The sequence below is a fragment of the Lagopus leucura genome, unplaced genomic scaffold (assembly GCF_019238085.1).
Source record: "Lagopus leucura isolate 7727_CA_CO unplaced genomic scaffold, USGS_WTPT01 Super-Scaffold_73, whole genome shotgun sequence".
Lineage (NCBI taxonomy): Eukaryota > Metazoa > Chordata > Aves > Galliformes > Phasianidae > Lagopus > Lagopus leucura.
Window position 1 is genome coordinate 96414363 of NW_024962252.1, and position 144179 is coordinate 96558541.

The 144179-nt window shown below is 41.7% G+C and overlaps 1 protein-coding gene and 1 long non-coding RNA gene across 3 annotated transcripts; one reads left to right on the top strand and one right to left on the bottom strand.

Annotated features, from left to right (window-relative positions):
* Nucleotides 1-38293: 38293 nt before the first annotated feature.
* ETAA1 (ETAA1 activator of ATR kinase) lies at nt 38294-48169 on the top strand. Its single transcript, XM_042892558.1, has 6 exons — nt 38294-38522; nt 40109-40246; nt 40839-40915; nt 42431-42549; nt 42885-44959; nt 46902-48169. The coding sequence occupies exons 1-6, from the start codon at nt 38294-38296 to the stop codon at nt 47021-47023; spliced, it is 2760 nt and encodes a 919-aa protein (XP_042748492.1). The 3' UTR covers nt 47024-48169.
* On the bottom strand, nt 40000-112984 carry LOC122192102. 2 transcript variants are annotated; one of them, XR_006182536.1, is made up of 3 exons: nt 112911-112984; nt 67444-67532; nt 40000-40278 (listed from the first exon to the last, which is right to left on the bottom strand). It is a non-coding gene; the product is annotated as an uncharacterized LOC122192102 (long non-coding RNA). The 2 variants fall into 2 exon arrangements; XR_006182538.1 differs by lacking the exon at nt 40000-40278 and adding an exon at nt 48977-50495.
* Nucleotides 112985-144179: the final 31195 nt, after the last annotated feature.

The following is a 144179-nucleotide window of genomic DNA, read 5'->3' on the forward strand; positions in this document are numbered from 1 at the left end:
AAGGCTGATTTCACAGGAAGGGCTATTATGAATATATAGGCACACTTCAGACGTTCTGCAATTTCAGTCTGTCAGCAGCACATACATTAGAAACTCAGCTACCAAAAGCTAAATTTTCTGAAAACTCCCTGTCATTTGAAAGATGGTCATGTCCCCTGACATCTATTAATTGCACTGAAAATTTCCTCATTATTCAAAATGTCGATTATATGAACTTATTCAATGTCTCCCCTGACATCTGGATAATCGGGGTTGTATTGCATATGGGCCCTTCTTGCAAATCTTTGAAGACAATTGACTACCCTCACGAGTAAAGGTTTGCCAGATCAAGCCATATAATATGTAGGAACATTCATTAAAAATAACTTCCAAATAACTTGTTGTATATGATCAAGTGTTAGTATCGATAAATGAACATCATGGTAATAAGACCTGAGCATACAGCATAGGTCTTTTCTAACACAGCATTACTAATCCTTGATATTGATCAGCCAGCAAATCTGAATTCTCTTCAGCAACTTAACTGCTTTTTCTTTTGAGTGGTAGAATAAGTCTCACAAAAGGCCATTCCACGGAGACACGATAGTTCAAAATTTTCAGCTAAGCTTCCCTTCTCCCCTTCTAACTCTTCTGCATTAGTTGACCTGGTTTGTCATTCTTCAAAATCTGGATGGAGACAAGCTCATTAATATAAAGAAAACAAAGAAAATAACCAATGCAAGTTTTCAGAAGAGAAGCAAAACCAAGTTCAGAAGCTTGAGAGATTAATAGAAGTTTGCTGCCAAATTCAGTAACTTGCATCATCTTTTCTGCCATGGGGTACCCAATTCTGGTAGGGAAAAAATCATTAACAAAATGTATGCACACAGCTTAAGCAAAGGAAATAGAATTTTGCTCAACTCTTAACAGCAGCAACACCACCTCTTCAACAAACTGCCATGGGGGAATAGGTGCTTGCAGCTGCTGAAATGCTGCAATGTGGACCTACGCCAACTTCTGTCCTAATTCTACTCATGGCAACTGAACTGATGTAGATCAACAGCACAGACTTTCTTCTCTTCATTTCCCCTAGCAGTTAAAGATGTTTCCTTTCTTTTGAATACATCAATTATATTCTCTGTCTTCACAGCACTGAGAAACACCATAAATACACTTTAGGTACAAAACATTTAACATCTTGTGTGTGCCTAAGAAAAGTAATAAGCTATTATTTGCAGACAATTTTTCTTTCTTCAGCTGGTCAAAAGAATAAAGCCTGGATCCACAAGCACTTTCCTTCACAACTAACAATTCCTACAGTGTCAACAGCATTAAGAGCTGTAAACACCAGTCAGCCTTCACTCCATTACAGTCCCCCAAGTTTAACTTCCTAACTGCAATTGTTCTTTAGCTATGTAGCATGAATACTGCAATCAAACTCCACGGAGAAAATAAGATGGGTTTACTTTCGTTCTACAGTTCCTCCAGGTTTACGTCCCTCAGATCTCATATCACACACATCACATTTCAGCCTGACAGAAATTTCTTGAGGAAGAAATGGACACAACAGGTCATAAATACAACCCGAGAGCACTTGGTGTTCATACTTGAATATTGCACACACGGACCTAGTGGTATTGTGTCAGGCACATAAGCAAGGGCAGAGAATAGCATTCTTTGCTGACAAAGACATAAAGGAATATTAGGGATGTAGAGGTTTTATTTTTCTCTTGGATTTTTCACCTGATGCGAGTGGTGTATTAGTCTCCATTAGAAAATATAACAGGCCCATATGGCTGAAGGGCAGCACTGTATGACCTACAAAAAGCCATGCTGAAGGATGCAGAGAAGCAAGCATCAGTGGGGTTAATCTTGAAAACACAATATATTAGAAGTCCTCAAATGCTGTTATTTTTCCATTTGTTGCAAACCCATAAAATTTTCAAGAGGCATCTTTTCAACTTGATATTATTTGCTAAATGCACATTACTGGTGATGCCTATCTAGGGATAAGTCCAGCACTCCAACATGATAATTTATTCCAGCAGCAAAGGAAAAAAAAGAAAGAAAATTGCACTCTGTTCTCTAAGCATTATACATTTTGCTTCAGGGCATAAGCCAGGCACGTCCAACCCACAGCCTGCAGCACAGCTCACACTGCAGCCTGCCCTGCCCTATGCCATCATGGCAGCTTCTCTGCCCTCCTGAGAGAGAGGCCTGGCCTTGCACCAGGCACACACCCACAGCTCCCATCAACACCCATTGGGGTGCTGTTAACACTGCCTGGGCTGAAACCAGAGAAAGGGGAAGGTGCAGTGCACTACTAACTCAACTGATAGTAAATAATAGTATGAGTTCTGATACATTGGCCAAGCACAGTCCCACAAACAGAGAAAATTATGCAGTCATTCTTTCCGTTTTGATAAAGGGATTTGAGAAGCAAGTTTCAAGATGTCTGGAAAATCATCCATTTATATTTGCGACTCCATTCTCAGTAGATGTAAAGACATTACCCGTGAATTTTCAAAGGCATTGCGTAGAGTGGCAATCAGATATTCAACTCAAAGATGCAATAATGCCTCTCTACTAGATTTTTATAAGAGCTCTCTTCCCAGAGAAAGATAGCCATCACTTCACAACCACACCTCACTCAGGTCATCTCTTTTGGGTTTGTTTTTTTTTGGCAGTACACACATTTGTGAACAATTATTGTCAAGGATGAAGCACAGGAAGAATGAAACACCATCAGAAGTCTGACAAACACCTCGAGAAATGGCTAGGAATTACCATCTGCCGCTGAACCAGACTGATGTGTTAAACCCACAAAAATAGGAAGCTATCCTGTTAGTTTTATGTTTTTATTGATCTTCTTTTAATGATTTAATAAAAATAGTAATAGATAAGTTTTGATACTTATATATATTAACTAAATATATTCGACGAAGTCTGCTCCAAAATTAATGCCTCCTGTTCTATTACATCGGCCCATGATGTCAGAGGTGGATGTTGGTGGACTGGCAGCAGAGGCTGAACCTTCTCATCAATATCCTATTATATGTTGTTGCTGTGTGACACCATTTGATCCCTAAGGTACTGATAAGGGCTGAAATCATATCACAGAAATACCAAAGTTGGAAAAGATCTCCAAGATCATCCAGTCCACCTACTTATCATGAAGAGTCAGTTCATCTATCAATGCAGAATGTCCTCCATTCACATCTCTGGCATATCCTGACCCCAGATGACTTGCACAGGCAAAGGAGGACTAGGAAGGCTCTTCTTCAGAACACTCTCCCAGGAACCAACATGTCCCCAAAAGTATCTTTGTAAAGTAAAGAAGCCACACAGTGTTTTCTAAGCATCACCCCTCGCATCAACAGAAGCTGTCATCATTTCACTCCCCCACAAAGATGCACTGAAAAATTGCTGCTACAGTGTATGTGCCACAAATAAGTGGGCAAAGGGCAGGTATTAGTTTTTTTCTGACTAGGTGTCATGGGGGAAATGAGAAATCCCCATTCTCACTACATTGCTTTCTGCTTAAAAAAAAAAAATTACAAACACAAAACCCACACAGAGAGACTATACAGAAAACATTTGCTTACTGCAGGTTTCAATAACGGAGTTTCCCACAACTGCATCCAGTTTGTTTTCTCTGTTAATCATCACCTCACTTTCTGGCCAGAAGCAGCATGAGAAATGCACACAACAGGCTGATCTCCATCATGTATGCTGAGTGCTGCACATTTAAATGCCACTTGCCAGCATCTGAAGGAAGGCATATATACTTTGCATTAATAACAGGCGATGAATCCAGCCTGCAGTTCAAACTGATTATTTACATAGCCAGTGGTCAAGGCAGCAGGAAACACACAGCAAGACACGAGCTGATCAGCACAGCCCCTTGCTGAGAATACAGCCACCAATACTCTGTATCAAACCCACTCTTTGGCACCAAAATTCTCAGCCTGAACACTTATCCCAGTTCAGATGAACTCATAACTACTAGAAAGACAATTAATAAATGAGATAAGATCTTCCTTTGGGAAGAACACTAGATTACTCCATTAAGATTATTGCAGCTGCATAGCACTAATAAAGGCACATCACTTCGCTAATGGGACCATCGCTTCCAGAAGATTCCTTCACTCATATGAACTTCGTATCAGTGCAGCCAATTTAAGTTCACTTGCTGGATGATGCTGGATCACTGCCAGACATCTCACTGTAGAAACTCTTTTACTTTCATATTCTGCAGCCATACTCAACTTGCATTTTTAGCTCCAGTAACAATCTTAAATGCTACATAAACAATATTTTCCGCCTAGTCTTCTATATTTTGAAAATTTATTAAACCCATTTGATTGCTAAATTAATTTCTCCAGGCAAAAGAACTGCATTTTGTTGCATTTTTAGACAGATTTGTTTCCCCACCATCCCCCAGACCTTCCCTCCCCCTTTCCCTGTTTCCCCTAATGCAATTTAGGTCACTTGAATACAGACATCTCCAAACCATGGGTGCAAGCAGAATACCACACAGAAGTGACCTACAAAGAGGCCTAGTGGGGACGGAGCTGAAAATCTGAATCTTGAGGGATTTAAAGAAACATCATCTAATAAACACCATCCTTCCTCCCTACTCCAAAACGATCGCATTAGAAGAAGCCAAAGCGCACAGCTTCATGGCTGCATGTGAAGCCGTTGCTTTATTAATTCATGACTGCACATGGTAAATAACCTGAGCTAAAAAGAAAACTAACGCACGAGAAAAGGATCTTCCTTTGCTATAAGCTGGCAACAAAAAGGCTCAAATATACAAAAAGAGTTTAAGTTATCACCAACTTATTTTTCAGATGCAGAAGCTTGTAATTTATCCTCCAAAAATTCAACTCCATACATTTTGGGCTTACAGGCAGTTCTCAGAGGAACCTGGAGTGGAATAAGATTCATCCCATGGAAATCTCCTGACAGACGGTACAGTTGCAGCCCAGCCTTCTGCCATCCATCCCTTAGGCAACGTACTAAGTTACTGATCATTGCTCCTTACCTCTGTGCTTTGGCTCCATACTTAATGCACATTTCTGCAGAGATTAATAACTGCACACAATCCCAGCTGTAAGCCTTCAATGCATACATATAGGCATACAAGCACACACATAAAAAAGCAGCTTGAAAAAAAGCTGGTGTGCACCCTATGCAATACCAATTTTAAGGAAGGGGAGTTTCAATTGAACATCTTCCACTACACATGGAGGGAAAAACGCAGGCTTTAGGAGTTTAGAGTCAGAGCAAGACATCAACAAACAAGGCTGTATACAGGTGACTGTAACAGCCACGTTTTCGCTATCCTTACACATAGGTCTTGAAGGAGGACAATTTGGCTTTGAAAGCCAGAGGTTCTTTCACACTCTCACATAAAACACAGCAGTTAACGCAGCGGGACTACAAAATTACTGGGCACCTAGAAACACTGAAGGACTGAAATCAAAGGGAGTACCTAAATTAGCAAAATTGTCAGACATATTACATACAAGAGGCCATCTTGTATCAACGTTTCTAAAGCTGCTACATCAAAGAATCCTGTGGTTCTTACTGAAGCAACTTACTACAAAAATCCAATCCAAAGATGTACGACTAAGGGTTAGTCACACTTAGAGTCATTTTAAAACTACTTAAAAAACTTACAATAATTGGATGCAATGTATAATAAGACACAGAACGTAGAAAGAACCCCTGAGTCACTGAACCTACACTCTAGTTACCATACCTTGAATTGTAAGAGTCAGAGAAAACAACCCCTAGTTCCAAAAGTCAGTGTGATAGCAATAGCTTTGACTCTCTTTACTCAATATCTATCCCTTGATAGCCAACAAATACTTGAGAAATCACAAAAATGATAGCTCTGTTAGATACCTTGCATAATACAATAGTGCAGCAACAGCAGCAGAGCCACAAACTACAACAAGCGAAGATTTCCTCAAATGCAACAGCTACAGAAATTAAAGAAAAAAGCTGCTTACCCCTAAAAGAGCTCAGATATGCAGGGATCTCCAACAAACAGCCCTAGCCTCCACTGTTAACCCTTAAATGAGGTCTGGGAAGGGGTGGAGCCCCTCAGTCACTCAGATGCACTGCATGCACCTGAGTTCCCTTGATTTGGCCCTGCCTTCCTACCAGGTGCTCAATCAATGCTCCTGAGCTCCCTTTGTTTGACCCTGCCTTCCTACCGGCCGCTCAATCAATGCACCTGAGCTCCTCTGGGTTGGCCCTGCCTTCCCACCAGGTGCTCAATCATTGCTTCAGGTCACGACTCAACATTTCTGCTACACCTCTCAAGGGCATTTTGTCCTTAATTTGATGCTTAGCATTTGATTAGATCTTGAGGTAGGGCAGAAAGATCAATTCTTGACCAGGCACAATTTCAGAGACTTGGTGTTCCTCTCCCAGGTTTTGTAGCTTGGCCTGATACCTGGTTGGCTCCTGCAGCTCCACTTTTCATGAACAGCTTCATGGGTGAGCCCTGAGAGCTTTCCTGGATGGCTGAAAAGATTTCTCTTGGTTCTAGCATAAGGATGGGAAATCCCCAAACAGCTCTGCAGAGGTTTGCTCTTTTGCATGGATGGCACAATATACCTACTTACAGCAGTAGGAGATCTTCTGCCCATTCTGTGTTCTATGCTCTGATTGTCTTCAGACCAGTTAATGAAACCTAACTTTTTTATATGTTTAATTAGGATAACTCAATCCAGGACTGATTTAGCCATGCTTGATTTTCATGGGATTGAACTATACACTGCAAGCTAGATTCTTATAGCTCGGTCTTGCCTGCTAACCTGAGGTGCTTCTTTCCTAAGCCTAAAAGGCAGTGATGAGAAATGGACACCTGCAGAGGATGGCTGAAGGTACCTGCTGGCACAGCTGTTCTCAGGAGGAGGGTCTGTCTTATCACTGACAAGAAAGGCTGCCAAGAGCAAGCAGACTCCTGGCTTACTTACCCCTGATAAGTGCTTAATTTCAATATAAGATAAAGCTGGCCTATTGCTACAACAGTCTTTTTAGGGAGTTTATCCCAAAACCGGCAAGCAACTGACCTCTGGATGTTGTGAACAACAGAAAGCAGGACTACTTTTCATCAGAGAAATAAGCCCTACCCCTCCATACTGTGGCAAACAAAACCCTGAAAATTTGTCTCTCTGTGCTACACAAGGCTGTTTTTCCTTTCAGTAGCTGTCAGATGCTCTGGCTTTCTGATACTGTGATATATTTTTCTCATTGTTTTCAGAACTGAGAGGTCTGGCTAGGTAGAAGCCTGTACAACAGTATGGTGTAATTAAAGCATGTAAATCTAATTTTTTTTTTTTTTTCTTACTTTTATGCTGTACACGAGCAATCACGTTGTTTTCAGCAACAACAGTTTTTGCCATAACCCTAGGGGCAAGAACCCAAGCCATGTGTACACTGAAAAAAAAGGTAACCTCAAGTTTCCTCTTCATAGCTCTGATGTGGAACACTGCAGGCACATTTAGCCAATTGTCCTTCAAATGTTCTTCTGTATGTTTGGCTTTTTTCTCCTTTATGCTTGAGAAGACCTCAGAGGCTCAGCTTTGGGGAATGTAGTGGAGTCAGACTTTTGTGTTCATTTCTGTTAGCTGAATTTATGTTGTAGGCTTTTGTTGGGAAATGTCATATTGTTTCACGACCCTAGTTTCATTTGCGGTGGAAGCATTCACACTAGCTCTCTTTCCTTCCTAGGAAACCACATTTCCTTAAACTGCTATCACCCAAAGCACCTGGCAGTAAACACAGAGAAGTAGGTAGATTGCAAGGTTAATTATGTATGGGGTGGGGATGATATCTGCATTCTCCTCTTCATCATACTATCTTCTCTGGCAAGAAGTTCTGTACTGACATTAAGTACTGAGAGGAGAACATGTTGGAGAAGTGCATCCAGAGCTGTGAGAATCCCATGCTATGCTGCTTCACACACGTAATGCTTGAAGGTTTCATCCTGGAGCTGAAAGCGTAGCATCTAGAGATGCTCTGCTTAGGAGACTTAGCAAGAGAAACATATCATGAAAGCATGTTGCTGAGGTGAGTAGGTGTTAGACCCAAGCCTTGTAAGCTAAAAGCAACATCTCATAATCTCTGCTAAATGTAATGGGTAGCCAAAGTAATGAAGCTAACCCAGGCGTAATGATTAATCTTAGTGTGAGTCGTGACCCTGGCAGCTGCATTCTGAACCAGCTGCAATCTATATAATGCATTCCCAGGAAGACCAGACAACAAGGAGTTGTATTAGCACACAGTGCAGATGGTATGAATGCATGTACCAGCAGACTCAAGCCTAGCCAAGGAGAGCAAAGGTCTTCGTTTACTAATATTCTTAAAAGGATAGCAATTTATCTAAGATATTTATTATGCTTATCATAATCAAAGAGCTTGATTTCTAGAATTAATCCTTTTATTGCTAACAAAAAATATTACCATGAAAAAAAGGTTACTAGAGTGAATGCAGTCTCTGAGCAATGCATAGGATTAGCCATAAGCAATACATTTTTTCCTTCTCCTCCCCCAACGCAATGTCAGGGTCATGTAAAGTCAAAGCACTAAATATAGGACAACATTAGTGGAAAGCAAAGCAAGCTTGTCTGGCCACAATGGAAACACAACATAAGGCCCCTTCCAAGGTAAACCCATCAAAGCAGCATGATTACGCTAAGACTAACAAGCAAGAGGCTTGTTAAATTAGAGAGTATATGAGTCTTAACCCAGCTCTCTGTTTATTAGATTCATTCTGGAGATCCAAATGGGTTATTGCAGGAAGAGGAACCAGGACAGATAGATTAGGAGCACTTGCAGGATCCTCTGGAGAAGATTCATGAGCCTGAAAGCATTTAATTGATGGATTTCCATTCAGGAATGGCATACAAAAGTGTCTACTTAAATAAGAGCAATCTGAACTCCCAGATGTGGGGTTATTATGACAAGTCTGGAAGATGCAGAAGAGTTGGAACCACCTTCTTTATCCCAAGAAAGATCTCCTTCCTCCTGGAAAACTTTACTGAATTCCTGAATTTTTCAGTCTGTCACATGCATCAAACAGAACCACTGTTCACTGCATAGGCTCTCTCCATGTGTACCAGTTTCTTCTTTCCTTCAGAGCTGTCAGTTCAAAAAGAAAAGAGCCAGGCAATAAAAACAAGGACTTGTCAAAGTTTAGCCTCTATCTATTTTTGATCATGCTCCGAACCACCTCACAACAGCAGATGCTGACTGAGACAAGGCAGCTGTACCCGTGTGATGAGTATACTCCTCAGTAGCTGGAGTGTATGCTGCATGAATGGGGACATGCTGACAAGATTAGAGATGTAGAGCTCTTAAGAACTTCAGTGCTAACATGGTCATAGAAGTAGACATAGTATGGCAGCATTTTCACATTCGACTTGCTCACTGGTTATGGTGCAGAGGAGTTTGTGCATGCCTGTAAATTGAACAGAACAGCAGGTTTAATTTCAGGCCTAATGGATGCTGATAATGAGTTCCTTTTGATCACATCCATTGCTTCACTTTAAAATACAGTTTGCAAGCTACTTGACAGAGTTTTGAAAAAAACCCTGCTCTACCATCTCCTCCAAAGCTGTCTGTCACTGCAGCAGCTGCACACCAGCCACCCTCATACTGAGAAGTTCAGGCTGACTTCTGCTCTGCACTGCCATTCAGAATCCGTATGGCAAGTGAGACCAACTGGGAATGATGCCATAAAATTTCATTTGCTGAAGAGGCTTTTTTCTAAATTAAACTAGTTAGAACCAAGCTGATTCATAGGATCACAGTGCATTTTTTAAAACTCCATCCTATGGACCTAAGCAATTTTTTTGTTGCTTGAAAAACATAAACCTATCCATTAGGCTTGTCCTAATGTTCAGCAGCTCTTCGGTAGCACTACAGCTAGCAGCTGTCAATATAGTGTGCCTAGATGATCCAAATAAAATGGAAGCATCTGCAATAGTCATCAAATACAAAAAGACTGAAGACACTGGTGTAGCAGAACTTGCATGAGAAAACCAATTAAATGTCTTTATTCTGCAAGCTGGTTTTGGCCCAGCTAGGGCCAGTGCCTGCGCTTGGCAGTAGATTCATACAGGTACTGAGCCTTGTGCTTTTCCACTTATACAGAGAAAAAAAAAAGCAACAGTTGTCAGTAACCTCTAAAATAGAGGTGATATAAATGCTTTACACTGTTTTCAGTGTTATTCTAGGCATCATTTTGGAGTCTCTCCATCCTTAGCTCGCTGTAAAAGAAATGTCAGCATTGCTTTATCCTCTACAAGTTCCCAGGCACTTGCCAGAGAATAACATGAATTCCTGTATGAATCTGTCCTGGCTGTCAAACACTTGTGCATCCCACTGTCCCCTAGGAATGGCTGTCCAAACAACTCTTGAACCCATATTTGGGCCCAAAGCAGGAGGTGGGGGCTGGAAATACAGAAAAACAAGTATGACTTAAACCACACTGGCTCAAGTTTTGCACAGTTTCTGGGGAGTAACTGAATTGGGAACACACCACATTGTGGACTCCCATCTCACAGAGAACTCTTCTTTGGAAAACCTGTTTCCTGTGGACAGGTATCCATAAATGGACATGCTCCTATCCTCCCAGGTCTCTTGCAGGCTTTAATAACAAGCAGGGTGCCCTAATCCTGGGACTCCTCCACAACAGAAACTACAAATAAGATTCCTATAAGAGATGTCACAAGAAAAGGTGCAGTACAAACCAGCACACACCTAAATGAGCTCTGTGTTGTTGTTCATCTGTAGTATACTCACCCTCCCGCTCCCCATAACAGCAGATTATTATTCACCTACAGTAACATCTGTTCCTTTGCCACAGTCTCACCAGTGTCAGAGCTGTGCTGGAGCAACTCCTATATCCCCTTCCAGGAAAACCTCCAGCGGGGCACAGTGTTATAATGCCCTGACCACTGAGAGTTTTATACACCAGATGGATACCTCCAACCAGAGCACTTTAAGCACATACACCCTACAAATTAAAGCAATCAGTCAGCCTCAAAGAGGGCAAGAAATACTGGCAGATATTTTTTTTTCTGCCAAAAAATCAGTTTCACAATAAAAGCTTAAACGCCAGGATTTGAAAATACAGAACTGTTTAATTTTCAGATCAGTAATCCTTGTTTCAGTTCTCTTGCTTTGTTTGTATTTTGCAGCATGTTGAACTGCTAACATTGGTATGATCTCTTAAGCATTTTAGAGTACCAGAGGCCTAGCTTTAAAGATTCCAAACTGATTTTTAATTCAGAGTTTATTCTTTTGCTTCAAATTATTTGTCACTCTCCCCAACCCAAAATTTCAGCCTCTGCCACAGAAAAGCAGTTGTGTTTCCTGAGCACCTTTGTGCAGTCTTTATCAACACCGCTCCAACCCGTGTAACTTGCATCACTCTCTTTAGCATTTACCAGAGGTTAATTCACCCCTGGTAATCCAAGCAGGTGCTCAGATCCTCGGGGAATTACTCCCCATTCCTGAGAGATGCTGAATTGTCTTCTTGGAAGCCATCGGACACGGACATGTTCTCTGTCAGGGCAAAAGAAAAGGGCAACCTGGAAAGGGTAAGTGAAGCAAAGGCACAATTCATGTAGTCCTAACCCCAGGGGCTGGCCAGGAAAATGAGCTCTATACCAGCTAGAACCCTCCACAAATAAGAGAAATATACCTGCCTGGCTGCAGTTCAAGGTCCCAGCTGATACGATTCAAGGTGGCACAAGTCATTTAGTGGAGACCACAGCAATGCATGCCAAATTTGTTTCACCGCTCTTTCACTCTTCCATCAGACCAGAGTGCCAAAGGTGAGATAGCAGCAGTTTACTTGCTATGCCCCTCAGTTTCTTCCTTCCTGGCTTTTAGCATCTCATCCGATAGCAAGCTGCCAGAGTTTAAACAATCTCAGAGGCACTCACAAACCATATCCTTTTTTGTTGTTCATTTTACAAAATTAAAAACATTAAACATTAATGTCTCTTGAGTTTCCTCTCCCCCTCACCCCTCCCACCTCCCAAAGTAAAATATGTTTCTGTGATTCCACATCAGAAGGGAACAATACTCTGTTGTGCCCAATACTTTGTGGGTGTGGGTGTTTTCAGGAACCACTTCTGAGAAGAAATCCCAGAGGTTATTGTAATCATTCCTTTCACTCCTGGGTACTCAAGCGCAGAATTGCCTGCAATCAATTTGCTCTTGCATCCAAGTATTAAACTCTCTGTGTATAAAAGTATCACAAGCACTTTCTATATTAATCTATGTAGCAATGTTCTAAAGAGCTTTTTATTATGCTGCAAAGAAATTACAAGGCAGAGTAAAAGCCACTAAAGCCTACTTGAGCATTACCACCAAGCACCAGAGTTAGGTCAGATCCTCAGCACACTCCAGCCAACGTAACGCAACAGCTCTGACTGCATTCACCAGCTCTTCTCAAGGCAAATTCAGGTACACATCCCCATAATGCAGCCCCGTAAGCCTACTTTAATCTTACCACAAGGAGGATTACAAAGCTACAAAAAAGAACTTGTCAGGAAATTAGAACACATTTAATATAAAGCACATGAACAGAAAGGTGCTGACTGCTTTCCAAGATTATCTTTTCTTTTTTTTTTTTCCCACTTCTATATCAAAGCTTTGGATCAACAAGGATGCTGGACCCACATGCTGCCCAGCCTCATTGAGGCTCCAAATGCCATTTCCCTGAATGCTCAGGCACCAACTCTGAAATGCACTTGTTTATGAATTCTGAAGCAGAAACAACACTGCTTCTGCCCTAAAAACTTACAAGTTTGACTGAAACAAAACCAGTTCAAGATTGAAGTGATTATCCTCAAATATTCTGCAAATCTATGAAAATATACATTCTCTCTGCTCACTACGACTTGTGGAAACTTGTGCTGGCTGAATTTGATCCAAATATCTTCCAGGGAGATTCTTTAGCTCTGCATTAATCCTTCACATCAACCCTAATCCTCTAAGTAAACTGTTTGCATTTTGCAAGTTTTCATCATAAATGACAAGGAATTTTAGGTTAGAGATAACACAAAACACAACAATGTAAGAAAGGAATAAATAAAGAAAAGCTATTCAGGGTCTGACAGCCCTGGATAAGTAAGCAATATGACCCATAGGGCAAAAATAAGAACAAGCATGAACACAGGGATGTATGTTGCAGGTTTTATAAAAGGTAATATAGGTTTGGGAGAGCTGTAAAAGCAAGCCACACAGTAAGTAAATGCAGCTGTAACTGGAGTTTTATGACAGTGATAGATTCCCTGAGTAGAAAAGAAGCAACTCAAAACAGAAAACTGTAGAAAACATGTGGGACAGCTCTGTCCTGCCCTAGGATGCTTGAGTGGACCAAACAGCTAACTTGCTGATTGGTGAGTCCAGAGGTATGTCCAAATGGGTAAAATCCTGCAGCATCTCAGAACAGCCTCAATGCTCACAGATGATCAGAGCAAATGGTCAGCACACCTACCCACAGGTTTAACTCAGCTCCAGAGATTTTTCTTACACACTGCACAGCGTCCTTTCTAAGTTAGCTCCACACAGTAATTTCTAAATAACTCATTTATGATAAGAATCCTACATGATAACAGATCTAGGAATACTTGTATGACTTCAAAGGAAAACACATCTCTTATCTGATAGCCTTTCAGAGCAGTACTATCATATTTTCATAGAATGGCAGTCTTTTCCTGGAAAACATTATTGACAGTGATGACAGAGAAGTGATGTTCTTCACGCAGATCACTTTTCAAGGTATAGTAAGGAAATTCATGCACGGTTTTAAGCTAAAATTCAAATTGCTATTCACAGATCAGCGTCACAATGATGTTTATTAACTGCTGCACAAAAAGCAAATCTTCTGAACTTGTGGAATTGAAAAAGGACGCGAACGAACAAAAAACACACTTTCAATTCTAACTTACTGCAGAGCACAGAAAGGAAATCAGCACGTTTCGAATGTTTGTATTTATGCACCTGCAGCTCAGAAGAGTTATGAATACAGCAGGGATTCTCCTGTTACCCTTTTTACTTTCATCATTCACACATTTGCAAACACAGACCTTTCAAACCTCCAGGGCAATGACAGTGCTTCCAGCTGCACAGGATCCACCGGTTTTCTGAAGGCCATGGGGACGGACAAAAGGGTCAGCCAGGAGCTCTCCCTCAGCAACCACAGAAGTCCCTGACCTTAGGGCTCAGCTCTGCACGCTCTAAAATCACAAGGCACTTAGGGTTCACAGAGGAAAACACTCGAGGGATGCTATCAAGTAAAGGCCTCCGAGTGAACAGAGGCACACGAACAGAAAAGAGCAGGTAGACCCCTGCACACAAGTCACCCATGTCTGGTGGTACACAAACCCCACCAGTGCACATTACACACTTTGAGCATGTGGCACTCACTGCTTATTCTGCTCAGACACAGGTAAAGTAGGCAGAACTGACCAGCTTTCAGGACATTCCTTTCTCCTTTGGTCTTCAGACACAGCACTGCACTCTTTCCTTGTGATCTTAAATGTGCAGCAGCACAACTGCACTGACAGGTACAGAAAGCACCCAGATCTCTTCTTTGCCTCCTCTTTCTGATGAGGGATCAGGCAGTGCAGCAGCAGAGGCTTCTCATGTGAGCTGGGAGATGTAAGTTTATTTCCTCAACACTTAATTATTTCCCAGACACCCCAGCTCAGATGAGGCATTTTAAAAGAGTACCCCTTTTGTGCTTCTTTCATCACATGGCTATTGGTATCTATCAAGCTGTTGGAGGCTTCTTCTGAGTAAAATCTACAAGTTCTGGAAAGCACACAGGACTTCTGACAGTCTTGCTAGCTCCTTTGGTGGGATTCTGCTTCTGATACAATCTCTAGCCACCATGCAGGTGTGCAGCACAGGGCCCTGTTTGAGGAGGCAGGTGCCATAGCACCTTTCCTTTTCAATGTACTTGTCTCTGTCCTGATTCCTGGATCCCCTGCCCCTAAGCACAGGCTTGAGTTCAAAAAGGACAGCATCATTTCTTCCCTTTTCCTTTCCGTTCATACACACTGCTCTCCTAAGTGAAATATCAAGGATCAAGACTGCCTACCACACATAGCACACATCTGGAGCTTTAGAATAGCAAAGTATAGGGCTGGTGCTCTGTAACAAAAGGACAGCTTTCCATGCAAGACAGCATGTCACAGGATGCACGCAGTGTCACAGCATGCTGATATATCAGGAGACTTCCTTCACAGTGGTTCAAAGTTTGATGTGAAAAGACAGTGGCTAACGTGGATTCCGTTCTAACTAAAGTCAGGCTGTTAGCATTATTTGAACATGGGGTTTTTAATGTGTGGTTTAATACATCTCTACTTTGTAAACTGAGCGCTTTTCAAAGAGAGCTCCAGAATCCAACAGAGCTGTCTTTAGGGGGGCTTTGATCTTTCCAGAGCACCTATCTTGTGTGTCTGTAATTGCTCTAGTTTAACAAGGCTCCATAGCACTTCAAGAAAAAAAAAAAAAAAATCCTTTTATTAAGGCTGTAAACCTAAGTGACCGCAGTGATGGAATGTGCTGCTGTGGGTACTCCATAATTCCCCTGGAAAAAAAAAGAAAAGAAAAGAAAAAAAACACACAACAACACAAAAGAAGAATCTTCACAATGAAATGAAATGAAATATTTATAAAACATGTTGCCAATGTCCCAGGTGGAATGAAGAAGCCTTGTGGTATGCTGAAAGGCTTGATCTTTCTAAGTATTATGAATGCTGATTTAAATGATTGGGTGAAAGCTGAGGAAGTTATGGCTGAAATTTTGGCTAAAGATGACAGCTCTGGGTTTCAAGTTGCACAAAGCAGTCTGAGGGATTAAGCCAACAAAACCCACTCAAAGATATCCAGTTTCAAAAAGGGTAATCTTTGTATCAGTGATTCACACTCAGACAATGGTGAGGATTCCTCATTACTCTGACTTTGCCATATTAATCTTACTTTACAAATACATGCAGTGATTTATATCATGTTTAATTAACTGATTGAGGGCTCCTGTGGTAAAATGGCATCACATTAAGCTCTGTCCTTATGGCAAATGCGAATCACATCTTTAGCCTTGCAAGAACAAAATATCATGGGATTCACTGATGACAGGATGCAGGAATCGAAATAAGGTCCCTCCTGTTGTTTGAGAATCCAGTGAGGGTGGTTGCCATATGCTCATCATTTCCAAGGGAAAAAAATGACAGGATAGAAGAAAGGACTGCTCTAGTTCTTCCAATATGTTCAAATCTCAGATGAAAATGATTGTACAGCAGTTCTGTACTGAGGCCAAGTTTTACATGAAAGTGCATAGCAAACTTTTAGAAAGCTTATAATGAGAGATTTTTTAATGTGATTTTTTTTTTCTTGTGTTTAAATAAACTGTGAAATGATTCCTTTCTTCAGGAAAAAAAAAAAATCAGAAAAAAAATGAACTGAAAAAAAAAAAAGAGGCTTCTTTGCCAGCAACATAAGACAACATAAAATTAACTTAGCTTTTGCTATGAAGAGTTATTCCCCTCTAGCACTCACAACCTGTTTTTGAAGATAAAAACTACAACTGTTACTGTTTGATAAAATTAGATGGTGTATATAATATGCTGTTACCATTAGCAAGATTAAAAGCCTTGTTTATATTATTGCAAAGTTTCTTAAAATTCAAAGAGCATTTTATTTATAAAAGCTGTCGTATTAAGAGACCACACTTTTTACACTAACAATGAACCTTATACCCAGTAAATTCCCCAGCTATTGACAAATTATATTACTTGAAACAGTTTGTTCCCAAGAATTCAGTGGATTTTTTGCAATTTGTTTCTATGGCAAAGAGGATCAGCAGCGGAGTGGAAGAAGCAGGCTTCAAGTTTTGCAAAGATTTGATGAGATTGCAGCAGTGTTCTCATTCCTCTCTTGGACCAAGACTTTTTGAATGTTATACACTGGTATGAGAGAAGGAGAGACAGTGTTTAAAAGCCTGGTAAGTAGAGCAGCTGCTTGGTGCTGCCTGCTTTGCCATTCTCCCATTTTACACAGTGTCTTAAGCATCAGGTTAGCCCGACACATTCTGTCTCCAGATCTTCTGCTAGCGCTGTTCCACTCTGCATAAACAGTTAAATGCCACAGCTAACGTTCAGGATACTCACTCTGCAAATCTCACGTTCAAGTCCCTAGGCCTGAACCTTGATTTTCCACATTCCAGGTGAGTTCCCCGCCGGTGGCGCTACCTGATACTCCAACCTTGCCATCTCCTCCTGGTCGCGACCAGAAATTCCATCCGACGGCTGACAAATCTCTTCTGATGAAAGTGTCTTTGAAATCGATACCCGCCTGCAAAAAAAAAAAAAAGTTTCAGTTTCCTCAAACCAGCCTTTGCAATCAAAGAAACAGAAAATTCCCAACCCCTTCTAACCCTTTTGCTGGTGGGTAAAACCACGCCACCTATATGGCTGGGCGCATGTGGCAGTGCAGCCCAAACAGAGGGGCACCTGCTTTGCCTACAGTCACCCAGGCAAGCCACAATCCTACCAAACGTGCTCAAGAGCTGGCTTGGTAACACCGTGCTCCTGTGCCCCTCTTCATCCTTTATCAGAAGTCAATGTGCTTCGCTGCTGCTAGAAACATTAGTATGGTTTTGTGATTAGAAAGGTTATATACGCTTTGCAGCCAGCCACTTTATCCTGCCCTCGTTCAGATCCCTTAAAACTGAGTAGAAACAGGGTAACTATTTGCCCTTTACGAAATACATAAACTCTGACTCTCATCATACATCTTTTTTTGAATTCCACCACGTAGCAACTGCCTCCTTCCTTCTCCCTGCCCCCATTACCACATTTGGTGTTTTAAAAGGTTTTGAAATTGTTTTCCAAACGTGAAGCACTAACAGGATATAAAAACCAGCTCGGTTGGTACTTACTTAGGAGGATAACTGCTATCCCAATAACGGCAAACAAACGTGTAATGTGTCGTACCTTCTGTTCATAATTTTGAAGCTCGCAGTGATTTTAACACCTGTGACATCAGCCCACAGTCAATTGTGATAATTTATGAAGGTACGAGATGTATTTTTAAATATAAAAGGTCATTCAGTAAGTATTTTTAAATTAAGGAATTCACCACAATTCACGACGCCTTTCTGTGAGATAAAAAATGTGTGTCTCAACGTTCTTCATTCTATCACCACACCAAAAGCACCTCCACAATTGATGCATGTAGAAGAGAATGCTGATTCTGAATGACCAGATGTTAAGAAACAGGTATAGGCACATTAATGAGATAGGGAAGTAATTACTCTTAAAAACTATTTTTAATTGTACTGTTTTAAAGAGCACTTAAATGTTTAAGAAATATTTATGTGTAACATAAAATATCCTCAGCAGTTGTGTGATTAATTATTTTTAGACTATTTTTAGCATAAATTAACTGTAAATTAAGATCAAATATTCTGGAGGCTGGACCGTATTTCACCTCAAAAAATAGTTTGCATTTGGATTGTCTAATATTTAGAATAGGGTTTTCAGCAGTGTAAAGAGTACCTTAAGCCATGTGAAGGTCAAAGTAAACCTTCGTTTTAAATATTTCAAATTGTTATACTTCTTGCTGCGAGATAATATGACATTTACAGTAATTGCTGAAATTCCAATTGCTTTCAGGAAATGCTGCTTCTTCTGCAAGTTGCTAAAGCACATGAAGGTGCATAGGACATTGCTGCAGACAGTTTGCAAGGAGATGCAATTAAACGTGAGTTTGATGATACACAAGGTACTGGACCAACATTAAAAAGACTTTCTCATGTTTGACTGTTTACCAGTTTTGTCTTTAAATAATAGTCTTCTTTTGGCATGTAATGTATATCTGCTTGCACTAAACATAATTTATGAATATTTTAACACATGTGTACTCAGTGGGGTGTATTATCATACTGATATAAATAGAATTAATGAGCAGTCAACCTGCCACATGTCATGACATATGACAGGGCAGCCAGAGCATGGGAATAATTCTTTCTGTTTCATATTAAAGCTTCTTTTCCCAGTTGAATTTTTGTTCCCAGATGCCAACAGACCTAATTTTCTAAGGACAATTTACAAAAATAGTAAGAAATGACAAACCTGGACTAATTTATCTTGGGGCACTTCAAAGAATGCTTGTTTTAATGTCCTTTTTAATGCACAAACAAACAGATGAGAAGTTTCAGTTAAATGCTAGATTTTTTATACGGAGGGGTTTGATGTCTGCCTCAGCTTTCATTCCCAGGAAGCAGGCATTTTATTTGTTGCTGATTTCAGATTTGTTTCAATGTCATGCTATCTGTTTATGCTGTTGAGGGACTAAAATATAGTAAGCATCTAAATGCAAAGATGACGTGCACGTTCATTTCAGTGCCAAAGGAAATAGAGATGCAGATAATATTGATAATATCACTTTCACCAATGATTTGTTCGAGTTTCAAAGGCTAGGTAACAATCTGCTAACCAAGACTAATCAGATTTCTTTTAATAAAGACATAGTGCAAGTTGACAGAATGTGCAAAATATAAGGCAAGGCCATATTCCTGTTTGGCACTTTATTTTATAAGAGAAATAAACTGTAATATCAGTTCTGCTCACAAAATGTTGTTTGTCTCATTAAAGGCCAAGGGCTAACAATATTGATCAGATTCCCAGCTAACATCTTAATAAAGATAAACTTGAAAAGTTTTCTTTGCAGTCAAGAATATTGCAAATGTTCTCTGATGCTGCAGCATTGGGGTGCTGGAAATAAACACAGCAAGATAGGGAGTCTGCTTTTTCTGTTTCGGTTTGAAACCACTCTTTTATTCATCTCAGTGCTCCTGAATCTTTCAAGTCATGACTCATGACTCGTTCTTCATCCTTAACAAGACAGTCTCCTAAAGATGGATCTGGTTCAGGTTCGAAGATGTAAAAGAAGTAAAAGAGACTTATCTCGGGACAAGGAGACCCTACAAGTTCTTGTGCCTGATGATCTTCACGGCAGGGCAGTAGCATCTCTCTTGGGAAATCCAGCTCTGACACACTCAAAGAAAAGGGGCACCATCTAGTGCTTTTTTGGAGGAAAAGCTGCTACTGCTGGTAGGGGTGTAGCGGGGGGAGGGACACACAAGGGCAGGGAGAAGAAATGACACTCCATTTTTTTTTTTCAGAAGACAAAGAAAACCTGTTGGCCTGTTTCATCTTCCATTTTGAGGCACTGCAGTATTTAGCTCCAGGCTGTAAGTAAAAATTGTCAGCTTTCACAAGGTGGAAGGAAAGAGTCCCAACAGCTAAGATAATATATACAATTTAAAAATGGAAGGGGGGTTGGCATACAGGTATTATTCTGCTTAATAGGTATTTCTTCTGTCCATTAATGCACTTTGGCTGATAGGGAAATGTTTTCCTCATTATACATTCTCTCTTTTATTAATCTAAAAGAAACCCTTTTTAAGTCGTTTTTCTTTCATGGGAGACTATGTTGTGCTGTTAATATTCCCGGCAATGTTCATACAAATAATCTGTCCAGATTTTATCCAACACAACAAAGAGATACTATGAAAATAATTATTTGTAACACGAAATCCTTTACAGTGCAATAAGATCAAGTTAACTAGTGATGCTGCTAGGAAAGAGCTTGGGAAGTTTTATCTGATTGGCAAAACTGGATCATATCTCAGTCCAGGGGGGGAAAAAAAAAAATGCCCTTTGATAAAATGTCACAGTAATGAAGTCTAATTATCTGAATGATTTTTGAAACCTCTTTGAAAACAGCTTGGGGGTGGGAGGGTGGAATATTCCCTTTTGTTGTAATTTGGGAATTTTTTCTAAAGATTGTGAAATAGCAGCTCAGTACTGTTTAGCTTCCTGTTACCATGAGTTGACAGAAGTCGTGCTAGTCAAACTAGTTACGTGCTTGGTCAAAATAACCACTGTTTCAAAGGTACATCTGCTCCTTGGGAGTGGTGGGTCAGGAATGCTTGTTATGAACTGCTGGAGCTGCTGCCTTCTGGACACCCAGAGCTACCATAACCCTGCTCTGCACCAAAGCCCAGGACGGCAAAAAATCAAACATGTTGATGCCCTGATCCAAGCGCCAGAAGTTGCACAGTGATGATCAGTGTTCATTTTTGAATTTTCAGGCCATAATTTTGGATTCCCTGGGTACTCTAAGCTCTCAGTCAACTGTGTTCGTGTAAAAAGAGAGGATCAGACCCACATGCATGACTAAATAAACAAGAAATATTTCTGCTAGAGTAGTGCTGAGCAAAGCAAATATGTGGCTTGATGAGTAATTCTCAAAGGGAAGCCTATCCCAGGAAACAAAAACAAAAATATCTTTTATGTTCATATAGAGCTTGCCTTGCACAGTTACTCATGCCTGTAATGGAGACGTTTTACAAAAGAAAAAACAGGTGTAGAGTTAAGGGATCTGACCAATGGCAGGCAAGCTGGAAGCAAAAAATCAGCAAAACTGTCACAAGTCCAGATCCTCAACAGGACTAGAAAGAACTTGTCATGGAAACCATTCAGGACTGCTATGGCCTGCTGGTCTGACCTGAAGCTGAGGAACCGGACTTGAGACATACTTGCTCCGCAGCCCTCAGTCTTGCACATCCAAGTATGGCCTGACCCACATATATGCTGACTGCTCTTGTCTTCTAGTGAAATCAGGAGCTCAGGACTGCTGCTATTTGGGCCGTGGGCTTCAGTCCCCGTATTTTAGGTACCATATTTTGAAATGTAACATTTAACCCCTCCTTGCCTCGGCTTTCGCATCTGTAAAACTCGATAGCTATGCCTACCTTGCATGGGTGTCAGGAAGATTATTTCAAGTCTCTAAAGAACTTTGAAAAGGAAAAGCAAAACAAACTGAATTTATCTATTATTTGTCATTTTCTATCCCATAAAATGGAAGTCAGATGCAGCCTGGGCTGTGAGCTATAACAAAATGTTCACCTAAGCCTTTGCTATGGCTCTGATGCCAAAACAGCCAATGAATTCAGCACGGCTTCACAGGCAGAAGGCAGCTCCCTCACCTGCTGACGAGGCATCACCCTGAGCCAGTGGCAAGTTAACATCTTAAAGAACCGCAACCCTTACTAACCAATCATTTTAATTTTTTATTATAGTCTTTATCTAAACTGCCAATACAGTTTACTGTGTATTTCTGATGATTAAAAAAAAAAAAAAACTCTAACAAAATAATTCCTCGAGAGGGAGCTTACTCCACTGGGAAGAAAAAAAAAAAACACAATAAATACCTCTCTGGAGTTTTTCTTGGTGCAGAATGTACCTCATTAGATTTCAGGCAGACACAATCTTGCCTTAACAGGTTTCAGATCTTCTAGAATTGATTGGATGAGCCTATTAGAAAAGTCTACACCAGTTTCTTTCTACACTTGTGCTCGAAGAATAACAGAGGGCTTTGCCCATCATATCTCTTTTCAAAGAAGCAGCCACTTGCCTCCCATGCTGGGTACCTTCACCAACTCTTAATGTAACTTCAAGGTTTGTTGGTTTTTTTTTGTCTGAAGCTTTCTCTCCATTTTTCTCCACTCTTCGCAGTCTCACTTTCCTGAATGCTACAGTTCAGTGAAACCCTCTGGTAATGACAGCACTGGAGTGATAATGTACTTTCCTGATTTCCCGTTAATAGTAGCACTTGATCCAGCAATGGGTGCCAGCTCAGTGGCAGAAGGATGCTTTAATATTTTCTAGAGGTAAAAGGACTGGTTCAATTTACAGCCCTGGCTAATTCAGCAGTTTCACTCTGTCTTGGCAGAGAAAAAAATGTTTCAGTTAAAACAAAGCAAAAAAAATCCCCCTTATTTCTCTCCATTTCATGCCAAAGAAGCAAAGTACAATTGCTCTTTTCTCCCTGAGGAAACGTGTGAATACTGTACAGTGCAATGAAGGAGTTAAAATAACTGAGGGGAAGGAGGGGAAATGGGGAGGGGGGGAAGAGGGGGGGGGAAGATACAGCAGTATTAAAAACAAAGCAGTTTGTTTTTCTATTTTAATAAGAGATACATAATCACAGACCATCCAACAACACGCGTATCCTTGCCGAAGAGCTGCTGATATTCTACATTAACCTTTGATAGCGAGAAGTGTATTACCCCTACTGTTTTCCACAATAAATTATGTTATATCTGGCATCCAAAGCGCTAGGAAGTGTTCAGCCAGCTGGAAGCACCAGATTGGCCCAACATCCCTAACGTTCAGATTATAAATAAAGGGTACCTCATACTGCTGCTATAACAAAAACAAGCCATGCGGAGGAAGGGCAACTTCCCCCCTGCCCACAGAAGCAAAGGGCGTCAGTTGGGGAATGGCAGAAGAGGAATTCAAGAGGGCAGGGTTTCTGCAGTGAGATGCAGCCCCCAGCACGTCTAACCTGAAGCAAAAGCAGGACTCCAGGCAGAGAACTGAGACTTCTCCTCTCACATCTTTACTGACGATTTGCACAGAAATAATGCCAAGAGGAAGTGTATCTGGATCTGCGCTTGCCAAACGGTGTAAGCACACAAACACAGGCTCACACATATGCGTATCTGCCCACTCTTTAGGCAGCATTGCCTGTTCTCTTCCAGTCATGAAAATAATTAGCTCAGCCACAACTTTGGTTTCAGAGGATGTGGTGAAATGTGCCACGGTGCACGCTTCTCCCACACTCTCTAATCGAAGGACATTATGGCCAGGGCACATAACGACATTAACATAAAGGATGAGGAAAACCCTCCCTGGTACGGTCTGGAAGATGAAGATATCAAATAGGAAAAAAAAAAAAAAAAAAAAAAACAAAGATGGTTCCAAGACTTAAAACCCAGTGATTGAAAAGAGCTGTAAATGGTCCTTTCAGTTTGCAGTGGGTCCAACTGTTCTCAAGGAAAGCACTTCATTAACTTGAGTGGGTGTGTAACTGAACCAGTGCTGGGAGCTGCTAAACCCACTCTACTGCTGGAAAAATTAACCTCATCTATTTGTTTTAAGGGCTAGACTATGGTGGTCCCTGGTGAGGATGTAATGGGAAGTCGGACACAAGGAACTGTTCTCCTCACCGCTCCTTTTCAGTAGGGGCTGGCCACAGCTGCAGTCCCTGGTGCTCTCCTGAGGGCGAGAATTAGCCCCAAATTGGTATATTCCATCTTCATTACTCCAACTATTACCTAAACAAGGCTATATGCTTACTTACTTAAGCTAAAGAATGGAAAAAAGGAACTAAAATTAAGGTTAATAGAACTGGATAGAGTAATCCCCATTTACTTTGCCCTCACCACAGATGCTTTCCCCTTTTGCCTTCAGTAGATGCTTTCATTCAAAGCAGTACTTCTTTTCTCTCTTCTTTCTGCTCCCTTTTTTATTTTCCTTTATCTCGTGCCCTCTTCCCTCCCATTGCTGTGGCTGTTTAACTTCCCCTGAGTGTACTCTGGGTGCAGTTTGAGACTTGTGAAGGAAGATGCAGGAGGGCGTACACTCTGGTCTGTAACACTGTGGGCAAGGGCTCTGAGGAATTATACTGACAACAAAATATATGAAATTATCAGTGTCTTGTCATGGATCTCACGAACGAAAGAAACTTGAAATCTGACAAAGAAACACTGCTTAGCCTATCCTTCAGTTGGGCCATCCCATATTCTTAAAAATTTCATTTAATTCCCCATTAGGCAACTGAGGCGTCGTCTGAAATTTATCAAACCTGTTGGATTGTTCAGACCTGAGAAGGTTGCTGAGATGAAACGTATGCTGCAGAATCAATCAGGTGCCCAGATTTAATTCAGGAACATGGGTGTATTTGTGTCTCCCAGGAGGCAGAGGAGAGGCTAGTCTAAATGCAGCAGTTGTGTATTTGTTAGTGCCTGTGCATCCCAGGTTTAGCCCTCTGCATCTTGTAGGAGTCAATGCTTTCCACTGAAAAGGTGGTTGGTTCAGATCCAGTTGTTGGACTCAGCTCTTTCCTGTTATTTTTCTTTGGTTTTAAGAAATGATGCTCCATCCCAGAGAAGGGGCATAGGTTTATCCATTCTTTCTCTAAGACTCGTTATACCAGTATGAGATTTTTGGAAGGAAAAGAGAAAGGTCTGAAGAGAAAGAGAGAACTGCAGCACTGCTTCCATGCTCTGTTTTCGCTGTCAGAGACAACACACTGCACAGCTTGTTTAAGGATTCTGGATAGTGTAGTCCCAGCAGACATTTCCTGTACTAAAATGTATTCTCATTAGAGTCACCAAAAGGGAGTACTCAAAACATTACTTATCTGCACATAATCACTATATCACGCCATGTATCCTTTATTTTAATTCCTACTTGCTTGCTAATTACCCACCACGCTGAAGGTCTCACAACTGCTCTCCTTTCAGCAGCTTTGTTTGCAAAGTGTCTGGCAATAATCTCCCAGCAGTGCATTATCATGCCCTTTTCATCACACTATTTAATCAATAGGGTAATGACCTCATATAAGCTAGTTCCAGGACCCAGCCATGCCATGCTAAATAAATGAAACAAACAAAACTGTGGGCTATGTGCCGTCTGATTTACAAATCTGGACACCAATAATTTCTGCAGTAAAATCTATTATAATATATAGAAATTGGAAATTCTTCACATCTCTTGCCAGAAAAAAAAAAGATTCTGCAGTACTATGAGGATATGACTGGTTTCTTTAAGCAGACATAATTGTAAAACACGTGTGTTCTTGGTCAAACATTTATAGGAAGATTTATCCTGATAACACTGGAAACAACACTTTCCCCCAGTACATCACGTCATCGCTTGGAAGCGATGGAATGGTGACCATCACAGCTAATGGGATGAAATCTCAGGCAGCACCAAAAAGAGGGGTTGGAACCTACTTTTCAAAAGCATTTTTGTTCCAGTGAGCAGAAGGAAAGCAGCTTCTCTCCATTTCCTGAGCTGTAAACTTACAAAGTGTGGTTCGCTTTGATTTTGCATCCCACGGTTGGATTATACTCTGTCTAATAAAGCACATGTGAGATGTGTTCAGTAATGTGAGAACTCCGGAGCATATGTAGCATCGCTCTAGTGTGGCAATTCTCTCATCCAGGGGAACGGGGGTGATAAACTGGGGCTGTCTGCTCCTCCTAGCCATCAGTTTTTATAATACCAGTAGGAATCACATTTTAGAAAGATCTTCATCTTTTCATCCTTCTATTTTTGTTTGTTTGGTTGGGTGTTTGGGGTTTTTTTTGCAACTAGATAATGAAAAGGGAGAAACATAACTGCTCAGCTGGCACAGAACGACTGCATAACCCATGCTTCCTTAGGAGAGCCAGGGCAAAATCCCCATAACAGCACAGAAGGATCAGCCCATGCAAATAGGACGGTTGGGATAGAAAAGTTTTCTTCATAGGTGTGGAAGGGTAATTCAGTGACAACTAAAAGCACAGGTAGGCACAAAGAGGAGTATAAACCACAGTATTGTGTTACCATGGCAGTCTCACCGCGCACGGCTTTCACATGAACTGAGATGTCCTCAGAAACATCGTGAGAGAAAAATAATGGTTCTTAATCTTGTTTTATCTCAAATATTAACTGAAGCCAACCTATTTCGACTGAGTTACCTTGAGACAAAATCTTTACTGGAAATTTCTCACTGAAGCCACTTAAATTTTTTTGGCACTTTCCTTTTAGGTGTGTTATGAAAATGACAATGTGCCAGTCATCCAAGCTGTCAGCGCCAGCCAAAATCTGTTCTGAGGCAGAGCAATTTACACTTGGATGAACACCTCCCAAGAAGTAATCACATAAATACCTTCACATTGTGATGCAACTCATGGCTGGATAGGTAGCTCCTATAATGAGTGTGCCATCCTCCCAAAGACATGAAATGGCTTCAGTGCAAATGCTCTGTTAAGCTGATGAAGAAGCTGTTGTAGTGCTAACTATGCAGCATGCCTGTGAAGCACTTGCTGTGTTACAAGACATTAGTTCTGGAATATAAAACTGCATTTTGCAAAATACTGTCTAAAAATGACCTGAATATCACTAGTTTGGCAAAGTAAGAACCTGAAAACATCAACATTCCCAGCCTCTTAAGGAATGAATCTATTTGCCTATCTGGTGATCTGGCCATTGTGAAACTATGATGTTTACATTTGATTGATGCAGATGCAGAAATAATGGAGAACATTGAAAAAAATAAATGAGAAGACTAAATAAGCAGAAGAAAGAAAACACCACATATCTCCAAGGGAGATGAGCTACATGCAGCATAGGCAGTCACACTAGGTGTTAACTGCTTCCCTAATATTTACTGGGAAACTCAAGAGTTACACACTGTAAAATATCACCATTAGGTAACATCAATCTTCCTTTCCACCCAAAATCTGTCCTTGGATTACCCAGGAAGAAGGACATGTCATTGACTTATATCTCTAATCCACCTTAAATGAAAATAAATGATTCCTTCCTACATGACATTGCAGCCACAATTTTTTAGGTACAAGAAACTCATATGCACCTCCTGAAATAAGTCACTTCTAAAATGGCAACATCTCTCCCACAGTGGAGCAGATGTGCTGGCATGAACTATGACACTGACTGTCTTTCAGGTCAAAATCAAGCAGAAGGATCAAGCTGAGCAGGACAGTTTTGACTTGCCTTTACAGTCCACCACTTTGGTACCAGTTAGCTTACTGTGCTGAAACTTGAAGTGCCACCAGTGGGTTTTGAGTTATCTGGTGACCTAAATGAACTCTCAGATGGAGTTTCAAGCTTTTGGGCAGTTTCCTTGGTTCAGAAAGACTCCATTGTGTACATTTTCTCCTATGGAATTTTTATGAGTTGCTGGCAGAAATCCTTACTCCAGAGCATCTTCCTCATGCAAAAGATATTACATTGGGAAAAGAAAAAAAAAAGTTGGAAAGTTTGCTACCCTTGCACTTCCTATGTGCAAGAAGTGTTATTGCTTTCCCTTCAGCCCTGGAAGTCTCTCTGCATGCTGAAGTCAATGGGAGACTATGGTCTCTCTGTTTACTTTCAGATGTATTTCTTTTACAGAGGAAAAAAAAGAATGAAGAACCAAAAATGAGGCAACTTTTCTTCAGACATTTAAAAGTGTTCTGAAATATGTGAGTTTAGAAAATAGAGACACAATACATTTACAAGAATTTTCATTCGAAGTGCTGAAAGAAAAAGGCACAATACCCACACATCACTGCAAAGACAGCAAATGGGCCATATGGGTTGTATGGTAAAGCCTTCTGAGTTGTGAGATAAGGCTCTAAGTCATCCTCAGATCTATCCCTGACTGATCCAGGAGAGCTGAAGCACTTCATAGAAAAGCTCATCTGATTTAGATAGGATGGAAACAAATGAACAAAATGTCCAAGACATCACTGCAATACATTTTTCACTATTTGGATGTGTGTCAATATTAAAGTGGAAAAAGTAGGAATTTGATAGAAAGACCTGATAGAAAAGCAAAAGAGGCATATAAGTGATAACTAACCTGATAAAGAACTAAAAGGGATAATATAATTATAGCTGATCCATATGGGTTTCTGGAAAATAGATCTTGTCAAGCTAACTTGATATCGTATTTTGATGTGATTACAAACAGGACTGCTAAAGGCAACCATCCTGATGGATGCCTGTATGAGAACTGGCTCTGTAACACACCATAGTTGGACCAAAAAACTAAAAAGCATAGAAGACAAGAAATCTGTATGTTCCCATTACAGCCTGTGGAGACAAAATGGTATTTTTGGAAAGCAATTTATGACTCTTTGGTCAAGTTCACTATGTCTTCCTGTAAAGGTCTCCATCTCTCTACATTTCCTGTTAAGCACTTAGAAAGCTACCAGTGACTAGCAGCTAATTTTTGGGTTGCTAGAATTTGATGCAATGAATCAGAATGGCTTCTTAAACTACCTACCAACCACACTGCAGATGTACATAACCCATCACTGTATGACTGGGTAAGTCACTAGTACCATAATTGGTTACTGGCTGATGGACTGTTTCTTCTTTTTTTGTTAAAAAAAAACCAACAATCATTTTCACAATATTTACAGTGAAAATGGAAAATGGTAAATGATGAAAAAGACAGCTTGGTTAGCTAAGTGCAACCAAATGCTACGCGCTTCAGTACAGTCTGCAGAAGGCCGTGGATCTAAGAACTGCAATTATGAGACAGATTTAATGATGGAAGACTACTCCAGGAGAAAGAGATCCTACAGGGAAGTGGAGGATTGGAGAACAAAAGCCATAGCAAGTAACCAGATTACCATGAATTTCTAGTGTGGTGCAATAACAAAAGCTACATTGTTTGTACATCGCCAGACGTACAAATAACAAAGACAAATACAGAGGTTACGTTATCTTATTTGCCAAAAGTGGAACAGCTAGTAGTTTGATTGAGCTCACAGCATTGTTTTAAGAAATACTGTGAAAAAATCCACAGATTCTGAGGAAGCCAGGAGAACATTTACAGTATTAGGAAACACGTCTTATTGCAAGAGACTCAAGGCACAAAATCAATTAACTTATCAAAGATAAAGTTAAAGAATGATTTGATCACAGTCTACAAGTGCTTACCACGGGGAACAAGAAAATGATCATAGAGGGCTCTTCAAACTAGCAGGCAAAAGTAGAATCCAAGGGCTAGAAGTTACAGCAAATTCAGTCTAAAATGGAGGCATGAATTTAACGCAGGCAGGGAATAACTTGACGTTACTTGCCAAGAACTGTGATTTATCTACCAGCATTGAAAAATATATTTTAATCAACAGCTGGCCTTGTTAAGAAGTGTACACTTCTATTTGTAAGCTTATTACTTTATGCATCCTGTGAATCTCAGAAGATTTTTGTGGAGAAAAAGAATGAATGTTTTAGGTTGGGAAGCGTTCGCTGTGGTTCCATACACAGCCAAGAGATTGCATTTCCATCTGATCACCAAGTCTCAGACCATCTCCTGTGAAGCTTGCCTAACTAATGCACCTTGCTACTACTCCACACTATGCAAATTTTTTGATTAATGAGCACTAACTCAAAGTAGATTGCTCTAAAATTACTAAGCAGGAAGAAATCATAATTTGCAATTATCCCTCACAGAAATACTTCAATACAATACGTTAGAGTCATTTTAGGTGTACTATTGTTTTCCAAATGTAAAGGTAAAACACAAATCACAATATAGTAAAGATCTCTTAGTAGGCAATTAAAAATTAATCAGCTAATTAGATCAAATGAACGAGAAAATAAGTCTCAGGAAGACATCCATTCTAATTAACATAATATTAACCTACAAAAGACTTGTTCATACAAAAAAAAAAGAGATCATCTTTATTTCAAATACCAAACCAATCAATAAAAGGAAACAAACAGTTATTTCTTACCTTGTTACCCCCATGACCAAAGCCAAAAGGAAATGACAGTAATAGTGAGTCAACTGCCTGTGCAACTGTATTCATTTCTTATTTCTAATCTTGTTAACTATTTGAATCCACAATTTGAATGATCTTGTATTCAATTTATGGAGATTCTACCTATATTTTGCCTCCTCTGTGCTTGCTGTGTCTCTTAAGAATCTCGCAGGTACTTAAAACTGATGAGACCCAAACTCCCACCCAGATTTCTCCTCAGCTAGGTGATTCCTAACTAAAGCACAGGACTTTACTGTAGAGATGGAGGATCTTAAAATAAGAAGAAAGTGGAGAGATTCTTAAGTCTATGTCAGGGATGATAACATATACTCTCAAAGAAGGAAATAACATTATAGGACACCTTATTGAATAAACCTGACTGGTTAAGCGGAAAGGCTCAGGCAATCAGACAAGGAATTGGGCATGGTTGAACCTAATTAGATAAGATTGCATAGATTAGAAATATCTGCAATTAAAGGACAGTTCCTAAAATATTATTTCAAATGTCAGATTACTCCAGCCATAATCGACCATCCCAACCTTCAGCTGAGAGCCACAGGACAAGTGCCACAGACTTGGAGCTCTTTGGGGAGCTTGCAGCTGGAGAGGACCTTGCCTCCCAGGCACTGCAGTGTGGCAGCTGTATGGAGGGCTCCTAGCAGAGCACACTAGTTCTACATTCTGCATCTCCTTACAGATATCCCATAAATTACCGAGGTTCAGCCCAGTGACCAAGCTAACACAGCTCCCTTGCCCATCTTGGGACATGGGTGCAGTTTGAGACTAATCCAGAACTTTCTAGGAGCTGCATGGAACTCATTGCACACAGGCCAGGCTGGATCAACTGCATTATTTACTTCTGCAGATAAATAAATAAAAATCTTGGAGGATGTAATGGTTTAGAAGCAGGTTGTGCAAACCAATTCCACAATGAATGTATTTCACTTTGATCACCCCTTCCAGCCCATAACAGAATTGAGGCAGTATTTTGTTTTGCAGAAATTAGTACCTTCAAGACCTGCAGTGGATTTATTATTTCTGCTAGAGCTTGCACTTTCTTTCTGATCCACTGCTGTAAAATCCAGAGGGACAGAACAGCGCAGAAAATTACTGCGAAGATGTAGTGTGACATAGGAAGAGTCAGACGCGTTATGTGTGAACAATATGACAAAAGGCAAAGCCATCTGAAAATAAATGAAAAAATTAATAATCAAAAAGGGTGTCTAATTCTTATCTGGGCATTTGTTTGCTCACTCTATGAATTAGGACCATCAGGCCATAGCGTGTAAAGCTGGAAGGGATCCTGGGCCCAGAATTGTCCTGCTTGAGGAAATGACCATTTCGGGAAAAGAAATGGGGCCACCCATCTCTGTGGTCACCACAGAGCAAGTTGGAAATATAACTTTGTCATGCTTCCCTCTTGAAACCAGAGTCCCCAGCACAAGAAGGATGCAGAGCTGCTGGAGCAGAGTCCACAGGAGGGCAATGAAGCTGATCAGAGAGCTGGAAAACCTCTCTAATGAAGAAATGCTGATGGAGGTAGCCTTGTTTAGGCTAAAGAAGGCTCTGGGGTGACCTCATTGTGGCCTTCCAGTACTTGAGGGGAGCTTATAAGCATAAGGTAGACTGACTTTTTGCACGGTCTGATGGTGATGGGACAAGGGAGAATGGCTTTAAAGAAAAAGAGGAGATTTAGGTTAGATGTTAGGAAGCAATTCTTTACTCAGAGGGCAGTGAGGCCCTGGCACTGCTGCCCAGAGCTGTGGTGCCCCAACCCTGGAGGTGCCCAAGGCCAGGTTGGATTGGGCCCAGGGCAGCCTGAGCTGGTGGGAGCAGCCAGCCCATGGTATGGGGTTGGTGCTGGATGGGCTTTAAGCCATTAAACCTAAGATATTCTATGATTCTATGATACTAAAGCTCCACAACTTGAAGCCAAACCTTCATATCCACCCCAAGCTTGGTGTTGTCACAGAAAAAAAACAATAATGGCAGTTAGCTCACACAGCACAGCAGTTCCACAGTGCAGGCGTTGGGCGCTGGTCAGAGGCTGTGAATCCTTTCAGAGGTGACAAGATTGCTGCTAAGAGAGAATGACTTCCAGTCACCCCAACATTAAAAACAGCAGCAGTGTACACTGCATAAGAGTCCTACATACACATGGACCAGAGAGAACTTCGTTGTTATGCATTTTCGTGTAAACTGTGGCTTACACTTAATAAGATACAGGCTCAAAGGATAATGTAAAGGATTTATGAAACAAAAACCTGGAAAAAAAAGAAAGAAAAAAAGCACTTTGGTAACAGAGTAACATTAACTGTTCTATAAAGCTATGAACACTTGACATAAAATTATCCAGAAACTGCTGAGTCTGTTGGAGAAAAACAGAGAATGACTGTACTTGGAGAATTTCATAGTAGTTTGATCACTGATTCCTCAGTAAGCTGTTTAGGACTGCAGGCTAAACATTCTCCTGGAACAGATGTATCAATCAAAAGCTAAGCCTACTTCAAATAAGTAAGCACTGTCTATTTTCTTCTCCAGAATGCTTGATCAAAAAGCTGTCTTCTCTGGCCATTGATTGCTTTGTGTTTGGAAGCTGCCTGAATACTTCACTGATTTTAGCAGGTCTAGATCTTCAAAGACAGGTCAGTTTTTGTCAGTGATGAAAGAAATCATCTACAGGATATAAAGTAGATTAATGTTTGTCAGGCATTTCAAACAAGGCAGAAACCTATTCTTTCCTGTTCTTTAAAGAACCTTATGACTTGTTTTCTTATAAGGGATAAAAAATTCCAGAAACTAAGCGAGCAGAACAGAAACCTTATTTCTCACTCCCTGATAGCCTGCAGTTACAGTACAACAGGATCAACAGATTAGAAAATGAAAAAGGAAAACGTTGCTGCAGTAATTTTTATGAGTAGTTTTTGATCTTGCCCTCATGATGATTGCCTTCACATATAAACAACAAGATAGCAGAGGACACACCTCAGCTGAGAGATCACCCAAGAGAACGTCCTCACTGTACAGTGAACAGGCACAAATGAAAAACAGTAAAAGGTTCTACAAGCTTGGCAGCAGGACCAGGTGCAGCAAACAGGTGAGCAGATGGGACATGGCAGCCTCAGCTCCTCCTGGTTGTTCTCTGGTGCAAGCCCACCCAGTGCAAGCCAGCACCAGGTTGAGACGCCTGGGTTACCCAAAAGTTCCAGGGGGAGCAGCCAATGAGCTGCCTCCAGGCAGCAGGGTACTGAAGCTACCTTGCTCAGCTAAGATTGAAAGCAGGAGCTCTACAAACAGTGGTGTCTGCAGTCTTGCACAGCTAAGAAGCAGGCCCTCGATGTATTTCACTCTGAGCGCCGGAGAAGAGCTGTAGAATTAAGCCTACATTACAACAAATAGCTAAGCTGAGGCCCTCCCAGTGGCTATCACCAGCTTTCTGTAAGGGGCATGTACCTCTGGGACTCCCGACAGACCTCTGCAGCTTGTAGCCTGTTCACTGCCTGACTTAATTCTTCAAAATGGCTGGCCCATTTTGGCTGACAATTTACTTTAAATGCCCAGACACCAAGCAATGGAAAATTTCCTTTAAATGCCAGTTAATGAGCAATGGAAAATGTCATCACGATGAAATTATGCAGGTACTTAAGTACTCTGCTGGATCAGGCCTTTGTGAGCTACATTATGCTCTCACATTTGACTAGATTTCCTGAGTGTGATAAATAAAATCAGACGAACCTCTATGATAAAAGAAGAAAAAAGGAGATACATGTATAAATTTCAAAGCTCCTTTGGTTCTTGGTTGGCATGGAGGAAAGAGGAAAAGAATGCAAAATCATAAACTAGGCTATGCTTGTGTAAATTACTCTGACATTTAATAACTCTCTACTAAAAATTCTCAAGCAAGGCTACTTCAGATATTTTTAAGGTCATGTATCATTTACTGTCTAGGTCAATTTATGCATCAGCAAAAAGGGCTGCAAACCCTTCTGGACAGCACTTTAAAAATAAAGGTATGTGTAACTGCTTGGGCCATATTTTCCTCCCCAGTTTCTGCTCTCTGAACATTTCACCTTGGAAAATTAAAGTAATAAGTGAAGTCAGTATGATATTTCAAGGCAAGCCAAGGACAAGCTTTATAACCGTGCTATCAAAATGCTATTAATAAAAGCAAAAATACACGCACGATGCCTGTGTTCCCCCATGGATGGAAAAAATTATTGTCCATTAAGTTAACATTTCAGATACCTTCTCAGTTTTTCCTAAGGTCCCAAAGAAGGCAACAGAACACATATCTCTTTCAGTGAACTTGTATAAAGTATCTGCTGTCATGTAGTGCTCTATTTTAGTAAACACTCCAAGGCTTCTTAAGAGAATATATGGATGAGTAAGATTTCTGGAGGGAAAAAAGGGGTGGAAAATTGTAGCTAGAATTTTTTTATTTTCACTAAAAGTTTTATACCAATGCTTTAGTTTATTTTTCTTTGGGTTCAGAGAGCTGTGTTTATCCGTGTGTCTCACCTTAACCCTTTGACTTCTCTTCACCACAGCACCCAACAGCTCCATGCTTATTCCTAGGACAACCACAGAATGGCTTAGGGTGGAAGGGGCCTTAAAGCCCACACAGTTCCAACCTCTTTACTATATGCTGGCTGCCCCCCACCAGCTTGGGCTGCCCAGGGCCCATCCAACTTGGCCTTGGGCACCTGCAGAGATGGGGCACCACAGCTCTGGGCAGCAGTGCCAGGGCCTCACTGCCCTTCTCAGTAAAAAAAATCCACCAAACATCTAATTTAAATCTCCTCTCTTCTAGTTTAAAACCATTCCCCCTTGTTAGTGATTGGACAGCTCATGTAAAAAGTTGGTCTTCCACCTGTTAATAATCTCCCCTCAAATACTGGAAGGCTGCAATGAGGTCTCCCTGGAGCCTTTTATTCTCCAGACTGAGCAAGCCCGAACTCATGCTGCACCAAGAACTGTTATCTACTTCTTACAGATGGGAAGCCAGATACAGCAGGCATAAAGCAGTGCTGCACAGGAGCATCCAAAGCAGCTCTGAATGAGCAAAGCTGCCTGGGAGATTTCAGGCACATAAGTCACCTCATTCAATTCCCCTCTGCTCATCTCCCAGCATCCCTGAACAATACTCTTGCAGAAACACAAGGCTCAGAGCAGTCTGTACCGTGCAAGGAAGTGTGGCCAGAGGCTCAGGATCTCAGGACCACTGAAATTTGTTGAAGATGTCTGCAGAACTGCAGATCATGTAGAGTCATGCTATAAACTCAGACACATTTGCCTTTGGTAGACATTTGCTTTTGCATTTTGTTTTTGTACACAACCAAAGAAACAGACGGATTGTGACAGGTTTAGAAAGCCCATGGTTTTCCTTGCTGCTTGCCTTGCCAGAAGTCTAACTGCAGAAACAGAGGAGAGACTTGACCTATTTATCGAATTTCCTTAGGTACACCATACAGGCAGATTCTCAGCTACATAATCTCTAACTGTTCCTTCCACAGGAGAAAACATTTGATATTTAAAATACTATGTAATTGTATTGAGTCCCAAGTTCATACCCAACTTTTTAAAGCAAACTGCCCAAGGAACAAGATGGCTCAGCAAGCTTTAGTTGTCACCTGGTCTCAAGTGCTCCAAATGCACAAACACACACACACACACACACACACACACACACACACACACACACAAAGACATGGCAATATAAACTGAGGTAGAAGTAAAGGACCAGATAGTTCACTTCGAAAATGTCACAAGGTATTTCAAAAAAGAAAAAGACACTATTTGCCAAATTGAATTAATTACTCATGATACCTTCTGTTTTATGACAAATATTTTCATTGAAATCACTATAATTATTTTGCCTTTTTCTTCAGTTCTAGCAAACATGAAAGATGAAGTATAAGAAACAGTCATTTTTCTCTGCTAGTTACATTAACTCAAAGAATGACACTCTTTGTAAAACCTCACACTACATATTCTTCCCATCACAGAAAAAAAATGCTCACTTTAAAGCTCTGTGCTCAAAGGATTTTAGAGAGAAGCATTTTTTCACTCATACCTACAGTATTATAATTACAGTGATCAATATTTCTTGGGGAATTTCTCAGATCTTCCATGTTTGTTTCATTCCTTTTCAAAACTTCCTTCATAAAACACAATTAAAAGTTCTCAGGCAGTTGACAGAACTAAGAACGGAAGTAACTTTATTATTCATTCCCTCTCCTCCATTATTTATCCTTCTTGAGGTGAAAGTAGGACTCACAACTGCAGCACCAGGAGTTTGCTGCGAGTCCCTGGAACGCAGCCTGCTCACAATTAGCCACTGATCCAGCTGCTCGTACCACAACAAGGGAGTGTAAACTCCCTCCTCCTTGAGGCTACAGCTCCGCAGAGAAACCCTTCAACATCACAAACTTCCACCATTAAGTTTCTCAACTGAATAAACAGCATCAGCTCCGAGCTAAATTCTTAAGCTGCAACAAAATAAATACCCACTAAGAAAGCAGCTTTTTTTGGCATCACATACCTGTTGAACTTTTCTGTATGGTGCAGATTTTGGTTTTGGCCTCTTCTCAGCATCCATCTTCCCTGGAAACAACAGGGCAAGTAATTTAAGGTGCACCATTCTGGTATATGTGATAGGCAAGCCATCTTTGTACAAGTGTTGTATATCACAGGTTTTAATTATTACATTGACAAACAGAGGTGAAATATGCTATGCAGACCATTACCATACTTTACACCAAAGCAAGGTGTAACACCCATGCTGGTGTTAGTACAAGGCAGTAGTCACATTCACATCCAGCTATGGATTTTGAAGCCTGATTTTACATCTATTTTTTCAGCCTGGTCTCTGATTTGCATTTGGTGGGTACGACACCAATGATTACTCCGAAGTCACAACTTTCTGCGATTGACTGCGATAGTTTAGCTCCATGTGTAACAGTTCCTCTGTTTAATACAAGCTACTTAATTTTTTCCTTGTTAGAAAGTCTTCCATTGGCATTAATTATGTCCACAAGGACAGAGAAGTAAAAAAAGCATATTGCTTGCCTGGGGCCTCGGGTGGAAAGAGGTTTCCCAATGCAGGGAATCAGTCTTTTGTGACTTTAAAACTCCTTATACAGCTGATCCCAGATTGAAACCCCCTGCTCACAGCTTATAAATGAAGCACAAGCCCAAAGTGCTGCAAACTGATTAAACAAAAAGCAGGCAGGCAAGCAATTCACAAGCAGGTCCCTCCTTGACCTATCTGCTTGGTGGATGTTTATGCATTTACACTCAGTGGGCAGCAGAGGAAATATCCACCTTATGACGTAACACCTACACGTGCTTGCACTTTTAAATAACGATGTAATATCACAGCCCCTCAGGAACCTCACGTCCGTCCCTTACCTACCAAATTTGGCTTCTGGCAGCCTCTGTTTGCCAGCCCCAGCTCCCACGCAGGGCTGGAACCGCTTATTTCTGCCTGATTTTTGTTTTTCCCTCTCTGAGGGCGCTCCCTGCACACCCTGAGGACCTCAGCACAGAGCTGGAACGCACGAGAGAGGCTGGCAGCAGCCAGCGCGGGGCACGAGCCGCCGCCGAGCCGAGGGCGTGCGCGGGACCGAGCTGAACGCGAGAGCGTGGCTTCCCGCCCACACGGGCTGCGGGGCGGCCGCGCGCGCGGCGCGAGCACGTTGCAAAGTTCTCTGCCGCGTCCGTCGGTCCTCCCTCGCGCCGCAGGACCAATGGTGGCCCGGCGCGGTGCGGCGGTGACCAATCGGCGTTGTCCCGGCGGGCTGCCCGGCAAAATGGCGGCGCCGGTGGCGGCTCGGTGGATGCCGCGCCGCCGTAACGCTCGCCATGCCTGGTAGCCGGCGGAGGGAGCCCTGCCCCAGGCTCACCGCCCTGCGGGGGCGGAGCGGCGGCGAGGACGGGCTCGGCCGGCGACGGCGGCCGGCGGAACGTCCCGCAGAGGAAGAGGCGGCGGCGGCCGGCGGAGGCGAGGAGGGCGGCGCGGGCCGCGGCCTGCCCGCCAGGGAGGCGCCCCGGCCGTCGCCGTCGCGGGAGGCGGCGGTGCGCGGCGCGGCAGGTACGGCGGGAGCGGCCTCGGCTCTGCCCGCCCGTCTGCGCGGCGAGCAGCTCCCCGCGGAGGGCAGGGCCTGGGAGGAGAGGAGCCGCGACGTAGAGCAGCTCGCAGGGTGCATCTGGCGTAGGGATGGCGTCTTCTAGAAGTTGTGCAGGCGGTTCCGTGTGAAGAGCAGGCTGAGGCAGCTGGGAGCTTGTTGTGCGCAGCTGTGTCCTTGTTGTTATCAGCCCCACCTGGAGAGGCACAGAGACGTGTGGATGGTGCACCTGCAGGGAGTTGTGACCCAGAGCCTTTCAGGGGCCTGTGGGTGTTTTGACCCAGACCAGTGTTATACGATCTTTTACTGTGTGAGACACAGAGTGAGGCAGGACACAAAACATAGCTCTACATAGCATTTCATTAACACACAGTACTCCTTCGGGTAAGAAGATAGGCAGTCCTCATATTTAGTGTTAGATGCTGGGCATCCAGCTGTCAGCACCCTGTCATCTCTATGTGATATCACCATCTTGTCTTGCTTTAACTGCAGTTGAAAGAACCCATCCTGTAAGTAAAGAACCTCGATGACTGTGAGCTTTGTTTTGATTCTTCCTTAAGTGCACCCTCAGTAAGGTTGCAGATGACACCAAGTTGACTGGAAGTGTCGATCTGCCTGGGGATAGCGAGGCCCTACAGAGGGATCTGGACAGGCTGGAGAGCTAGGCCAATGGGATGAGGTTCAGCAAGGCCAAATGCCACGTCCTGCGCTTTGGCCACAACAACCCCAGGCAATGCTACATACGGGCTTGGGGCAGAACGGCTGGAAGACTGTAGGGGAAATGGACCTGAGGGTATTGATTAATGCTTGGCTGAACATGAGCCAGCAGTGTGGCCAAGAAGGCCAGTGGCATTCTGACTTGTATCAGGAACAGCATTGCCAGCAGGAACAGGGAAGTGATTGTCTCCCTGTACTCAGCTCTGGTGAGGCCGCACCTCGAGTACTGTGTCCAGTTTTGGGCCCCTCACTGCAAGAAAGACATTGAGGCCCTGGAGCATGTTCAAAGAAGGGCAACAAAGCTGGTGAGGGGTCTGGAACACAGGCCATATGAGGAGCAGCTGAAGGAGCTGGGATTCTTCAGTCTGGAGAAGAGGAGGCTCAGGGGAGACCTTACTGCTCTCTGTAACTACCTGAAGTGAGGTTGTAGTGAGCTGGGGGTCGGCCTCTTCTCTCGTGTCATTAGTGATAGGACCAGAGGGAATGGCTTCAAGCTGCACCAGGGGAGATTTAGGCTGGACATTAGGAAATACTACTTTTCTGAAAAAGTGGTCAAGCACTGGAATGGGCTGCCCAGGGAGGTGGTGGATTCACCAATCCTGAAGGTGTTCAAGGAACGTTTGGATTTTGTGTTGAGGGACATGGCTTAGTGAGAGCTATTGATGATGGGTGGATGGTTGGACTGGATGATCCTGTGGGTGTTTTCCAACCGTAGTGATTCCGTGATTCTATGAAAGCATCTCCATTGTGCCTTGCCCTGGGTCTGTTAGATTCTGAGTTTCTTCACCTTTGTGTTTGTTATCGTTTAATAAGGATCACCTTTCTGTTTACACAGAGCCATGTTTACATAAAACTCCAAAGAGATCACTGAGTAGGAAATCCAGAATACCCACCTTCAGCTCACCAGTTAATGACACTGATATACAGCAAGAAATCTTTTGGGATCCTCATTCACCAATTGCACGTGGAATAGGTAATATTAACAAAATTCAGACTTCAGGGTGCCTGTCAAGGGAATGCAATTGCAATGTATTAGAAGAAGGGAGAAGACTCTTCAGCAGGGTCTCTTGTGACAGAACAAGGGGAAATAGTTTCAAACTAACAGATGGGAGATTTAGATTGGACATAAGGAAGAAGGCTTTTACAGTAAGGGTGGTGAGGCACTGACACACGTTGCTCAGAGATGTCATGGATGCCCCATCCCTGGAGACATTCAAGCTAAGGCTGAATGGAACTCTGAGCACCTGATAGTCCTGTAGGTTTCCCTATTCATTGGAGGGGAATTGGACTAGATGGCCTTTAAAGATCCCTTCCAAGTCAAATGATTCTGTGATAAAAGTCCAAATTTATTGGAAAAATGCCCCTTCTTGTATCGTGACAGCACCTGGTGAGTCCAGTGGTGATTGGTTTGATTTTGCTTTTATTAAAATCCCCCAGATTCCTCAGTATAGTGCTATATGAACTTCGGACTTCATCAAGTGTAATTTGAGCTATAATGAACTTTATAAATTGTAAAGTTTTGCCATTTTTTAAGTTTTTTTTTTTTATTATTATTATTTTCTTAGGCAAAGGAAAAACCAAACAGCTTACCAGTAGATGTGCAGTAGAAATTTCAGAAATTGTTAATAGGATTGCTCCTCAGGTAATTGTTACTTTCTAAAACAATGCTCTGTATATGCAGTACTGAAACAGAACAGTGCTTTTACTGAAGGCTCCCTTTTAGTTACAGTAGTCTAACATACATGGCAAGAAGCAAGTGTGCAGATAACTAGAAACATGTTTATAAAACTGGCTTGAATTATAATCATAAGCTCAACATTTGACTCTTAAAAAAACAAGATGTATGAAGAAAGTGGACTAGTTGCAGCTGCATTTAGGAAGTTCTACTTGCAGAACTCAGCTTATTGCCCCTGATCTTAGAAGATTTATTGTGGTTTACATATCCTTAATCACTTGTGCATTAAAAGGTATAGTTTCTTCACATACTGGATTTACTTGGCAACATCTGACTCGGATATCTAAGAGAGGCTGCTCAATGCTATAAACGCAGTAAAGCTGCACCATTATTCTAAATAATTTGCGTTTTTTACCCCAAGGTCCACTCTCTTGACGTCTCTTTCTGGCTGTCAAACTGACATCCACAGCCCACAAAATGAAAAGAAGATAGTCTTTTAATAGGAGTCTATTGTTTGTATTGTACTAGATGGAAGAAGAGAACTTGTCATTCCTAGTACGGTCTGTAGAATGTGGCTTGCCAAAAATGCCTACTTATTTGACAGAGCCATTTAAATGTGTTTGCTATTTTGAATATTTGTGAGAAAGGAGAAGTAGAAAATCATTGATAAGGGATGTCATTTCCTTTTAAATGACTACAGTTCTATAATGACTATAAATAATATCATACTGGGTTTGCTAATATATATTGCTTGCGTTCTTTTTTTCTTGAAAAATGAAACATACTGAAAACTACCCTGATAGTCAGTGAAGTTCAAATTACCTTTGTTGGCTAACATGCAGTCACTCCTCACATTCAGTATTTGGCTCTGGCCCTGTACTCGCTGTACTGCTGCAGTAGTGTATCTCTTAGATTTAGGAATTCAGATCCCAGCCTGAATGTTGAAGCTGTAAAAAGAGCTCATTCCATTTCTAAACATCCTTGATTTCTGTTTAAAGGCTCCTTTCTAAGAGTTGTAATGGAAGAAGTCAGATTTTTTTTCCATACAAAATATGATCTGTTTCAAATTCTCCAATCTGTTAATGCTGCTGTAAGTGGATAAAGATAAGGGTATCTCAAGTAGCTTCTTACTTGTGTACTAAAGTAAATAAACTAAATCACAGCTTGTAATGTGAATATTGCTGATTATTCGTAAACCTGACTGGGAAGCAAATATAGTATTAGATTTAATCACCAAACTAAAATTCAATTATTTTAATTGAAGTTCCAGCATTAAATTGATACAATTAAACCGATACAACTATCAGTTGACAGTGTTGGAGTAATCTTGCTTAGCTTGTATTGGTTTAGCTCCCATCCTTGGCTTTCAATAGATTTGATCCAATTTAATTGATTTAGTAACGTTAACTAATGCAAGGTGTGTGTCTAGTCAAATCCTTATCTGAAATCAAATTGCTAAGCATTATAAATCTAATCATCCAGGATGAAAAAGCAGCCTGTAATGAAGGCTCCCTTCTGGGGACGTGGATTGGTGAGGATGCTATTCCCTGCACACCTGGAGTAGTAAAAGTGCGAGCCAGGACAAAGTTATGTTGTACAAGGTAAGTCAGAGTTTTGCCTTGCCCATTGTAGCTGGGTTTTCTTGTAAAAAGGCTACGTGGTGTTTCAGCATGCATAGTGAGCCATGTAATTGTATATTAGCACACAGAAAGATTTTAACTTTGCAGTTGCTATCTTGTTAATTGGGTGGTTATCACTGGGAGTTATCTAAAGGATTGCATGCATTGAGAGCAGCAGGATTCAGTCATACTCTCAGTAGCTGTTAAACTAGTGAGTAAACAGCATATAGGGTAGCTTAGCTGAACTTAGCAAAACTTTCTCAATAGGTCTGATTCTCTTCTCTATTTTATTTTACTTTTGTGTTTTATTAATCTAGAGATCTAAAAATAAAAAGTCCTGAAGAGGAGCTCATGAAGTTGGCCAAGGAATTTGATAAAAATCTGGTAGAGCTAGATGCTGTTCATGAACAAGAGAAGCTTAGTCATGGCTTTATCCAGACCACCTCCGAGTCTTTAAATGATCACAAAGATGAATCAAAAATTAAGAACCTGAAATCGCTCCTTGATGAGGTTTCTGCAACAGGTACTGCTCTGTCTCTGAAACCAGTTGGAGAAAGCACTGGCATCCCTACAGTAGAGCCTTGTCAGTCTAGCAGTCAAAAGTCTATAGACCTTGAGGCTGAAATAGCCCTTCATGCTCTTTTTGATTGTTCTACCCAGAAGTGTAGTGGACAGTTAAGCCAAGGGCTCTCAGGTATTTCTCTAAATAACAGTTTCTGTGAAAACAAAAGTATCTTGGAGATTGACCACCTTCCTGAGCAAATTAAAAACGTGCAAAATGGCAGATCAGGTGCGTGTCGAAAAGATACCCTACGTGCACCAGGAAGTGTGAAACAGGCTTTTCAAAAAACTGATACTCACATGCTGACAAAAAAAAATTCTTCTTTGAAGACAGAATTGGTGGTCTCCAGTAAGCCTGCTGGAGTAGTTAATGATGATTTTGATGACTGGGATACAGACTTTTTGGCAGATGACTCTTTTGTGATGCAAATAACCCAAAATCCCGAGTTGATAAACATTGAAGAAGCTCCACCATTTCCTATAAATCCATCTGTGCAGGGTTCCAGTGATGCCAGCAGAACAAAGGAAAGAAGTAATTCTACTTCAGTAATTTGTTTGGAGAGCGTACACAAATCTAACAGTTTCCAGTTTTCACCTTTGAAGCATCCTAGTAAAAATGCACAAAACGTTGCAAAATCTCTTTCTTTACAAAAGCCTTATAATAAGATGGAAAACTCAAAGATGGCAAGCATGGATTCTGCTTGGAGAAGTGCCCCCAACAATGATTTTAACTCTATTCCTGTTTCAATGCAGTCTCAAGCGAAGAATGGAAATGGAACTGTTGAGCCTAAAGGTAACCTTGTTCCTCTTTGTCCTTCAAGATCTCATTCTCGTAGACCTCAGACTGAAAAACCTGGGAATGACACACACATTGTTTTCTGTGAATCAACCAGTGTTTCTACCAATACGAAACCTAATGTCAATACAGGTCACTTAAATCCAGCTGAAATACCAAAGAAATGTCCTCTGTCATTTGATGACTGGAATGAACCAAAATTCTCTGATGAGGTTTTAGACATGTTTTGTGAATCTGATAGTCTTTGGGATGCAAACTGCGAGGACGATGAATTATTGTATCAGGTATGTGATGATGTAGAAAAGCAGACTCAGAACCAGGATGTTAAACAAGGAAGCGAGAGAACTAAAACAATACAAGGAGCCAGTATTCAATCCAGATCAAATGCTGACAGTGGCTTTGCAGCATCTAAACCAGGACTATCTGATCACCCCTCAGCACAACAAAGAAACGCACAGCAGGATGGTCATTCACTAGACAACTCTAGGAACTCAAGGGTTACACATGGGCTGACTGCAACAGGGCACGTAGCAAACTGTAAAAACGTACTGAATCCTCTAACAGCGACCTCTGGTACTTCAGCGAAGAGTAAATACACACTGTCAAAAAACTATCATCAAGCTGCTTCTGAAGATACTAGAAGGAGTGCTTCAGGAAAATGGCATAGGTCAAACTCTGTGCCGGCAAAAGAAACTAGTTCTGAAGCAAGCCCAGCTAATGCAATAAACATTTTTTGTAGCAAATCGTTAGAGAGCCAACATCTTTTGTATAATACAGGAAAGATGCCAAATAACAGCTCCGGTAACAGCATGTCACTTCTGCCTTCAAAGTTTAAGTTTCGAAAGACTGACAGTTCTCAGAGAGCTCTTCATGTAGGGCCTGAAAATCCAGGGAGTCATTCTGGCATTGGAATTGCTCTTCAGGGTTTGGAAGGAAGTAAGAATCAGGTGAATGTGACCTCGCACAGCAAGCCTGAAAATACAAAACCACCTTTCAAGAGGCACCTTTCAGAGTCTTTTGCATTGCCTACATCAGGTGCGTGCCTTAGATATTGAATCACTGCTGAACTGCTTTTCTGTTGTTATTTTTTTCCTCATTGTGCACAGAAAGTTACAGGATAAGTTTATGCCACGTTTCAACTTAAAATAGATTTCAATATTTATCCATTCAGTTTAGGCAATAGTAAATGTACTAATGAGAATTTGGAAGTTGTTTTCTCCAAACTTAAAACTGCCTTGACACATTTCTTGAATTCCTGTAGTTAAGGACTTTTCTTTCCTATTTTTGTTCCGCTTCTCAGAAATCTTCATACTCCATAGCCACTCAGAACCACTAGAATCAGGTATACTCTGATGGCAGCACTCAGCATACTGTGCTCTGAGTTACTTCAAACCATTTTGGTACGCAGTGAGTGCTGTAGTGCAAGTCAGTGCTTGAATTAGCAGTATGTTTTGGGAAAGAAAAAAAAAAAAACATTAAAAATTATTTATCTCAGCCATGATTTTAAAACCCCAGTTTATGGTGGGGCAGGGAAAAGGCAGCAAATGATACAGAATGCCAATTTCTTTTTATTGTATGCCTGGAAATTGGAACCTCGAATCATTCTGAAACCGAGGCGTGTATTGTTATTTGCTCTGTGACCAGAATTGCCAGTGAAATATTCCTTGTGTAATCAGCCCAAACACTAACGCTTCCTTTTATTTACCCTCCCAGATGGTCACTAGACCAGACCGTTTTGAAGTGGTCTGCAATATTCTAAGCACTGTTATTCGCTAGAGAAATGTGGAACAAGCCAAGTTTCAGTCAGTCCTCACTTTCTCTTGACCTAATTGCTTGGTAGAGTATTTATTAGTACTAATTTTGATAAAATGGGCCTTTTGAAGTGTACTATATCAACCTCAATTGCTAGGAAGTGCTGTTATAAAAACAAAAAGTAATTCCTGGAAACCATCAGCCAGCATTATGTAAAGAATCACTATTTTATCTTTTCTGTACCCAGCAAAGAAGTAGACAAATGGAAATAAACCATTTTGGATGGGGGGGGGGAAGTTAAATTGTCATTCTGCAGAATGCTTTAGAGAATGTATTTATGAAATAGAAAGTGCTCTCTTAGCTTAGATTTTATTTCCAGAGAAACAACAGAACTTCCCTCTATCTTAAGCTGTTTGTGAAAAGACCTTGCTGCAATGGAAGGCTGGGTATTAAGCAGTCTTTGCAAAAACTAATATGTAATGGACATCTGTAAATCATCTTAAGAATCAAATTGAGCCTTTGTTGTGTTTATCCAGTCTGGAAAACTACTTATTATGAATACATTAATTGAAAATGAGTGCATAAAAATGGTAAAATTCTTGACCTGAAGAATGATGGGAGCCTTCCTGTTGGTTCCAATGAGGTCAGGATTTTATTGTACAGGAATTTATAGTTCTGTAACACAACATATAAAATATTACGTTTAGCTATCATGTTCTTGTCTCCTTTGACAATTTTTATTGCTCCTTCTGACCTTTTTTCAACCTTTCTGGTTTTATTTGTGTGACACCTGTACTATATCTGACCCTGTGTCTATACCATCTCGATGCCCATCTCTCTGACTCACTAAATTGTAGAGCCCTTTTCATTCCAAGAGCCTTAATTTTCTTAACCCACTGCCGTCTCCTGTGTTGACTCCTCTTGTCACAAGGTTCACTTGAAGGGCAGCCAACTAAAATTTCCTTGAAGCAAATGTCTGCACCCCCCCCCCCCCATACCTTCATTGCGAGGTAGTAATCAGCAGCACTGCAAAGGTCATGCATCTTATCCCCCTTCTGCCCTGGGGACAGGATAGATGGGCTTGGGTGCCTGGCATGTCACAATAGCGTGCTCTTGCTATGTATCTTCACACACTGAAAACAGATGAGTTGAAATAAATATTGGAAAAAACAAAACAAACAAAAAAAAAGTTGTAGGGTCCTAAATGTATGTTTTTTATTTACAGTGTCTATGGTGGAACAGAAACACAGAAAATGTTCTCAAGAAGAAATTGAAAGAAAAAAACAAGAAGCTCTTGCACGAAGGAAATCCAGAATGCAGGCATTCTTAAAAGATGCTTCAGTTTGACTGGAGTTTCTAAGTTCTTGGGAGGGCAAAGTTGTAACGATGGAAGACATTTTAAACTGTGCCCACAGTTGCTGACAGCAAGCTTTTCTTATTTCTTGATTTAAAAAAAGATCCCAATCCTGAGCCGTTACTGATATCCTGGTGGCATTTAGTCTTAATTAAAACATACCTGTGGGAAACGTGTAGTCCCACACTGTCCTCAAAACAATGAATTTCCAGGCTTTTTGAGTTCCCATTCTGTTAGGCACTGAAGTTACATGCTCTAAAAATCATGACCACATGAAAAAAATGGTGTACGCTAAGAAGTAAGAGGCTTCAGAAATGGGCTGTATGTATTTTGGCTGCATTTCTTTCACTGGAAATATTTTAAGCTAAAGGATGACACTCAAAGAACACGCAGGCAATGCAATACTTGTGTTTGCTCTCAAGGGAAATTTCTAAAGTTTGAGTTAAAATAAGTGCAAACTAAAAAACGTCCACTAATGGAAAAGTCATAGAAATGAATAGATTTTGGAAGCCTTGATCTGTTTGTTACCTTTAGGCAAAAATTGTGCATGGTGAAGAAAGGGTTTAATATACAAATTTCATGAGGTGAAATAACAGCAAGGGAAGAACGCTTTTGTTTTTAATTTCCTCTACGAAGAGATGGAATTGTCCTACCTAATAAAGCTAGTCCATTTTTGTTTCTTAACGTGTGTTACAAGCTAATTAGAAAAGGAAGCCTATGTCATTGTACCAAACCATAAGCAATACAAAATGCACCAGGTGAAATGTCACCAACTGTGAATCAGTTCAGCGTGATGGTTATACGTATTCTTCAAACTGAAGTCTGTTAAAACATAATAATGCAATATCATGTCAGCTTCACGGGGGCTGATAGAATTCTCAATGTGATAGATGGGTGCAGAGCTCAAACTGCAAAAAGTGCCTGTGGGTAAGCTGTGAGATGTTTTTTAACTGAGGGATGCTTACATGTAAACATGTGACACTATGAAAAGTGACTGATTTTTCTTTGTAAATAACTAACTTTGAAATGTACCAAAGGTCAGATGAAGCTTTTGGTTTCTGTTAAATGTACCATTTTTGTAACTTTTGAAAATGTAAGTATTGTATATTTGTAAATTGTTATTAAACTTTTTTTTTTTTAATATTTCCCTAGTGTGTTCTGAAAAATACTGGAGAAATTGGTAAAAGGAGGCGCAATGGCAATTCTCTATTGACTTTACCTTACAGTTTTATTTTGTGTTTTATTCAGTTACTCCACGCCTCACTTTTCTACCTATAGTGGTAGCAAACCACTTCCTGTGGTCAGTTTAAACTAAAAATCCTTTCCATAGGATGCTTAGATGGTTCTAAGCATGACCATCTGCAGTTGGGTCCTGGAATAAATACTCTGCTATGTTGTTTTTCAAACTACTGAAGGTGCTTTATATTAACCACCATCGCTGGTGCTAATCAGTGCATTATAAAATCAAATCCTGAAGTCCACCAAAGATCCTATTGGTGCCAAATGAGCATTACTTGCAGTTTCTGGCTGCAGTTCCCTGTCCTGCCAGCTCCAGCCGTTGCAACAAATGATGAGTTGGATCGGCTTCCTGATCTGAAAAAGTTAACTCAGAAAAAATGGTTTCAGCCTTTCAGAAAACTTCACCACAATGACACACTTAACAGATCAGATAACATAAAATAGCGTGCTGTGGAACCTCTGCTGGCAGTGTTCTAACAGTTTAGATTTGCAGGTCCATATGACAGACACATGAAACCCAACTAAGTCATGGTTGCAAACATTGTATTTATCCCAATAAGAGTTTGATGATGAAGGGATCTCAGGCACAGGCAATAGTAAGGCACTGGGGCTGTCCTGAAATGATGCTGGTCTGACCCAGCATTTGCTCATCCTGTTACTGATCTGACCATCCCACTTGGAGCTGCAGAAAAGACCTTAGTGCACAATGAGGGGAATTCTGTTCTTAGAAGAGATATGCAAAGAGCCCTTTGCAATTGGAGGAAGATGCAATCAACCTTTTGATGAATTACTGTCACTTGCTTACCTGGTCACTTCCTATGTGCTGCATAACCATGATTGAAGGGTATTTGCTAGTAAGCGTGAAACATCTTTTTGACAGTTTACAGCTAGTGCATCCACTGCTGTCCCCCATTAACATAATCATTACAGTCGGGCTTTGACTTCTTCTTTTCATAAATACCTATTTTTTAGCATAGATGCTCCAATTCAAGGCCTTTAATTTGGCCTTTGTTAAACACTGTTTTCCAAATAGAAATCACAAGTTTTTTGGGATCGTGATTTCTTAACTGATGTCAAGACTAAATAAGATTCTTCTGGTCACACCTTTATTATCCCAAAATGCCCTACTGTATCATCTTCCAATTAACAAACTAAAGAGTCTTTTTGTGACTTCGTGCTATTAGAAACAGAGAAATTGTTTCTTGGTTTAAAACTAGAACCTTTCTATACCACTTTTACTGGAATCTCTGGTCAAAGTGAAAAGCTATTACAGTTTCATTGGTGGAGTCAGTGAAGGCAAAAGCAAGACTCATTTTGGCATAGGAATAACTACAAAGAATATCAACATCTACAATATCAACAGCAAAATTCCACATGTTAGGTATTTTTATCTCAAAAAAGAAAGAAGAAAAACCACATTCATATCCTTCCTAGGATACTGAACACAGAGCAGCCCAGCAGGCAGAGCAGTGAGGGCCCTGGGTTTTCTCAGTGCAGAGCAGAGGAGCTGAGGGGAGGCACCATGGTGGCTGCAGTTCCTCGCAGGGAGCGGAGGGCAGCAACGTCGGGTTTGGGTGGTGCTGCATGGAGCCAGGGGTTGGACTCAGTGATCCTTCCAACTTGGGATATTCCATGATCCTAAGACATGGCAGTGGGCAGGCAAGAGCTTAACCTAGCCTAATCCCACATTGAACAAACAGCATCATAGGGGTACAGCTACCCCAATGGGCACAGGCCAGACACAGAGAGGGCAGCTCAGACTTCAGGTGCCCAAAGTGCCTTTCAGTTCTGCGCTGACAAAACCAGCCATCAGCTGAGCAGAAACTGCAGGGCTGTGGTGCTGGGCCCAGACAGCTGCTGTGATGTACACGGGCAGCTGGAATCTACGTGGACCAGATGAGAAGCACAAAACCTGCATCCTTCCTGCTTGCTGCCCTGGTCCACCCCTTCTGCTCACCCTGAGGAAGGAAGGGGAGAAGCAGCCCCACAACCCAACAGATTCTGCACATTTTGCTCGGCACCCTTCTTGGCAACCCATCAATACTGCGTGTGCCAGCCTCAGTCATGCAAGCTCTTGTCTCACTGCTTGCAGGAAACAACAGTTCTTCGTTAGGAAAGTATCTACATGATTGCAATTAATTAATACACATGTACGTGTGAAAAGTTTGGTATTTCAATAGCTGCCATTCCGCTATGAAGCCACATCTTCCTCCAGGCAAAAAGGACCTATACGAATAGTAACAACAATCTTAAATACAACCCAAATTAAATTATGACTGTCATGTTTCATTATAAATTAATTTATGACTGTTTGCTTAAGGACTCATCTTCATTTCATTCAGAGCACAGTAATTTTTACATGAGCAATCAGTAGGCTTCAGTTTAAATGGAAATGGAAATCCTGTATGTCCCCATACCTGAGTATCACTTTTATTTCATGGCCTTTGAAATAATCTTGCTGTGAGGGATGTTTCTCACTAAAATCCAAGGATTATCTTTTTCAGCTAAACCCTGTGCTGATTTTTCATTTTACATAGACAGGTATAGTGGAGTAAAGAACCTATTCATCATTATTCTTACCTATATCTAAAATTGTATATTTTAGAAAATACATCTATTCATACACAACCTTTCAGTTCATGCTGGTGAATGGACCCTGTTTAAAGCATTTGAGAAATTTGGTGACTTTTTTTTATTGTGTTATTTATGTCAGATTTTCAAAGAGGCAAGCATCCAGCAGCTCTCAAAGTTTTGGTCTACAAAGCACAATTAATCTTGGGGCTGCACTTCAGGAATGGCAGTGTAATCTTATACTATGTGTACCACTTATTACATCTAGACCTTTATACCCAGAGGAATAACATAGATGAATTCATTGATTATATCTTTTTTTAAGCCTAAAAAGAGCTACAATTTGTCAGGAAAGAATAGCTGGAAGCAACAGATAGTGACCTAAATAGTAGAATTCCAAAGATAAAATAGAAGAAAATGAACACAAATGCTTCATTGTTTGAGAGCTGCATTGTTTGTACCACACTCCAGTGAATCCAGTGTTTGTAGAAGAGGCCATAGCAGATAGAATCTGTGGAGCTAAAAATGACAGCCTGAGTAAGTAGCCATCAAGGATGAAGCCAGGAGGACTCCGGCAATTGTGCTGTAAATCATAACTGCAATATTTGCTCAAAGCTCCGGTTCCTACGCATGCTTGTTTTTGTCAGAACAGTCAGAAAAGTCCTGCCTCATAAAACACTTAGGAATACCTAATGTACTGTTCTCGTGGAACTAAATATAAATTTCTTTGACTATTGTCTGCGTGTAACGGCAGCATGGCAGCCTGCAGACCATTAAGGGCCTGATTCTCCTCCTGCTGCAATTTCCTTCCAGCTCTGGAGGTAATGGAGTGACTCAGGCAAGCAGAGAATTGAGCCCATTGCATTTCATTATTGTAAGTAGTTCTTGTCTTTAGCACATAAATCTACTAAAAGAGCACTGCGTTTATCAGAAATTGTTTACGCACATTTTTTGAAGTTTCTGATGGAGAAAGGTTGCATTTATAATACAACTGCTAGGAATCTTGTCCTGTTAAGGCTTCCACATCAGACTTCTTGCCCCTGTACAGGAGACTGGAGCTATCTCCTAGGTTTCAAATTTACATTCACTTCTGGTTTAGTTTAGTTCTTAAACTCAGATATTTTCTACGGCATAAGTCATCCACTCCTGACATTTAAGGATATGGCATTTGATGTGGTAAGGCTGTGCAATCTGTAATCTGTAGATGTTGAGGGGGATATCTGGCCTGCCTTTGAAGGAGGCATCAGGGTGAATGAGAACAGCACGATCATATATGCTGTACAACAATCTATGCTTGTGAAATTTATGAAAGGCTCCACATCACTGACAAAAATTTATAGAGATCAAGAAAGTTTGAGCAAACTGCATTAGAGTGTCAAATCCTGATAATATAACTCATTAAAAAGTCTATCTAAGTAACAGTTTTCTAACAGATAACCACACAGATATGAAGAAAAGTTGGAGGACAGCCTGCAGAAAGAGTTATGGAGGTGAGTGGAAAGAAATTTGGAGATGGTTTAAGATAATGTCAATCAGAGCAGACCAGGTAATGACAAACCCTTTTTTCACTTTCTTGAGAAAGTCTGAGGCTCTAACAAAGCTACATAAAACACCTGTTAGTTATAAAAATGTCAAACAAGCATACATTTGGGAGATGGAGAGACTCAAACAGTCATGCAAGGAGAGAGAGATTCTTGGAAGACGCATCGGATATATATGTGTCATCACAGCAATTTGCCTGTCCACGTTCCAGAAAAATCACAATTGCTTTTGTGAGCACTGAAAGTAATCAAGCCTGATTTCTTACAAACTAATTAAGATTCGAAAAGATGAATGTTGCAACTGAAGATTCTTCAGCTGAGTCATTTATAGCATGAGAATGCAGCATGGATACCCAAGTGACTGGTAAGAAGGAATGCACACCTGAGCTTTTCTGGAGATAAAGGGATTTTTTGAGACTTCCTTTTCCATCAACTCTCTCTGTTCCATCAAGGATCTAAAAACCATCATTGTTTTTTATATTCTCTAAAGGACTCCTATCTCCTAGTCTGCTAGTGAGATTTCCCTATTCCTTTCATTCAGTGGTAGCGTTGCACTCATGATGGCTTCAGCACATAGAAATAAAGATTATTGCCAACCTCCAAATTTGCCCAATTTTCTTTATTAATAGGAAGTCTAGGGGTTCACTAGTTAGTAAAGAAATCTGGTGCTATCTTTGACCTAGGAACAGGAGAAGGAGGGAGAGGGCCTGAGGTTTCCATCCCCCAACAAGCCTTGTGCAGTACCCTGTGCCTTTCTCTGCACTTCCCCCAGCTATCTCCAGGCTGGCAGAGGCTGTTGTCAGTCTGGCTCCTCCATCAGCTGAAACCACCAGCCCAACCCTCTTATACGTATGCATGCACGTTTTAATTAATTTTCCATTGCTGAATATTCATCAGATAAAATGAAGAAGTAAATCTAATTCTAAAATGATGCTGGCTTCGATATTTACTGCAACTTAATGACAACTTTAGACAAGAATTTAATTACACAGAGCCAACATGCAACCCACATTGCATGAATGTACCAGGTGACTTATTTTAAGGAGTAATTCAGAGTGTAACTTTTAGACTGCTCCTCAATATGCACTTAAATCAAAACATTTCCGATGATGGAGCACATTCTTCAAAACTGATTACAAAAATAGCCACCTCACTAATGGAATGATTTTATGTGTTACAGTATAAATAACCTGGGAGGACACTCTTGGGAAGTTACACTGTAATTTAGCACTGTTACAACCAGAAACTGCTAAGGAAATATTTTTTCTTTGACTTGGACCTACTTTTTCTCCTTTATGTTACTTAGAAACAGTTTTCTAAAGGACAGTTTCCATACCAAGCCCACAAGGCATTGAAATCTCATGCTCTGTGACAGCACTTCAGGTGTTGTCTACATGCAGCTGCTGTTTAACTGTAACAAACTTATTTCAATTTAAAAAGTGGCTGACACTATGCCCTGACTAAGCAACTTTAAAAACAAATAAGTTGGCACAGCACACTTGGGTGGATGAGGAACTAGCTTTGTTCTGGGACCTCAGTGCTTGAAGAGACAGATGTGAAAACACAGTGATCATTCTATGATCTGCAATTCACTATGCAACTATCCTGTGTCGTATCTTTTTAGTGGGCAAAATTTGCATTTGGAAATCTTCATTTCGGTAAAAGTATTTGTATTACAGATTATTCCAACACCATTGTGAGGTTACACCAGGCATATGCTTAAGGATACTTCCACTTTATAGATAGGCATGCCATCTTCTATGAGCTCCAAAGGCATCTAAAGAAAGATTTACACCCGCCCTGTGTTGCAACAGCTCCAGAGGAACTCTAACTAGCCAAGAGTAAATAATGCCCATAACTGAAAACGCTGAGCAGCACCTCAGCTGGTGTAAATTGTCATAGCTGCTCTGTGGAGCTGGGGATGCTTTACACGACCAGAGGATTTGTTCCTCTGAATGCACAGGACATCAGCCTCCAATACATGAAATGACCTTGTGCAGCAGGAATGCACAAACTTTCTTTTGAGCTCAGTGGGAAGCATGATTTCTAACTCCAGCCCCACAGGTGTGCTTCACCTTTTATTGCTCAAGATGGGTATTTGCAATGGCCCATTGGGTCATTTTAAGACGCCCATTGGCGTCTTTTTAAGGTCCTTTCTAAGGCACATTCTGAATGTGGCTGGAAATATTTACTTGCTGCTGAAATTGCACGGGGTAAGCCACACATATTCTCAGAGCTCATAGATAAATACAGCGCTGCGTGGTCATCTGCTGCACTGAAGGGGTCGTGAGCCTTTGATTAGGCCTGTGTTGACTTAAAGGCCCTTCACTCTTAAACAGAATCATTTCATTTCCTGTAGAGGGAAAGCTTTAGTCACCTTCAACATTTTGGCACGTTGTACTTGAAAGCAGGCTGGGAACCTGGATCGGACCCCTCCAGTCATGTTTCTGTAGCTCTCACCACTTCAATTCTTCAGCTCTTGACCTTGTCCAAACTGTATCACGACCTTGGTGCAACAAAGTCCTTTGCAGAATATAGGATATATCCATCTGACCTGAAGTTCCAAAGCCAAGGGCAGCCCTGAAGGAACTGGAAGGTGACTCGCTTACCTGCAGCGCATCCACACTCTTGGCTCACAACTTAGACAGCCTCTAGATCACGATGCTAAAGTGTGCCACATGTTGAAGCAAGAGCTCTCTGTGGCATTATATATACTGCCTATATCAGAGGGATTATTTCTAATAATCTCACTTAACAGCCCACACATCATTATGTCTGTCCTAAGGAGCTTAGCTGTCACCCCCACTCCTTTAAATTCAGCTGGGTGAAATTGGTAGAATAAAACAAAACCCTACGCAAAAAAATCGTCCTGCTCTATAAAACTCCCTGAGACAATCTCTTTCTAACTCCAATATAGTCATAGCCATAAAATCTCACCCAGTAAAACCCCAAGTTCTGTATAACAACTTCTTTCCTCGTCACAACAAGCAACTGTGAGTGCCAAGAGCTCTTAGCTCTTAACGGAATTCTTTCTAAACAGTATAGAGATAACAGGTTGAATAGCTGGCAAGTCCTGCTTTCAACTTTTCTTCAGGCTTCACTGCATGAACTTGTTTTTTGCTTTTTTTCCTTCCCCTAAATTGATGATTTTACATCCATACACCCCTGTAATGTACTGCTCTGAGTACCTCCCACACACTACAAATGCAAGGCCTGCGCTGCTCTCTCATCTCCACTGGTTCCAGTTTGCAAGGTACAGACATCTGACTTCTTCAGAGCTGCTAGTGGCACAAGAGAAGAGATTGCACTGAGTGCCCCTGGCCCTGTCACATTTCTGGCCTGCTGGTGCGTTAAGGCCTCTGTCTGACTGAGAAAAAGGTACACTTGGAAGTTTAGAGGCAAGTTTTAATGAAAGATTTCAGAAGCAAAAGAAAAAATTGTTCTTGGGTGACATTAAAAAATGCCTCCTTGCCTATGGAATGGCATCAGCAGAAAGTGCAAAGAGAGGAGAAACGAGACAGAGGAAACCTGTAAAAGAGAAGAATGGGAGAAGCAGTTGGCTAAATGGAGTATAAATAAAAAACAGAACTTCAAGCAATACATTTCCAAGGGTTTTTTAATAGCTTGAATTTGTTATAGCAGGCAGTGGAGAATCTAGGAAGCTGCTGGCTGCAGAGTGGTACTGTCTAGCAACAGTGCAGGTGGGAGGGAGGACGTAAGGAGAACCTGCAGACATCGACCTTCAAGAATGGGGGTGGCCACAACATTTTTAGCTTGGCAGTGATGAAAAAATCGTGGGAAATAGAAACAATGGCAAAAGGGGCAGCAAGGTGTGAGAAATGAGCATCCTGGAGACAGCTTAGGAGGTGATGTCACAGAACTGATAAAGGAGATGGCATCTGAAAATCAAGAAGAAATGCTAAATAAGTGACCTTAAGAATTCAAATCACTACTGAAGTGGCAGTGGGATGTATGGCAGCAGATGGTTATGAAAGCCTGGATAAGAGCATTACTGGCAGACACAGAGACAGACAGAAGGCCACGTGCACTGGGGATTCTCACACAGGTACCTCTGCTTGGGCAAAGAGGTGAGCAAGTAGCAAAGGGAGCGCAAAAAATCAAGGAGCCGTCAGTAAGGATGAGTCTTCAAAGCAAAATCAGAAATGAAAGAAGAGAATTACAGAACTCAAATGTTGGGAGGGAGAGAACAAGATAAAGATGGCAAAGATTGACCTTGGATGGCACAGGAACTTGAAAAGCTTATTTATTATAAATGAGAGGCAGCTAAGAAAAGAGAAGGTATTTAAGATAATGGGAACAAACTAAACCTCTGTGAATATGAAGATGAATGGCAGGAGGAGATCAGTGGGTTGTTACAAAGGTAGATTGCATTGAAGGAATTTTTCAATATTTTTCAATATTTGAATGTTTCAATGTTTGAAAACAGTGAAATATTTTTTCAAGACAAAGGAGCAAGAGCATACTTGAAAGCAGAGAGTCTAGAAAACAGAGTGGTTAAAAGAAGAGAATAAAAGAAGAACTGACAGATCATGGAAGACTTTTGCACTGGGTCTGGAAAATCATTGTGAAGAAGCAGAAAGAAGAGAGAAGGGGAGGATAGAGCAAGAGGAAGTGGAGGTCTTCTCTGGGCTTATTTACTCTGTCCTTATAAAAGAGGACTTGATCCTGGCATGGGAAGGACAGAAGTTAGCAGCAAAACATTTCATTAGTCATGAGCAAACACAGAGGGTTTGAAGCTCCCAACCCAGTATGAACATCTGCATGAGGGGCGGCTCAGTCTCTGGAAGAAGCCCTGACCCTATTAAAGTCAATGACAAAACTCCTGTTGCCTTCAACAGAGCCAAAATTTCACCTTGTGTCTACGGCCATTCCACTGAGACTTCCAACATGAATGCCAATTAGTGCCAGTTTCAAAGGTGACATTCGTGACACGGATACTCGCTCCGCTGGGAGATGAGCTAAGATTATCACACTGAGTTTGCATAGACCAGAAAAGGTAAGTGTGACATTCCCTGTCCTAACAATCAGCTGAGGCAAACAGATGCATGCACACAGAAATAGCTCTGATTTTTAGTATTTCCAAAGCATCCTAAAAATCGCATCGTTATTGATTTCAAGAAAAAGAAATAAATATGTATGAATTAGCAGCTCAGCCTCTGTGTGGCAGGTCTAAATGAATCCATTAGTATGTTAAAAGCCACACATAAAATAATGTTTAATTTATTTAAAAAGAGGGGGGTGAGCAAAAATCTCTAAAAGGTAAATTGTCTCATTCTTTAAACTGAATAAGCAGATAAAAATGAGGATAGTGCATTACTGCTTAGAGGCTTTCAGAAGTTAGACCTATACAACAGCCACTGTTAGCACCTTCAGATTAACAGTTCAACAATCATTGGGATATTAAACTGAATGTCATTGTAATCTTGTAAAATACACGTGTGAGCATTTTCTCTAATATCTGCATTGGTCAGAGATGCAAGCAGACAGCATAAGGCAGTTCTCAGAATAGTTACTTTCACTTGTCTAGATCAAAGCCCATGCAGCCACCCTTACGATTCAACACACAGTATTAATTCAACCTCCGGATAACAGCAAACTCCTCCCATTTTTCTGACCTACACCAGTTCTACCAGTGACTGCACTGAGCCAGACCTGCAATTTCCGGTTCAACTGTCCCACTTATGAGAGTAAACCTGGACTAACTAGAGGAGAGAGCCTCACTTCTGTATTTCATCGCAGTGCTACATATATCAGAATGTTTCCTATTGGGACTAATCTTGATCTCCCACTCTGCACCATCATTTCCATCTAAATATGTCACCTGCACCATTTAGGCTTAAAGGAATAAAGGAAAACCACACCAGTATACCAACAGCAGTAATATATGATGAGGAGCAGATCAGCCACATTTCAGACCCCAGGAGACTGCTGTTTCAAGGCAAATCTGTATCTCATTCTAAGCCAGCTTCTGAATAAATATGTGATCGCATCAGGAAGTCACCATACTGCTCCTCCTGTGCACATGTTTGCACGCAGGCATGGCCTGTGAGCAGCTGACAGAATGCCTGGAGGAGCCTGAGTCTGGCAGAGCCCAGGGGCTGCAAATCCAGCCTGAGAGTGCGCTGGCAGCTCTGCATGTGGGAGCTTGCACATCACCTGCTTGCACTGTTCCTAGCCCTAGGAAATGCACTAAATCTTTCAGACTATCCATGCCAAATTCATCAGCAGCTTTAAAACGGAGAAAGAAAAACACAGAGCATATATTTACTGTTCCCATTATGTAAAATAAAAGAAAAATGAGAATGCATAACAAGGCATCAACTCACTGCTCTTCTGCCACAGTGTGGAGTAAGGCTTGCTCAACACCTCAGTGCCATTTATGTGTGAGCCTGTTGCATGAGCAATCACGACTAACATGAGATGAGCCATCAGGCTTCCTCAGCCTGCCTCACACTGTGCCCACGTTGCTCTGTGTCTGCTCAGCACACAGCTCTTCCCCATCTCATCTGCAGTCTTCTGCAAAAAGCAGTGGTAGAGTAGAATCGATTGATTTGGTGTTGTACCAGTGTCAACACCAAACCAAAGGACTCCAAGAGCTGAACATGAGCCACTGCAGTGCTTGAAAGTCAGGCTCAGAAGGACCAGGCCAGCAGAGGAGGGAGAAGGTTAAGCAGCTCAAGAGCTTTTCCTCACAAAGCCTTGGGCTTGGCGGGTTTCTCTTATCGAGACATGGAGTTGTCCATTCCAGCAGAGGGGTGAAGGGAGGCTGCTATGTTTGTGTGTTGAGTGAGGAGGAGATGGGTTTCATTAATCTTAAATGCCTTTGCAATTCAAGAATTGTAGCTCTGGATCAGTTCCTGTACTAACATGATTAGCAAATATTGACTTTTGAGTACAATAATAATGTGTCATCTGAAACCCTTGATAAGTAACTTAAGTACTTCCTTAGCTTGCATCTTATTAAATTAGATGAGGTACAGTTGAGACACATTACACAAAGCCATTGAAATGAGAAATCAGACCTAAAGATTTTAGCAATGATTGATTAAGAGAAGTCCAAAGTTACAATACAGGTGAAACGCTGCGGCCCATATTCTGATCTCCCATCCACCACTACAAATACAGATTGCCTTGCTCTAGTATTTATACTAATGCTAGTGAGCTAATCGGCATCAGGCAATTTGTTTCAGTATTTGCTAACGTGGGTATGTTTTCTTTGGAAATCTCTGGCTTGAGGTGAAGTCACTTTTTTCCATTTTTGCAATACCGTAATTCTCATCATTGTAACAGAGGTAAACATTCCCTATTTGTGACTTTTTGACATGCAATCCATCATCTGATTATACACAAAGGCCATAGAATGTCAGTTTTATGGAAGGTTAACTGACATAGGTTTTGAGCTTTTGAAGTTAATATAAGGAAGAAAAAGAAGCACGTCACACTTGCGTGCCTGTGAATATGGTAAGTATAACATACTCAAATCTGTTCATAAGGTTTAGTTTAAAAATGTGTACAGCAACTCAACCAAGAAAGGAGTTAAAAGATGTGATACTCCTCAGATGCAACCTGACAAATCTTACTTTATTGATTAGTTTTCAAAGGCAGTGCAGTGAGAGCACTACACTTACAATAGACTTTGGAATGAGGAGGGGGGGGAGAAGAAAGCTCCAAATGTCATCAAAGCAAATGGTCTGTGAATGTTGCTTCAAAGCTAGTCATTAGTTGCCAGGGTATTTTGCCACAAAGCTTGTAAAGAGGTTTTCCTGGAGGGGAAGGTATGACAAAATGCACTTCTTGGCAAGATGACTTCTGCTTAAATAGCAGGACACATTAATTCTTGCTTGATACATAAAATTAATTAGAGGATTAACATCCTTTATGAAATTTTGCCAGAGATTTTTTCCTTTTTACCAGGAATAGACCCCAGGCCTTTTCTGTACTCTAATGAAATTGCAAATTGACTTGTGTTCAAATGATGCTTGACTAAAATGAATAATTAAAAATGTATTGCTAACAATGAGATGGGTCAGCTGATCTTTTCAAGGATTAATTAGTTTCAAGAACCATCTTTCTCATGTAACATAGCAAAGGCCACTGCCAGAACACCTTTTTTTTTTCTTTTCATACAGTAGTTCCCCTCAAAGTCAATGGAGACCCCTTCTATTCCCAGCTACCCAGGGTTTTATTTCAGATTCAGAGAGTGGGCTTTTCTTTACAGCAAAGCAGAGAGGGGCTACGCCTGAAGGAGCTGATCTGTTATTGTATCTAAAATCCAATGATCCCAATTCCTCTCTTTATTACAGCCTGATACAAAACCAAGCCGAACTGGCGGGAGTCTCCTGGTTATCTTCATTATGTTTTGAGTCATCGCCAGGAAAGTGTGCTACTCTAAGTCCCAAATACCTCCACGGAGATGAACAATGGCACAGATCTCTACAACTGAGAAAGGAGGAAGGATGAAATTTTCCATAGCTCAACAAATAAATGGAGGAAAACTAAGACTCAGGAGAATAAGGAAACCTGTGATGTACGTGTGCATGGTCTTTCATAAAATATGTTGGGATTCGCTGCTCTCCAACACGAACAAGGAGGTTCAGGAGCTAGGAAAAATGACTCAACGTAAATTTTTCAGAAATAGATCAGGAATCCAATTCTCAAATTTTTCAAAAGTTTGAAGCATAATTTCCAATAATGTAATCTCCAAACGCACCTATGCCGCTAATTACTTTCCATTTTCACATCTGCCATGAAAAATCCCACTGAATGTCTATCCTTTTCTCTACATGCCTTTGAAAATTGGCTCTGGGTACCATTTGTAAAAGTGACTTGTATACTGTGGCATCTCAGCCTGGCTGAACGCCACACAAAGCAACGTTTGGAGGTTAAGAGCAAGAAGTTGGAAAAACTGCATTGCTGCCGTGATTCCCTCCTTTTTGGTTTTTTAGTTAGTTCATTTTGAGCTGATTTGGGTACATTTGTGCAGTGCTGCTCCATGCTGCATAGAAATTTTCTCGGGTACTTTGAAAACGTAACCTTTAACTTCACGTAAGGCGAGACTTACAGAGACATAAAGGTGCAAAGGGAGCGGATGATTACAGCTGAGGAGCCAACTGGTAACTTGCTGCTGAAAATCTTTTTCTGAGATCTTTCACTTTTAAAATATGAAATGCCTGCGTTACTTCCCCAGTGTGTGCAAATAAGCATGTTTCATTTCTTAAATTCCTTAATCGCCTCCTGTGTTTGTAAAAGGTCCCTTTCTGCGATGAGAATTTTCTTTAAAAAAAGGAACCCTGACATTCAATTTCAGTGTTTTCTCAAAACACTTTCTAATTCTCAAAACGCTTATTTCTACTGTACATGTCTCCGAGTTCCTGTCTCCGATGGATTTTTCAGATGTGTTTTATGTTGTGTGATGATGTTTCTAATTTGGGTGATGAAAGGTTAAAAGATACGCCTGTATGAAATTACCCAGTGGCTCCTGTGAACTAACATCATATCTTATTGAGTATGATCACTCTGTCATTTGCTTTGGCTACGGCCAAGGTTTCAGATACAGTAGGAGTACACCAGGATCCCCAGAGCCTACTGCAGAATTTGGAGGGGGGCAAAACCACATAGTTTCCTTGCCTAAGACTCGCTAGTCATGTGTAAAGAGACGATGCTCTGGAAAATGTTGTTTTTCTTTGGCTGCCCTTTAGTCAGATCTTCTCACTGCTGGCATTGTGCAGAGTCAGCTTAAAAGGTGTATTTAGCATTGAGGGATTTGGTAAATACTGCTTTATTGTGCTTCGTACTCCCTACAGGGCATTCTGAAGAGATGAATAATAAGTGTGAACAGGAAGAGCAAGTTTCCAGTCCTGTCAAATTAATTAGACCAGTGTAGACTGAAGCGAGGCTTGCCGTTAGGTAGGTTGAAAACAGGCAAAGGGAATCACTCAGGCATATACAAAAATGTTACCCCACTTCTATCATTATTGTTTCCTTTTGAATCAGATACAAAATGTAGCTGCGTTTCGTTACCCACAACAAAACCACTCTCAAATGCTGGTCACATAAATAAAATAAGATGGATATGCAGAGCTGTGGCAAAATCCCCCTGCTGTGGCAAAGGCAAAACTTGCCAAGCAATGACGCTGCCCTTATAGCTGCTGTTTGAGAAGTGTTTCCTTATGGTATTAAGGGAATTAGCAACACCCAGACTTAATGTCATTTAATTCTGCAAATACATTTCAGAGCTTGACTCAGCTCCCAGCTATAAAGCAGTCTCTCTGATTTGCCAGCCATGATCTTCATAATTTTTGGAGACTTGCATTTTTCCTTACAGCAGCCCAAAAAAGCCATTCTTAGCCTCATTCCTGGGCTCCAGTCTTTTCCTAAGTCTTCTCAGACAGTCATCAACATAGGAGGTAAAAATGGGTCTGATCCAAATCCTGGTTTAGTCAGTGGAACAGATTCCTGCTGAATGAAGTGAGGGCTGGATAAGATCAGTAGACCCTATTTTTTCATTCCCTGCCTCGACAGGAAGGATCTCTACGTGCCCTTCCAAGCTCTGGTATGAAATGACTCAAAGCCTGAGACTACTGCTTCTCCTGGAAAATACTCCCCAGACCAAACAGATCATATGATAAGAAAATTATTTCCACCTTTATCACAACCCAACTTCTTTCCCAGGTTCCCCTGGAAAGCCCTAATTTTGATTCCCCTTCAGTTGTTTGTGATAATTATCCACGTAATAAATTCCTCCCATACTTTGCGTGGGTACTTGCTTTGGTGCTTCCATACATCCTTGTATCTAAGTCCTTCCAACGGTTTGAGCATTTTAGTACTCTTCTGTGATTTCAGTACATAAATGCTTCTTTCACAAACGCAGCATATCTTGCACAGAGATGTGAACTGCTTTACTCAGTATAACACAGCAGCTATCTCTAGGGACAAGAATATTTGGGTGGGATTCACTTGATCCTTGGCATTAATCTCTCTGCACTGCTCTTCAGCAGAACAAGATGGCTCTGGGAGGCTTCTAAGGAAATCTAGAGTGACTGTGAAGGCTGCACCAAAGACATCCCTCCTTACGTGATGTGCATCAGGCCCTTGGAAATGGGCATCTGGAAAGGGAACAAATTACGTGCCTAACAAAATTAAAATGTTCTGAACAACTTATTGTGCTGACTTCTTTTTCAGGGAGGTGAATAAAAATTAAGCGTTTTTATAACCTTGGAAGCTCCCGTTTTGAAATTTTTAGAATGGAGAACTGTGGTTGTTGCTGCTGCTGTGTTGAAAAGTGTTACAATGAAGATGCACCAGATTTCTTAAATGAACCAACACAAAATTCTGCTGAAACATGAATTAGATGTTTCAGTGTTTCATGCAATCCAATCTTCAGCCTTCGGTTTCTAATTTTGGTTCACAGAGAACTTCGGTCTTCTCCTGCTCACCCTGCTTTAGAACAAAATCACACCTTTCATTTGCGATTTCCAACTAAATTGAGACAGTTAGCTCCTGCTGCATCCTATCCTTCAGACACATCCTTCCTCAATCTGCATTTTGTTTTACTCTTCTAGCTTTCATAGAATACACTAATATGCACTCACAGTTTTGCTCCACTTGCCCTCTGGTTATGAAGTTGCCCCATAGGTATCAGTGCCAGCCTCTGATAAGCTCAGCTTGTTCTCCAGCTCCCCATGCACTGTCCTTGACCTCATGGGTGTGGGGAGGAATATGGAAAGTCAGGCTGAAAATCTCATCCTTCCACTTTTCGGTCCAAAATTAATTTGATGTGAGCCAGTACTGCTCTGCTGACTACTATTTTGTGCCTCTGAGCTCACATTTCACCATGCTATGTTCTCGTGCCACATAAAACCAAGGTGAAGGTGTACCGCTGAACGCACTTTCCTTTATAGAGCAGAGCCATGGTTTAGGAGTTAAATTTGTCAGCTCATTGAAAGAAAACACAATGAAAAGGTGCTCCAAACTCTGTGACAGCCCTGAAAGCAGACTGTTACCACTCTCTCAGCTCCCTTATTTCAGTTTTTGGCTACTGGTTCAGAGCAACAATGAACTTCCACTTTAGGAACTACAGAGGGAAGATGGTCCGCAAAGAGAATAGCTTGGGCACTGGGGACAATAAGAGGTCTGGGGCCTGAGACTTAGAGGCAGGCGCTCCCTTCTCTGTTTTAGAGAATTTCAAAATACTTTGGTTTTCCTTCCAAAATGGAAAAAAACAGACATCTTACAATTGCAAAACCCTCCATAAAATGGAATGATCTTTTTTCTCCCCACAGTTCCATCTGAAACAGATGGAATTTTCTTCAGTGAAGTGACCACTTAATTAAAAATATGGGATACCAAATTAATACCACTTCAGCAGGTACCGAGGGGACAAGTGAAAATTGTCCAACCTTCTCCAGGTGTTTAAGTCAACTGTTTATTGCTTTTTAAGGTGTTTGGCAGCTGGTAAGTAATTTAAATGACGCTTGTCGGCTCCCAAATAGAAGAAATAAATGAACACAAAAGAGCAAGATTTCAATTAAAGTTCATCATGTAAAACAGGCCTCATGCCTTCCCTGACCACAGAGATTAGCTTTTGTGTCTGGAATTGCATTTCATAAACCTCCTCCCTCGACATGGAACATCTGCTCCCTTTAGGACTATTGTTTTACACCCATAAATAAAACATAAAATTACATTTTTGTCACTCTTCAGGCCAGATCTTCAGCTGGCATAAATCAATGGTGAGCAGTCAACCTCAGCAGAGCTCTGCTGACTTAAACCAAATGAGAATCTGGCCCTTGATGCTTTGGTGCTGAAGAAAATAATGGGTCTGGGCAGAGCGTGTGGGACATTGTTTATCAGAGAATGTGTGTGAAACTACGTGGAGCAAGTAACCATAAAGCATGATTGATCTCTCCAGCATATTTTAGCACTTTTTTGTGTGTGTGTGAGTGTTTACTGAAACCTTTTAGGTAGTGCAGTCTTCTCAGACATCATTTTATGTTTGAAAAGCTTTCTAATTCATAATGAAAAGTTACGCGTCGCTCCAATGAACCCCTAGCTTCAATTACTTGCTGTGCAAATGGTTGGCCTGCATTTTGACCAATGTTTATGGTGTTTGGCAATTTTTCAGTAGCTACTTTGCCCTGATATGATTAATTTCTTGCATAATATGAGGTTTTGCATGTGTGGAGCTGAAATAATCCTGCTAGGCAAAAGTGAAATAAAAGAGCTTGTGTGTTTCAGCTTTAGAAACATTCGAAACATAACATCACAATTCTAAGCGTGCCAATGATAATACAAGTTAGCCACGGATGAAGACAACCACAAGAGACATGAAGTTCCTGATGGGATTCAGCGGCATGAAAGTCATTCCTTGGCTTGTAAGGTCAGCATACTAGATCATAGCTGGGCAGCCCAAGAAGCAGAAAGCAAGAGACAAGCCTGGAGCACATTTTACGTGACTGCGCTGGGCGAAGTGAGAATGGCGGCTGTATCCATTTTCCTTCCTGAATGCCAAATCCCACTCCAAATGCTAGCCTCCCTTTGCACCAGAAGTGCTAACATGCATTAACTACCCTGAAGTAAATGGAGGTAGAGCTTGAACAAACAAATCTTCATTTAAAAATACATTTAGCTTTAAGCACCTGAGAAATCTCACTGGAGTCATGCTAGAAAGCCAGGTCTGTGTAACAGCTTCTTTATTGGATCAGAGACCTAAGCGGACTTTACAGTACATGACTGGATAGCAACACTTGGATCTATGCAACCCTAAGAGGACAGATTTTGCTGACAGCTTTTTTTCAGTGGATCTGAGGAGAATGAGATACCCAACTCCCATTATACTCTACAGCAGAAAGATGCTTCCATGGAACCTGGTGCCCAGTTCTCTTTGGGCTTGATGAACAACAGGGAGCACTAGCTCCCAAGCTGTCTGCCCTGCTACTGCAGCCCATAGATACCTCTGCTCTGATTCAGCTCATCATTTAATGTCTTAATGCAAGCACGCCCTCTTCACTGATTTAATCTAAAATGTTGTGCTGTAAACTCAAGAGGCTCTGTGGTGGGCAATAACTCCCATACTAACTCAGGTATGTAGAAAGTTATCCTCAGCAGAAGTTGAGAAGCGGATCACTGGAGGTGGTAACCTCTTAAACTGCCCTAGAAAGAAGCCCTTAGGTACCTTCAAAATCCCAACCTCCATATTTTTACTTCCTACAATCACACACTTGTCACCTTAATAGAAAGTACGTCTACATTGCAAATTCCAGTATAGCAAAGAGGTACTCAGGCTGGCTATAAATGAGCTAGCCATAAATGAGCCTGCTTTCTGGCAGGATAAATTAGCCCATATGGAGCTAACACTGCCAAAAAGCAGGGTAAATTAGTCCTCTCGGTGTTCTCTGCTGTCTCATCTAGACTGCGTCCAGTATCTACAATGGTTCGTTTACAGCTAGCTTGGGTATTTCTGCATTGTCATGTGGACATACTCAGAGCAGTATTATTATTATTGTTGTAACATCTACAAGAGTGCAGGAACTGAGCCTAATGTGGGTTAGTTACCTTTTACCTTTGCCTTTTAGCTCAGTGCAGAGGCTGTCGGATGTGAGAGCACTGCAACATGATTTCACCAAAATTTAGGAGTTACTTTTGCTCACGTGAAAGTACACAGATTAGACCATCATCTTGAGTTTTAACAAACTTATGGCCACAAAGATCCCTCACAGAGAAGACTTTTAGCTTGGGATTTGTTTCTGCCATTGAACCTTTTCTAATAAGCCAGCCTGTCTGGACCACTTTCTGGTTAAAATAAAAGAAACAAGAGATAGAAGTGGAGTTCACTGATCTGTCCTGGGTAAGTTTGCTCAGCCTGTTTGGTCCTTGAGGTTCTAAAGAGAGCTGAGCTAGAGTAATATTATTTAGAAAGTAACATTCTTTTTTAATGCCTACTTTATCCGTGGATCTTAAAAACACAGAATGCTTTTGATTGAAACAAAATTTTAAAAAGCATTCAACAATTAAGAAGCGTGCAAATCCTGCCAGAAAATTACCTGAATTAGCTGAAGTTGAAACAAGTCCTGGGTACACGGAGCAGCATCTGTCTCTGAAATCTGGAGCAACGTGGAACTTCACAAGGCACCTACATGGACAAAAGAAATGGCAAATTGAGCACAGATCAATCTATACTTAAAACTTCCAAATACATTGGTAGGTAGACAACTTCTCAATAGAGACACACTTCCACTGCCAGGGAAGTGCTTAAGGCAGGACGGCTTTGTGCAGGTAGGTGAAATAAAATTAGTGATGCTAAGAAAAGCTGCAGCGGTAAGTGTGCATCTGACAATTAGCACTCATACCAGCACAGCTATCTGGCAAAAAATCACATCCAATTTAATACACACATGCCGGCAAGCCCTCTAACACCAGCTCCCAATATATCATGTTAACAGAAGTCTTCACATTTCAGAAATCCATTTCAGCCAGTAGTGCATAATTTTACAACCAGATAGTACAATACATGAAAATACACTTCAGATTCCTGTTTGACTTCTGTGATCTTAATTAGTACCATGCAGAATGAAGAAGCCAACTTTAAAATGCCCCAGCGCTATCCAGTTTCTCACTCACTGTTCTGCCTTGTCTGGGCTTTGCAGCAAAATGGAGCAGAGCAATCAGCATGCGATGAAATCTCCTTGGAAATGTGAATGCAGCCCTTTCTTTTTCTGTATTTACTTACAGATCAGCGTAGCCCCGAAGAACTATAAACAGCTGAGAGCAAAAAATAAAGGGACCTCAGAAAAGTTTTATGTCCTCCAACTATAAATGTCAGGTGGCAGTATGGGGCAGTTTATTTTTCTGTAGAAATATCTAATTTTTTTTTTTTTTTTCCATGAAAATATTTTTCATCTCTCTCTCCCAAAAAAACTAAAATCCACTTAAAACAACCTAGCTCAGATGTCAGAGGATGAACGAAAAGTACCAGAGCAGCCACACACCCAGAGATCTCCATAAACACCCAGATAAGGCAAAATCTTGGTGGTGTAGCCAAGAACCACACTGGGCTGGGTGACTTGAGGGGCAGCATAGGCCAGATGAAGCATCGCATTTGTAGCCAGCTCCGGTACAAAGCGAAGCGCTGGGATGGAGCACGTGTGCATGACTGGGGGGCAAGGGGCACACGCAACGTTTTCCAAAGGTCTGATTCCTCACGACTCTGCTTTCCCTCCCCAATTAAGGGTTGAAATGAGCCACTGGAATCTACTGTATATCCTGGGGAAATGAACGCCCTGGCTGCTTTCCAACTCCTATTTCTCTCTTTCTACAGCAAACAAACAATAGGCCAAGTAGGATGTTGTACATAGCTGAGGAAAAAAGGGGGGAAAAAAAAAAAGAAAGAGGAAAAGTGAAGTATTGATAAACTGAGATTAATTTTTACAAAAATGTTTATATCAAGTGCATATGCTTTGCCTCTTGGCCATTATGGAAATGTCAGGGGTTTAATTGGCAGCTGTGAATAGCAGCACCTGCAAACAGCTCAGGGCTTGTTCCTGTGGTCTGGCAACATTCTTACTTTATGCTTTAAATAAAGGCTTACTCACTGAGACAGAAATAACTGACAGTGGATGATTGATGATTGCCCATCACGCAATGGCTGACATCTACCATTCACCGAATCCATTTACAATTTCACTTCCAGATTTCATTAACAGGGCCATGACATCTAGGAACAGGATTGATACAGATGGCAGCTCAGTTACAGAGTTCAGCTGATGCTGAGCGTATGTTAAGCATGGAAAATAGATTACTATGAGCTCCAATCTATCTCATGTGGTACATTTTGGAAACCCTATCTGTTTACTCCAGGTAACCTTTTATAGTTCTATTTATCCTGCCTAGTTTCAAACCAGATAGCAATTTTCCATAGCGGAGAATTTATACTGCCATTTGCAACGTGCATTTATAAAATACTTTGGTGAAATATTAAGACAAGCTTTTGGCATTCTAAAGGTTCCCCCCCCCCTTTTTCTTTTTTTTTCCTTTTTCTTTTCCTTAAGAAGGAAACAAAAAACACTAGTGCATAAAATCGGTGATTTCCCTAATCACAAATATCCTCTTCGGAGCAAAACAAATGGCTCGCTCCCACCACGCACCTGCGGGTGCCTCAAACCGCAGTGGCCGTGGAGCAAACAGCAAAGTTTCCAGCCGGAGGGGCCAGTCCTGCTCGGCTCGGCACTCCTGCTGACCTTTGCCTGCCATGGGACACCGCGTCCTGCAAATTCTTGTTTTCATCTCCGACGCCTCGCATTTGGCACGGGCTGCTCTTCAGGAAGGCTGAGGCTCAAAATGCAATTTTCCGTTTTCATTAAGAAGCTGGGCCAAATATCTGAATTGAGTTTTCAAACCCCAGAAAGCCTGGAGCTGCTCAGACGCAGGACTTGAAGGTGGCTAGTACTTAGGGTCGGGGACACCTCTGTAATTCGGAGCTGTCTTCAGAGCGAGGGCTTGGGACCCTTTCCTTTGGGATTTGTGTGGCCATCAGCACAGCGGGAAGTGGGCATATTTGTCCTGAGCAGCTCCTGACTCTTTAAAAAGTACCAAGCAATCATAAGGGACGCTCCTGAACCAGAATGCTGTTTTCTAAAAGTAAGTAGTCCCAACTTAATAAACTCATACCACTATGATCCACACTGATAACAGTCACCACCCAGCCCTAAAGGCACAGTAAAAACCTGTACAACACCACACTCGAGTAAGAGCCTCGCTTCAGGGCTGACACAACTGCTCCTGGAGAAATGCATGCTATGCTATGCAAGAATTGGTTTTCCACCATTCCCAGACCTCACAATCTGCTTCCCAAACTCGGAATGTGAAGCTCTCGCACCAGTCCATGACTTGCAGCAAGCTTTCAAAATCCTGCAGACACACAGCAGGCCCCATCTCAGCTCCTCTGCCCTCTCTCCTTCCCTTTAAGCCAGCGGACCTCTGCCCTGTCCCACTTTGCTCTTGGCAGCACCTTCCAAACCCCCTACATTTGTTACTGCTGTTCATACTTTCACAGCGAATAGAGAGTGCAATGGAAATTGGTCTTACTGCAGCTCTTCAGCAGGTGCAGAGATAGCCGGTTTCCAAACTGACACTCCTAATGGCTTTCCAAAAACAGCTCTGTTTCATCTCAAAATTGGTGAGCCAAATCCATTCCTTCCGTACTTAACCAGCCTTGTACATTTAAGCCACTGCTTCAGACTCCCTACGTAATTGCATACAGTTCTTGGAAAAATACTTTTTCTTTATTATGATTTTTTAAAGCGATTAAAGATGATCGCGCACAACCTCTAGAATTAACTTTGTGCAAATATTTATACAAACCTAAAGCTGTGGCTTTTTTTCCCTTTCTAGGTGAAAAGTGAAAGAGTTGTTCCAGAAGAAAACAACTGCATTGTCTACTTTGACTGAAGGCAGTTGCAAAAATCAAAAGCATGAAAAGCCTCTGCTTCTTTTGCTCTTAAAAAGCAGTGATGCTCATTGTAAAGAAAAAAAATCATCCTTTTTCTGTACCTTCTCTTATGTGTGTCATTGACGATGGTTATAGACGACAGTTAGGGAAGTTCCGTAGGAAATTCCCCTTAGTTGCAAAAAGTACCTTTCTGTAATATGGTTGTATTTGACAGCGCAAAAAGCATTTTTAAAACTTGCCAAAGACAGATGAAAAACACAGCAATTGTGACAGAAACAGATATTCTGTGCTTTGGGGATGAGGGCCCATGTGCACCTCTGAAAAAAACTAACGTTAGGCATCCCATTTTTTAGTACTGCTACTGCAACTTTGGTCCAGACAAATGGATCTGCACTGAATTTTCTGCAGTCTTGCACACAGCTGGAGACAGTGGAATATTTTCTGCTACTCTTTGTAAATACCCCATAAAATGCACAGTAAGGAGCTACTTCAGCCTGGCATCAAGGCAGGCGGTCAATGTCACCTCCCTGCAGCAAGGCCTAGGAGCACCACTTTGAAGCAAAGCACGGGGCCTGGTGCTCTGTTGAGTAAGGGCCCAAAAATCTGACTGACACACCCCGAAGTCAGGAATAATAGGATTCCACCCCTATTTTATATGCTGAACTGCAGGCTTCCAGCTCAGAGCCAGTCATTGGGGCTCTCTGCACAGCAAGCTGACAGACATAAGTACAGTAAGGGCATGACTCACCCCCTGCTTGGTTTGGTGTTGGAAAGAGGTCACACCAACCATGTGCTGTAAGTGTGTGTTTCCCCATCATCATTAAGTTACAGCATTCAAGTGACTGGATGAGACACAGACTTCTACTTCTCTGGCACATAAAACAATATGAGACATATCACATTCAGAACAAAACAAAGCTTATAGAGAAACCTTGGGATCCAGGTGAGGAAGAGAAGCAAGTCTACAGATCTTTTTCTTTTTTTTCCTCTTCTTTTTTTTTTTTTTAAACTCCTGCATGATCCTGCTGCATCAGTTATCAGGCAGGAGAAAGATGAAAGAGGAGTATGGATATGCGAAATAGTGATGGGAGTGTCTCTGCTTCTGCCTTGTTACTTACATGATCAATGAAGCCTAGGGATGCTGCACTGTGCTGTATTCTTGTCCCCAAATGTCCTTCACTGCCCTAGGATAATGAGGCAGAGACAGATGCCACAGCCTCCACTTATACCCATAATTATTGCCTTCTCTGACATTCTCTTCAGAGGCACCAGTGTTCTTGTACAGAATATATGCTACCCAGAGATTGTGCTTAGAACTAAGTGCCTACATCCATGCATGAGACTTTGGGACAAACACACTGCCAGGGCTATGACTGAAGAGAAAATCTTCACTAATTTTGGTAAGCTTAGATCTTGCAAGAACAGGCACTGTGGGGAAGTTTGTTAAAGAAAGAGAAAAGCCACAGCTTATTTTACATAGATAAGAAAGATATATAGTAAATGAAAGCTGCACTCGGTGGCAAGCATGCAAAAGAACTGTTGAACTGCATTTTTGGCCATCCACCATCCACCTGGTGCTCTCAATCAGGCACAGATTCTGTGTAAAAGCAGTAAACAGGTAATCAAAGATCAAGTCAAAACGCATTTTTGGAAGAGAGAGGCGCAAAGGTGAGGCAGACCCCACCACCACGCTCACCACATCGCTCCCTGGTTCCTGAGCTCTTCCTTTCACAATCGGGACATTCCTGTAGCGTAATGGGGAGTCTGGCATGAAGCTCTGCACAATGTGTTTCTTTATGATTACCTAGCAAAGTATAAATGCTGTGTTCCCAGAGCCAAAGAGCACCTATAATTTCCACTGAAGTCAGTAGAAGCTTTGGTATTATTTTAAATCCCTGACAGTAGGCTTGCTTAAATTTTCCATTTTAATTCTCTCAAAATGTTAATAGCTAACTGAAGATAGCATAAAACCATGTAGAACAGCACTGTAAATTGTGCACAAAGTTTATTAATGGACATTGGCTAAGGTGTTACTTTTCAGACAGTTTCTCCAGTTGCATCAAGAGTTCCAACTAGCTATTATAGTTGTTTGCAGCTCCTTATTTTATATTATATTTTATATTTTATGTTCAGCTCTACATTATTTTCCTTTAAATGCTGCATCCATATATAACATAATAGAACACCATGTGATCCAAGGTATCCCCGTAAAATGAAATGTGCTTTGGATCAGATCCTTGTTGTTATATGGATGGTGAACATTTGATCTGCATTTATTGCAGTTGGGCTGAAGATCAGAGACAAATAAGTGTCCTCAGCAGGGCAGTTAGCTGATCTTTACTTATAATTTCTAAATAGAGCCTACGTTCCCATGAATGGTGGCTCAGTGCAGCCAACTAACCATGGTCCTTCCATCATTCCACTAAAAGAACTCTCCTTCCTTTTCTGCATGGCTGTGTTGAATTCTCAACAGGGTTATCCTTCCCGTATCTCAAAGATGCACCGTGTGGCACTCAACTGTCCTTTTGAAATGAAGGAGAAAATTGTTTTCTCCACTCCAGAAAACATCGGCTATATATCAACCCTTTCTGGGATGTCCAAGGAAAAACTCTCAATTCCCTAAGGTGGAGGGGGAAAAGATACAGAAGAGAGGAGAAATTAGTGGTTACATGACAGCCTCTTAAAATATGGTGAATTTCCACTGATTTCAAAAAATTTGACCCCAGTTTGATTCTAGGATAACATCTGACTTGAAAGGAGAGGAAGCCATTCCTCCTCTTCACGTCCTTTGTTTACACAGACTTATTGTGCAACTCATCCACGTTGCTGATCCTTTTACACTGTGAATCATGACATTTGCTTGGACCATTATGATAAAAACTCATTCATTTCTGGCAGATAAAGTCTCTGTTTTCCATGCACGCCGGCAGACAACACAGTAATAAGAACACAGGTCCAAGAGCAAAACTCTCAGAAGCACTTCAGGACGCGCATTGAAAAGGAGGAAAAGCATGTCAGAAGTGAAAAGGGGCCACCAAATGGGTGTAGATAAAATTCTGCTGCAAGGCTATTTTTCACTGCCAAGAAGGTGTAACAAGGCCTCAGAATTAATGAGAATTGAGGCAGAGAAGACAGTTGTTGGCTCACAGCCCAAAGATAAATTAATGGCAGATAGTGGAGTAGACAACACAACAACGTAACCCAACTGATTTTAATACAATAGCCAGAGAATGTGACACCAAAGGCCCTTTACCCAGCATGAACAAGGTGGGAGCAAAGGTACCAACCTACAGGGATGGTGGCATCTGCTACCAGGTCAGCCTGGGTAAACAACCAGCTACTCAAGACAAAAGCTTCCTCGTAGTGAGCTCCTGATTCTTTTCTCTGGATGTGAACAACAACTCATGTCTCAGTTCATTGGAAAAGTTTGTAGATGACTTATCTGTGCGTTTGCTTAACTCTCTAAGAGTGATCCCCCTGCATAAACTCATCCTGAGCAGAAATCAATAGCTCTTCAGGTGGACTGGACATAGGTTTCAATTCTGGAAAGAATGGGTTTACTGGGATCCTTTACAATCACACGCAATCCATCCTGGTCATTTGCACACAGTCATATACAAGAGGTTCACATTTTCACTCTTGTTAAGAAATCGACAGCTAAAGCAGGTAACCAACAAGAGCTAATGACAGAGAAGACAGAAACCCACCCAGGGTTTTTCTAAGAACTTTCCCTACACAGAACATCATCACAAGACCTCTCCTCGCAATGCCTCTGCTTTAATTGCAAGTCTCAGCATCTGCCCGGCAAGCAATTATTTTTTTTTTTCCAGGGGTTCATAACTCCAGTTTAACAGATTGCTTTAGGCTGACACATGGTTTCAACTTGGGAGCAAGCATTTCTTTTATAAACAGCTTTTTCTTTTCTTTTAAATGGTGATTTCTTTTTGTGTTTGCTTGTAATGTATGTAAAATGATTTGGGATGCTTTTTGCACTTGTGTACAGTAACTCAAAAGCAGCTTTCATTGGAACAGTGGAATTTGGCAAGTGAACAGTCAATATTGCCCTCTAATTGCTTTTAGCGTCTTTGCAAAAATAAAAACGTCATTTAAAATGGCTGAGATATTTCAATTTGAAAAGTGGCTACTGAACAGGCACAATAATGGCATGGATTTTTACTCTGAGTACGTAATGCACATATTCAGCATAATGTGATCCCTAAAATATATATCTCCAGATTAGGGCAGTACTAATCATTGATTTTTATTTTTTTTATTTTTTTCAGTTCAGTGGCTGAAAAGGAAAGATAAAATCTGCTGGGGTTAATCCAAAACACTCCTCCTTTCTCCTCTTCCTCCATCAAAATCCAAAACATTTTCCAGCAATGGTAACAGAAGGTTCTGTCTGACTCAAAATATAATGCAATATCTCAATTTTAGGGGTCCAAAATAAAAAGTCAACTAAAAAAAAAAACAAAAACAAAAAACCATAGAGCTGCATTAAACAACCTCAACAAAAAAAGACAAGATGAGCATGATCACATCCTTCTTCCTGTCCACACTCTAGATCACACTTTGCAGACATATGCACTACTGCGTAAGCCTTTCTATCAACTTAAGCATATATTGGTTGATTTGGAAATGCCTTAAATACGAGGCTGCCCTATACCTTCAGAGGACATGGTCCATTCACTATCAGTCTCATTGGTTTCTTAGGGCTATCAGGAGATAAATAACTCTTTACTTAAAATGTGAGTGGTTGAATTCACATCCGAGTTCTGAAGATGGATGGGATGACATGCCCTTTCTCCATTCTGGATTAGAGTTTTATTGATGCTCTCTGCGACCCAGCAAATAACAAATCCCTGTATCTGCAACAGCTTTGATGGCAGAGCTTCGTACCAGGACAGTGAGAGCAGCTGCAGGGCAGGAGAGAGCAGCAATGTCCTGAGGCCAAGAGGGAGAACTGCTCCGCAGAAAGCAGGCAGCGCTTGCTTGAGGTCTTGGGCTTGAACAAGCCCAAACTTTACCAAAAAGCAGCAACGGAAAGCCTATTTTGTGTCCTTACACAGGTTGTGTAGACATCCACAGTCCTACACATTACTTAGCAATTAAATACCCGTAAGTGGCTGTACTGGGAGAAACTTACATACCACAAGCCTCTCTAACAGCACAATGTGGCTTTACGGTGCTTTGCACCTCTCCAAGTGACCATGTCAGCCCCTTCTTGTCAACATGAGACAAGTTTGAAGAAGTTTTTAGAAATATCATGTTTATTTTTATTTGCCATGTATTGTTTTTAACAGTCAAATTGGCACCACACTTTCATCCTTGTCTTCTACATTCATGCAGATCAAAGCCTTCATTTATGGTTTTGGGTTTTCGTTTTAAGTTTGGTGTTGTTTCTTTTTTTCCTTTACAAGAAGCTAGGGATGAGTCTATATTCATGTGACGCCAGAGCCTGAGGCTTTAGAAATCATCACAGGAATCTCACTAAACATCATGTGTTGACAGCGGTGCAAATAGCGAACATTCACTTGTCTAGCAAGATTGTATATTGATTCAAGACCGTAAAGAATCACGACCATATTTCTCTAAAAGGCAACAATAAGGCAGGGCTGAACCAGCTGGGAGAGAGCTTTGGACAAGCAGGAATTGTTCAGACCCACCCGGCTGCACCTCTGCCAGCCACCCCTTGTCCATGTAGATCCTCCACCAGGAGCAGGCAGCTCACACCTGGCACTGGGTACAGTGTGCCACCGAGGCCTTTCTCTAACGGGTAATCCTCAGCTCCATTCATCCAGATGGAGTTGATTTGGCTGAACAATGATGACTGGGGTGATGGATTTTCAAATATAAATGGCACCAACACAACTCTCTCTGGCAACAAAGTCATCCTATGTTACCACTTCCACCACCTCTCCCCCAAGCCTGCCTTATAAGGAGCACGCTCTTTCTACTGAGATTTGTGCCGCCATCAATCTACTTCTTCTTTCAACAACAAAAGAAATATGGAATGAGATTACCAGGATGGATGGCCTGGTGCAGACTAGAGAACACTCTTTTTTAATAGGGATTTAAATTTGACATTGCTTAAACGTCTTGTGCCATCACGTCTCAGCTCTGTTAAGCAGATTCTGGACCGCACCACCTACTTGGCTGGGAAAGTTGAAAGCTGTGAAGCTGAAAGCTGAAAGTTCCTTCATCTCCTCACATTAGAACTGATAGGAGTTGTTTTCCTTCAAAAACCTCAAACCAAAAAGCCTGAGACCTCAGGCAAGCCTCTCCTCTAAGTCTGGGTGCAGGGACTGCTGTTTCCATTGATCGGCAGATAAAGCGCAGTGCATTTTGGCTGAGGTGCTCATCTCTGGATACTGAGAAGCTAAACGTAGATTTAAAAATAGGAATCTCCTCCCTCATGAGATGTGCATGTGTTAATTTTCTTCTGCTAACTATCTGCCTAACACTGTCGATCAAATCTTGGATTAAAATAACATTAGCAACTGAGCCTGTGAGTCAGGGAAGCAACGGAGTGAGGTTGGTTCAGACTTACAATAATTTGGATTTCTTAAGTGCTTTGTGATAACACAGTACCCTGAAGAGCCAATATTTGCTCAGTAAGGGCATGCAACATGATTCTCTAATTTCCTGCCCCCCTCTCCCTCACATGCAGTGACTGCTAGATGCTAGGACATGTTTTTGTTGTTTCTCAGTAATACAGAGGCAGTACTGAGAGTTTTCACAATTTCATTGTGTGCATCATAAAGAAAGCATAATTCCACTGTTATTTAGAAGATACATCCTCTGAATAAACAAAGAAGAAAAATATGGAAAAAAGACCAGCAAGGAAGTAAGTACTCTCATCTTTAAAAATGCCACATCATCTTCCACTTACAATATGCACTGCAGTAACGACTAGCTGCCATTATATTAGGTGCTGCATATTCACTGAGCAACAGGAGGGAGGAGTACAGGAGGGAAAATAGGATCAGGAAATTACCTTGCAGCTTGGTGGATGGGCTGGGAAGTCAACAGCTCATTCAGCAGCTGATTCCCAATCAAGCTACCAGCAATTCAAGCAATTCACAGGCAATATCTTGGTCTTGGTTTAGACACACAAGAAGAGAAAGTGTCCACAGTTCATAAGTAGGGATCCAAGAAAGTGAATGATAGAAGGGATGACGCAGGTTTTTGTCTCTCTAGTTTGAAGACTCACCAAAGGCTGCATGAAAGGAATGGAATTTGAAGAGGGGCTTGAAAGAACGTGACTTTGCTGCTTAGAAGATAAACAAGGCATGAGAGCTAGTAGCAAAACATCTTTTGGCTTGTAAGAAAATGCAGAACCTTCTACCAAGTCCTTCTTACTCTGCAGAATCTCTCCTAAACCAGAAAGGACTCCTCCTCATATATTTTCTTACTTAATGATCCCCTCTTGTTTGCTGGCTGTGATGAGAAGAGCGTCCAAATAAAGGCCAAATACAAGGATCCAATGCCAGGTGTTACATGATCAAAGAGTAATGCCAAAATGTCAGTGAAAAAGATTATGATCAGGCAAATCAAGAGCAGAGAACTGAAATTTTTTTGTAAGTTACTCATTCCCTCCTGCCCTTATCAGGCCACATCCAGCTTAACTCACAACCACAGCTACAGAAGCTGGGTTTCCACAAAATGCTTGGGCACTCTCTCAGAAAGATCAGGGTGTCTTGAACTTATTCAACATATTCACCACTAATTGTCCAAGTTCCTATGTTCTAGCCTTAAATGACTTGCGCAGTTTCACTTCCACAAGCTTCACTCATTAGGATTGTATGGAGTGAAGAACATTTCTCAGACTAAAGAGTTCCAAGGAGAAAATTATAGCCCCATAAACACCACTGCAGAAAACTGACCATGTATACCCAGTGTCACCCAGCAGCTACCAATGCACTCTCATCCAAAGTAAACCCCACTTTTAAAACTAAAGCCATTTTAGAATGTAGGAATGCTTTAGCTGTCCTAAATATAAAACATCGCAGGTCTGGGTGGAGTTACATTAAAAGTTACATCTATCCATAATGCCTTAAGAGGAAACTATTTCAGCAAAGATAACAACAAGAAATTACAGCTCTGAGAAACAAAACAGAGCAGCCCACATCTTTAACACAGATACAGATTACATGGGGAAATACACAAGCAGAAATTCTTGCTGCTGTTCTCTTATTTCTTTGACTCTCTTTTCAATTCTTGGGATTACCCTGAGCTGCCTCCATTTGAAGATCCTAGAAGAGAGTGATACTAGGACAGCAACATACAGGGGACAGAGCTTCAATCTATGTGCCTGTGGCCAACTGTCCAGACATCTTGCAGCCCATCAGTGCAGTAGCTGAGTATCTGGGCTGCCAGATATCTGAAAACCCCAGACGTACAGATAAAAGGGACAGTCTGACAGCAGATAGCCTGCAAAAGATAAGGCTTATCACTAAACATGACAGAATTATTTGAGATTATATTCCCTGAGTTCCTTGCTTGCAAGGTCAACAGACCTATGGACATTTTAGAAAGACTGACCTGAGGGATAGCTGAACAAGTATCTTAAGCTCTCGTACTGTTCCTAGGAAGCTGGTAATTGTGATCCCAATGGCTTTATCACATAAGGGACTCATCAGATAAAACACCCACTACTGGGAAACCACCTTTACCCACATCCAAAAATAAGCATTGTCTTCGAAAGACAAAAGGATAACTACAGCTTAAAGACAGGAAAGAAAAGCATCCTTCAAAAACAGTCTATCTATCTGCATTCTCACTCATTTCCATTGTTTATTATTGTCATTATTTACACTCGTGTTTAATTTCCGCTGCTGTTAGAGAAACAGGTTTGTCTGCTGAAATGTAGTGGCATTTAAGAGGTAATCAAGATCTCAGGGAAGATGAGCTGCATTCTGAAAGAACATTTCACCTTCTGCTTTTGATATCCTCATTACATGAACTGTAAGACTTTATCCACCATATCAAGGAGTAAAAGTGTTCCTTTAAAACCAGCCCTTTTTAATTGCCGAAGGCTGTCACAAATGCAACATGGCACAGTCTAGTCCTGCTTTTATAGCAAGTGTCTACACCCTTGGGCATTCACTGGGATTTTTTTCCTCTGATATAAATACACATACAGAGGCACACACATCACACACACACACACATATATTTATAAATCCATTTAGGCATAGGACTATATTTATGATACAAAACGATTGCTTCCTTTTTTATACCCAGCTCATGAATAATTTGGGAAGACTGAGGTATTTTCCCCTGCATTACAAAGCTTAATTGTTTGGCTTCTTCACTTATCTTTGGCTCTGATTTGTAATTTATGTCTTTGCACAGCTTTCAGATATAGAATACTTCTTTTGTCCTTTGCCCATAACATTTAATTTCTCTCCCGCTGATTATTTATCTCTGTAATTTAAAGCTATATTATTTAATACTACAACCCATAAAGTGTTTGGGGATGCCATTTGTATGAAAGATGCTGCACAAAATAGAACTGCATTGTCCTATGATTCCAAGCTCTTGGTACATACAGCACATACTGTTTCACAGCTCTAACACAGCCATGCATTCCACATCAATACATTGTTTATTTTTTCAGGATATCAAACTGTACACGCTTTGAAATATATAGAAGCAGAACTACTTTCTTTTTTTCCCCCCTCCCTCTTGAAGCGTTTGCTCTTCAGTGACTGAAGGGAAGCAGAAAAAGCTTTTGCTCAAGTAGCAACAGTGACCTCTAGTGTGCTTTTAAAATGCCTTCCATTGTATTCACATCCATTGTTCCTTTAACCTTTAGGGCATTATTTAAGAACAATTTTCCAGATAGTATTTGGACTAATTTTCTTATTGACTTAAGTCTATACCAGAACGCGATTCTTGGGCGATCTTCTTTTATCCTCATAATCTATGGGTAAAGTAAGTGTGTCTTCATTAATGACTGTAATTATCATATATAAAGTTGTCATTTGAATGAGCAATCATCTCTCTCACACACGCGCGCACACACACAAATTGAGCTTTATTCGTAGCAGGAATTGAAATTTGGCTAAATATCCTATTTAGCTTCAAGCAGTAAACATCAGGAGCACAGATTGCATTGGTTGACAGAGTTTGTCAGCCAAGACCACAGGTTTTTTTTTCCCCCCCCATTTTTTTTTTAACCATACTAGCCTGTACCACGCACAGATTGTCTTTCAAATGAGGAATGTTGCAAGAACACTCCATAGTGCATACAACTGTTAAATTGGCACTGCTGTCACTAAGCCTATGTCAGCACTTCCAATCTAAGCTGCTATTTTCAGGAGTTTAAAATTCAGTTACATGAGCCGTTATGTACTGGCAACTTCGTGCACGTGGCCCTTCAGGGAAGAGGGTTATTCTGAACTAGGGAAGCATGTGCTGGCATTATGGGTGGATTTTCGTGCATGCATTTATGTATGCATGTGTCCACACTTCAGCATGTTTGGAAAGCACGGTGCAAATTTCAGACCTGTATCTGCTGAGCTTTGTTAAACTACTTGAAAGGCAGAGATCTACTTACTTATTACTTACTTCCCTCTTTCCTTAGACGTCAGAGCCAGCCTTTCCTCATAATGAAACGTTTCTCTCAGCTCTGCTGAATTTTAAGAAGAAAAGTGAATTGTTTGTGAAGCTGGTTAATTCTGAGAGTCATTCCGTGGAACTCCACACAGCTTAAAGAGAGCAGATCTGGGGAAACGTTTTAAAAGAAAAGCATCTGCAGCCTGTGTGCATACTGGCAAGCAAAACAACAGACACCAAGAGCAGCTGAGCCCACTTACACTAACAGCATCTATAACCTGCATCCTACTTTACAGCCGTCGCCTGGGTGCTGATAGTTAAAGTGAGACCCTGCTATTGTTTATTCTTCAGCATTCACATGGCACTGTTTCCCAGTAAGGCTCTGCCTGGGCCACAGCTCAGCCAGCACCTCAACCTCAAGCAAGCATTCTCAGTGCAACTGTTTGCATGCTTAATGGAGGACGCATTTCAATTGGCTTTCTGCAGCTCCTATTTTACACCACCAGCCAAAAGGCATCTCCTATGTCTTTGTTTCAGAGGAAAGGATCCCTGTGATCTATCAAATCACTGAGACACGTTTTTTTAAGACGAGAACATGACAAACTGGGACTCTATCTTTCAGTCATGGTGCTGAAGTCTCAATTTTCCTTCCCACAAACGTGTGAATTAGGAATGGTGATGGCCTTAATTTGATTCCTCTGGCTTTTCTCAAGCAGTGACAGCATCCCAATGCCGTTTTTTATTTTAATTTAAAGGGTGTCTGGATCCATTCAGGGCTCAAGTTAAGGAGAGGGAAGGCTTTGTTCACGTATTTAGATGAAGAAATGAGTTTAAGAAATCCAGGAAAAAGATGTGAATGGAAGGAATTATAATTTGTAGACCTTTGATGTTTCAGCTGCATTGCTGGGGAGGAAGAAAGTCAGATTTCTGCTTGTCTAAGAGCAAAAGAAAGAAAAAAGAGCAAGAAAGATAGACAAGTTGCAGAGGTCCCAGATGAGTCTCATGGATGGCTTGCACCTACATCCCTTGGACACTTGACTCCCACTGATCAAAATTAAGGCTTGGCGCTGAACAAGGAGCGGCAGAGAGCACAGCAGTCCTGAGCTGGCGATGGCAGTTGTGCTGTACCTGCAGCCCCATGACTGGTCAATGGAAAACACCACCCTGCTTTTGGGCACGGCAGCCTGAAATCCACAAGAAGATTTCCTGACATTTGGGAAATACGAGCAGGACGTCATGGCTCCAAAGTACTTGGGAAAAGAAAGGGGGTTTTTTGTGCCTGGCCAAACTCATGTTGGCCCAGGGAAGCAGATGAAGGCAGCTGAAGATGATCGTAAACCTTGCTCACAATTTGGGGCAAAATTAGCTGTGATGCAAAACCCTTGGCACAGGGTCTTCTTCACATCGGACTTTCTTCAGGGCACTTTCCCAAGCCAGCATCATACCCATCCGCAGTTTCTTTCCTGAGAGCCCTCTGCTGAACAGGGCTCTATCTTAATGAAGAACGTACTGCTTTTGGGTCTGCCCTTCCTCCCTAGCCACACAAAATCCTGTACCAGGCTGAACAACACCGTCTGCTGAACACCAGCTTCTTCTAACAGGAAAGCACAGCTCTTAAGAGTTTTCAGTGCTTTTCTTCTTTTCCCTTTACCCATCTGTAAACAGCATAAATTAGTAATCAAAAAGATACAGCCCTCTAAATCTTTTATGATGGTGTGAGTGAGAGTAAAACTTGCAGACCAAAGGCTCTAATACACACATAGTTGTAAAGGTCTTTGTTTAAGGATAAGACTGAAAAGACTGGAGGCTCATCCCTCCCCTCACCTGCTCTTTGTGAGTTAATTACAATCTGAATGAGCCGCCTGTCTCAGGGTCTTTCTTCAGGGCACTTTCTCGCACAATGCCGCAGATCTACATCAATTATCTCAGCAATCTCTTTTATTACTTAGTTTTAAAATACCCACTTGCGACAAAGCTATGCTGTTGCCTCACATAACTTGCTAGGCTGCTGGAGCACAGCTTTACCTCGTGATTTTCTTTCCTTTTTTGCTCACCTCTCAGTCAGCAGATACACGTGCATGTGTGCAAGCAGATCTGGTACAATATCAAGCAGATCTGTACATGGCCAGGATCCATGCTTTAGCACCCTGGACCACATCTAGGATAAATAATTTGGTTCCACAAAGAGGAGGGAGGGAGGGAGGGAGTCCACTCAGTACTTTAGGAACCTTATGTCTGGACACCACACACCTCTGCAGCTCCCACTGAGGTCAAATGACCTCTAAAGGTGGAGCTGTGCCCAGGACTAAGTAGATTTTAAGAATAAAGGACAACAAGGATGTTATAAAGAACACAAAGGGTAAGAAGGTACCCAGGATGCTCTGCGTGCTCTCTTATATGAAAAAAGAGCCTGAGCTTCTCCAAACTAGAAGCCTGGTGGTTGTGCATAGCTGCAGTGCTGCACTCAAGCCCTGCTCAGACACAGGCCTACCATGGTTTCCCACCTTCTCAATGCATCAGCAGCACAAGCACCTTTCTGTGTATAAACATGCCAAATCCTGAAATTCTGTCTCTTTTTTTTTTTTTTTTTTTAATCATTTATGGGAACCTTCCCATCAGAGTGCAGACCTGTGGATGTCAGCTGGACTTGGTCTGACTGGTGGTTTCAATTTGTTTGCATTAAGAAGGGCTATTCTGCTTCAAAACAGTGTTTCCACACCTGGTAGCAGCTTCCAGCATCTCTCGGTGATGGAAACATTAGGGTCAGGCAAGCCTAGTCCTCCTCTGTCCTGCTTCCTAAAAGAAAAAAAAATCAATGGCTCCAGAAGTTTCTGAACTGGAGATTCCACTCAGTTCATTAATAACCACCAGTGGAGCTCCGCTAATACTGGGATTAGGCAATTTTATTTTGTTTTGAATCAGATTTATTCTGGTCTCCTCAGCATCCTGTGCCAATGAGTAGCACAATTTCATTATGTACTGTGCAAAAAAGCAATTCCTTTAAACAAACAAACAAACAAACAAACACACACTGCTTTGGTCATTCTATTCACACTCTCATTTTTGTATTTGTTAATTTCCAAGCTGAATGAGCCATGGGACTTGATTGGACCAGGAAAGCTAAAAAAGAGCACCTGAGTAGAACCACCGTAGCCCCAGAAACACATCAGCACAAGCATTGTGGAAGGAGGAAAATGAAACAGAAGTGGAAAGCAAGACAGCTATTATAACAAAAATAGCCTCATTTGCACAGACGTTTGAGTTACAGTGCACAAAGAGCTGAAGAGGTACTTCCCTGGCTTATGAAGCTATTTCTATACTGGCATGAGGTCCACAAGCACACATACTAGCACTGCGTTGAAATAATGGGAAGCAGAGATGCAAGTTACTGGCCCAAAGTTAGGTAGCAGTGAAAAAGCACTAGGCAGGGCCCTGCTCTCATCTATACTTGTGCAGAGCAAAGGAGCATTTCTCTGGAAAGCACACACGTCTGCTGCAGAGCTGTGAGCGCCCAAGAGCCTGCAGTGACATCTGACAGGGGAGAACTTCCCTGAGTGTCAGTGGTTTACGTTGGGGTGAAGTCTATATCCTTTTCTTCATCCTTAATAATAATAACAATCTAGAAGACAATCTATTTTAACTTCATAATTGGATTATTCCTCCAATTGGACAAAAAAGTTGAGGAGAGGGTGATGAAAAGTTCAGTATTTTAATGGAAAGGGGATAACGGAAGAATTGGAAGTCTCCTGTCCGTAAACTCAGAATGGATGTATTAAAGACTATTATTTTTCTCTTTTCCCCCCGATATATGATTTCTTACCACCACACTGAGGCTATGGCTTTGCTCAAGTTCAGCATGATTTTTCAGAAAGCCAGACTTCAGTCACTTTCTAAGTAAAAAGAAACGGTATTGGCTGCAAAGGTATCAATATTTCATCAGGTCTTTGTTCAGCACTGGTTTTAGCTTTTCTTAATGGTGCACTTTACCAGGCAGCTTTTTCATACATCATTAAACAGCAGCTATAGCACTTGTGCCCTGTTTCTGATTTACCGTAGATAGTAATGTTTAAGATCACATTAAACACCACACATGCTCTCAGCTATTTGAGCAACATCACAGTAATGAACAGTCAATAGTCTTACTAAATTAGTACCCTTTGGAGCTCCCATTACTGAATCAAGTAAGTATCCTTGGTCCTCTGGTGAGGCTATTCTAATGTGAAATAATGAATTTAGTGCCTAATCAAAACTTAGGGGGTCCTTTTCCCTTCTGACTTTCAAGAGTAAATTATATCAATTATGTAGAATAGATCTAATACTTCCAGCGCCCAGGTCCTAGAAGATGCTGCTTAATGATCACCAGGAGTGATTCAAATGCCAAGGTCCGGCCACACGCTAATAAAACCAGTGAGGGAGGCAATAGGAGAAGAGCTGCTCTGATGTTAGGAACACTCAAAGAGAAGAAAACAGAGTACGAGTTCTCTTTCCAGTTCTGACAGAGACTCCTGACCAAGTGCCATGAGAACCATTTGTATTTCTGCCTCCTCTTTGCACAGGGGGAACACCACTCCTTCTTAACCCTAAGAAGCTCTGTACAGCACTTGTTCAGAGCACAGGAAGAAGTTTTTTACAGTAAGGCCCAGCACTGTGAAGCCTTCACCTCAGCTGATGCCGAAAGTCGCTGCCGAGATTGATTTCTCTTACCTATGTGGAAATAGCAATTAAGATAAGGTATGCCTGACCAGTAAATAACTTGCAGACATTGGCCAAGACTTTAAGAACACAGGAGACCAGTATCTACCTCCCTGAATCTAAACATAGAGCGCAATTCTCACTGCTGTCTCACAGTGACACCAGTTCCAAGTGTCTCAGTATGCATTTAGATGCCTAACTTCACATTCCTGTTTTATTTTTTAAATCATAATCCCTATATAAGCGTGGAGAGCTAAGCATTTTCACTGATCTCCATAGAAACAATACAGGGCTTTGAGAGAACAAACTGTACCACATAATCTAGGAAGCAGACGCTTTAGGAAAGCTGTACTATTGGCCTACGGGACAATAGTAAGAGAGGTAATAGAAATTTATGCCAAATTTAGAGGAAATTGTATTTGCTCTTTTTTGTCATCCATTTGCAAAGCTCATCACCTACTAATAACATTGTTAGTGTTCCAAAGCGTTCTATGATTTCCTGCAAAGAAAATACACTGTTTTCATAATGAAAATGCTTGTTTCAGAACAGCTCCACATTACAGCCTCAGTATTCTTTGCAAGTCACCATTCTTTTTGTTAATACTGTAAATCTCTTAATCAGGGTGGCCCAGTATCACATCAATAAAAAAGTGGCACAAGCATTGCATTTCCAGCCTACCTGTAACACTACAATGCTGTGGAAAGCACAGCAACAGCAGCAAAGTCCTGGGCTGCAGCAAGTGAGGATATGCCTGTAAGGCCTCAGGTGGGCAGCATCTCCAATAAGACCCTCTTGCCTCCACTGCCAACCCTTAAATGAGGCCTAGAAGGGGTAGATCCTGGCTCCACACCTTCTGGTCACTCAATGCACGCATCTGAGCTCCCCTTGGTTGGCCCTGCCTTCCTACCAGGTGCTCAATGACTGGTTCAGGCTGTAACTTAGCATTTCTGCTACACTACCCATGCCTGATGTGCGACTTGCTGTAGGCAACCTGCTTTAACAGGGAGGTTGGACTCAATGATCCCCTGAGGTCCCTTCCAACCCCTGCAATTCTGTGATTAGAAGATGCTTCAGATCCTGAGTGCAGCACAAGTTACAGGGTGGCTGCACCACTGCTCATCATATGGCACAGCTGTGCCCAGAGCCACACAGCTGCAACCAGCCACAGGCTTTCACCCAATGTGCTTTGAAGTAAAGAGAAATATTATTGATCACAGCAGGCTTTGGATGAAGCCAGTGCAGAGGAAACAGAACTGATACTTATCAGAAGCAAGGAGGCTGTTTTTCTTTCCTGGTTTTGATTGATTTTGTCATTCACTTGTGATTTCTTACTGCTTTCCCCCGCACAAGTCTTAGCTAGAGAGTCTCAATGATAGCAATTGATTTGTTTGTTTGAATGAAGGGAGTTACTTTTACGTTTTCTATGGGCCCTTGTCTTGGTTGGGTTGAACAGTGATTCCAAACCCTTTCTCATGCCCAAATCCTGCAAAGACATGTACACTGAACGTTGCAGGCAGTTGTTTGTCAGCTTGGGATTCAATAGGCATGCAAAATATCTGTACAAGTCTTTGCACGTTTGGGACCTGGAGCACTCACGGTTCTATTAATAGCAATAATTAGCACAGACAAATCCACGAAGAGAAATCAAGCCAGGGCTTTGATTCAATTCCCTTTAATTGTAAAAACAAACAAACAAATCCCTAACAACACACTTTATTACCTGAAGGTCTCATTCCTTTTCAGGGGTCTCCTGGAACCACTTCAGCTGTTTCTGCCATGCACAACATCAATCGTGAATCCCTTTGGCTTATGCAAGCACATCACATCACTGGAGAAAATATAAGGGTTCCCTAACCTTTGTTGGTAGGAAGGTTCCTGTTTCCTTCATCCCAACACATAAATCCATATTTGCTTTTCATTTGACAAGTCTGTGAAGGGCTTGTATATCCTTCTAAACTGTCCAAGGATCTACATCTCTCTCATCTTGCTTAGCAATCCCAACTGTACACAACTGTTAAAGTTTCAGATCCATCAAGCTGTCATTCCTGCTATCCGCATGTAGAGAGGTTTTGGCTTGGGTTGGAGGTTTACAAGCAAGATTAAATCAGTGCTAACATCGGGTTCACATATAATTCTTTAGAACAGCCGTGTTCTTAAAGGATTTTGACCTCAATACGACAAGAACTCTGGGAGATGAGCTTTTCTCAGGAGCTTTCTGAGATTTGTAATGGTGGAAATCTCCTAAGGCACATCCTGACATTTTATGCCATATTACAAACACAAGACAGAGCACTGGGGATTCTGGTCGTGTCGTTGAAAGCTGCAGGAACGCATGTTTACAAACTTAAAATATCTACCCCACAAAATGCAGGAAAGCACTGAATTTTGGGGCCCAGGCCAAGGTACCAGCATTTTCATGGAGGGCGTGATGTGTTAGCAGGTTACAGCACACTTTTTTCTTTATCAGCTATGAAAGATTGCATCTGATTTAATATACCTTTTTATTATTGGTTGTGAAATGTTGTTCAAAATCTTATTAAAAAGCAAAATCTGAAAAGAAAAAAAATGTACTTCTGAGCCAAGTTCATCCGAAGTATGAGAAAGACATCTGGGAGGTTACTGCAAATACTTTATAGCAATATTCATTCATTCCAGTTTTAAAGGCATTGGATTCAATTATGTTTTCACCTTTTCTGTGTTTTCTTCCTGTCAGTGTTCTAGTGAACACGTTTGCTGGCAAGAGTGCTTTCAGAGTGACTGACCCCATAGGAAGCACAGAACTGTTAGGAAGTGTTTGCAGTACATTTGATGTGAATATTCAGACTAGATGCTTGCTCCCAGCCACACAGCAGAGATGCCTCATCGACAGACAAAACCAAACAGCAGACCTTGAGCACACAGCAGGAGCAGGGCACAAGGAGCTGCTCCATCACTGCCGAGGGGGCAACTTCTGCCTTCCTCAATGACGCAAACAGCGAAATCATTGCTGCCATCAGCGCGACAAGGAATGTGCTTTCAGGAGCACGGAATGAAGTGGCAGGATGACTCAAATCTATGCCCAATTATTTAGCAAAAGCCAGGCTGAGGCACGTGTGAGCATGAGCCTCCTTGTAGACTTGCGCTGCGTGCTGACGGCATTGAAAATCTGCAGCAGGCAGCCAAGGAGAGCTGGCTGTGCCAGCAGGCACCGCTCCCACGCAGCTCTACTGCAGAACATGGCATGCTTGCCCAGATTCTGGCTAGCCCAGGGGATTCCTATGTTGAGGTGTGTTGGGATAAACCACAACAAACTAGCAGACACCTCAGCGTAGGAGCTGTGACGCATGCAGCTGAGCAAGTCACCCCGCTAACTTTATGGCCACATCTGTAACCTTTCAGGGCACTGCAGTTCCTTGCCAGATTGCAAAGATAGAGGAAATAATGCACTGCACATGCTCGGGTCACAACAGCTGAATGTACATGCTTACAGGATTTCAGTACAAAGGGCCAGATTGTCCAGCTGGTGTGTATCAGCCTAACTCCGTAATGAGGTTCTCTAGTCTTCTATCTGTCCTGCTAATGCTTACACATAAAGCTCAGAATACATTTCTCGGCTCAGACTATTCGCTCTCCTGATAAGAATGGGAGGTATGGGGCTGAATTACCCAAAGGAAAAGAAGATTTAAATGTGTTGTTGCTCAGTGATACACACCTCTATCTCACAGTCACCTCAAAAGGCATTTTTGGGCACTTCAGTCCAAAGCACTGTTTTCATTTCTCGTCATAATGGCTAGACTATCTGCTTAGTTGGAGCTATCATAAAATCATAAGAAAATGCCTAGGGAGAGGTTGGTCTGGTGGGATCCAGTCACTTCCCAGCAAGAAAGTATTAGCCACAGAAGCCAGTGAGACTGCTGGCTACGGGGAGGACTCCTGGAAATCGTCTGCTGAATGAAGAGAGAAATTTTTCCATTTCCTAAGCAGTCCTTGTGCAGGACTATTCAGGGAACGAACTATCTCAGATGGATGGGTAAAAGAGAAGACACAGGTATTACAACAGCTATGTGCTATTTTAAGAATCTTTTACCTGGAGAGCATCTACCACTACCACATCCATCATATCCAGGCTTTCAAAGCACCTAAGCTAGGCTCCCATCCTGATGGGTCCATTGGACAAGCCTTCCTCTTTTCCTCTTGGATTGTACAGACCCCCTCTTGCCCCAGAAGATGGATAAAAGCTGGCTAGCAGCCCAGAAAATATAGCATCAGCTTAGTTAGCTCTGTATCTCTTCCATCAGCTGGACAGATCAAACAGATATTGCCGGACAACTGATTTCTGTTAGCAAAGATAGTTTAATGCAGGTTTGCATCCCTCCTCCTTTATCCTTAGATAAATGGCATGACAGAAGGGAAAATTGCTTCCTGTCCTCCAAGAAAACCTAATGGGAGGAAAAAAATCGAATATGTTCATATCATTGCCAATAGCTGTATTAACTTCAGTTGCAGCAATATGTTCTGGATGAAAGGGACAAGAGATAAAAGTAAGCAGAGATATTACCCCTCCACCTTTTGCCAGATGGATAGAGGCTTTTCTCAACCCATTCTGCTGAAAGCAACAGGCATGTCTGCAGCTCACTAGAACAACCTCAGTGAAGAATATGGGTCTGGTTCACCTTGCTAAGTCTGAGTGCCTGCAATATAGGCATTAACCTCTGAGCTGTACCAAGAGACTCACTCGGTATGGACTGTCCGAAAGCAGACATCTGTTTCAGGTTGAACTGACCCTAGGAGTTCCTGTTTCTCTTCCTTGCATATAAAGGAAGTCTAGACACAACATCCCTGCGCAAACGTTTCCAACAAACATGCCCAAAGCTAGGTGAGAATGATCCTATTACAGGCTTTATTTAGGCGTGGAGTTAATGCTCACAGCTGAGCCTGCAAATTTTGTGCGCTGTCGTTTGTCACAGTCACATCAAAAGACAGAATGCCAAAGAAGCATTTCTCATTCATAAAACAGAAGCCCAAAAGAAAGCATTCCTAGAATTTTCTCTACCAATCACACTTTGGTTCCCTCTTATTCATGGCTGGGCCAGAAATAACTTTTTTTTAATTTTATTTTATGATGCCTAATTAACCTCTCTTAGGATATCATTGCTTTTGATAATGTCAACCATACAACTAATACTGTGTTGCTTCATGGCAGACCAGAGGTGGCCAGGAAACACAAACAGAGATAAGAAGAGTTGAACACCATAACTGTGACCATATTCTCAGACACGAGTTCTCAGGTTCCTGAGTGAATTGGGTTGATAAGCCACACCACTACTTTCCAGGCATAAAAAAAAGAGGGCAAAACGGTAGCAACTCAAGCTGCTAGATTTTCATTTTAATTCTAAATGTTACTGTCTCTCATTTCTCAATCTCATTTCTCTCCCTGGCAGCCAATTTCAGTGTTTTGTTCTTAGAATAAAAACAACTGCCCAATTTCACCCCAGTTTCATCTCCTCCAAAACTGAAGAATTAATCCCAGGGGTGAGTTCTGTCCAGTGACTTCCTGCTAAAAATGCAAAGTGTTTTGCAAGCTTGGACAAGGACTGCTAAAAGCAACAGGCCAGATTCACCTTGGCATTGCTCTATTCCTACGCTGTCATAATAGTGCTTTAATCAACAAGCAGAACTGGCATAAAGCACTGATGCATCAGGCCCATCATATAGAGTACACCCACTTAATCAGGTAATCAACTTAATCAGGACACTTCCCAAGGAACCAAATTAAGCCTAATGACACCAAGTGGCAAGGACTGCTGCTTAATTGGGATAGTAATTTTGCTTATGGTAATTGGGATGCCTGCAGGTGATTAAATGGTACTGAGCTAAGAAGAGACAATCTCTGTGATGCTCACAGACTGGCAGTGATCTGTCTCTCTTCAAAAGGCTCTGTCAACAGTGGATCAGCAAAACATAACTTTTACTGTCCCCCCATTCAGGCACTGTTTGAACAGAGAACTTTAAGATGGAAATGGAAACACTGAAACAAAAGGGAAAATCTTGAGGAACTTTTCTGGTTTGTCCTAACCCAAAACTAGATCCCGATGAAAACATAAGAAAACAGAAAACAAAACCAACCCATACTGGAAGATCTTTGTAGTTCATTAGAAGCTACTGTCTGCCAACGTGTGTGCAGCTGTGGGAGAGATGTTTCACAGCAGAGCAAGAGTTAAGAGAAAAGGCAGTACTCACACTGGGGGGGGAAGGAGGACTCCATGTAGGTTGAGAGACCTGAGTGTAAGGAGAACAGGAGAGCTCAGAGAGCTGCTTCAAAGTATAACGAAAAGTTGACTGAAAAAGTTTAAAAACATTTTGCATAAAAATGTCGTTTTTAACAATTCTAATTGCTGTCCAGAGTAGGCATTAGGTTTTTTTATGGTTAAACCCATCCTTCAATTGAAATAGTTGAAATTGGACATCATAAAGTTCTTTTGAACTAGGCTGCTGATAAAAAGCAGCTCCCAAGGGAGCCAAGAGCTGTAGGAAACAGCAGTCAGGAGCCAGGGGGGACCCTGCACTACTTTACCTTTGGCAGCTGCCATCACTTCCTCGTAACCAGAGATCAACACTGAGCTGTAGAGAAGGAACCACATACATAATGCATTTTGATGGGTCCTAACACAACGCCACGTGAATGTATGTGTACGTGTTACCTGGTTATCACAGCCACTCTCACTGCTGCACCCACTGAATGAAATCCTCATGCTGCGTTCACCATATTCAGCAATTGCCTCTTTGTTATGGCTTCCTGGTGTCCCTCACACACAACACTCCACTTTTCTTTCAGAAAGACAGATTTGCTTCCTGCTACCGGTCTACAGCATTTTTTTTCTGGGTTTTGCTATGCCTTGCTTTCATCACATACTTCATGATTCAGTGTGCTCAACATACATCTGTGTATTTTTGGGTAGGCTGTTCTCTACATGACACTTAGTACGGAACATTATAAAGGATAACTCAGCCTTACCTCTGTAAGCATTTAATCTATTTGTTCCTGATTTATTGCCTTGTCATGTTATTAGCTTCATTAGAGGAACAAAATGAGTAAGTGTGTGTTCAGTGTGAGAACAGAGGGGAAATTCAGACTCCTGTTCGCCTTTATCCAGCTGCAGAGATTCCTGTAAGAGGACTGGCAAAGGAAGAGGCAGGAGAACGAAGCCCTAGTGGGGGAATTCTTAGGTCTCTAAACACCTCCAAATGGACGGATCTCTGCCCATTTATGTTTCTCAGACTGTGCTTGAACATCCCCAGAGGACCGCCAGCGGGGAACAGCCTCCAAAGATGCGGTATTTTTGTTTCCTGCTTCCTACTGCACGCTCCAGCAGGAATTTCCCCTTCATTCCCCGCCAGTTCCACAAAGCTGCAGGAAGCAGCCGGGCAATTGCAAAGGTAATTGCTCTCAAGGAAAATCTTCCAGCACGGTCAGGGAGGCCACGAGAGCGCTATTGCAGTTGTGTTTGCTGAGAGATGCCATTTGCCACGTGAACTCACCAACTCGGTGCTCACTCTCTCCCCCCATCTCTCCACTTTTGCCTGTTTTGCATCACAGACGATGAATCCAAAGTTGCACAGCAGTTGCTGGTGAGCCCAGCGAGATGACCCCCCTCCCCCATTACCGCTCACAAAACACAATAAATAAATTCTAATAAATATATCTTCAAATCAAAACCATTTTGAGTTGCTTAACCGAGTGCATATCTAGTCCTTTGTACACATATTTGTACAAAGTGTTGCCTGTAATTTTAAAGATGCTTGCCTCGGGGAGGTTTCGTTTTTCCATTGAAGTCCCCTTGATTTACTGTACGCAATATGTTACAGCTTCCTTATTTGCTCCTTTGGGACAGTTACTGACAGTAAATCTCTATTAAAATATTCTTCCATATGGTTGCATGAAAATTTTATTGCAGTGAGCCTGAGGCTGAAGGTCACAGCTGAGTAGCTGCAGTTAAGTATTGCAGTCTATGGACTCCGAGGTACATCTGTTCTGGGAGCTGGAGCAAAATTAGAATTTTACTGTCAATAGCAGTTCTCCAAAACTAGTTCCATTTGTTTACTGTTGCAGGCCCATAGCAAGGCAGTACCCTCCATATATGTGTTACAGGCCATTGTGGCTACATGATTTAAGTCTTCAGCTCCAATCCAAAACTTACAGAATCTGGAGGTCGCTGGAGAGTCCCTAATGTATATTTCATTTACGATACATGAAAATTTAATTTTTTCTCACATGATTCGACCCTATTGCTTGCTTACACCATTTTTGGCACTGGCTTCCCCGTTCATGGAAAGCTTTCCTCAGCAGTACAAATCACACAAACTTTATAAATGTTACAGAAGTATTATTTTTAATCAGCAATTCACAAGCAAGCGGCCAGCTCCAGGAACACCCTGTCCTTCCTCACACAACGGGGTTGAGAAACCCCCTAATGCCAGTTGGCCATGCATTTTGGAGACCACTGATCCACCGGTCAGCAGGTCAGGCTCCTGTTGTAGAAATGCCCACGTTTTGTTCAACTTGGAAAGCTGTTTGAAAACAATGTTCCATTGTGGAAGACCACAGAGGATCAGAGTGTTAGATTGCTCTAAACATTACATTTAGCAATTGCTGCCAGGGTCAGCCAAATGTTAATCTACTGCTTGTATTTGTTTGAAATAAAAAAGGAAACATCTAGGCATATTTCTAAGCCCATCTTGTTTAGCAATATGACATCTATCAGAATGGCTCGGAGCCAAACCAGGCCTTTCCAATATGTGGCGTAATTTGGAATTTCTAAAAGAGAAATCAAACCTAAAATGCATCTGTGATTTTAACCTACGTTAACAATGTTTTTTAAAAGGTTACAGCATCCAGCTTGATGGCGTTGTGGAAAACTGCCAGCTGAGAGATCTGAGAAGGTCAGCAACAGCGAATTTTTGAGACATTGAAGCCTTTTAGAAAGACAGCGATTTGGAGAACAATCAGCCCAGCTCCAAGCCCTCGGGGACATGGGCAGGAGGTGTCACAGAAGAGGACCTCAGTGCCTGTACTACTCATGCTGACCATGAGTACTTGGATAGAGGTAATTTTTTTAACGCAGCCACGAGACCAAAAGGTTGGCACAGGAGGAGATGGGGAAAGTGTAATTTCTATGTCTAGACACAAACTCTAGTCTCCTCTGAAACTTGGGCTATTGCGTGCATGGCACCAGCATGAATTCATAGCCTAACAGTGTATCTGGATGCAAGGATATCATGAAAGCCTAGACGTATTGGCATTTTTTGAACAATGGCTATTTCTAGATCAACGTATATACAAGAATGCACATATACTACAAGTACAGCATGTGACACAATGCCTGTGTGGTATAAATGGCAAACTCTGCACAGCCAGAATTTCAATTTCTAGCATTGCTATTAATTGCTTGCTTAAAATTGTGTGAGAATTAACCAAGGGTAGCAGCCCTCCACCTAAATCACTACACATCCCCACATGCAGAATACACACACGGCACATGGCAAAGAAGTCTCCCATTTTGTTGGCTGAGCTGTAAAGGACAAGGAGCACTTTGGCTCAATATGTGATCAAACAGCTGATGAAGATACACTGGAATCTACCGATCAGCTCTCTGATAGCACATGACAGGTCTTGTTATACTGACAGCAATGATCCTCAATCAAAAACAGGTGAAGGGTTTGAGCTGTGAAGGTGCTGTCTTTGAGCAACTGCCTGGCTCTCAGTTACTGGTTCCTTCTACATTTTAAACAATGTGGAAATCTATCTTGTGCTGAAGACACCTATCATGTTTTACAGGTGAGAGTTAATGCTAATTAGACGTTTTGGTACTCACAGGCTTAATTAGTTCACTTGAATCTTGTTTTTCAAAGTAGGACAGACATAAACTTGCCATAATATTTTACCAAAATAGACAAGTACTGTAAAGAAGTGAAACGAATTCCCCACTGCTCTCTCCCACGCCCTGAGAAGCCGATAAAAATGATATTAGGTGATTAAACATAGAAATAAAAAAAGGAGGTAGACATGATAGACTGTAATGAAGTCAAACAGCTGGCAGACTCCTTGGTGAATTTGCCACCTGATGACTTGTACTAAGATTCAGGCAATGCCCCCAGCTCTCTGATCAGACAGCAGCCCCTGCTACACATGCTGAACACTGCCTCCCGTTCATTAATTGGCTTGATGGAAACTTGCTGTCTTGCTATGAGGACAAAAAACTCTACTTCATATGTGTGCATCTGGGGAGCAAAAAAATAAAGCGACCACCTCCAGTGCTCTAAAAAACCCACAGTAATGCAAAATTAATGATCCTGAATGAATTTCGGCTAATTTGCAGATTGGGATTAGACTTGCAAACACCAGTCTCATCCAGAAGAGGTAAAGGCTTTCCTTCTTAATTTGAGAAAAATGTGTTTCAAGATCTGATTGTTGAATACAGGAACTGCTTTCAGAAAAGGTTCCCTCTCACTGAATTCCTGCACAAGGTGAGGAAAAAGAAGCTTCTAAACCTGCTTTTAAGGGAGGAGAGAGGACTCACAGGTGAGTTCCTGTTATCACCATCCAACCTCCAACTAACTCCCTGGCAGTGTTCAAGAGGCGTCTGGATGACGTGCTGCATGATGTGGTTTAGTGCTAGTGGAGGCAATGGTGATGAGGAGACGGTTGGACTAGATGATCTTGTAGGTCGTTTCCAACCTTGTGATTCTATGATTCTATGATTCTATGACATCTAAAATTCCATTTCTGTTTCTTATTAATAATAAATATGAGTCCAAAGCCAGGGCCATCTTCACTCTGATCACTGGCCATACTCCCATCAGCTCCTCGCATGCAGCATGCACACAGGTCTTGACTGCAGAGCCCCCCAGATGTGCTGCAAACAACCAGCTGTCCTGTCCCCAGGACCACTCAAAGCAAAGCATGCCCTTAAACCTTTGGAGGATCAGATGTGGCTGATGCCCATCCCTGCTGTGCTGTCTCTATTCCTGCTCCATGCAGGCTGCAGGCCTCTGTGCAGGCATTCACTCTACAGAAAGCAACTGGAAGGCAACAAGATCCTTAATGGCTGTTTATGCATCTTTACAAAGCAGAAGCGTGTTATCTTACAGCTATCTCCTCTGTTTGCCAGAAACAGCTTTCTACTAACTGGTAACACAATGCTTGGTGTGAACTATGAGTAAATACTGCAGCCTGCAGAATTTTTAAAGCTAGCTCAGTGCAAAGGTCTGTGTTACAGCCTATGCATATGCCTGTTTACCCATGTTTTCATTTCTTCATCTCTACACCTTTTTACACATAACAGTGACATAGGATGCTAGCCTCAGAGTGGGGAAGAACCCTATTCTCTTCTAAAATTATCCACTTTGTTTGTCTTTCTCTTTTTAAAGCACATTTTGACAAAGAGGGATGGTTTCTTGTTTGGTATTCATATTTGCCATGTTAATGATGACAACTGCTCACAGACCAGAGGAGCTTTATTCTGAGTACCAGCAAAAACAAACTAACAACTCCATACCCTTAATTCCCTTCTCAAGTTCCCAGCACCTACAGGAATAACATTTGAACAATCTCAGAAAACACACTTTTGCCTCTCTACAGAATTCTTTTCCTTTGAGACCAAGCCTGCTCTTCTCTTTCTTGGGACCTGCAGCTGGGAAAGAGCTCAGCCTGCAGCCAGCTCGTGCAGCAGCACTGGACTCTGCCCAACAAGTGGGGCTTCCCCACAGCTCAAATACTTTTATTATTTGTCTCTGAATTGTTTTTTTCCCCTCAAGCTAAACTCTGAATCTTCCCCTTCTACATTATATCCTTTTCCCATCTGCTTGGCCCCTTGCCTAAAAATTGTTTTGTTGTTTACATTTTATCTGCACCAGTATTTATTTTTACAAGTTCTGCTTGTTCCCCACGTTCCCCAAATTCTGCTTCAAACTCTCTCCCATGCTCATCATCAGGCTTCTGTTCATCCACCACCTCGCTCCTGCCCCTTGGCTGCCTCAGTGGCCTTTTCCTTTCCCACTCCTCATCTTCCTTCTCCACTCTCTCCCTTTTGCCCCCCAAGTCCCCAGGTCACCCTCTGTCTCCGACTCCTTCGTTTTCACACCATGGACAAACCCTCTGCAGGAATGTCCCTGTCTCCTTGCCCTCTTCCCAGCACCATTCTCATAAGCAAAAAATACACACAGTTGCAGAGGGGCTTTATACATGTGTTTTGAAAGCCTGATATACATAAATAAAAGCAAGTTGGTGACTTATTTATTTTCTCAATATCTATTAAACACAGCATAAAATGCAGTGGACATATTTAGACTGGAAATTAGAAGAAGGTTTATAACCACCAGAAGAAAGACAGCCTCTCAGTAGGAGTAGTGAGGGCAAGAAACCTAAATGGTTTCAAGATGCAAATAGATAAGTGTTTGAAAGGCATCATATGATGTGGTTGCCTTCCACAGCAGGGGACAGGACTTGATGACTTAGGAAGTTCCTTTCAGTCTTAATTCTTATCTTCTTGTGTGGGCTGAATATCACCCACAAGCCTGTGCTCAAGCCCAGGGGATGGGGAAACATGGTGAAGGCTGCTGCAGGCCTCAGCGGGCTGCAGTCACTCCTGTTACAACCCAAGGGCAGAGGGTACGGGTAAAGGGCTCCCAAGTGTGTTTTAAAAGGGTGATGAAGAGCCTAGGCTGCTCACACGTCAATGTAACACGCTGCCATGCCTTCTCTGCTTTTTCTCCAGACAAAAGAGGACTGCAGCTAGGATTACTTTTTTCCAGTTTCTGAGAAGTTGCATGCCTTCATCTCAGACCATCAGGCTCTGCAGTACTCACAGAAACACAGAATTATAGGGATAGGAAGGGAGCTTGAGAGAACCCAGCCCAAAGCAGGTTCCCTGCATTAGGTTACATGGGAAAGCACCCAGGTGGGTTTTGAATATCTCCGGAGAAGGAGCCCCTGCCACCAATCTGAGCAGCCTGTTCCGGTGCTCTGTCACCCTCACAGTAAAAAGCTTCTTTCTCATGTTCCAGTGGAACTTCCTGTGCTCCTTTTTGTGCTCATTGCACCCTGTCTTGTCGCTGGGCACTAGTGTAAAGAGCCTGGTCCTATCCTCCTTACTCTTTAGATATTTACAATCTCTCTGTACTGCTGATCACAACCCTCTGAGCTCTGTCAATCAATTGGTTCTTAATCCACCTCACTGTCAATTCATCTATCCCAAAATTCCTAAGCCTATCTAGAAGAACATTATGGGATACAACATCAAAAGCCTGTCTGAAATCAAGGTAGACAACACCCGCTGCTCTATCCCCATCTACTCAGCTGGTATTGACATCGTAGAAGGCTACCAGATTGGTCAAGCATGATTTCGCCTGCATGTTGATGGATATATGCTCTGCGTATAGGGTTTCAGATGAATTAACATGCTAAAACACAAAGTAAAATTAGACTAAAAAGCAAAATCCAACATCATCCCCTGGTCCCTGTACTGAGGCTGCAGAATGAGGGCTCACATGACAGCCCAGCACGACCTAAACACAACCTGCATCCAGGCCACTTTGAGAAGACATCTCCCCTGCTGGCCAGCAGCCCCTGCTCTGAGCTCAAAATGTGATGGCTTAAGCCTCCATTGGAAGATGGATTTATCATTTTCAGCAAAAGGAAAACATTTTGTTTTGTAGCGAAGGCCAGCTATGAGCGCTCTCCCAAGCACTCACAGCAGCTCTACTGAAGGGAGCTGACTTGTTAAGCTGTTTTAATTCACCTGCCCCAAAGTGCTGCAAGCAGTAGCAGCTGGGGATGACATGGTCAGCATCAGTGCTTGCAGGGCAAGTTGACATCTGCAAATCTTCTAAGATCTACATAACACAACCCACAAAGTCCCTTCATACTAGCTCTGTCTGTCATTTATTATTTGTTCCTTTGCCTGCAGCTCCTTTTGAAGCTTTAAAAGCTTTTGTTTTTGATAGTAAAAGGATATTTGTGCCTTGACTGTAGAAATGTCAGGCCCTGTATTGTTCAGTCCACAATAAAATATGTTTCAGTTTGATTTATTGCTCTCAGTTTACTTTGCCTTAAGTTGGCAGCATTTCCTGGTTTGGATTTTGCTGATGGCTTTACAGTTCCTTTTTCTGTATTAGGGCAGCCAGTTTTATTTCTGTTATTCCTACTCCAGGACTATATTCAAAATGACTAGAAGTTGTAGTGTTTGAAATCTGATTATTTACAGCAATGCCTAGACTTGTGAATGCATTTCCAGTAGAAGTTGTCTGAAAGCGGACACATGGACTCAATTGAAGACATGTTTTTAAAGTTACTTGTCAGAGGAATGAATACTTCTGGCTGCTTCAGAGCTTTTAAGGGCTTGCTTTTTTTATAGTCAAATTATATTTAGGGAAAGAAAAAAAAAAAGCCAACAACAACAACAACAACAACAACAACAAATCCACAATCAGAAAACCACAAGACCATGCAGGTTTCAAAATGCAAGCCTGCTCTGCGAGCCAGCAACAGGGACAACCAGGCCTGGGGTGGGATGGTCACAGGCAGAGCCCTGTCACCTTCCCAACAGCTGAGCTGCACACATGGGTCTGGGAGCTCCCTATGGCAAACCCAACCCTATGTAGGTTGTAGGCAAATCAGCCTGCTCAGATCCACTTGCATCTTCTCATATCTTTCAAAGTGCTTATCACATGCTTGCAAGCCTTCCCACAGCCCACACAGCACTTAATGAATAAGTTGGAGAGATGCTGTCTGCCTTACCATTCGAGGCATTCTGTCTTGTGAAGTTTACTTCCCTACCTGTGCTGCAGGACTGAAGACATCGTGCTGCACCCAAGTGCTGTGAGATCTACAGACTGGTGTGGAAATTTCCAAAGGAGATGAACCACCCTAAAATTCCACCTCAAGTCTGTCACTGTGTTACCATTACCTTTTTAAAAGCACAAGTCTAGATAGACTCTAATGAAACACAGCCAGCAAAGTCCTCAGTAGAAAATAAGAAGCTTGATGGAACAGCTGGCTGAAAATACCTCTAATAAAAATGAGGCATGTGTGAAGTTTCCAGGCCAACACAGGAACATTTTCCTACTGAGACAATATATGGGATTACATCTTTCTGAAAATGTGATGTAAAGTTTATTGAAGGAAGATGTTTGTTGTTTGCCTTGATGAGCTTTAAATTGACTGTTAAAGCTGTTTCTTCAAAGCACTATTCCTATGACTGCCGCTAGAGTCAGTGGGAACTGATGGGGCTCAGGGTGGGGCTCTGGTAGTGGAAACTGAATTTTGAAAGAGATTTTCATTAAAACAATCTTCAGTTTGCCTGGCAAAGTCATGGGATACACAGCCAGGAAAAGGCATAAAGCCTTGAACACATAGATAGAGCAAACCAAATTTAGAAGGATGCCAGATTTGTCAAAATACTCCCAGCAGACTCAGGACAGAGCCAAAACCAGATCTCCATCCAGCCTTTTCATTCCCAGAGCGGATGGTGCAAGCCCTCACAACAAAAGTTCCCAAACTTTCAAAGCACTCCTCTTCCAGAGGAAATGAACACCAGACCTGTGCAAAACAAGATCCCCAAAAAGCACGGTTACTCTGTCATAAGCACACCTTTCTGTTCTGAGCCAGTGCACCGCTCCTTGTCCCAGCACAAAGCCCAACAAAGAAGCATGGTGTAGGGTGTACTCACCTTGTTTTCCATCTCTGTGTTTGGATGACATGTCTTCTAACATTCGTTTTTGCTTTCTCAGTGACACAATGAAGTTACAGAGAAAACGGATAGAAGTAGTAGAGTGATCCCCCAGAGCTGTCATGGGCACTTAAAAATGCACTACTTCAAGTCACAGAAATGTGCTTTTGCTTTGTCAGTAACAAAGACAGTCACACGTAGGTTGGCTCTTGATCTTGGTCTAGCTGCTTTCCTGGGGTCCTTTCAGCATATATTTGACCACCAGGCCTCAGTAACTCCTTTCAGTTATTCTATATATCACACACAGTAAATCATACAGAGCCAACCCATCAATGACAATTGATCATGGTAGTTCCTTCGGAGCACTTACAGTTTATCACATCAATGGGGTTGTCATACATGCCTGCAAAGCCTGTAAGACAAACACAACATTCGTGTTCTACACATCCTTTGCTGCACAAGCTGGGTGGCCATTTTGAAAACGCTGCACCCTCCTCATGAGCACCACAATTACCATCACTTTACACATCTGCCTAACAAACCTCTAACTGCACCATCCTACTGGAGAAACTAAGGTGGGATTACTTTTATCTGTAACCCACAGCACCTTCAGAAGGATAAGGAAGTGTTTTCTTCTGCCAGCATTTATTATTTATGTTGTGGTCACATCTTGGGGTCATGAACGAGAGACTTCCTTCACTTGCAGCTGAAATCCTATCCCGAAGCATTAATATGCTGCATTTTCACATTCCATGCTTACTGCTTAATTTGATTTCAAATGGTGTACGTTACTACAGACCCACTGAAGTGAATGGAAAGAGTCCAATTTACACCATGTACAAAGCTGGCTCCCTGCCACTGAAAAACAAATAAAATGAAACTTCTCAGAAAAATTTTATCACCACGTTCTAAGACCTTGAAGATAAGGTACCTAGTGACAAACCCATCACAGTGGTATTAGGAACAGCAAGACACACTGTGTGAAACCAGGACCACAACATTTCAGAAGAGAATGTGGGTCAGCATGTTTGGTGCGTGTCATTTGATACAAGATTGATTCTTCAGTTTCCTTTAGAAAGTAGCCTAATTGTCACTACTTGTGAGTACTTTTGTATCTTGCCATGAAAATACCCGCCAGCCCTACTTGCTATCTTCCCCTACCAGGCCACTTCAATCTGAAATGCAGATCTCAGCGCCTGACCTTGGATGCCCACTTTGAAGAAGCTGGATGAAATCTCAAACTTCAAAGCCATTTGCAACTTCTGGTCTGAAACAAATGACTGGCATGTAAACACGCCGTAAATACCACCGTCTATAATCTCACCTTCAACTTTTATCAGGACTGAGGACACTCAATACTAAATTGATACACATTTACATTAAGGTAGCAGGAAGCTGAAACTCCAGGCCAAGCCACCATTTGTCTTAAGTAAACGCAGCATGTCAGCAATTCTGTTTACTCAATCCAAGGCTGCTTTCATTTCTTGCTTGTTTTGCTATATATTTATATTGAGGGAACACTTTCTCAGCAGCTTTTAGTCACTTCTTCAATGCATTTTATGAGGAGACAAAGTCAAATCACTATTACTTAATTAACACAATTGTGAAGACTTCACTCCAGCTACACAATAGCTCTCCTAATCTTGCAGAAGGATGCATGACTTCATTATTGAGTATATTGTTTCCTATAAACATATAAAACCCCTACAATAACAATCCCATCAGCTGAAATGAAGTTATCTGAGAACAGAATTAAACTCTAAATGACCCTTTGCTCCACTCCATAGACCCCTATTAATAATTCTAATCTAATCAGTGTGGATAAATGTACTGTTGCAGCCTATGCCAGGCACTCTGCCAGGAGGTCCTACTGCAGTCCATCCGATTCATTCCAGTCCAGAGCTTCTCTGGAGAAGATGCATCTCGCACTGAGAGGCCAATGCCTGATTTCCTCTTTTGTTATCTTTTAGTGGCAAAGTCATGTCCTTGTAACTGATAGACACTTTTCTTTGTAAATAACCCTGGAGTGACTGATAGAGCTTTTGCCAGACAAAGCCTGTAAATAGCTAGGCATTATTCATGCCAGGCCTGAGAACACTGTGTCACGGCTGACAAATTTATGGTAGATATGAGCTCACCTCTTCCACAAATATATACTTTCCCAGCAAATTCATCACATGTTTTAATGGCCCCATACTGAATTTGTCAGCTGTCTGTCCCTGCTCATTGTTTCCTTTGGATTCCTGTCAAGAATTGTTTGTTAAAATCATCTCCCTCTCCTATCCTTCAGCTGCTAGCCCCAGGAAAGATCAATGGTGACACATCTATTGATAATATTTTATATTCAGCTATTCAGGTCATAAATCATTTTAACAATGCTGATATGTTTATTGAGTGTCTGCTGGCATTGCAATTACACAGAAAGTGATGTCACTCTAAATCTTGGCTTTGTTGGATTGCATTTGATTCCTTCCTCCCCTCTCCCACCCCACTTCATAATTAAAATCTGTCACTTTTATTTTTGCAGTTGCCACATTAAAAGCAATGAGAAGTTTGGCATTTCAGAAGAGGTATGGAATCCCTGAGCCTCTGTCTCCCATTAAAATCAAATACACAAAAGCATTTCCCATTGGTATACGAAGATGCTACTTCAAGCCTGTGCAGATCCCTAAGAGTAGATAGGGCTGAGTGAGAGAGCAGCAGAAAAGTGCTATTTTGGCTCTCTGCTCCGACTCAGCAAACCAAGCAGAGGCCCCTTCTCTGAGCTCTGTGCAGCTGTCCGTCGTCAACCTGGCACCTCACATCACATACCAGTGGGAAGAAGACACCAATCCCCTGGGAGGGCATCAATTCGGCAAGGAGAATTGAGATCAGTTGAGAACAGGCCCCAAGGCATCCTGCACGCTGCGTCAGCCAGGCTGCCTCCTGCTCACACACTCACACACGCTGCTCCCCCTGCGGATCCTCTATTGGAGACACTTCCCAGGAAAGCTCTGGAAGACGAAGAGAACCATTCCTACAGCTCCTTCAGTTTACCTCCTTGCATCTGTGGCTCCAGGAACTCCTAAGCGGTGCTCCCCATTGTGGCAGAGGTAGTTAAGTCCACCATCCAGCTCTCTACATTTTTTTCACCTCTTAATTCATGACCACAATGTTACACAGCTATAACATTATTAAAAAAAAAAAAAAAATCTATCTAGGACTTTGCAATTTATTTGAGACTGCTTTCCTCCTTAGCAAGCCTCTGCTGTACATATCCAAAGAAAAGACAGAAAGCAGGAGAGTGCTTGGCCAACAGGAAAAGTCACATTTGTTCCTTGAATGCAAAATGTCATCACTCATTAGGGAAGACTCAAAAGCAGAGTTTCTCTCAATGCAGGCAGCAGCAAAGATTTACACCATTTCACCCTATTGCTAATTTTAGTGTCTGCCCTTTTAAAACATCCTGTAAACACACAGAAGGAATGATGTGGGTATATAGAGATTATTTTTTAAATGCATAAACACAATGGTTCAACAAGCCTAAAGCAGTTTTCAGTGGGATGCATATTTTTCTTTATGTACCCGGATATGCAGAACTGATTTTTTCATTACCAGAGATGGGACACACCTCTAAAAATATGTTTCAAATATACAGCCAACTACCTCTGAGGTGTCCCACTAATTTGAAACTTTTATGATCTGCCTTCACAAGCCTATAAAACTGGACAAGAGTGCTGATGAGAATTTCAGGCTGTATAGAAATACACTAACAGTTTTTCCTGTGGTACATTGGCACATCAACGTGTAGATTTAACCTCTCTTGTGGCTTTCCAGAGCGCATTGCTTCTAAAGGCTAGATTCAAATTTCATTCATCCCAGTATAATTTCACTGTGTCAAAGGATATTACTTTAGATCTACACAGACTGGATCAAGAACACAGCCTGCTTGAATTTAATGGGTCTAGAAAAGAAGAGCAGATCTGCCCAAACGAGAAACTCAGAGCTGTACCAAAGTCTGGACTGTGATCTGGCTTCTGGGTTTGCAAGCGACCCAGATACATTTACTGTGTGGATTTTAGAATAGATCTGAAAATTGCAGGAGCCCGAGCACCACAGACAAGCAAAAATTCCTGGCTGATAATTGTACTTTTGCTTTTGCAGGTTGCCTTGTTCTCCCAGTAAATGTTTCATTGAATCTTGGCCAAGTCTCAACATTTCTTTTTAGCAAAGCCCCCAGACCAGACTACTTTCATATGTTCTCTGCCCTTCTGCAAGCATTCTGTGGCTTCATAACTCTGAGAGGTATTTTCCTGATACCAGTGCTTCCATTTTCCTCAGCACTGAATTGTGAGATAGCTTATATCCTCTTCATCTACATCTTAATGGAAATTCTTGTAAGGGAGCGGGAAGCCTAGCTGTTTATATTGGGAATGCAAAAGAAATGCACTGCTTACAGGGGGCTTAGCCTAAATTTGACTGAAGTCACAAAGAAACTCTCTGACTCTTCTGGCCCCTTAACAACTGTACATTCCATTATAATGACTGCAGGCATAAATCAGTCCTGAGTTATGCCTGTCAGATAACCAGTTAGATATCTACTTAGCCATATTTGCATTCAGCAACCTAATTTATGTACACACTCTTCAGTACCATGTGTACATAGATAGATTACAAAACTTGATACATAAAATTATAATAATCATGTTTTTCACTCTAAACTACCTCTCCCACCACCATGTACAAGTAGAAGCCAAACATTCCTATATAAGGCAGGCTTTTAAATCTGATTCAGTTGCTAGGCACTGTGTAGATATGGTGGGAATGAGAGAGACCAGGGGTCGAAAATGTCTCCGAAAAGGTCACAGGTCCACCTAACTTTGGGCAGCTAACCACAGTGCCCACTTTAGAAGTCTAAATCATCTTAAACTGCCCTTATTATCAAATGGAGAGTCATGGTCTTTTCCGTGATGATGATTTATTCTAGCTGAGACACCTTTCTGTTCCCATTAGAGTGGTACCTGGCATTTAGGCACATCTTGTAACTGCTAAAAGTCAGATGGGCTGAATCTATACCTACGAGGTTATCAAATGTAATTTACTGGGATACAGATGCCTAAATATATCTAAGGATTTGGGTCAAGACACCTATTTCTCTGTTAGGTCTCCCTTAACAGTGAGCACTGTTTTGTCAAAGGGTGTTACCAAAATCAGACAAATGCTGAAGTTTGGTCACTCACTTCTATGGACTGCCTTGACTCCATTCTTATCCATGACACACATGGGCCAACATGCCTGTACCCCCCGAAGATCTGCCAGATCTCAGGAACAGTCCCAGCTCATGCATCTAACAAAGTACATAGAAAGCATGAAGTAAAATTTTAGCAATGATAATATATACTGGCAAATAAATTTGATATATTATTTGGCTGTATTTATTGTCAGGGGAACACAAATGTCTTTATCACCACAGATTCCAGAATATTTCAAGCACGAATGTGGTATTGTGTTTGTTTTTTGTATTTTTGGGCAGTTTCCTATACTGTAGTCATAGCAAACCCAACTCTCCAGAAGACTGTGAGAAACTTAATTTCCCCAGGAATTGTTTATTTCCATTTTAGCTTATTCTGCTAAACCTTTCTGTACCAGTTGGGGTTTCGACGCTGTTAATGCTTTTGCACTTTAAAACGTAACAGTGACTGGGAGGAGGTGATTCATTCCCACATTCACTTTGCAATAAATTGAAGCATGTGCACTGCACAATACTTGTGCCAATTCCATTATTTTATATACAAAAAAGTCATTATGTTCCAGAGTATTATCATTTCCTTTCTTCCCAGACAGTGACCGTCTGTAACACGTTATTTTGGACAGACTCCCTACCAGATTCTGGGTATTCCCCCACTTCCAGAACCATTCCTTACCACAAAAACAAAGAAGGGGAAAAAAAAGAAGTAGAGGGAGTTTGGGAAATTCAGGCATATTATACCCACAGGTATTGCTCACCTATTAGCTCTAGCTTGATTACTGATTTTCACTCACCCACTTTCCCAGGAGCAGCCTTTAGCGGAACTGGCTATCTTTACACAGCACGTTATCTTACGGATCTCAAACAACTGCTTACAAATGGGCTTTTCCAACAGGACGCAAGCTGTGTTTGATTTAACTCAGTGTATATTTATGTGACAGAATCTAACCAAGTTGGACTTTGTGCCGTAACCATAATGTTTGCACAGTTACACCTGGGGAGGAAAGCCCTCCCACTACAGTACTAACAGGATGCCAGTGGCAAGAAAGTTTACATAATAAAATCATGGCTTAAGGGATTTATACATCTGTCAGTAGAGCAGTGATGACAGTCCTCATTTGTAAGCATGGTACACAACTTCAGTGGAAATAAAAGATTAAGGATAAGGCCAAATAAGATTCCCTGTAGATAACTGCATCCTATCGCATGCCCACTGCCTCCTCCAGCAAGGACCCTGAAAGGCACTATGCTGGGAAAATGTCTCTGGGGGTGACACCGTGTCACCGTGCTCCTCTTGTCATCCAGCATGGCCAGATGTGAGCTAGCTCAAACAGAATCAGCAGCCACAGAGCAATGTTTAGCATGGCACTGGCCCATGAGCACCACTGGACGCTCCTGTGGTTCCCACGGTGATCTTGGCTCTCTCGTTTCTCCTCCACCCTTTCCTTCCTTAGATAGCCAAAACTTGCAACCCTGAGAAGGAAGAGGAGGGCAAAGGAACAAAGGATGGCATAATTACCTCCACCTTGGCACCAGCATCAAGCTTGACATGCAGTAGAGCATGGAGCAAGAGCAGCTCACATTGACTCCAATGCCTGGACAAGGACCCAGAAGCAATGCTGAAAGCTCCTGGTTTAGAAACTTGTGGCTAGAGACAGTGCCCTTTCTTTCATCAGCTGCTATCAGACTTCCATGGCCAGCACAGGTATCAGTCAACCGTGTCAAGAATACACTGGCTTTCTGCTCTCCCAGCTGCAGCATGGAGCAGAAACTGGCTGATTCGAGGGCTGGAGGGTGCGGGAAGGGAGATGCAGACAGGAGGAAGCCAAGTAAAAGGCTGCTAGGCTTTTGTAGCAAATGAAAGTGGCAGGCAATAAAAGAAGGTTGCAGGAGAGCACTGTGACTCACTTGACTGGCCAAGCTCCTCTGAATCGCCACCTTGGGGAGATGAAAAGCAGGACTGCAGGAGCTCAGTTGAAAGCCCACCTGGCAGCCCAACTCATAAAGTAAAACCGTCTGGTGGTTTCAAAGCTCCGCAGCCAAAAGGAGTATGGGAGGGGAGAGAAACTCCAGGAACCCAGAGGAGCAGCTCATGGAGACAGCAAGGGGGAGAGGACCGAGATTCCATTGCAGATTTTCTGTCTTTAATGGATCCCTTCCTCGTTCACCCCGAGCAAGGCAGCTGGCACGTGCTATCTCAGCATGCAGATGGATCAGCAATGTCAGATGTGCAGCTGTGCATATTTAACACACAGGGATCTTATTATCTATTTGCTGGCTAGCCAGCAGCAGGCTGATTTTGGAGGAGATTGCTCACAGTTGTAGAGAGAGAAAAATAGAGAGTAGTCCACAGTCATTAATCTTACACAACAGGCTGCGCAGCGTTAGAGCCAGAACTGCTACTCTCCTGCATCTGTCCCTCCCACCAGCACTAAATCACCCTCTGGTTCTCAACCCCTCTCCGTTACAGAGAAGAAAATTGTCTGGGTTGGAATTTGACACCACAACAGCATGGGCAGCCCTGCTGTAAAGAACAACTGCTCCGAATTTTCATTGGTCTCAGGTCTCTAACAAGCCTGTGGTCTTATCACTGGCCAGAGGGGAAAAAGGAGAAAAATGAAGAGTTTTGATGTTAGTCATTGACATTTTCAGGTTGGGAATCAATTTCAAGCTCACAATGAGTCCTTCTTATGTTGAGCTGTGTTCCAGGGTGCCTTGGCTGGCATCAGAGACAGAGGGATGCTGCACACACCATCATTCACTAAGCAAAGTCTGAAGTGTTTAGGTTCTCATTTAGAAAAGCCCCCAAAACATGTCTCATTTGATGCATGTGATGCAGTCCTACTGGGAGTCAACTTAAAGTCCAGCCAGTCCTTCAGGGGTTTGCTGAACTGAAGTCTATATGCTCATGCTGGCTGGAGCCTGTTTTGGTTTGTCCTTTCCCTGTATGCTAGAGCCCCAAACTGATCCATCTCCAAATTAGCAAACACCTGCAGGGCTCTCCAGGAGGAGAGACTCAGCAGTGAGGTCGAAGTCTTTTTATGTGCACAGTCTACAAGGTAAGAAGCACTGAGGGGGTCCATGGGGCTGTCCACAGGAGTAAAAGCCAGCTGAGATCAACTCATGACCAGTTAAGTTCTGCATCCCAAACACCAAATAACAACATCAACTCACTTGCCATAAACTCAGCCAATAAAGCTTGTATGCTTTGGGAAGTGTGTTTTAGAAAACAAAATCTCTGTTTTACCTGCTTTCTACGTGGTACCCTCAAACAAAGAAGACTGTGTTTGATCTGGATGATAGCTGGCCATGTCAGCTCTGCAGCAACCGACAACTCATGCTCAGATGATGTATTTTGAAGCCAGAGTGCTTAATTGCAACCCATTTAGCTTCATCGTGTCAGGAAACAGGCTTTCTATTTCTAACACTCGACTGGATATAGAGAAAAATTCTCTGCCAAGAAACAGCACCAGGAATGGAGAGACAAGCAGGTATTGTAAAACAGCCACAACACTGCAAACATTCAGGATGTGCTCTCTGGTCTCTCTGGAGATAGAAGACAGCCTCACCTAGAGGAAAATCCCAGAGAGAGAGAAAGAAATTTCCAGATGAAAGCGAGATGCTCTCGGATAAAATGGACTTCTTTGAAGAAAAAGTGCAATTCAGAAATTAAAAATGCGGGTGATAGTAGGGAAAGCTTGGAGCCACTTGGAACAGATTGAACACTTTTAATAGCAAACATGTCCCATTACACACGATGTAAAAGTAAAATCATGAACTCCTGGCAAAAACTTACAATTCCAACTCTAAAATAAAATTTACCCAAAGAGAAACATGCAGTGAGAGCCTTCATGTCCATAAAGAAAGAAGACTTTAAGCCATATCCACCTGCAGAGCAGCACAACTTTTGTGATTTCCCTCAAGTGCCTATAAAACACTGTCTTATCAATGCTGAAAACTGGCATCATCAGTAGGGAAGAGCAAGAGGGACAATAGCTGAAAGACACACAGAAAGTGATAGAGGGAAAGCTTAACTGAATGAAAAACTACTTTGAAAACAGCAAAAATAAAATTGCAAGGACTTTTCACAGAAACTGAACCAAGAAAAAAGAAAACGAAGGTTTGGAGGTATTGAAGCAGCATCTCACAATGGCATTCTTTTCCTGGACTGCTGGAAAAGCTGGCCTCATTGAAAAGGATGTGATTAAATAACTCAGACTTTAATGAAAGAGATTATGTTTCTCTAGAAAGGAGCAAAGCCTCTGAAAGACTCCTTATCAGCCCATGCTGCACAATGAAGAAGAGGTCAGATTCAAGTGGTACATTAGTCAAATAATACCACCTGAACATTTACTTTCAGCTCACTCTTTTTGACGAAGGCCACGGCCAACAATTACTAATGGATAAGAGAGGGTTATTTGATGGAGACCCGACATGCATTACAGCAGACACTGGCATGGTTAATTGATCAGTAGCATCATAAGTGAAAGAGTTATGCTGAAAATAATGCTGTTACCAAGCGATGTAAATGTGCTACTGGTCAGCATCTTTTCATAATTAGGTCATTTAGGAGCCTTTTGGGTCATTGATGGTGGAACAGCAGCCAAATCCCCCAAATATGCCTGCTGTGACAGATGCCCATGTTACTGTTGTGTATAAGCACTACAGGTGCTTGGGAAGAAACAGACCTTACAGCCCATAAATATTTTAGCCAGGGCAGATGAATAATAAATTGGTGAGAACAACATAGTGACATGAACTCATGTGAAACTATACCACACACTGTGAACAATATGGCCAACTGCATTAAAGCAGGACACTAGAAAACATCCTTAAGAGCTGGTCATCATTCTTCTTGACCCTGTTTCGTGGTTCTGTAACAAAACCTGGCCTCTGTGCAAACACTGCAACCAGTAACAACAGAAGTGCTGGCTCTCTGCATGAATTAAAGCTAGAATAGCCTAATTCCATGCTGTTGTTCATAAGCAGCTTGACTTGCAGGGAGCTAACACAGCAGCACCACGCATGAGATTTGACAGAAATAAAGGAAAAACAGCAAAAGTAGCAACAAATAAGCAGGAAATAAATTTCTGTATCATCTGCTTCTTTTCCACTTCTTCCAAAGAAATAAGTTCACAAACGTTAACTTTTTACTGAAAATCAACATAAGAATTAGAAAATGCCCAAGAACTTTCATCCTCAGACTTGAAGCACGCAGACGAAATGGAAGCTAAACCCAAATCAATCAATTCTGCTTCCACATTATAAACCTGAAGTAATACTAAAGATGGCATGGCAAAATAAATGAATTAATAAATAAAAAGTCCCTGATTTTCCCATTAAAGAAAGAATTTCATAGCCCCAGAGCCTGGGAGAAAATATACAGATCGTAAATCTCCATCACTCTTCTCATTTTAAGTTCTTACAAAGCAAAATCTAAGCATCCATGTTCTTACAGCAGCTATCTCTGGTGCCATTCGAAATAAAAAAGAAATCTACCCTAAAACAATAATGAAACTTGATCACACATTCAGGGTAAAAAATAATCTTTCTCCCCAGCTGGAAAAAAAAACTCCATTCTGCCAAACTGATCATCACGCCTGTGTCATACTGTGCCAAAAAGCAGACTGAAATTATTCAGGTTCATTCCACAGCCTTTAAGTGGTTCTGGCTCAAGCTCATCCCGACCCAAACCAAATTCACAAAAGTGAGGCATAGGTAGATGACAGTGATACCAAGCAGAGGAACATAATCACAGGGCCTTTTCAGAAATCATCTGCTAGACCAAATGCTCTTTTTTTCCCCTGGCTCTCAGATTATAACTCACTGATTTACATTGGAATATTATTTAATTAGATCAGCACCAAATGACTCACCGTATTTTGTCACTTTAATGATTCTTTATATTTCTCCAGTTTGATGGGTTAATCACTGCCTATCACAGTTTATGGCCTCTATCTTCTTTATTGTGTTTTGCTTCCCATAAGCTATCTAAGGTGATGTGAACTTTGTGCTATTGACTTTTCTCACTCCTCTGGGGAGGTTGTCATGGAGAATTAAGCTATTGACAAATCAACAGCCGACGTGCTAAACTCCTTCTTGCACGTCATCATCAGGAATGTGGGAACCAGCCAACTTTGGTTTTGTGCAGAACCAAGCTGTTCCACCACATAAAATAAATCCTGAAAACCTACATCTCGCAGTCAGCTCTCATTTAAAGCTCTGCAAATCTGAAGTAAAGGAGGAATCTCCTCCTTTAGCTTAACAAACACACTTTAGAACAAGTTTGGGCAGCAGAATTTAATGAATGAATTTCAGACTTCCTCCTATAGTTTTAGTCTTCTCAACAGAGTAGTTTTTGTTTCCAGAAGCGGCTGTCTTCATTAGGTGTGACTGAGCAAATGAGCTAGGCAGACATAATTAATGCAGCACTAACCTCAGGAAGTGATGAATAACAATTATTTTTCAAATGCACTTAATAAACGTTAATTTGTTCGTTTTTTCTTCTTATTATTGCAAGTGTTGGAACTATTCTTATCATCTAGGATAATTAGTCTGTCAATAATACCTAACCAGTGAGTCAGTATGGTATTACTCCTTAATACAGAACCTCCCATTATCCTAAGAAAGATATAAAAGATACAAAATGATTTAAAAGATTTCTACATGAGTAGAAGCTAAAAAGTTATGACTTATTTGCTGAGATGTTATAGATGAAATGGAAATGTATTCCGATTCTTACTTCAAAGGCTGCCCTCTTCTCTTTGTTGGCATGATTCGCTAACTTTTGTGGATATGGAATTCAATTGTGGGTTCAGTTTGAGCTTGTTGCATTCTTCATTTGTCCAAGGGCATATTTTATTCCCAAGCACACCTCTGCTTAGCTGAAAATAGGCCTCTTAATGTACCATTAAATATGTCTCCTTTTGCTCCTCCTCTAATGTTTTCTCAAATTTTAATGAAAATGTAATTTCAGAAGTGTTTTCTTCCCAAGGCTGCTGCACTGCCAAGCTGTAAAAATAAGTCCAGCTTCTTGTTGTTGCTGTGGTTGTTGTCAGAGTCAGTGGTGAGCCAAGGAACTTGCACTATATGTACTATTTCCATTCCCCATGGAGAGCTTCAGATAAGCTCCTCCAACCCAGGTTACAGAGACAGTGCCAGGAAATGCTGTAGGAGCTGGAGGGAGTGTCGGATGGTCTAGAACAGCGGAGGAAAAAGCTCCAAACACAAAAATGAAGTTTTGCAGATCCAAGTCAACTCCCTATTTTTTTCAATGGCATTATCTGCTGCTTAACTTTCAAGTATCTGGTTCCAGCACTTTACAGCAGCACCGGTTATGCCAAAACTCATCCTTTTGTCTGCTTCAAGTTAGCTGCATTCTTGCACCGTCTCCTATTTCACATCAACTGATAAATCATTCAAGCCATCCGATCACATTTGTTAATGAGCTGAATTTACTTTTTGACAGCTGTGCTCCATACCCTCCTCCTCCTCTTCTGTAGATTTCAAATACGCTTAAATTATTACAGCATTATAACGCACATCCAGCGGGAGTGAGACCCTTGAGATCTTGCATCAGCCAACTCTATTAATTAAGCTATATGGTCCCATGCAGTGCAAACTTAAAGTTTGTCATAGTTGTGACCTCTGTGAAAGAAATACGACTTCTAAAGCAGGTTTGACTTCAGACACAAAAAAATTAGCAGTCTGAAAATAAGGCAAGCTGGGCTGGTAATGTGGACTCACAGAACAGTAGAGGAAGAGAGACATGGCACCTTGAGAGAAAAACTTCCATGTCTAACTGGATGAACCAGGTCTGATATATCCTCAAGGAGATTACTATTATTATTTTTTAATTCAGTAACTCTTCCTAAAATGTCACCAGAGAGAGTGTTCAACATTAGCTGAGAACCCAGGGTCAGACACAGGAGCAATCGAGGCTCAAGCACATAGGGAGGAAAAAGTTGGCCACTTCAATCTGCAATTTTCTTCTTTCCATAAGAGAAAAGCGAGTCTCTTTTTAAGAAGCAACTCACCAACTTCCCCTATTCTCAATCTTTTTTTTATTGTAATTATTTCTTTTTTTCCCATTCTCTTTCTACTTTCCTCCACCTTCTTCCTTTTCTGTGACAGCATCCTCTTACCTTCTTAATAATCATCTCCTGTACAGATATCATCTCTAACTTTATTTTGTTAAAACCAAAACAATCCAGATGCTCTGGATATAATAAAAGAAATTAATAAACAAAGTTTATGAGTGGGAAGAGGAAATAAAAGTAATAAGCTGCATGACAAATATCACCCTGTCCTCTCTGAATAAAATCCCTTTGCCCAGAATGATCTAAAGGAAGTCCCATACAGTCCCAGGGGAGCCTTTCCATTGGCCCTTCTATCTCAGTCTCCCACTTGCCTCCATTTCTAATTTGTCATATTCTCATCTCTCCAAGACAGTACCTGAGCTTGACTGAATCTGACAGCAAAATGTGTCTCCAGATTTATGGAAGATCTCTGGAAGCAAAGGCTGCTGAAATCCCAGTGAGAAAGTCCAATATTTTGACGTTGGCCTTAATCTTGAATCTGGTTGAAAAAATCAGAGTTTCTTCACAAAGAACACTTAGATCTTGCTATGAATAGAAGTCTCAAGATTCTCCTTGAAAACGAATCTGCAAGGAGACCCTCCACCAGAAGCTGAGGGAAGGCAACATAGGAGAGAAATATAAATTACAGAACCATAGAATAGCTGGGGTTGGAAGGAGCCATGAAAATCATCAAACCCCCTGCTGTGGGGGCAGGGTTTCCAACTGCTAAACCAGACACTAGTTCAGTTTGCCCAGGCTGCAATCCAGCATAGTCCCATAAGCCTTTAGGGATGGGGTATCCACACACTGAGCAGACTGTGCCAGCACCTTACCACCCTCTGAGTGAAAAATTTCCCCCTCACATCTAACCTAAATCTCCTCTCTTTTAGTTTAAAAGCATTCCCCCTTGTCCTATCACTATCTGCTCATGTAAAGTCAGCCTCCCTCCTGGTTATAAGCTCCCTCCAAGTACTGAAAGGCTGCAACGAGGTCTCCCCAGAGCCTTCTCCAGGTTGATCAAGCACAGCTCCCTCAGCCTTTCTTTATAGCAGAGGTGCTTTAGTCCTCTTCGCATTTTCATAGCCTTCCTCTGGACCTGCTCCAACAGCTCCACATCCTTCCTATACTGGGGATCCCAGGCCTGGACATAGTTCTCCAGATGGTGCCTCACAAGGGCCGGCAGAGTAGAGGGGGACAATCTCCTTTCTCATTCTGCTGCCATTCCCCTTTTGATGCAGACCAGGATGCTGTTGGCCTTTCAGGCCACAAGTGTATACTGTTAGCTCGTATCAAGCTTTTCAGCTACTCGATCGCCCAACTCCTTCTCCATAGGGCTGCTTTCAATGAGTTCTTCTTCCAGTCTGTATATACATCTGGGAATGCCTCCACCCAAGAACATGACCTCACACTTGGCCATATGGAATCTCATTAGGTTTGTGTGAACCCATTTTTCAAGCCTGTCCAGGTTCCTCTGCATGGCATCTTTTTCTTCCTTTGTATTAACTGCACCACTCAGCTTGGTGTCATCAGCAAACCTGCTGAAAGTGTACTCACTCCAACTATCCAGGCCGCTGATAAAGATGTTTAAGAGCACCAGTCCTAAAATAGACCCATGGGGGAAACCCATCACCACTGGCCTCCACCTGGACATAGAGTCATTGAGCACAACCCTCTGGCTGTGACCATCCAACCAATTCTTAATCCACTGAATAGCCCAACCTGCAAATCCCTCTCTTCCCCATTTAGAGACAAGGATGAGGTGTGGAATCACATCAGAAGTGTTGCAAAAGTCCAGGTAGATGACATCAGTTGCACTGCTTTAATAACCCAAAGCAAGAACTGCTGGGAATCCAAGGCAAGCAATAACCCCTCTTCACTTTGAAATACCTCAGAATGTGCAACGGCCCAAGCAGAGCCACAAACTAGCATTAATCTGATCTGAAAAGAAATGTCACTGAACGTATCCAAAACTCAAACAAAAACAGTTTTTCTTTCAATTCTTTGTAGAAACTTTCAAAACAGAAAATATTTGTTTTCTAATACATCAGCCCACTCTGATAAAGACTCACACTCACTAAATCCCACACTATCTGAACTTTTTGTTCCTCTAATGCACAACATGAAGTCGCATCTCCAGCTCACATGTAACTCAAACACAGCACTCTCAGGTTTTGCAGCCTTTGGCAAGTACAAGGTCTTGCCAAACAACATCCATTTCAGCCCTGTCTCACACACAAGTGACCATCTTTGGCTGACTTCTCTGGAGTTGGTCAGCCCTGGATTTGTGCTTATTTAAATGAGTGTATGAACAAAGAAATTACTCAACTGTTTTCCTTCATGTATGAAAGAATATAAGGCAAAAGACCATTATCAAATGAGTTCATCTGTCCATTTCACTTACTAGTCAGTGCAAATCTCAAGCCTTCATCTTCACCCCTTTGACCTACCCTGTGGGTTTCTCCCTGTCCTGCTATTTGGAGAAGAAGCAACCCCTGATTAAAAGATATGCTGAGACACTGGTCAACAGAGAGTGAAGGGTCTCATTTCCTCCAGCACTAATATCTCACTAGTGTTAATTGCAGTTATGGGTGAATGGGCAATACTGAAGAACAGAGAATGTGAGTGCTTTGCCATTACTGATTACCTCACATCACACGTTTAAAATGAATTTGCTTGTCCCTGCAGTCCTTGGGTCAGATAAAAAAAGAAAACTTGGGGGGGGGAAAGCTTGTTTTTACCAACAGCTACTCTTCAAAGGTCAACGATTACAATAGTTGGAGCACTGCAGGTCAGGGTTGATGTGAACCGCACCGAGAAACTCTTCTTGCCCTCCCTGATTCTGGGTTGTAATGAATGTTATCAGTTCATCTCTCTTTATAAGCCTTGAATTCACACTACCAAAATACAAACCAAAAAAACCCCAAATCAAATAAAAAAAATATTTTCAATGTCATTTCGTGTCTGCACACACCTCTTCCAATCAGGCAGCTATGAAAGTTGTCTTTCTGGCAGCATAAACTACCATTTTTTAACAAGGTAGATGGATGCCTTCATACATTTTTAAGATTGGGACAGGATATATTTTGTGGTTTATTTATAATGACATCAATTACACTTGCTCCTAGGCAATAATTCACTCCTTTATAATTATTTATGAGGTGATTTTTACTTTTTTGAAAGTTTTATGTTTATTGATGTGTTTGGTTAACGAACACTTAAATGACATGGTCAGTTGCTTTGCAGGATGCTGGAGAACAGCAAAATCAATATGTTCTGCACCTGAGAACAATCTTCTTGGTTTTGTAGTAATGATTCCCTGAGCAAGGTCCCAGGAGCCTGAGAGATAATTGCAATTCCACATAGTCAACAATCTGCTCAGATCTATATAATCACCGTCTTTAGCTGCTTCGTTTTGTTTGGTTTTGTTGTGTGTGATCCTTGCCATTAATGTCTCTTTCCCTGTGATCTCAACTGGCTGGTTTTCCCTTCCCAACCCTCTCCTAGCTTTCATCTCCAAGCCTCACCTCTGCTGAATCCAGCCCCCCGTGCCGAACAGAGAAAGCAGTTAGCTAAGAGCTGCTTGCTGCCACTCGATTTTTCGTCGTTGATTGCTGCCTTTGGAGAATGAAAGTTCTTAGCAGTCTGGATAAACATTAAAAAAAGGCATAATAAGGCTTAGCATCCCCAGCTGAAGATAACTGATCTCCTCAGTTGCTTTAATATGCAGAGTGCAGGATACAGACAAGTGTTAATGGAATAATATATTCTATGGCCCCTCTGTGCTTGGAGGCAGACAGCATGCTGCACAGTGAGGGATGGCAAGCACGGTCAAGAAGCTGGCAAAGAAATTTGTCTAGAGAGTGCAAGTCCTTTGTAGAAGCAAAGGAGAATATTTGACAATATTTCAATCTCCAAAGTGGCCTGTGCTCCAGCTGTGGCATAGGCTGTATTTAGAAGGACATGATCAATGATTTAGGGGTTTTTTAAAGCAGTAATTGTAGCTTTAGCATATTTGTGAAGTGCCTCGCCCAGCAAATACACCGAGGTAATTAATCAAGTATATTCTTGAGTCAGGTTTGAATGCAGAGCGCATAAGCCAAGACAGAGCGTAAAAGAATAAATCTGCCAGAAAAGCCTAATAGACTTAATTCGTGATCTCTTATAGTGTGGTCCTGCATCATTTGTGATCTGCAATGCCCTCGTAAATACTCTGCAGCTGGTCCATAAAAACGTGCTAAACTGTTTCCACATCCATACCAGAGCAAGTTATTCCATGAGATCCACCAGAGCGTGACATGGACATAAAGTGGTTGGGAACCACTGTCTTACTGGATTGCCACAAGCGTGATAAAATAAAAGTCTTTTGGGGACTGCCACAGCTTTGACAATGAGGTTTCTTCCAAACATTTTTGGAAACACCAACTCATGCAGATGGTCATCTGCCAAACATGCAACTTGAACTGATCTGTTGCCACTCACAGCAGTTAAACAACTGCATTAGAAACCTCACCTAGAGTAAGAGCGTTATTTCAGGGGTTCAACAGGGCTTTCAAGTGCAGATGCTCTCAGAGCAGAGAGAATGGATTTGGTAGAAGGAATAAATAATGCTTGGAATATTTCAAATTGGAATTCAAGCAGAGACACCTGAAAGGGTAGATTTCCACACATTGAGCACCTAAGAGCCCAAAACCAGATGTCACAGCTGGACACCTCAACTAGTGAGTACTTTCAGCAGTCACTTTAGAAAACGCAGTTCTGAGTCCTTTGGTTAATAGAAAACAGGCCAGACATCTTCCCACCACTCTGCTGAAACCCTCCAAACATACTCTTTGGAAAGTTATTAACTGGTAGCTGACAAAACCAATTCTTTCCCTTCATTTACAAAAATAAAAACTGGCATCATTCTGCATTTTAAAATAGCATAGTAGTGATGTTAACATGCATAAATCAACTGGGAAGATGTTTGTAAATCTTTATCAGCCAAAGAGATATACTTACCTGCTATAAAAGAAGATAGCTGACTTTTCTACTTCCATTAACTGTTGCCAATTCTCATAAATGTAAACAGAGAATAAATCCTTTCAGTCACTGAATATGAATATTCTCCTGGGAAATTCCAGTTGACATCCAACTTGATTTACGTGCTTTAAAAAAAGCGTTTGTTTTATACGCCTAGGGTGAGCCTTGAAACGTAAGTTCATGTGTAAAAAATGTAAAGGCTCAGGCCTATTTCAGCAAAAAGTGCACATCCTTTCAGCTGCCAACCATTCCCCACGCAGAGCAAAGGCTCATGAACTCAAGCTCACGGCATCTGCTCGGAGGAATCTGTTCAACTTAGGTATTGCAACACAGACCTCTGGCATCACAGCCCCTTGCCTGACATTTCCCGTGGCTCCCACACTCTGCACTGAAAGTAGAAATCTGGAGCTCAAATATTCACTGTGTTCACTCTTCTTTGCTGCTCCTCTTCCACTCCTCTTCAGGTGAAATGCCAGTTCCTTCACCCTGTCTTTTGCAGATACTTCTAACCCACTCCTTGAGTGCACAATACTTAATAGAAATCTGTCCTTTAAGAATAAACCGTAATTCTTACTAAACATAAGCATTATGAAACATATGGCTCCTATCTATATAGTATTTCCTAAATCTGAGAGGAAAACCTATCTTGCAGCCAACCCATTACCCTTCAGTGACCTGCTTCATTTTGGATGTACTAACTAAATCGTTAAAGGAATACACATCTTGCTTCACATCAAAGCCACATTAGTAAGCAAAATGGGATCACAGTATCAGGAACAAGCCTGCCCTTTGGCTGTGGAGGATGATTAGGTGAGCTCTGGATTGTGGAAGGAGAAACATCACGCTGAGAAAGACTTAGGGCACGTGCATATTAAACTGATCATTTCCTTGTGTTTTGCGTCTATGCTTAATTATTTGGTCTGGTAACCAGCTCCCCATCTTGAAGACTCTTTTCTGTCTGCATACATACGAATGCAGACACATGAAAGACACATTTGTTCACTGTGTACAAATGTCCTGTGCCATTTTATTTTCGGTCTTGGGGAAATTGAGAGAACATCGCCAGACGTGTTCTCAGTTCTACTCTGTAGAGGCCTGAACTAAAATTATGACTGAAAAGCAAATGCAGTGACCTTTAAAGGAATCGAGAAGAAGCTATTTCCAGCACATTACTAAATGCTATATTTTAAAGGTTCTAACCTTATTTGCTACAAGTGTATAATATCAGGAAAACCTTGTGAGTGAAGGTTCTGCATTCATCACATAGCCCAAGTCACTTACAGAAGAGATGGGGAAAGTTATTACTTTCCCCTTTGCAGACATTAAAGTTCAACCCCCTTTCCTGTAGTGTTTTGCAGCATGAAATAAGGTTCAGGGATCACTTTAAGAATTACAGGCTCCTCGACTTAACAAAAAATACAGTTTCCTGCAAGCAACCATAGGTGCATCATCAAGCTGGGAGAGCAATTTATAGGATAGGCTTGTCCCACGCAGCTGGGGCAAGCTAAGGGGTGCTGGGTTTTGCTATCCAATAGCACGTAGTGTAAACTTCATTGAACAAAATACACTTTTATGAGAATTATAATAGGAATCGATTTACATGATACAGCTCAAAAGTAAAAGATAGGCCAACAAAAGACATGTCATAAAGTCTTGGGAGGCCACCCTTAAGCCTGGGGTTTAATTGCATCAAGTATGCTCCAAGAGTGCGTGATGGCATGTGTTTCTTCACTGCTTTTTTTAACACCTAACAGTCAACAGAGACGTCAGGTTTTGATGCTTGGAAAATCATAAAGTGAAATGTTAGCTTCACTTTATTTATCATTATTATTTATGGATTTATATCATACTTTTCATATGTGTAATGGTGCTCCACACCAAATAAATCAGAGAGCATAAAGCCTCAGTCACAGCAAATAAAGAAGGAAAGTAGGCAGAACAAGAAACATCAATAAAACGCAGAAGTGGTGAGTAAACAAGCATGGGTTTTATCAGATTTTTATAAATTTGTCTAGAATTAGCCACAGGGATATTGTAGTGTAAAATATTTTACCAGATAAGTTCCTAATAAGAAAATAAAACCTGTTAGGCAGTAGACAAATGGAAGAGCTGGGTGATACAAATAGTACAAACTGGAGATACAATGCAGCTTGCACAAGAGCGTATAAATTGAGCCAGGAAACAACACTAAGAAAATATGCAAAATTCCTCTGAAGGCACTGTGACATTTATAATCATAAAGTATCTCACACAAAAATAATCTGGTACTCAAACCTTGCTCCCGGTAGCTGAGTCCCTGGCCCAGTAAACTGCAGTATGGGCTTATCCAAGAGTTTAAAATCAAGTGTATAGTTCATAGAATCACAGCTAGATATTACGTGGAAAAACAAGAAAGGGTTGAAGAAAAGCTTTAAAAATACTGCACAAATAATTGTTTTTTTTTTACATTTCATTTTTATCAAAATATACCTCCAGTGTAACCAGATTGTATCCTTAAAGAGCTTAAGGAGTTACAGGCCCTGGATGTGCTTTAAAGCAGCACAGGAAATCACAGGCACAGATATGGTACTTGACCTTTAGTGGTGCAATGAAACCACTAAAATATATGTTAGGCTGCAAAATGCTGAGATCTTCCACCGTGAAACAAAACAGATATTGATTTTTGCTATACACCTTTTAGTACGACAGTAAGTCAAGCACAGTTGGTGCCACATGATTCTGGTTGTTTGAGATATCATGTAACGCATCCAGTAAAAGTCGAGGGCAGCGAGATTTTAGTGCTTGTGCAGTCTGGTTTTCTGAATTAAATCAATTAAATGAACACACCAGCAATGTCTCCCTGTGCCTCACAGGATATGAAGACCTGCACACGGTCTTCAACAGCACAGAGTTTGATCACAGGATGAGGTTCTGTTGCACGAACACAAGATGATCATTTGAAGAACTGAGCTCTGAGTTAGCCACTAGGCAGGAAACCAAAGGAAGAATTCAGAAATGCAATGTAGGAGTTCATGCCTCATCAGAAAACACAACTGAGAATTTTATCTCAGGTGAATTTAGAAAAACGTGAGGATTGGCTTTTGAGATGATTAAAAATTAGCTGATCCTGAAATGGAAGTTCAGCCAGCAACATTTTTGACTCCTTAGAAACAAAAAGTCTGCTTAAAAATCTTTGATAAGCTAAGCAACATCTTACAGCAACAAACTCAAATCAGAACCAATTCCATCCTTCAACTGCAACCCAGAACATGAAGCTGATAGCTGCAGATACTTGAGGGAGGGCTCAGTGGTTGTCCCTCCTCCGCTCCAAGCTGGAGCTTTTTAGGAGAGGGCTCCTGTTCTCCAAATGTGGAGAAATGCTTCAGTATTTATGACCCAGCCTTGCTACCCTCCTATTCTCAAAATATATGATTTTCAAAAGCACTGATTACATCTGCTCCCATAGCTGTACTGGATGCTGTGTGAAGGCATAAATCTGAGCAGCAAGGCCAAAACTGCTTAGTGGCAGGAGCTTAGGAACTTCAGCTGACTCCACCAGGAGTCCGTGCACAGCAAGTGTGGGGAGTCAGCACCGCCGAGCATGATTAGAAACTGCCGCTGGGCTTCTCCCAGCTAAATCTGCCTCGTCCACAAATGACCACCAGAACATGAAAAAAACAGATGACTTGCCATACCTTAAGTGAAAAAATATGATTGAATAAATCCCGAGCATAAGACTTTGTGCCTAATTAGTTAAATCCCCTTAAGACATAAAAAAAAAATTGCTAAAAGTGCTCTCAGTAATTTGTAATAAGATGCTTAGATAATGCGCTCACTATCAAGGGAAGTTTCCAGTTTCACTGTACTCCATTTTTTAACATCTTGGCAAAGACCTTTTTCCCTCTCTCATGCTAAAGACCTCCCATTGACACTGTAACGTTAGCCTGGGAGCAGCTGGTGACTATTTCTGATGAATGGCAGGTGAAAGGGGTTTTCATGCCAAACCAACACGCACGCAAAACTGGATTCTCCATCCCCATTTCCTTCACTTAGCTGTTTAAAAGAAACCTGGGACAAAGAAGGACTCACAACTGCCCAGGCTGCTTGGGAAAATGACACATTCACTCTTGCACAAGAGGTTGGCTTGGGAAAACAGTCAGAGGGAGAGCTGCTTGTCCCTTGGCTTGGCATCTGCACTACCAGGGCTGCAGCAGGGGCACCCATGGCCACCAGAAGACAAATGGACGCCCTTAGACTACAGACAGAAGAAAAAGAAGAAATTTCTCTGGGAGCTGACCCAAAATGCAATGGGCTTTCTTGGTAAAATAAAAAAGCAAAATCGGTGCAAAGGGCAAGTTGAAACATGAGCATTTCTCTCCATGCAGAGAGAGAAATTCCAGGCGAGTTTCTTGTTTTGATCCTATTTCCTTTCTGTTGTTGTTGTTTGTTTGTTTTTTTAGTTTTTATTTAATTTAGATGAATTTCAGCTTGAAGCTTCATTTCAGAATGAGAAATATAAAAGATTTTGGCTTTTCCTGTAATTTTTGATGTAAATAATTTTGTGGGTTGTTTTTTTTTTTGTTTTCTTTTTCGTGAGAGTAAACTGAGTGAACAACAAACACTGCCCTCTCCCTATCTACCAACACGAACCATGTGAGGAAACCCAACATCAAACTTCATATCCAATCCTTTGATCAGCGGACAGATTTAAACCACACAAGTTTAAAGTGAAGCTGCATGAAGCTGCAAAGATGCCAGACAGGAATGTTTCTGCTGACAGCGGTGCTATCGGCCTTTCAGCGTCCTGAGATTGGAATCTGTGCTGGTGACCCAAACGTTCCGATGGGATGGACGAGGAGCGACTGCACAATCTATGGGTTTCAGTTTTCCTCCCAGTTGCTGCGCGCCAAGAGTGCAAACACCGAAAAATGCTGAGTAGCCCCAATTTGCTCTGCTTTCAGAAAAATCAAGGGCATTCAGAAACAACCAGGACTGACCTCCCCCCCCATTTTTCGTTCTAAAGTTCATCAAAATACATTTTTACATTGCTTCAGCTTTTCTTTTTGTGCCAAGTTCCAGCAATAAACCTGCTTTATTAAACTGACATTTTGTAAGTAGTTAGTTCTGAAATTGACTAAGCCCTTTTGGTATTGGGAAAACCGTTCTGGAGGCAGCTGAAATATTAAATGAAAAAAAAAAAAATCCTAATGGAATGGCAGGAAATCTGATTAATTTCTTTCTTTTTTTCTTTTTTTCAGAGCAGTGCTGATGAAGCAAGATGGCCATTTTGTTCAGCAATGAGGTAATTTGTTTGGCAGAAAATAGAAACTACCTGAACGGGGACCGAAAATCTAAACCATCCTTGAACTGAACTTCTGCAATATTTCTGAAGTTCATTTGAACTGTGTTTTCATATTCCCACTATAATTATGACTGATTGGCACCCATACCACATTAGGATTGGCCACGAGTTGGATGGGAAACTTGAAGAATAGCAAAGTTCTGCCTGAAGCAAAAGTGGTGATTCAGCTGGAAGACTATTTTCTGAGGAATCAACACCCCAGCTTAGTTACAGATGGCAGATTTGGTGCAGTCACATAGTGGATATGTGAAACTGAACCTGAGTTATCTTTCCTATGAATTAATTTTATTATCCTCTCCTTAGTTAGCTAAATTCATGCTGAGAATCAAGTTTTTCTAAGTTAATTTGGAAGTGGAGAGCCTTTAAAAGCAAATATGAAATGCATACATCATATGGATATACCACCTTATATTTGTGGGAAGATTAGGAAAATAATAGCGTTAGATATGGAGGTTGGTGGCCCTGCATGTGGGAGGGAGGATGGAACTTGATGATCCTTGAGATCCTTTCCAATCCAAGCCATTCTAAGATTCTATGATAAGGCATGCAAGTTCACATAAACACCGTGTAAATTTTTCTTCCCCTTCTGCAGTTTTACACAAAATTTAAAAATTGTGGTTGCACACAGAGAGCAAATAGTCAGATAGGTATCACACCTAATACATATGTATTTTTCAGCTGAATGCAGCACTCTAAACTGTGTGCTTCAATGAAGTGTCTATGTCAGATGGACATCTCCAAAGAGCAATTCATTGCACCCAAAAGCCAAGCTGCCCTCTACCTGCTTACCTCTACTGAATCTAGAGGGAGCCCACAGTAACTCAAACTGTATCTAGAACCTTATTTAAGTGTTTGCATTTTGGAGGGCAGAAAGCGGGTCCCATTTTGTGGATTAAAGGCAGCTCTATTTTTGCAAAAATTGTGGGTTTTCGTTAACCACCATGACTTTTGATAATTCCAAGGTCAAAAGAGACCGTTTCAGAATGTTAGTTCATCTAATAATGTGCAAAATTTTGCCAAGATTTGGTTTGGTTTCTGTAGCACCACAGGTAAGCTTTTCATTATGGTCCTTTCTGACCCCATAGGAGGAAAAGTGATGACCGCTATTGCTGCTTAATAAAGCTCAGCCCCTGCATTACACTGTCAGAGCAGAAACCCATCAGGCAAGGACGAGCTTGCATTTCTTTCTCAGGACAAATAACACGATGGTTACTAACAGAAACTGAGATTATACTGAATGGAACAAAAACTCAAACTGGGAACAAAACCAACCAATTCAGGGCACTGCAGCAAGCTTACTACTATTATGGGTGACTGTTTTACCTTATAAACGAGGTTTTTGTTACTTTTCTTTAAGTATGCTTTTGGAAAAAAGCTGTTTTCTTTCCCTGCTCAGAGAGGATTTTGTTCCCCAGTTGGATTGTGCAGCAGCGCTACATGAATTTCGCCAATCAGTAGATCTAATAAAGCAAGCTGCGGAACAATATACTGAAGTCACGCACACTCCTTCTGCCCTTTAAATCACAGTAGTTAAAACCAAAACAAAAAGAAATCTCTCAGCTCTCAGGGCTGGTATGGTACTGAATCATTAATCTCTCCCAGTGGCTAGTTCAGTCTAGTTTCTACAATGTCATCGTGCACTGCAGTCCATGTCTACATCCAAGAACGCTCACCGATCTGGGAACTCTAGATTTAATACATGTTGCCACACTGCCCTTGACCTCAGAAGGACTTTGAAGTTTTCTGGCTGGAGATGAAAGTTACAGTATGTGTGGCAGAGGCGGGCTGTAGAGTAAGAAAGAATTGCTAACTCAACAACTTGTTAAAACACATATTTCCAGAACTTTTTTTTTTTTTTTCTTATTATTTATTTTTTTTTAAACTAATAAACACACTATTTCCAGAATTTCAGTCCTCTTGTTCAGATTGATTAGATGAGAGATGAATTTGAACAGACAGATAGATTAAATCAAGGGTTATGGGTAAATTATTTCCAGTCCTCCGAAGTTGGCCTGATGGTATCCATTTCCTAGTACTCCTTACGGATTTCTGCTGGAGCGTGGCCTATAAAGCTCTGATCCCTGCACACACCTTCAGGTTAGGAATGGCAATTAGATGTGATCCGGGGATATCTTCACAGAGAGGGCTTTCTTGTTTGGAAGCCATAAGAAGAGACCAGATTCAGAAGCTACTTGTGGCAATGTTACTTTCCAAAAGAATAAAGAATTTTCAAAGGCATCTGATGCTGTGTGACCAAATCTGCCTGAAAAACAAGAGGGATGAAACTCCCCAAGATTATTGTTTGCCTCCCTGTCATATGTTCATGCTGTTTGGACCCAAAGCAGACATCTGTTGGACAGCTTAGTCATGTTGTAAAAAGGCCAGATGTAATTAAAGTGTGTAATCGTTTCTTGCCAATCAAAAGGAGCTGAAAAAGAGCACAAAGCCAGAATGCTGGATCACAGTTTTTGCTTTTTCAGAAGGGATCACATTTTTCATGAGCAGAAGCCTCCTCCTTCACAGCCTGGGAAAAGACTCACCTACAGGCAGGCAGCCTGTTAGCAGAGAAAAAAGCTTTGCCTGATCTCTCACTTTGGAGCAAGAGAAAAGGAATGTATTTTCTTACCAGCACAGAGCAGTGGTGGATCTTCATACTGCTCATTGGCTGGAGAATATTAAATTTACACCAACAAACAAGGAGATGGGACCAGGCTTATTTCATGAGAGTCAAGGATGAATAAAAGCTTGATGCCCTTGACATGAGGTGTCTAATGCTGAATTAATCTGACTTTGGACAAAGAGGAATCAAGCAGTCAAGAGTGAAAAAACAGATAAGACCACCTTGTGAATCAAAGAGTTTGTTATGGGGGGGAGGAGGGAAAGCATACTTTGTTTTATATTTCAAGATGGGGTAAACTAGAAGTTAAGGACATAAACCACTGTTGAAAGAGGTTCAGGTTGGACATCAGGAACAGGTTTCTGATTGTATTAGAGGAGACTCTTAAATTAGATCTCCTGTGAGGAACAGCACACAGCGAAGTCTTTAGCACTGGGGATTTGTAGGAACAAGTTAAACAAGTGATCCAGAAAGCCAGGATCAGTTCTGCACTGGGCAGGGGCATGCATTAGATGATGTAGTCACTTGGGTCATTTTCATTCCCAACATCTAAAATTACAGGTCAAATCAAAGGCCTTCCTTTTCCTGCATCTCCTGGAAATCATTCTGTGATAATTGCTACCTCTTTTCCAAATAATCTGCATCTTCTAGCTTCACAGCAAGAGGAGTTCAGCATTGCCAAAAGACTGTAATATTCTTTAAGCAGCAAAACACTGCAACATTGCCAAGTAGGAGAAACATAATGTCATCTCAATGTCTCATCCACCAATTAGAAAAGCTCAGCAAACCTCAAATTAAGCGGAATACTTTTGTCACCCTACTAAAATGTGCTGTGATTTATGTTACTCAGGCACAGGAAACACCAGGGAGAGAAGCAATACACAATCCTTCCTGCCAGTCAGTAAATTCGTTGGTAAACAGTAATTATTTACTGCAGTGATGTCCAGGATGTACTCCACCAAGCCAGCTCCACCATCACAAGTTCACAAAGCATTTGTAGAATACATTTTCAGTAACTGAAGTGCTGGCAGATACATGGGCTGTTTGTCTGAGCATCATTCCTTTGATTCCAATAACCAGGACTAAATCCAGCCTTCGTCAGAACCCCAGAGCATAATAAGTGCACACCAGCAACTCAATTAGCCTTTTTTTTTATTATTTCTTCACCATTTTATTTTCAAATATTATTCTCAACATGTTCCTGGTCAGAACTATTCCTTACTGCTGGAAAGCACTTCCTACTTCCTGAGTACTTTACCCGGTGTTTCCCATTAACTACCTTTCAGCAGCTCCCTCCTCAGCACCATATGTAGCAGACTTGAGATGTTTCTCGAGGCCAGTGAGCTCAGCACTGACCAGGTAAAGGAGACACAGCTGGAGTTTAGGCCACCTCAGTATAGCTGCTTTCTGCAAGGTTACTCACAGTCATACTGTAAAGGAGGAAGAATTCCTTTAACAGATGTGCACATGTTCAGCAGCTACCATGAGAAGTCCTGCTGGTGCACCTGGACTGAGTGAGATGCTTAAATTCACAAGCAGAACCCAATATCAGTGGCTGCCTTTCTGCCAAAGGGCCCTGATCTCTGTACAGGTACTGATAGATTGGTTGATGAGATTTTCAAGCTCAAGAGATGAACAAAATCTAGTACTAAAGCCAAAAGAAAAGGAACTATTTTCCTCCTGTTCTTTCTCACTTCAAAAAGTAAAACTGCTGTTTCCCTCTTCCTACTTGCTATATCTCAGTTCAGATGTCGCCTTAGGTTGCTTAGATGTGGTTAAACAATCTTGAAGTGTTAGTGAACTGATCAAAAAAGTCATTTTTCACACCTAATAAATATGTGAATAAGTCTAGGCTAGTCATCAAGGCTGCCTACAGCCAACAGTGTGATAGGTATCTTCAGGGTATGATCCAGGCCATCCTAAAGGAAATTTCAGAGACAGTACAGATGGATCAAACCACAGAATTGACCATTTCTCTCCCACCAACTAGAAACAGAGTCTTTACCATTAGAGTAAAGACAACACATTTCTAGGTGCTTAATGTAAATCTCCCCAGAATCTCAAAAGTCAACCTCAAACTGAAGCCGATCTCTTGAGTCAGATCTCTTTTTTAAGGGGGGGGATCAAAGCTGTCAGACTAATCTTGCATTAACATTTTTTCTGCTAGACCTTCTTATGTTACAGGCACAGAAACTGAACACCCTACCAAAACATTCTTGCAATTTTTTCAGCTCTTTCAAAAAAGTTAGAGGACTTTCCGGAAAAAAAAATCATCTTGATTGTTTCCTGCATTTAGGATGAGCCACACAAGCATCCACAAACTCATTTCAGCTCAACTCATAAGTTATTTTAGGCGTAGCCATCATTTTAGCTGTGGGAAAGTCTACCAAATAAATGGCTGATTATGTTTTAGTGCCACTCCCAAATCATATTGTGACACTTAAGTATTCTTTTGTCTGATTATCTATGGGGGAAAGCCAGGATATGTAAAGTGTCACTCTGTATTTATCAATTTATTGAACGACCATGCTGTTCATCTGCATAGAGTTTGGGGCTCTGGTTTGGTTGTTTTTATGTTTCTGCTCAGTGCAAAGATCTCTCACTAAGAATAGCTTTGTATCACTCACAGTCTTATCTGGTCATACAGCAGATTCAGTACATCGTCCTGATGTTACCGAAGTTCTCATTTATCCAGATTTATCCTTTCTAGTCACACATGTGCTCTCCTTTGGTGTTTATCTATCGCCTGGTTTTGCCCAAGAATTGGCATCCTGATGGGCACAGCTCTGAATTCAGAATTACCCATAAGCTGCAGGGAGAGATGACAGACCTAATGGGGCAGTTAAGGTTAAAATGCCAAATTTCAGTTTGTCAAAGACTAGTAACAGATGAAAACAAGCACAAAGTCCCAACAATTGCTCCACATGGCCTTTTTGCTGCCATCTAACAAACGGTAACAACGTGGCACAAGGCATTTCACTAAGAGCTGCAATTTCAAGCTTTAAAACTCAGAAACCGTTGTGATATCTTAAGAGTTTTGAGCTTTGAAAACTGATTTTCACATTTTATTTTCCTGGATGCGTGGTGGTGAAAGATCTGATAATATCTCCATGACCTCAGTCTACCACAATTCACAGCAAAATGCAACAGCATTTTCATGGTAGACAAAGAACCAAATGTTTATTATGGGCTTCATGACATCACAGTAAACGTGTAGATTTGAACACACGATTTAAAAATTTGTGTAGGTTAGTTGAACCACATAGGATTTGCCTTCAAAAACCTGAAATTTCCAATCTGTCTTCATATTCTTTTTAGTCCAAGTTTCATCTCACTGCACTTTTCTGTTCTTCCTCAGTCATGATGGCATCTTTTTAAACCACCGATAACCTGTATTGAGTATCGCACAGCACAGGGTCTTAATAAAAGAATGAAGTAATCCATCACCATCTCTTTAAACTTATATTCTGCATTCAGGCTCTTAATCTTGGCGTTCCCGAGGCTTCTCTAAATGCTTCTCCAAAATGTCGGACCATTTCCAACAAAAAGTCTCCATTCTCCCCCAGCCCTGGCACAATGCAGCAGCTCCATTCCTTCCTACTCTACGTATGACAGTCTGCTAAGTCTGTTTTTTGACCAGTAATATCAGTCATAAGGTATGTCAGTTTCTCAGGTACAAAATTCAAGTTGCTTTCCTGTTACGTGTAATATAGATGAATATTGCAAATAGATGGCAGACTCAGCTTCTTGTTTTATGAAAGCAAATCTTGCCATTCCCAACTCTCAAACACAGCCCAACTCAAAATAGTGTGGCAGTTAATAATCATTCCTGAATTCAGTTACAGAAGGTCTACAGTATTAGTAGAAATACTGCTGAAGGAAAATTGAAATTTAGACAAGCACAAAGCTCTCCAAAAAGCAGTCAGTGTGAGGAAAAGACCTCAGCCCCATTTAGTCCATGCTCTAATTTTTAACTAATTGGCTCTACTCCCTGGGTTAAATCTCACTTAAAAGTCTGACTCGCTGAGACAGACAATCCCATTTTAATAGGTACCAAAACGTTCTGAACTTTGCAGTTCATTTGTTGCCACCTTAAAACATCTCTGGATTTGCATCCTTCCAAAATCAATGACTATGTAGTTCTCCTATAGCCATATGAAAGTCAAGATTGTGTCTAATCTTCTACATGCTCTCCATAATGGAAACCAAAAGAGTGTTATGAGGATGATCTACCCCATCTTACTGCAGATGTCAGAGGTGAAATGCCACTTCTGCTATTTCCTGTACTTCTCCATTGGCTCAAATTCAGTGCAGCAGGCTTCCACCAACCAGCATAAATGAGCTCAAGAAATAGCCTCACTCACCAAATATAAATCCTCCAGGTAATTCTGAAGATGAAAAAAATCTTAATGATCTCAGATTTTAGGGTCACATTTCAAGGACACTGGGACATAGGGAAGTTTCTGGAAATGTTTGAGAAAGGTGGCTCTTGGTGTGATTTAGTGACTTAAATTTGCTTCCACTTTGAAAAAAATGCCTCATCTATCTTCTTGGCTGTCATTTAAACACACCCCACACTCCTTGAAATAGGTAGATTTCTTATGCTTGCTCCTATGATTCTTATGCTAGCTCCTAGGCTATGAAGGAGAAAAGATTATCTGATTCTGTACTGATAAATATAATGAAAGAAAAATGACAGCAGAGAAGGCCATTGTTGGCTTCCAAAATAGTCTCTGCACTTCACAAAGGGAAGAGAAAAAGGCTTATGTGCATGGTAAGCTCCTCTATTTCACGAACACTCTGCAGCGTGGCTGTGGTAAGATTCATACCTGATGTACTAGCTGCTTAAGTTAGCTTCTGCTGGTTAGGTACTGCAGAAATCCTGTAGCAGGATTTAAAGTTGAGAGGAATAGGAACTGCAGCATAGACAAATCTGTGCATGTCCAGATCATGTCCTGCACATGACATGTACATATTACTTGCATTAACTTCAGTGAATGGAAATAGACCTTTCATCACAGTAACAAAATCTTAACATACATTTTTGGCCATTCCTAAAAAGGAACACTAATCTTTCATTAGCTATATAGAAAGAAAAGAAAAAACCAACTCCAGAATCTTCACTTCTCTATTCCTATGGCAGGAGCATACAGTACAAGCAGGTAACAGCCTGAAACTATCAGATCCCAGTCCCTCAGCAGGAGGGAAAACTCTGAGCCTTCTCCCACAGCCAGTCCAGGCTCTGCAGGATTCAATGGCGTCATTCCCACCGCCTTCACCTGTGTCAGGACTTCACACTATGGCACTGCAGTTAGCAGCAGCTAGCTGTTGCCAGCATTATATTATATGTGTATGTGTGCATATATAAGAGATAAGCATCTTGCTATAAACTGCTGAAAATGTTCCATTCGCTTCCTGTTCTCACAGCTGTCCTCTGCCCATTGCACTCACAGGTCTCTGATGTTTTTTCAGTGAATTAACTCCAAGAATTAAAAAGAAAGAACATTTCAATATGTTTTTCTGACAGGTAAGAAATTAACTGCGTACCAGGAGCTATTGAATTCAGCTTTAATAGTATCAATAAACATTTCTGATTAAATTATGAAATTGATTTTATACTTTTAACCATTATGTTTTTACATCAATATCATCATATGACAGCAAATGTAGTTACTGCTTCCTTATTGATTTTGGACATGGCACTCCAAAGTACTCGTTTGATGATATTACAAAATCAAACTTGATTTCCTGTAGTACTGTAGTAACTTTTGGTCATAACTTGATATGAAGAACCAATAATAGATGGATTATCAAGTTGTTAAAAGGTATTTGTCCTTAGAAATGCAGCCACGATTTTGCTGCCCGCTTTGAGGACTTCCAGGGCAAGTTTTGGGGCTTGGGGATTTTGTTATTCTTGTGTGCCAAATAATAAAACCTCCTCTTTCTCTTGATGAGCTATCTATCAGGTTTCTCGTGACTCATCTAAGCACTATTTATTAACGAGCAGGAACAAAGTGCTATTTATAATGCTCATTCAAGCAATCCAACAAAAACTCTGAGTTTCTGTAGCTTGGGAGCATTACTCTTGATCTCACCCTCCCCTCTGTCAGGATAATAGTTATGTGTTGGGCCACTCCATCTCCCCATAAGGTTTAATGTTCTGTTAAGAGAATGCATAATTCAAAAGAACCACTGTTGCTCTGATACATGCATAATAGTAAATCAAAGGTGTAATGTGCTGGATATTTATGTCTCAGGGTTAAGAACAAGTCTGATCAGATTAAAGAAATTTCAGTACCGGGCTTTTTTTTGGCTGTTGTAAATTTTTCCACAGGCCCTCCCATGTCTGAACCTTCCTAGGCTGAAGGACTACAAGGCATCTTCATTGATATAAACTGCCGTCATGAAAGAGGAGCAGCGAGTTGAGACCTTAAGCTGTTTTGTCAGATTGTACTTTGGTAATGGATCTGTGGGTCTGCTGATATGTTACCCAAAGGTGTCTTTTCAAAACAGTCAGTCATGTTTCTTCTTACCTAATTATAGGGGCATCTGTTTCAAAATGCAACTAATCCCTCCAGGTTTTGTAGGCTGAGGAAAGGGGCGGAAGGGGTCAGTTGGAACTTGTGCTCTTATCCCTCTTGCAAGATTATTCCCTAATATTCACAAAAGTATTTAGAGCATTGACAAGTATTTGCCTTGACAAGCCTGTGGAGAACTCGATACACTCTTGTCTGCCTCAGATAAACCATTCCCTGAAAAAAGACATCAGCAGAGCATGGGAAGTTGTTTCACCTTGCTTTGATTTAAAAAAAAATACAATTGGTAATCTCCTTAAAAATATTGGCAATCTAATGCCTATGGGAATGAACAATTTCTGTAGTGCTGGTTAAACTGGTCTCTGCTCAGGTGGGCATCGTGCAAACTCTTTCCATGCAAAGATTACAGGTCCTGTAACTCTGCTGGTATACCAAAGCCAGCATAGTGTATGAAGTACGCTACGGCATGTTCTGGTGGTGGTGTAAGGGGATCTGTACTCTATTCAGCTCATGCTCTTTCTCCTTCTCTTTTCCATTCTGCCCTGTGTGAGGTCTCATGATGCATTTAGGAAGAAAATTCTGCAGTAGGTCAGCATGGGGAATAGCAAACCAGGAGCGTGGAGCAATGTAGTTTGCTGCCCTGCAAGAGAGATTTGTGTGCAGCCTTCAGTTCTGAGCTATTCCACCATAGCAGCTTTGCTGACTCTTTAAAACATGTAGCCCAAGTCTCTCACTTGTATGACACTGTTCCAGAAATCTCTTTTTATCTTTCCATCACTGACCACTGTTCCAGAACTACACTTCACAAAAGCTTCAACGCTGCGCTCAGAATTCTGCTTGGAAGGGTAAAATTATCATATATCCTCTAGACACTTGGTGCTGGAAGAAAGGCAATAGCTCAGCTGGAATCAATAAAGCTTGCTGGTTTATCACCAGCTCAGGACGTAGCTTCAGCTGCAGGCCCATGCATCTTCACTGAGCCACCTGAATCCTGCACTGGGGCTCCTTGGTCAGCAGTCAGACACCTGAAATCTCCCTGAGAACTCTTAATCTTACACAAGGCAGTGAGCACCCTCCATTTATCACTGCAGAATGGCAGAAGAGGGTTAGGATGTTCACCCTGCAAGAAGCAATTCGATTCGAGGCTTACAAGGGAAAAAGACCCTCTGAAGTCTTGGTAGCAACTTTTTTGATCTGCTTTGAGAGATCAAAAAAAAAAAAAGTGCTTCCCACCATCTCCTGAAACACACTGCCTGTTACAGGCAAAGATAACAGCATCCTATTAGAAAGGTGTGCCTTTGAAAGTTTACCATATTTATTCTTACAGCGATGAAAAAGGGAAGTATTCTATCCTTGTTCTACAGCAGCAAGCAACTGAGATGCCTGGGGAAAATATGCTGTTCATCTACTTTCAGCTAATGAAAAGCTGTGCATCCCTTTTCAGGTATTCCTCTGTAACTGTGGGAGAGAAATGCCTTCAGGAAATCGTAGACTCATAGAATCAAAGAATGGCTTGGATTGGAAAGGACATCAAGGAACATCAAGTTCCAAACCCTCTGCCAGCCATTAGATCAAGTACTAGACCAGGCTGCCCAGGGCCCCAACCAACCTGGCCCCGAACACCCCCAGGGATGGGGCATTCCCAACCTCTCTGGGCAGCCTGTTCCAGCACCTCCAAACTCTCAGTAAAAAAAAATTCTCCTTATATCCAATGTAAACCTCCCTTCCTTTAGTTTAAAAACCATTCTTCTTGGTCCTATCAGTATCTACCCATGTAAAAAGTTGATTTTCTTCAACCACTGCATCCTCAAGAAACTGCACAACTAGGATGAAGTACTGACTGAGGAGGGAACTTTACTGAGTGCAAAGGCAAAAATGAAACTAAATTCTAAATGGTCAAAAGTAGGCAGAATTAATTACACCCTAAATAATTTTCCTCATCTCTCTCACACACAGTCAGCATGCAGAAGAACAGGAAACAAGACCTGCTCTTCTCCATTCTCACACTGACACTTGAGCCACCAGGACATTTCTTCCTCGCTGCCGAACCACCCTGCCTCTGTCTGTTCAGCATTTATAGCCAAGGGGATGTTTCCAAGGGCTCAGCACACGAAGCAATAAAATTGGCAATTTGAAGTCGGATCATTAGTAGTCACTTGCTTTCTACTTTGAAACCACTTTTTCCTCCAGAAGTGCCAGAAAGCCTCACTGCCCCAACAAGTCAGGGCATTTGGTAACTCATGGTCTTCTCTGTTCTTGGGCCAGGAGATGCTCAGATTGCCACTAGGCACAATTTATCCAATCAGCGGGGAAATATTCTCATTTTTGGCCTCCAGTTCTCTTCCTTGTGGTTTTCCCAAGCACACTACTAAGTTAAGTAAGCACATAATTAAAGAACATAAAATAGATTTGGGGACAGATGGAGCTCAGGCTCCGAGTCCTTCCATTTTCAGGACCCACAAACAGAAGCTCCATTATTGCATGTGTACCAGTGTGCCTCCGATTCAGAAGTGAAAAAAATAGCCTAAAGTTCTCTTCCCGGGTTAGCTGAGGTTAAACAGGTGTTTTTGGTAAGGATTGCAGTTACATTTTGATTACACTAGCCCACATTCTTACATCACATAATGCAATATGATATACCCAAATGTATCTTTCAGTGCCAAACCGGGGCCCCCAGCTTGATGTTGTTCTAATTGTGTTTTTCATTAATCCCTGTGACCTCTGCAAGCATCATCAACCATATACAGACTCTCAGAGCTGAGCACTGGAGTTTCTTCAGGAACTATTTTTTGCATCTTCTCTTTACTTTTTGGTAGAGAAGAGTGAGAGCAAAAAGGATTTCAAATCCAGCTCCGAGCATGAACACCAGGAATTGTCTGAACAAACATATATCTAAAGAACTAGCTTGTTGCAGTTGGATAGTATGTCTTCCTTAGTAACCTGATCTAGCCTCCAAAAGGAAAACCCTGACTTCTTCAGAGGGCTTTGGACCCAGCCTCCACTACAGGAATGCAAGTGTGAGGCAGTGATGCTGCTTTCGAAAGAAATGATACTGAGAGGGGTGAGGTGAGAGGCCAGTTCTTGATCTCATCCTGGAGTCACTCACACATTTCAAATGAGGCCAAATTCTCTCGTCAGCCACACCCTGGCAACCTCATGTCCTTTATGTGAGCTGCAGTAGCTCTATCTGGGACAGGATTCAACCCAGCACGCCTCCCTCCCTCCTGGAAGGAGCCCATTTTCTCCACTCTCTGGAGAGCTCAGGGCCCCAGCTTGTGGGAAACTGGAAATTTCCATGGAGTTACAGCAGGAAAAGTGCTGGCCACCCCAGTCTCAATATGTTTTGTGCAGAGGAACAGCATATTTCATTAGAAAGCATGCAAGGAGAGACTGCAGCTCGGAGGTGATTCATTGGCAATGCAAAGAGCAGTGCAGCTGAGCGGCTCTCCTGCTTTGTAGCTCTGTAGGTGTGTTTTCATGCACTATAGAAAGGGTTTGACAGATGTGCATTATTATGCACAGCAATAACTGACGTATATTAAAATGAGCTGCTCGAGTAGGGAGGAGAGAAACAATGCACCTGTTTAGGCACCTTCCCGTTTACTACTTCTGCTTTACTGAAAAACAACTGCTGATTTATGCTCATCTGCATAAAAAGGAAAAGACTTTGAAGATGTTTCTGCTGCAAGGTTGGGCCTTGGTCTACTTCCAAGGCACACGATTTTCAACCTCTTAATTACTCTGCAGTTGGTAAGAGGTCCCACGCCAACAGGAGAGGCACTTCGTCCTGCCATCAGCGCAGAAACAAGGTGATGCAGCTGGTCATTGGGATGGAAGACTTCCAAGCAGCCTCAGCCAAACTAGCAGCCCAGGCTGCTTGCTGTACCACAATCACCAGCATGACTGGCAAAAAGTAAACACAGAAGAAATGCAGGCACAAGGTCCTCCATATGAAAAAGGGTCTGGCATAAAGCAGGAGAACCCTTCACACATCACTATTTCTGAGAAATGCAGATGAGAAGTTTGCAGACTAGAAGCACACAGTGATATAAATCTGTCTTGCCGTTACCATTCCTGTTCTGCATTATCCCTTGTAATCAAAATCTGATTCTTCTGAGCACTCAATATTCAAGCATCACATAAGAGTGTTTGCAACACCATCAGTATTTCCTTTCAGAGCATACTGAAAAAGAGACCCAGACTGTAAAGTATGGTAACCCCTGCCAAGGACCAAGGGTTTCTGCAGAGGTGCCTGTGTTAGCAGAGTAAAGTGTGCAAAGTGTTCTGCGACAGAGCCATCCACTGCCATGGCAGAGCAGCATGCCTGTGGTAGCTATGAGCCAATGCATTAGCTAGAGGTGCCCATGCTTTCTACAGAACAGAATTTGAGCCTTTCTTATTATTTTTTTCAAATCAATAATCATCTTTTACAATGCAGATTGAAAAAATCCACATCTGATAAAGATAGTAGAGCTATGCCCATTCCCTTATTTCCAATGAACAGTTCTATACAATTCTGGTACCTTACAGAGTTTATCCCATTTTCTCCCAGAACTGTCACCTCCGCACTTTTATACACAATTGGCTGAAAAGTTGTAAAGGGTAAAGCTGCATAGTGGGCAGGAAAACAGGAATGCTAGCACAAAAACGGCAGCAAAGAGTCAGAAGAGAACAGTGTTTTGCAGGCTCTCCCCTCTCCACTCATTTCTTCCTACAGGACCCAATCCTGTACCTTCTCAAGGATGAGCAAGAAGTCACCAGAGCAGTCCCAATCCCCAGAAAGGAAGTCAGTAGGCTCAGCTGCACAGCAGCACATTAATGCTGACTGCTGGCAGAGCTGTGCTGGGCAGCAAAGTCTGAGGGCAGCAGTGGTCAGAGCATCACACGGTTGTCACCCGCACTGCGCTGTGTGGTGTTCTCAGGACAAGCAACTGTCCTGCAGCTCTGCACATATGCTGGTGACAAAGATGAATGGACAGAAAACTAAGTCTAATTCCACCCTGAAAGGCAGTATACCCATGGTATGTACACAGGCTCCCTGCACTTCACTCCTCTTCCTTTTTCCTTTGCTATATGAATCAGAGGTGGGCAAGGAAAGAAATCCCACAGCTCGAGTAGGTACCTCTGTTATCAGTAGTAATACTGAGGAGTAAAGCTCAGGGAGGGTGTGAGAATAAGAGCCAATCTGGATCTGTTATTTCATGCTGTCTCCACATACTTTTCTATTTCATCCACAACAGATTATTTCTGACACTTTTAGAGGGCCCCTGGCCCATTTGCTTATTGGTCTGATCTTTACCAGCAATGAAACTAGAAGTCTAGTAAGCAAAGACTTCTGGAGAGTTAAGAGGATACCCTTTTATATTATTCACTGAAATTGCTTCTTGGCTAAAATATTCTCCTGTCAGTGCTTTTCATGTGTTCAGCAACATCTGCAGGATGTGGAAAGAACAGAAACAAACCAGATGTTGCAAAAGGTAGTGACACTGAGAAACATAATTATTACAGCGTCTCGTTTGCTTTTTGTCCTTCTTACGCCTTCATTTGCCAGTAACTTTTACTGCTCAGTCACAGACCGACTCATCCGAGTTCCCTCTGAGCAGATTTACAATCATTTGTAAAAATTGACATATTCCCCTCCATTAAAGCCAAATTTCCTTTAGCAATTTCAGAGGAAAAATAGATTAAGGGAATGTGCATATTTATCTCAGCCATCAACATTTATTCATTTAGGCAATTATCACTTCATTACGCTGTCAAAGAGAGCGGGCGGGAAATTCACCGCCGCCCGACCAAGCGCCACGGCAGCCCTCCGCCACCTCCTGTGCTGGCCTGGGGTGGCCGTGCTGAACGTTTGTCACAGCGATGTGCAGGGGCTGCGGGTCCAGAAGTGGCACCGGCGGAGCCGCCACATGGGGCGGATGGACGGACAGACACAGCCTGATCCAACAGCGCCCCCAGAAGCAAACCTGCGGCTGGACAGCCGGACAGCCGGACGCCCGGCATCGCTGCCTACAGCCCCGGCTTGCGCTCGTTGCACAAAGCAGCAATTAGATTTGAAGAGCTGCTCACCCCATTAACAAAGAATGGGAGTGGGGAGGGGGGAGAAGAAGCCTTGCAGCCTTCAGAGCGCATGCCGCAGCACAGAAAGCAGGCCAGGCTATGAGGTTCAGAGCATTTTCCAGCTATTTTAACTCAGACCTCAGGAATTTTGTAGAGGGGGATCAGAAGACCCATAAGCGTTGCCAAATTCTGGGGGAACAAAGTATAACTAGATTAATATATAAATCTTATTAACTAAAATGCAGTTGAATACAGTCATTTGTTATCAAAGTCTTTTGATTGTTTAACGAATTGCAACATTTTGGTCTCATGGGCTCCCTGCCAAGTTGAGGCCTAATTAAGGTGGTTGGAAATGAATAGTGTTCTAATTAGTTTAATTACTATATGATGAATTATCAAACTAATTTTTAAAAACAATGTGCAATTAGCCTTTTAGCATTCAACCCCCTGCTTTCCAAGGCAGGAAACGAAGCGGAACAGACTTGTTTTTATCCCTGGGCTGGAGGCTGAGCCATTGGGTCCCGGATGGGGCGAGATGCCCGCTCCCCTCCTGTGGTCACCCTGCTTCACTCCTCAGGCACTGCCTTGAGTGCCTTTGGCTACGTCTGTGGAAAGCACACTGTCTGGTCCCAGTTGGGTCATCGCTCCTTATCAAATTCCCAACCAGGGATTGTCCGTGTTCCTTCACTTTGTTGAGGGTGCACTGAAATTCCTGACATGCTACAGGAATGGTATGCAAAGGGCCGCCACGCTGGCTTGGTGAGGTTTTGTATTTCTACCTCTCAAAGCAGCGGACGAGGAACTCCATCTGCCCATGAACCATAAAGGTATGCAAGCTCCTACCAACAGCACGTAGCGAAGGAAAGTATTGCCTCAGTAACCACCAAAACTGCACTCCATAATGCCAATTGTACAAATGTTATTTTCCATTTTCTGAGTACATTTCTTTTATATTTGTCCCCCAAAGGCTATTTTCTACTCTGACTACCGATCCCACTGCATCACTCCCCCAGCCAGCAAACCTTTCCAGAAATACACTTGCACCTGCATAACCTCAGTAATGTCGCACTCTTGGAAGTGAAAGCACCATCTGGTCCTACTGTAGAGGGGTTCATTACGGGAGGAGTGGCCAAAGGTCACCACCTAGCATTAGCACTGCCAGGTATGTAAGTGGAGTTTGGCTCTATTACAGCATACCTCTTTGCTGACCGGCAGACGAGGATGTATTAAAAACACAGGCACCCCCTGAATGGAATGGGATGGAAGGAAGAAGCGCAGAAGTCCACTGTAATGACATGAATCCTTTAACAAATAATCAGGTTAAAAATGATCCACTAGGTATTTTGATGAGAATGGATTTTCTCATCCTGTGAACCAGAAAGAAAATGTGGCAGTAAAATAGCTTTCGGCATGACTTAATTATCCCCAGAAAGACTTAGGAGCCTGCTCCAGGAAAGCACTTAAACGCATGCCGAACTTTAAGCACATGGGCATTCTCAAGGGACTATTCATATATCTGGAGATAAGCATATGCTTAAGTGCTCCAGCAAGACGCAGATCAAATTGAAGTCTCTCACCAGGGCCTGGACTCACAGCTAACACATCTGGCGAGGGTGACAGTGTTTGAGATGTCCCGTCCACCTGGGCACTCACAGAGTCCCCATTATCCAAACTATCTGAGTGACTCCCAGTAAATGAAAATAATCAATCACAGCCTCCTCGCTTCCTGGCTGGCGTGTAGAAAGAGGCTTTGAGTAGGTGCGTGTATCTGTGAATTAAATCAGTTTACTGAGGGAACCAAAGCAAGGAGATGAAATTGCCATATGTTTCTGTTTGTGCTGAAGCTAGTGGTCATGCTTGTTTTTCCTGGAAATTTGTTCCACAACCTTAGCCTGGCTCCTGCCAGAGCCTTCATTTATTTGTCAGCAGAGGCAAGGATCCAGCAGATGAGGCTCTCGTAAGGAAAAAGGACCGCAGGGAGCACTGACCTCTCCAGCAACTATGGTTGAACCTACCAAAGGCTTGGATACTGACGTGGAGGCATTCAGCTGAAAGCTGTGTGCTCAGAAGGCATAGTATAAAGGTATATATTGCTAAGAACATTTGGTGATGTTTTTCGGCATAACACACAACTAAGATCCGAGAATTACTGCTTAGAGGATTAGGCTGTGGGCTCCCATAGTTCTGCTGCTGCTCCCAAGGGCAGACTGCAGTCTCTGCCCATCATAGCTATGGACAACCAGAATTGCTAGAGTACCAATGATGGTCAATCCAAAGGGTAATACTTTCAGTACAGAAGATACAGAATAAACATGTTTTAGGAAGAATACCTCTCCTCTTCCTCTTCAATTCCTAAGACAAATGGTGAGCTGGCTCTGTATGTTCCTCTCAGTTTTCCCAGTTAATTTCTGCAAGCCTGCTTCTTGCTGGACCCTAAAACAGCTCCCTGCCTTGAGGAGGACTGGGAGGCCATAAGCCAAACTGGGTCTGTCTGTTCGCTACCACAGATACATTTGGTAAGATGAGAGCTTAAAACAGGTGCACTGCCAGCCACACAAGCTAAAGAAAACACTGACAACAACAGAAAATCATTTCTGGCAATAAAAAGGTTAACAAAAAACAGTACATATAAGGATAACTTGAACCCGTCATTAAAGAAATTCAGTTATTTAGTCAATTTTACTTATTTACAGGCTAGAAGATTAATGAGTTCAAATACAAACTGAGACAGTAATTAGGTTTCAAAAACATACTATAACACAATCAATCATTGCTGGGGAGTATAATGACATTAGGGTAGAGCCCTCTTTCAGCTGAAGTTATTAGCATGTGATTGGTGAAGACTGGACTTGAAGAGAGAGTCTACCCCAGGGTCCTGTAATAAAATGAAAGAGGAATCTTAAATAAGGAGAAACTATGTCTTTGACCCTTTGTCCTTTGTCTGTAGATGTAGAGATACTGTATTCGGGATTTAGGGCTCTGTAACAGGACTTTGGGGAATGATGGCATTTCAAAAGACAGTTGGTATTTTACTTTAAACAAGACTTTACTTGAGACCTAATATGACACAGATGGTATGTATATGTCCTCTAATCTGGTCATTGAGGCGATTAGCAGCTCCTTCCAAAGCATTTTAGATCTCTTCCTCAAAGTCTTTGCAAATACGTCAGTGTAAAGAAGGAATTCAAAATGTTATAGAACATAAAGTGGAAAAGAGTATAAATTTAGTCTAAAGAAAGGAACAGCAAAAACCCTACGAAAGTTAAGTTTTAATTTCATTATTGCTGCAAAGGCATCATTTGATTGGACACTGCATTAATGCATTATATCCAAAAAGTCTTTATATATTCCTATTGCAGGAAAGCTGAGTTCCTGGAAGTCAGTGTCAGCTAAGTTCACAAATGAAGGGAGGACATGGCTTTTAAGATTTAGGCTAAATTTAGAAGATAGTTATATGTGCATCAGAGTAATACAGTTCCCACAAAAATCAG

Bases quoted from the DNA above. Each gene is read 5' to 3' on its own strand.
- ETAA1 (XM_042892558.1), top strand. From the start codon at position 38,294: ATGCCTGGTAGCCGGCGGAGGGAGCCCTGCCCCAGGCTCACCGCCCTG. The intron at 40,247-40,838 runs GTAATATTAACA...TTATTTTCTTAG, and splicing joins ACCAATTGCACGTGGAATAG to GCAAAGGAAAAACCAAACAG. The intron at 40,916-42,430 runs GTAATTGTTACT...CTAATCATCCAG, and splicing joins TTAATAGGATTGCTCCTCAG to GATGAAAAAGCAGCCTGTAA.